The sequence below is a fragment of the Strigops habroptila genome, chromosome 6, assembly GCF_004027225.2.
Source record: "Strigops habroptila isolate Jane chromosome 6, bStrHab1.2.pri, whole genome shotgun sequence".
NCBI classification, from domain to species: Eukaryota; Metazoa; Chordata; class Aves; order Psittaciformes; family Psittacidae; genus Strigops; species Strigops habroptila.
This window is the reverse complement of record NC_044282.2, coordinates 73,375,234-73,519,412: the sequence shown is the minus strand read 5'-3', so window position 1 is coordinate 73,519,412 and position 144,179 is coordinate 73,375,234. Positions and strand designations below refer to the sequence as shown.

The 144,179-nt window shown below is 40.5% G+C and overlaps 2 protein-coding genes across 10 annotated transcripts; one reads left to right on the top strand and one right to left on the bottom strand.

Annotated features, from left to right (window-relative positions):
• Positions 1-48,243: 48,243 nt before the first annotated feature.
• Positions 48,244-118,835, top strand: VRK2 (VRK serine/threonine kinase 2). 8 transcript variants are annotated; one of them, XR_003991856.1, is made up of 15 exons: positions 48,244-48,400; positions 48,652-48,792; positions 59,499-59,554; positions 60,057-60,126; positions 60,946-61,033; positions 61,174-61,282; positions 62,711-62,803; positions 72,239-72,371; positions 82,618-82,738; positions 85,272-85,330; positions 87,060-87,241; positions 91,173-91,358; positions 91,677-91,841; positions 94,639-95,483; positions 118,254-118,835. XR_003991856.1 is itself a non-coding variant. In XM_030489593.1 (15 exons), coding segments are annotated over exons 2-15 (1,488 nt in total). In that variant the 5' UTR covers positions 48,244-48,400; positions 48,652-48,656; the 3' UTR covers positions 94,640-95,148. The 8 variants fall into 8 exon arrangements, 7 of the variants coding, with proteins under 7 accessions (XP_030345453.1, XP_030345452.1, XP_030345450.1 ...); XM_030489593.1 differs by lacking the exon at positions 118,254-118,835 and adding an exon at positions 92,530-92,621 and having other exon boundaries at positions 91,176-91,358; positions 94,639-95,148; XM_030489592.1 differs by lacking the exon at positions 118,254-118,835 and adding an exon at positions 92,527-92,621 and having other exon boundaries at positions 91,176-91,358; positions 94,639-95,148.
• On the bottom strand, positions 94,349-125,051 carry FANCL (FA complementation group L). 2 transcript variants are annotated; one of them, XM_030489596.1, is made up of 14 exons: positions 124,928-125,051; positions 121,774-121,832; positions 120,830-120,890; positions 119,806-119,862; positions 118,017-118,114; positions 112,474-112,570; positions 107,731-107,799; positions 99,806-99,956; positions 97,786-97,869; positions 97,156-97,201; positions 96,985-97,066; positions 96,101-96,217; positions 95,401-95,472; positions 94,349-94,975 (listed from the first exon to the last, which is right to left on the bottom strand). In XM_030489596.1, the coding sequence occupies exons 1-14, from the start codon at positions 125,018-125,020 to the stop codon at positions 94,940-94,942; spliced, it is 1,122 nt and encodes a 373-aa protein (XP_030345456.1). In that variant the 5' UTR covers positions 125,021-125,051; the 3' UTR covers positions 94,349-94,939. The 2 variants fall into 2 exon arrangements, with proteins under 2 accessions (XP_030345456.1, XP_030345457.1); XM_030489597.1 differs by lacking the exon at positions 124,928-125,051 and adding an exon at positions 122,555-122,600.
• Positions 125,052-144,179: the final 19,128 nt, after the last annotated feature.

The following is a 144,179-nucleotide window of genomic DNA, read 5'->3' as shown; positions in this document are numbered from 1 at the left end:
TTAATTCTATTTTTTACTGGTCTATTTACCAAATTGAGCCAATATATCAAAAAGTGTCTTCCCTCTCTAATTATTATTAATAAAGACTGCTTATTTCCCCTTCACAAGAATTCATTTTCTCTCTTCAAATTAGTAACAGTCTGAAGTAACTCAGGCACTACAGGGCCTGATTCCAGACTCATTTTCAGTGAAGTTAATCTGGAGTAGCTCCAGAGCTTTCATTGAGTGAGATTTACAACTGTGTGTATGGGAGCAGGTTCCATTCCTCCACCTGTAGGCTCTCTCTTCAAAGCTTTTCTGGTTGAAACTCTAAATCAAACTCCTCTCCCACAGTACTGAGCAAATCAAAACTATCAGCATACCATAAGCACTACCTTAGCTTATGCTTCTGAAGCCACTGGAGCTGATTTTTGCCATGTGAGCATCTGGTTTGGCTGTAATAAGTAGAAAAATCATGGCACAGTCTTAAACAGATAAAGAAATACACAAAGGGCAGGAGAAATGTTGCTGAAACAAAAGACATTGTGTTTCCAAAACACCTTGGGAACCCTGGCTGCATGTCTGTGGCTCTCAGGATGCTCGTGCAGGAGGCTTGTGTCCATGTCCTGGACCACTCTTCCCTCGCCATAGGGCTGGCCAGGACGTGCCACAGCCCAGCCAGGGTTTCACAGGACACCCTCTCATGCAGGAGTCACCTATGAGAGCACAGCAAACACTTCACAGACTTCAGGGAAGAGGAAGCTGACATCTGCACCTCTGCCTGAAACCACAGGTTTTACAGGCAGAGGAAGGCACATACTGGAGGCTCTGCCTTTACTCCTGGCACCAGCAGCTGGGGCAGAGGAGTCCTGCCTCTCACCAGTCTTTTCACGACTTTCTGCCCCAGTTTCATGCAGTTGTTTGGCTTCTCCGTGCCTTTCAGTGGAAGAGAGCCCCAGATGAGCTGCAAAGGAGCAAGTCCTTGCCATTTTGTTTGGGTCTATTTTCCCTTCCAAAGCCCTGCTTGGTGTTTTATAAACGCCCTTCTGACACATCTGTGTGCTTGAGGAGGTTAAGGAACTTTTGCCTCTCAGAAATGATGTCCTCAGTTTATCCACAACCTCTGTACAGTGAAAGCAACTGCAATCAAATACCCTCATGTTACCCAGCATTTAGCACAGCCCTGACCTGACAGTGCCATCCTCTCTAGGGAGGAGAGGTAATTTCAACTCCCTGATAGCTGTCTTCTGCCCAACTCTGTGGTACTGGATGTTGCTTAATTATATGTGGGCTGTGCTTTGCTTCAGTTTCCAAATTAAACCTCCCTTCATCACTTTAGCACAGCTTTTGTACTCCTGCTTTAGCTTCCTAAAGCTGCATCTGTAGAGCATCTTCACCCAAGCATCATAAAAAATGCTAAATGACTTATGTAGGGCTTCTCACTTAAGGTCATTTCAATTATGGCAACATCAACAGATGTATATGTTCATTAATAAAAGTGTGATATGTGTTTGTGTCCCTCTGAAAGTTCAGACAGAAAATTATAGATTATACCGAGACACTGCAGGAATTGCTACTCTGTAAGTCAAATGCTCTATTATTAAAAATGTCATCCCATATGAATTTCATAAATAGCAAAGCCAAGAACAGAGTAACCATTTTAAAAAGTCTAGAGGGGATTCCATAACAACATTTAAATGCATTACTACTCAAACAATTTGATTGGATTATAAAATATTTAAAACTGCAGCTGTACTTGTGGTGTTTAATGTTGACTGGTTTGATTTCTGGAACATCTTACCTAAGAAGAACAAGTTTACAAAACTAGTTATACAATTAGTATAGAAATACATAAGACGATCTATAACCCATGGAAATACATCGTTTGTAAGGCACTATATAGAGCTGTCTTATTCTACACGCATAAAAGTAAACTGAAAAGAACTTTAGGCACTGGAATTAGTTTCAGTCTTGCCCCCGGGATAAAACAGGACCTTATTTTGCTAAAGGAATCCTAATGATTGAAAATAACTATCACAAGAGACACAGGACAGCATGTGCTAAATAGATATTACTGGCCACATTCTCAGTGGTGTAAACTGGCACTGAGCCACTGCAGTTAATGGTTACACTGACAAGTTTTGGCTTTGTTTTCATTCTGTCCCCTCTAAATTCTGTTCCCCAGGATCTCTTACATATGTATTAGGTATGTTTGGGTTCATAATTAAATCTTTATTGACTTTGTAAGCGGAAAGGACACTTTTCAAACCTATTTTTTTCAGAAGAATAGCTATGTATTCACCCACAAATATATCCTGATGCCCATATGTTACAGATATCCTTTCGTGTGCTAACTGTATCTCTTCTGCCAAACTGTCATCTCCGCTCCTTTACCTGGAAGAGTGTCAAGACATAATTCATCCAATAAAGTCATGTTACTGGTCACTGCATTTCCATAAAAGCAACCTCATTTCAGAAGCACGGGACCATCAGAAGTACCATTTGTAACGGCTGACATTCCGGCTGCGACTTCATGGGTTAGACTGGGGCTGCAAGCATGAAGCTTTGCAGCTCTAGCTATGGGATCCGTTCTGTAACCAGTGTTATAACACATCACCTCCTTTGTGCATGTGCACAAAAGAGGGGGGGTTACCTTATTTTTGCCACAGCTGCCCCAGGAATACCCTAAACACAAAGTTCCACTGGAATCCTGTTGCTGGTGCCTGACCAGCTAATGGAGGCAGGAGGGCAAGGCCTGTCCTTGCAGCAGGGGACAAGGTGTTCTCTGCTTGGCCTTGCTGCTGCAAAGGCAGACAGAATAGCTGGAGGTGTGAGCATGCCTATGATGCATTGAAGCATGTGCTACAGGGGATTTCAAAGCTGTGGGTGCATCTGAAGTATTATCCAGCAGGGTCATCCCAAAACACGCTTATACCAGCACATGGTTTAAAGAGCAGCCTATTTTTGGCCCTGAGAGCACTAAGAGTTATTTCACTTCTACTTGAAGACACTCAAAGACATCCTTCCACACTTCCATACCTTTATATGACACTCCTTTCTCAAGACATTTTTTTTAGGCACAGATGCCAATTCAAAATGCCCTTCTGAAACTTCTCTAATCCTTCCCACCGTTTAGGCTTGCCATAAAAGCATCATCCACATGCCTCAGCAAGCCAAATGACCTTACAAACCCTGTTTTCCTGAGGGAGAGTCACCTGTATTTATTTCTATTAAACAGAAATTAACATGGACCTCCATATGCAACCTCATTTGGCACAGTTAATTCCAGATTCCAGAGTTCCCATTAAAACAAAAAGCGCATCTCACACATTGAAATCAGTGGGAATTAGACTTCCGTAACACACACAAGGCTATAACAAAGATAATCAAACAGCATAAGGATAATCCACTAATTGCTGAAATGAGGCGGAACATCTCCATGGCTTGTCTCAACAGAGCCCTGGGCTGAGTCGTGTTTGGAGCTCAGGAAGTTTCGATCATTTTAAAGTATGTCAGGGCTGTGCACTTCAGGGCACAGCAGGAAGCAGAGGGAGGGTTTTGCCTGCCCTGAGGGAGGCAGTTCTACTGTAGGAAATGAAGATCACCCAGTTCCAGTTGAGCAAGTGAATGCTGCTGGTTCCAGTTGAGGGCACGCATGTCCACCAGGCCTCCAAAACCAGGCCAGTGCCTAACTGGTGCATGTCCCGCTTCCTCACATGGGCTTTGGAAAATCATCCAGTCTTTAAAAGGAAGACAAACCCAAAGTTTCTGTAATTTCCTGGGTTTCTATATGATAAAGAGGCCAAAGGCTGCTGAAGCAAATTAGGATCATGCTCTCAGTATATCTTTAGAATTATTTTGTTCTCAGCCTGAAAGCAGAATTTGACGTTCAGTAACCTTTGTAAGTCCAAAGAAATGCTATTGACTTCACTGCAACTACAATAAATTTATGCTCAATATAAGTGAGAGCGGAGCTGTGCCACAGTTTGGTCATTATGAATTCATATGACACAGAACAAGCCCAGCAATTCTTTGTGGTGGTTTTATTTTCGATGACTTTTTGGCACATGGTAATTCCAACGAGTGGTCCCTGCCCTTGAGCATTTCAAACGGTGTTTGAGGCATTTGGCTTTTAAAAATCTCACTGCCTTCTAAGAATAGCACATTTCCTATGGCTGATTCTGCAGTTAGAGCTGTGCCATTTAGGAGAGAGGTTCAGAAAAGGTGCACCAGGAATCTGTGCATGAACCTATGGACATGGTGGAGAGGTGAAAACATCACACACTTAAAGAAAACTTCATGCTAACAGAGCTCTTAACTTTGGGTTGCCTTTACTCCTCTCATTCTACCTATACGTGGTCTCCTTGAAAAAATAACTAGCTATGTGGAAAAAATACAATCAAATCCTTATCTTCAGGTGTGGCATGAAGGAGCCTGCAGTACCTTTCCCCTTACTACAACTTCTTGCAATTGTGATGGCAAGAAGGGAGCCAGTTTGTGGTCATGGGGTGAGCATCTCATATCTTGAACAAGGTCAGTGCCCTACTGCATTCATAGGATTTCTTGGATACAGCGGACATACATCTCATATCATGATGTACTTAAAAGCATACTGTATTTTTGCAGATGATCCTATAGGTCCAAATAGTCCAAAGACTATTTGAGAGGCAAAGTGCCTCTGAAAGGGACCAGATGTGAATAGATGTGTGGAGTGGCTTGAAACTGAAAGAGGGGAGATTCAGGTTAGATCTCAGGCAGAAGCTCTTCCCTGTGAGGGTGCTGAGGCGCTGGCACAGACTTTTCCCAGAGAAGCTGTGGCTGCCCCATCCCTGGCAGTGTTCAAGGCCAGGTTGGACACAGGGGCTTGGAGCAACCTGCTCTGGTGGAAGGTGTCCCTGCCCGTGGCAGGGGGTTGGAGCTGGATGAGCTTTAGGGTCCCTTCCAACACAAACCAGGCTGGGATTCTTCATGATTCTGAGACACCCAGCTTCCCTCTTCACCATTAAAACAGTGTTTAAGATACAAGTTTTATAGTGGAGGGGCTCTATTTTATCTCAGTGGAGTTATTCTTGATTTACATCAGGTTAGAATTACTCCTCACAACTGGAGAAATCTATTCTACCAGGATGGTGATGGAGGCATTGATCCTAAACAAATAAAGTGACCTTCTCCTTCAATTACATTGGGCTTCACTAATTAAAATAATTTTGCTAATGAAAGCTGCAAAAATATTCACACAATTCTCCCGCAGTCAGTCTGACCTTCTGCTGATGTTTCTGATGATGGCAAATTCTTTAGTCACCAGAAAATGTACAAGCTGTACAGCCCCTTCTACAATGTAAGATGCCTGAAAATAATAGTTCATTAGATACTTCAGCACTAGTGGCAGGCACTGGGTTCTGTGCATACAGACATGGTGACTTAAAGGTGCCAACATATCTTCTGATATCCCAGTTTCATTATTTCTTACCGACCCTCTAACCAAACCCACTGGTATGATTTGTAAACCAGACCTGTAGACCCTTTTCAAATAGAATCATAGAATGGTTTGGGTTGGAAAGGACCTTAAGATCATCTAGTTCTAGCCCCCTACCATGGCAGGGACACCTCACACTAGACCATGTCGCTCAAGGCTGTGTCCAACCTGGCCTTGAACACTGCCAGGGATGGAGCATTCACCACTTCTCTGGGCACCCTGTGCCAGCACCTCAGCACCCTCACAGGGAAGAACTTCTTCCTTATATCTAACCTGAACTTCCCCTGTTTCAGTTTGAACCCATCACCCCTTGTCCTATCACTACAGTCCCTGATGAAGAGACCCTCTCCAGCACCCTTGCAGATGAATCCTTGTATTAAAGAATACATCATTTTTCCTTTCCATTTCATCAAAGTGAGGAAAAGCAATTAAGAAACATTTATATGACTTTAGTATCTAGTAACCTGTTATTGACACAGGGTATTACCAATTGCTGCAGGAAGAGGAGCAGTCACACGTCTGCCATAAGGAGCATGCGTGGCTGCTCCCCAGCTTGCATTAGGTAACATCTGGCACATGCTTTGAAGCAGGATGGTTTATTTCCCTACAAAAAAATTTCTCCTCCTGTCTTTAAATATTTGCCATTAGAAATCTGGGTAGTCTGGTTATATTTATATAAATGTCACTCCTTGGGCTTCACTGATATCTTCTGGCAATTAATTATTTATTCTAAGAGTGCACTGTATATTCATTTTACAACCTTTCCGTTTCATTGTACCTTCCTTTTGCTTGTATTAGAAACACTGCATGGTTGAAAAGCAGGAGGGAGGAATCCCAGGTCCTAATAGATGCAGTGTTAACTCGGCAGCCCTGAACAAGCATGTGGTTCCATACAGTGCTGTGTGTATTTTATCCTTATTTACTATTTGCATGGCTGCAGCATACAATGAAACACAGAACTGAATTCTAGGGACTCTGCAAAGAGACTGTCACCTCTGTAAAGGCTGTATGTAAAGGACAACATAAAATAGAGAAGGTTTGCAGAGTGCCCAGACCTACTGCCATTTCTACTTCCCAACTTCCAATGGCCAATTCCCGTTGCTGCATGAATTTATATTTGGAGCCTCACACCTCTTCCTGCAGATGTCGAACTCCTTTGAGCCGGTGAGGCAACAGGGCAGCAGTAATTCAGCTCATTTCCCTGTAAACTGGTGTACAAGGAAGCCTGAAGGCAGAGCAATGAAGGATGAGCTTCCAACAAGGCTCCTTTGGTCCTCCCTGCTTTCACAGGAGCACTGAAAGCACAAAGGCTGCTGAAATTGCCATGGCAAAATAGCTCTATGACTATGTGCAGCATGGAGGGCTGCATCCCACCTTTTCCACAGGCAGGGCTCTCTCCCACTCAGGTGTGGGTGCTGAGAAGAAAGGGGGTTGTGTTTGTGATACCTTGTCCTGTTTCATCCAGCAAAGCACATGAATTGCTACCTCCCTCCAACCAGCTCTGCATAACTTGGCACTTCTCTGCCTTTCTGGCATTTACAAAGGCTTGTGTGAGGCTACATCCTCTCTAAGCAAAGCCTTAATCTCATTTCAGTCAGTTGCTTTTTTTTTCCTGGCAGCAGATATAAGGCCACACAGTCAAATAATGAACTTGTCTTTCATTGGGATATAGTTTATTAATGACAAAAACACTAATCCATTAATCAATTTAAAACAAGTTGGGAAATGAAAAAAAAAAGCCTCAGTCTCCTTTAGTAAGAGGATCACATGCATCTTAAAAGGGGGCCATTATCTCCATGGGTTTCTCAGCTGAAGTTAAAAATCTAAAAATGATTTTCATTCATTCCTCATTAATATGCAAAATTATTCAAATTAGATAGTAATTAACCATCTACTCAGTAGAAAACCTTTCATGATAATTTATGATAAACTCAGTAGCAGCTTTGATTGAGATTGATTTTTGGTGTTGAGAAGCTAGCATGAATACAAAAAAGCACCTGAAAAAATGTTTTTAAACACCTAAGTTACTGCTCAGCTAATGACATGGTAACCAGGTTTCAAAGGGAGGCCTATAGGCAAGATCCTAATGCTGCCTGAAACAGGCAAAACATCCTTTGGAGTTTGTCCTACATTTCATCTTAAAGCTCAGCTTTCTTCACATCTCCCAGCCTAATTCATTTAGAATGTTACATGTTTAGCACTGTTTAATTCAGCAAACGGGTATATTGGAACCGGGGCTTTGCTCGAGAGGCTTTCAAGATAAAGCTGTTTTGTAAAATCAAAATACATTCAAGACAAACTGTTGTTTTACAACACAGCGTTGCTGGGAATATCACCAGGATTTGTAAACAGACTCCAGATCTATTTTTGCAGATGGTGACAGGAGCTCAGCGGGTTACAGAGTTAATATCGTGGCACGTTGCGCTATGGAGGATACAGTTTTGTTCTTGGCAAAGCTGAGCTTTAGGATTGGGGGACACTCTAAACACTGGGGATTGCTGTTTAACAGTGCTACTCTCCTGAGGTGGGAAAACCAGAGGGAAAGAAGCATTGACCTTGCGCTGCTGAAGTAGCATCAAGGGGAGAAAAACCCCTGTTCCTATTCCCAAAATACCTATTGCTCCTAGTGGGAATTGCTGTGAGCACCCATGGCAAAGAGGCAGGACCATGGAGGAAAGGAAAAACTAATATTCTTAAAGGCTTTTCCTCTGGGTCACAGAACTAATGCAACCAGCAACTGATGGTCTCATAGTAAATAAGGTATATACTGCACGTTCTAGGGATTTTGTGTTATTTATATAAATACCAACAACGACAGGAAAAACAGGAACCTTGAAGCCAAACCTCTTGACTATGTCACTGGTGGGAGGGAGAAAAGAGAAGGAGGGGAAGACATCAGGTTTTGGTTATAAGCTCTGTGACTGCCCCAAGGTTTAGCTCCAGCTAGGATCCAGGGCTCAAAGGCCTGTTCTCCAGGGTAAAATCAAGGCTATGCATAAGCTGCACCTCACCACAGGTAAATCTTTTCCAGTCCTTAAACCAGGACTCAGATTTAACATGTATATGTCTAATAAACATGTAACCAGCAGCAAAAGGCTAGAGCATTATGGCTTTGAACAAGTCTCCATTCCGGTACAATGGCATCAACGTTCACATGCATTACATCTTGGCTGAGTTTTATTTACTGCCCTGTTGCAACCCACAAAATCCTTTTCCTCATCAGCGTGCTATATAAATGTCCTGGTTATTAAATAATCCCCAACTGTACTTCTTGGCCCTGTGTTATTTCTTACATTGAAATGTATTTGCCATCTCTTGACCTAGTACCTACACAAGGCAGAGCCTTTTGAATCTGCCTGCATTGTTCCTCACTATTTACCCTGCCTCCGATTGCTTCCAGATGGTACCTTTACAATGACTCTATTCATTCCTCCCTAGAAGGCCCAGAGGGTGGCAATGGACAACCTTTCCCAAGAGCCCTCCTTCCTGCAGGCAGAGAAGGGGCCACATTCATCCTGACTGCATTCATCCACAGTCATGACATGAGAATGTTTTCAGAGAGTAATAAAAAACTCCATCAAGAAGTTCCTGATGATACCCAAGTTCACATTTCTTCTTCCAGGGACATGGTGGGAATCATCTCGGGATTGGTATAGTATTCACAGGAGATCAAAACTGAAATTCCTGCTCAAGCGACATGTCACAGATGGGCCTCAAATAAAGGCCATTTGAGGGAAGAAAGCATCAGCTCTCAGCTGGCACGTTTAACTACTGCATCGAAGAGCCGGGAATCACATAGGAGAATTTCAGAGGGACTGAAGCAGTTAACAGTGCTTTCTGGGACAGCAGAGACTAAAGGGGACAAGAAATCTGTTCCAAACTTCCACATCCATTGCTTTTCAATGATCGGGTTTTCCTACTTTTTGAAATTCAAATAAATTGAAGGTAGCCCTGTCTTTGACAAAGCAGAAATAACAACTATCCTCTAAGTGCTTATAAACCTTTTCTTTTGTTCCTTCCACTGGAATATCTCAGGAGAATTTATAAGTATGAACTTCAAGTGGTGAAGCGCTATTCTACTTATTTTACTGATGGGGAAACTGCAGCAAAGGACAGGTTTGGTTATGTGTCAAAAGGTCACTCAGGAAGTTTTTGTCACAAGTAGAAATAGTTACTTCACATTAACCTGGAGCCCTAAATCACTAGCTTTTCTCTGTGAGAACAGATGCCAGTGAGAAGTTTGGCTGAGTAAACCCAGGGTTGGAACCAGATGATCTTTAAGGTCCCTTCCAGCCCAAACCAGTTTGTTTCTATGATGATACAAGCTCTGATAAGCACGTGCTGTTCGGGCAGCTGACCGGTTTGCAAGAGCAGATAACATCAGGCTTTAACATAGCTCACTTTTTAACGTGACAGACACAAGCTTGACAATACCCAATGGCTGGCAGTGACTCCTGAAGAAGTCCAACTGGAAATCAAGTGGCATCTCTCTGACCACTTCACACCCCTTGAAGGAGAACAAAGCAGCTGAGAAGCCACCTTTTCAAGCCAGTAAGTTAAAGCCTTTTGTTGCAATAAGAATTCAGCTTAGAAAGGTTTTGCCTCCTCAGGAGTGCTGGAGCAACCCTTTTCAACCACATGCTACACAAATTCTGATGCTAAGTTTGCAGTTTCAAAGAGGATTCAAAATGCGGTGGGACAATGTATGGCCCAGCTTTAAAATGGGACAGCAGGGAGACCACAGGAGCTACACTGGGCAAAATTCAGCCTATTTACTCATCTTCAGTGGGGTGAAACCCAGCTTTGCCCTTGTGGGGTTTTTAAGTTTCATTTCTTTTTGCTGCTTGTGGATATGTGAAACGGTTAACATCCTTGTTTCAATAACACAGAATGGTGAAGGAGGAAAAATTTAGGACCTAAGGAACCTGGCTTTTTTTACCCCTCCCTTATTATAAAGTCATTTTTAAAATCACCTTTCTGACACATTTGTCCATATTGATTAGCTGCTTTCAGAATGACATTGCCTGACCTGTCTAAATCCATCAATTGCTCTCCTGCTGATGCTTAATTCCCAGGCTACTTTAGCTTCTAATGGTATGGTATGAATATTATTCATAAAGTCTTTTTGCTGAAAAGATCAATACTCACGTACATCTTAAGTTTGCATTCTGGGTGTTGTTCAAGTAGCCCTTTAGCTGCCCACAGACTCCTCTCTTTTCCTTTTATCACTGTAGACTGTAAATGTTTCATTAGTAGCATTTAGAGCGTACATACTTGATACTATATCCCCAGGAGTTTCAAGTGAGTTATTAGGAACTTGTTCAGCATTAGGATTAATGCATATTCCCAGTAGTTTTCATTGCATTTCCATTCTGTGTGCCACAAACTCTACTGTTAAATATGTTTTGTCCACTTAGAAACTGTTTGGTAGGGAAGGCATGCCTTAATTGTTCCCTAGACATTGGGTAATGCTCTTCTGATGGGCCTAAGGTTGAACTAATAGGCAAGTAAGATGCAGTTTAGCTTCAGCAGGTTTTAAAGTACTAATGAGGCACAATATAATGAAGTTATGAACTTGTCAAGATGGGCAATTCATAGAAAAAGTTGAAACAATCTTTACATCTTTTTTTCTTTAAGAATAATACATGCAATGGATCACCCCAATGCTAAGAGGATATATTCAAGTTCAATATTTTCTAGATTAAATGAAAGGTATTTGCCTTACAAAACCTGGTTTTTTTGCCTTACAAAATCACCTGTGTTTTGCTAGAAATATGTTATTAAAAGAATTTTTAGGAAAGACTTTTCAAAACTAGATCCCTGAGTTGAGCAAAGGACAAAATGTATCAGCCTGAGCACGAGTAGGTCAATATGCTTGTAAAATACAGAGTCTCCAGTTTGCAAAATGGGTGTTGGACATCCTCGATTCCAAGCTGCTGTTTAAGCAACTGCTTCTCTATATTGAGCAGCCTTTGCAAGCTGGGAAGTTTTAGAAGCTTGGAAGCACAAATAGTGACTAGTCACCGTTTTAACTTTATGGCATTTTCCTGGAAGCCCTCTCTGAACAAAAATGCAAATTTCTAGGTATTTTAGTAACTCCAGGATGGATCAGAACTTCATTGGATTTTAACTACTGCATGCCAGGCTGTTGTGTTTAGTGACATAAAATAGTTCAGTTCCATTTTATGACATAAAAGTCTTAAGTGTCCTGCTGCTGAGATGTATCAATCAAATCAGAGGTTCCAATGGTAGATTATCTTGGTGCTGGGATGAGAGGGAAAATGATGCTTTAGTTCACTGTCAATCGGTACCGAATGTCTCTGCAGTCAATAACAGACTTCTGCATATACTTTTGCAGAGCCATTACTTCAGGGTTCATAAAGTGGAACACAGCACTTCTGGCAATGCTGGAGGAGGTTTTTTTAAGGACATAAAAATGTTGCTTACACTGAAAAGGAAAAGTCAAACTTGTTTTTAGAAGGATCAATTTAAGACAAGCATTTCAAACAATTAAAGCCCAAGTGTTTTGGGGATAGTGATATTTCACAGATGTTTGAAGAATGGTTATAATGTGCCAAAATCCTTTCCTTTCTGAAGGCCGCAGGAGAGCTGCAGCAGTGGGTTGGGACACTGTAGGCTAAGCAATAGGAATTTGTTGTTGTTTATGTGACCACCTCTCTGGCCATGGAGCACAAGATTATTGTGGATAAGTGGAATGAAATCTCTGCACTTGAAAAGCTCAAACTGTTTTAAAGCCAAGAGATGGAAAAAAAGAAGTTAAATTCATTAATAAGCATCTTGGCTTACATTAGGCTTACACTTTAAGCAGTCTTTTTCTTACACAGCTAACTTAGCTCACCACACATATGGACTTTTAGCTGCTTGCTTTACAAATCTAATGCAAGCCTGTACCAAATGGACAGAACATGGCCCAGTTACTACTTCTGGTGGCTCAGCAGAGCTGTGGAGCACAGGTACCATGAGAGCTCTCCAGCACCATGTTAAATCTCCTCAGCTGGGGACCCTGTTAAATATTCAAATGAAAATTTGCTGCTATAATTATAGAAAAACAGAAGTTTGGGCTTGGTTGGGGTTTTTTCTGTGTCTTTCTTGTAGTAAAAGAATAAAAAGATGACTGAACTCCTTAAATGTTAGATAAAGAAAGTATAAGCTGCAGGTAGAAACCAAATTGGGGATAGGGGGGAGGAATTCCAAGAGATGAAGTGCTAAGGCTCCAGGCTAGACTGCATGCTGATTTCCCATGATTTGGCCCAGGAATGAGCCCATACCAACAGGCCACAACCAGTCAACCAACCAAAATTTGACTTCTTGCACCTCTTGGTACCAGAATCCTTCAATTCCATGCTGTAGCCCAACTAAATGCTCAATTTCATAGGAATGCAGGATCTCCTTGAGCCTGTGACTCTCCCATTACAGGAGAAAATGACAGGCTCAGCAGTCTGCATTCCTGAACAAAACCAGTGTGCTTTACCCTGTGCTGGAGCACACTGGGGGCCAGGCAGCCGTTTGCACCTGGAAGCCACAGAAAGCATTTCTGCACATGCTATTGATGCTTCTCCTGGCACACTGCCACTCTCCTCCCTCCCTGCCTACAGCTAGGCCATGTAAAAGCGGCTCAACTTCCATGAATCAGGCACCTGAGACTGCTCTGCACAAAGGGATAAAGCCCAATAAGTGAAAATTTGCAAACCTTTGGTGGTATGAACTGCCTCTCAGTTTTCCTTAACAAGGTGCCCTCCTTTAAGGGAGACCCGAATCGGAAACCTGGAGAGGCACAAATGAACTTCCAGGACTGGACCCTGAATGTTGCTCTTCAGAAGATTTCACTTGGTCTCTTACACGTACCACCAGCACATCAAACATTTCCCTCCCGTGCACAGACATACCTTGTTACTTTGCTTTTGCTGACCCTTCACAAGATGACCTCCTTTGCAGCTTCTCATTCTCGGGAGGCAGTTTGAAAGTGCTGCTGTACTGTGCTTAACCCTGACCCACAGGACAAAGAATCACTGCGCTGCGAGGAACACCACAGCATTTGTGGTGGTTAACACTTACTTAGTCCTTACAGCTAACCTTGTGTTTTCTGCCCACCACATCATGGAGCTTTTCCTGGCTCACGTAGGAAGTAGCAGGGGAAAAAAAGGAAGAAATCCAAATAAAAGAATTGTTCTGGAGGCTTGCTGCAATAATTTATGATGCTTCCTTAGCAAATGCCTAAGTAAGGTTTTGTTTAATATTATTTCACGGTAATATCCTTTTTCTTCTAAACAAGGTAGATAATATTGACAGTGTTGTCAAACAATTACAGCAGAAAACCAAATGTATGGCATTGTGCCTCTATGATTCCTCTTCTGGCTGCCCAGCAAGCAAGGATACAGGCCACTGACAGTAGAAGAAATGGTTTTACTTATTAATTGTGAAGCTCTAGGTTACAGAAATGCCACTCAGACTTGCTATGCTCCCATATAAATAATTGATGATTTTATAGCTCAGCACAGTTACTATGAGAGCATGTAATGCTCAGTGGATCAGGCATTTGTCAATACTTAGCCCTTTGTGGAGGTAATCCAGTGGAAGCCAGGCAAGATTTGTTCAGGTAGTTCCTTCCTTCACCCACTATTTGATAAGACCATAGGCTGAGTGTAATTGTGGGAACTACTAGTTGAAACAAAAAGCACCTATAGAGCGTAACACCTCACACTTTGCTGGACCATCTTGCTCTAGCATTGCCAGGAGCTTTCCTGGAAAACTCTCAAAGTCTGTGTGCCCCCCTTCTAACAGTGAGCACCTCGTCTCACCATCCTAAAGGTTAATCAGGCACATTTATAAATCTTAGTCCTCCAGATTCTAAGCAGTGTCACTTGGTCAATCCAACCCACTGATTTCCAACACAGTCCAGGCTTTTCATCTGCACTGAGGCATCTAGGAACCAGAGAACCTGGCAGAAGCACAACTAGAGGGGACAATGCATTAATCCTTCCTGCTCTGAATATCTTTGTTTTAGCCTGATTAACATAAGAATAATGTTCCTCAGCATGAGACACTTCTGAGTCCCTTTTTCAAGCTGTTCCATCTCAACCAGGAGGATGGCTCTCAAATGCACCAACAGCCCTCCTTGTGAAGTACGGATGGGTGCACACAGATGCAATGAAAAACAACCACCACATGCTGACCTCCACATGCTAAAGAGAACTTCAGAGTCCACAAGCATCATCAGTGAAATAGCTGTCTTCCCTCAACACAGCAAATGTCACTGTAGCAGCTCCTGCAGTGGATTTCTCTCCTAATGTCTCTTTCATGTCCTATTGTCTCATAACACATCCCGTCCAACAGGTAAGACAAGTTCCCAAAGCTGATGAATAGGAGCTGACAAAAGCACTTAAGCCAAACTGAAATTTTCTCCCAAATCGATGCCTGTGATTTAGTGACACTTTGGGTAACAATAAAAGCAAACTCTGGAGGTGAGTAAACAAAAGCCAGTTCCTGCAGATGCTGGTGCTTTAGGGAAAGGTTTGGAAACTCCAACTTCCACAAAGTCCTCACCGGTGCCTGAGCATGAAAGCCTTTTTTCTGGTGCATAAGGACTGACTCAGGGTTGGTTTTGAGCTGTGAATTTAAGTGCTCCCAATCTTCTAGCAGAAATTACATGGTTAAAAATGGTAAGAACTTTTTACCATATTCTCTGGTAAAAAAAGTTAGTTCTATGCCCAGTGGATCAACTTTTGTTTTCTCCTACATGCGAGAATCACTAACTTGATAGCAAAGAAGCCTGCATCCCCCCCAAGACACACCTAGCTAGTAAATGAAACAGCAAGTTATGTCTCCCCACTGCTGTACTGCAGTGTTTCAAGCCTCCTTTAGAAGGACAACCACAAAGAATTACAATATAAATCCTTTCTAATGCCCATTCCATCCTTAGTCTATCTGCTATCACTGCTAAGCAGAGTGCCAATTAGTGTCAGTTGTAATGGTGGTTTCTGTACTAGGAACATTCTTCAACTGGGAATTGGACTAAAAGACCATCGTCTCATTTCACACTGGCAACCCAAACAGTCAGCATGCAGTAATAACTTTTGGTCACTGCTAACCCAGACCTCATCAAACCAGTGACCTTGAAATGAAAAGGTCTGTGTCCCACTCCCCTTCCTCCCATTTCTCAAGCGGAATGGCAATGCCAAGAGTTCTTAGGATTGGAGGAAATCCAAGTGTAATGGATATGTCATTGAACCCCAAGCCCTAAACTGGAAGCCAATGAGAGCTATTCTCTACTTCTAAGGGAAGATTAAAGAAAACCTCAAACCCCCCCAAACCCCAAGGACCCCCTTTCCAGCACCAGGCTATGGGCTGTGCAATACCTACAACACTCGTAATCGCTGACCCCTGGACACCTCTGATAACCTCCAGCATTCTCCTATGCCTTTGCCATAGTCTGATTTAGATGTAGAATGCTGCATAGTTTTGGACTCAGTCCACTGTAACTGACCACTTAAATTACTGGGTCCTTACTTGAGTTATTAGTTGAGATTAATCGAAGAGGTTTGTTCCTGAGCCAATGCTGCTCTGTTACCCCTGTGCGGCTTGAGCCAAGCAGTAAAGGTTGTTTGAATAACAGAGATTAAATTTTGGTTCACTAGCTTTTCCTTCTACTTTAAAAACTTATAAAGACTGGGTTATAATACACACGGTGATCTGTATTTTACACTCTTTTTAGCTATTTTTCCTGTTGTACAACAGCTGCTGTCTTTTCACTTTCTGAAAACCAAGACCCAGAATTTCAAGTGAGATCTGTGTCTAACTATATATACATATATACATACATGTGCTAGAGAAATTACAGCACAAATATCTACATATCCTGTCAGTTTTAACCACATTACTCTAAGGCTCTGAAAATACTCAATATGTGAACATTCTACTTTTAGGTCCATGATATTTAAAATTACTAAGGTTGATTTTTGCATCACACATGAGGCTTTTTTCTCTTCCCCCCCCCCCCCACATAACTGTAAATCTGTTTTCTCCTGCCCAAGTCGTCCTTTACAAGACATGTGAGGAAACGCAGTGTGGATTGTCATGAACGGAGCAATCATCATAACATTAGAAACAAAATAATCAGACAGAACAAAGCTTTTTTTAAAAGATTCTAAATCACACACAAAACATTTGTTCTGCTCCAGCTCTTTGTGAACTAATTGGCTCTCCTGGAGGGACAGGTAATTGTACTTGACTACACAAGCTGTCCTGAAGCTCCCTTGGAAAGCTCCAGTAAGCTTCCAGTGTTAGCAGCCATCAAGGATTTCACAGGTCAGGCATTGGATCAATACAGCTAAAAGCAGCAGGGACTGTAATGTCGACAGCAGGTTTCAGAAAGCGCTGCAAGTGCCAGTTTGTTCCCCTTCATGCAGAAGCTCAAGACAGCTTAATTAACCCTTGGAAAATACAATTTATCCAGAGGCTCTGCAGGTCTGTACGAGGCCTTATTGGTGAACTCATAGCAGAGATACTGTAGCTGGCAGCTCTGAATTCCCATTTCCCCCTTTAATGCAGTTTGGGTTAGGATGCAAACCACACAATTTGAGGTGGATGTGTTCGCCTTGGCCTGAAGATCATGCTACAGGAGGCCACGGAGGTGGCTGGTTTGTTAGAGCTCACTTGTGATTTCAGCAGGAGCCTGGCCCAGCAGGGGCATTGATCACTCCTTGGGTTGTGTGTGTATGTGCATGTGTGCGTGAGAGAGAAAAAGAGAGAGGGGGAAAGAGCCATCTCCCACAGGTCTAAATGCTTCTTTGCCCTCTTGTAAAGATGTTCGCTTGTTAGTTGTCTATTTTTACTGTCTTTTAATACCACATGGCCACGAAAAGTACAGACAAGGTAATTTTCCACATCCCAAAACACTTAGATTTTAGGAGACAAAGAACTTGCCAGGGGTGACAGACCAGTAAGCAGTTAGCTTGCCTGATGTGATATTCAAATTTGTGTCTCCAATGTCAGGCCAACAAGCCAAAGGGTTTTGCCTTCCACAGCTCTTTTCAAGCTAAGGAAATCTTCTAAGATGACATGCAGAGAACGACTAAGAAAGAAAAAATGACCCAAGTTACTGAGGCTTAGCAGTTTAACACAGAAATCGAAATTCAGTTCAATTATTTAAAACATGAACTACTTGCACTGCCACCAGTTACATTGCTAATTTGTATATTTTCAATTAAATCATGTAAATGTCTCTTGTGCAGTTTATATTTACTTCCTTTAGTGAATGAAAACATGCTGCTTTCCTTCCAGAACAGTGAACTCTCACTGCAGTAAGCAAGGTAGATACCACTTTCTTTGCACTGATTTGTTACTGTTTCTGATGGTAAAAGGCTGTGAATGAGTACAATGAAGTAGATAAAATCAAATTAGAAGGGTTTTTTTACATATGTACATGCTTATCATCATAGACACACATAGATGTGAAGACTTGTGGCATTCACTATGCAACTTTGAATCCACATTTTCATCTTCAATAACCATTAAAGGCATAAGAATTTGCGATGAAATATAAAAATGCTGACAAATAAGAAACCAAGATTCTAAAAGAAGGCAAAAGCAGCCGGACTATACCTGTGATTCTTGTGTTAACACACTCAGAAAACCAGCAGACAAAGAGCACTTGATAGAATTATTTAATACATCTATGTCACGGTCCCCCTTAGCCAAGCAAGTAGATCTGAATTTTTCAGGATAGCCTGTAGGAAACAGTCTGCCAGGGGTAGTGAAAGATGCTGCTTGAAGGTCTGCAAGCAAAGAGTAATGATAGATACCTGACATATTTCAACCTGGTATATTGCTACCTGCTGGGGAGCCAGAAGGTTCTGAGGTAGACCCACACTCTTTGGACAGTTATATTAATGACAGGCAAGGAAATAAACAGGTCTTGAATGACAAATGTGGAAGTGAGAAAGGGCTGGACTGTGCCCAGCATCGGTGTGCAAATACAGAAGATACATTGTGGATGAAGGACTTGGACTTACTCATGTAAAATCTAGTTTCACATGAGCAAAACCATCTTAAACACAAGTACACAACACTCTCCATGAGGAGAGGCTTTTGCAGATGAATTGGCAACAAAGAAAAGACATAAGTAGCTGACAGAAAAGAAGTTTTATGGCCGCTTACACCAACTGTAAGTCTGTCTGGATTTGAGAAAACATCCTACTGTTTTAAAGTCTTTACTTACAGTTTGGACTACAACCAGAACATGCTTCAAAAGACCACAGAATCCAGCTGGTTATCTAAGATTTGTGAGATCAAGAGGGATAAAAGCAGCATTGCTAAACATGTTGTCCCAGTTCTTAGGAAAGCTTGAAGCTGGACTGAAGAAAACACAAGCTATTAGACAGTATTAAGGGAAAGATTTATAATTATTGCTGGAATAGCAATTAAATAAGTCAACTTTGACTCCAGAGTACAAATGCATGTCCATGGAAAGATGAGGTACACCAGGTATGAAATAAACAGCTGAATTCTCGTTCTATTTCTGCTACTGATCCCCTTGCTGCCTGTTTTTCCTGTCACAACGTCTTTAGCCACATCTTTAGTTTTGTTTTCACTGCTTTGGTTTGGCTTTTGTCCTTTTTTGTGGGGTTTTTTTCATATTTACCCTGTAAGGACCTGACCTCTACTGGAACCACTTGGTGCTACCAGAGCACACAGCGACATCTGACCAGCTTGGGGGTATGTGCGTGTGTGTGTGTGAGAACCACCACAGAATCTGCAGTTAATGCCAAAATATGCTCTTGTGCTTAACAAATCATGTATTTGTAACATGTCACCTTCTTGAGAGGCATGCTTATTGTAGCGATAGGACAAGGGGAAATGGGTTCAAGCTTAAATGGGGGAAATTCAGGTTAGACACAAGGAAGAAGTTCTTCCCTGTGAGGGTGCTGAGGCGCTGGCACAGGTTGCCCAAAGAAGTGGTGAATGCTCCATCCCCAACAGTGGTCAAGGCCACAGATTAGTGTGAGCTGTCCCTGTCCATGGCAGGGGGATAGAACTGCATGATCTTAAGGTCCCTTCCAACCCAACCATTCTATGATTCTGTGCTAGTGTCCATGCTGGTTAGACTGCTCGCATTCACATGCCACTGCTTGCAATCAACTTTGAAAAACCAAACCAAACCAAACCCATCACTTGGTGCAAGCATTTCCTTCAGGAAATACAAACAGTTTCTGAGGACACACAGCAAAGTGCATTTCAGCATTTTATTCCAGAATACAGCAGGTAAAGATCCTTAAGGAGAGCTCTGCTCTGACATATTCTAAGCAGTGTTATTCATTAGAATCAAAGAGCAAAATCTAAATCCGTTGTAGCTCAAAAATTCCACTTTAATATCATCGACAAAGAGCTTTTACATTCCCACAATACAGTTTAGAAACGAAACCCTCCTGTTTAATTATGAGGGAGGGCAGGCTCTCCAAGGCTGAGTACCTATTTCTGTTTAAAGGTCAACACTAAGTGTTCTAAAATCCACATATGCACTCAAATTGCCTTGAAATTTGGTGTGCCTCATGGGGATCCAAGGCAAGGTTACGGTCGTCAGCTTAGGGCCACATTTGCCTGTGCTTCTCAAGATACGGCCTGAAAAAACAGCTTTTCCCAAGTGATGAAATTCTGGTTAACTGTTTTTTTATGTTCTTGCATATCCTTAGTGGATCAAACCACAGCTTTACACAATGCTCCAAATGTTACCATTCAACATTTGGCACCCTGAACAGGTAAGTGTCTAAATGCCTGATCCTAAGAGGATTCTGTAATCAGGAATGGCTTCCACCTTACTGACCGACCTTAAAATGAGGCACAAGCGGATGTATAATATTAACTCACTCTACTTTATACCTAGAGGCAGTTTGCATTTGATCCTCAACAGGAATTGTGAGAGCCCACTGAGCAGATATTAGTAATGCAAGAACCATTGGAAAAGGCATATTTTGTTATTGGGGTCAATACAGTTCAAACAGTCCTGAAAAAGAAAGCAAGTTACATTTATGGATTCTTGCTTTGGAGGACAGGGGAACTAATGAACAGTGAGGAGACCAAGAAAGAGCATTTGAAGGGCGGTGGGAAGCCAGGCAGGAAGGTCACCGGACTCTGCAAAGAACTTTAGGAGACCAAGGAGAAAGGGAGTGAGCAACTCTCATGGTCTTTTTTCTCCCCTCTTATGTGTGTTTCAGGAGGTTCAGAGGCTTCTTCACAATTACATCGGGTCCTCGGGAAACCCTGTTCCTCTGGGAAGAAAGGATGGGTGTCCACAAGCATGTCCTGTCCACATGCAAGGAGCAGAAAACCAGGACATTCAAAATAAGCTACCTGCCACCTCTCTGTAGGGCTGGGATGATGGAATGGACCAGCCCTCACTGGTCACTTGGACGAAGGCCCAGGTAACAAGGCTGCAGAGGTGTGTGAATAAGAATCATAAAATCATAGAATGGTTTGGGTTGGAAAGGCGCTTAAGATCACCCAGTTCCAACCCCCTGCCGTGGGCAGGGACACCCCACACTAGACCATGTCGCCCAAGGCTCTGTCCAACCTGGCCTTGAACACTGCCAGGGATGGAGCATTCACAACCTCCCTGGGCAACCCATTCCAGCACCTCAGCACCCTCACTCTAAAGAACTTCTTCCTTATATCTAACCTGAACTTCCCTTGTTTAAGTTTGAACCCATCACCCCTTGTCCTACCACTACACTCCCTAAGGAAGAGTCCTTCCCCAGCATCCTTATAGGCCCCCTTCAGACACTGGAAGCTGCTCTGAGGTCTCCACGCAGCTTCTCTTGTCCAGGCTGAACAGCCCCAACTCTCTCAGCCTGTCTCCATACAGGAGGTGCTGCAGCGCCTGATTATCCTCGTGGCCTCCTCTGGACGCGCTCCAACAGCTCCATGTCCTTTTTATGTTGAGGACACCAGCACGGCACACAGTGCTGCAAGTGGGGTCTCATGAGAGCAGAGCAGAGGTGCAGGATCACCTCCTTCGACCCGCTGGTCACGCTTCTTTTGATGCAGCCCAGGATACGGCTCGTTTCTGGTCTCAAGCACACACTGAAGCCAGCTCATGTTAAGCTTCTCATCAACCAACACCCCCAAGTCCTTCTCCGCAGGGCTGCTCTGAATCTCTTCTCCGCCCAACCTGTAGCTGTGCCAAGGCATCAGCATTCAAAGACAAGGAATCTTCTGACCTTATTTCTGGCTTAGTGAGGCAGAAGAAAGGGCCTGGAAATGGTGACTAGTGAGGCTCGATGTTTTTTGGGAAATTAAAGAAGACAGACTCAGTCATTAGTTTTATTGCTACATATTTAAAATTCCTGTAGCCATCCCATAATTAAAAAAAAAAAAAAAGCCCAAATGTTGGGCAATGTGTCATATTTGTGATTTCTCTGTTAGTAAGCAGGAATTTCTGATTACATAAAGCATCTGCTTGCTGATGGTGTTGTGAGGAAAATATGGCAGGAGCTGATGACCATACGCTTAGTGATTTCCCTGCAGTGATTTGTTGAGGGGCTGCCTCAGCTCAGGGCATGTGGTGTCAGCCTTATCAGGAGAAAATGAAGTTGAGCTTTAGTGCTGTTTAAGCTCAAGAAGTCAAACTCATGCATGTCCCTACATATATAACACTACAGGCTTCATTCACACTCCAAACTGATCCATTTGTTTTGACTGAGAGCTTTGATAGTGACAGTTTGAAAGAGTCCTGTATAGTCCAGTACCACTGGCTCCTCCTTCTCCACTTTAGCATGCCTATACATTTTTGGGGGTTAATGTTACCACAAAAAAACAAATGCAGACTTTGTATAATCTCATATCTGTGGAACAGGACATCTGTGTACGTGCTACTGTTGTGTATTAATCAGTAAGGTGTTCTGAATAGCAATTCTCTCAATAAAATGTGGTTTAAAACATGCCCAAACTGTTACTGGAGTCAGGCTGAATTGACTTAGAAGTTCCAGGTGAAAAGAGTACTTGAAGAGAAAATACCCCAATATGAAATTTCCAAGAGGAAATTTGGGTAGCACCAGAAATGGGTCATTTGAGGTTGTGCTTGTACAAAATTTAGTCTGAGAAACTCTTGACAGTGGTATCACTTATTGCAAGTATGACTTCTGCTGACATTGCTTTAGAGAACAGACAAATTTTGAAAACCAGTATGTAACCTTTTGGATTTAATCTAATTAGAATCCCAGACTGGTTTGGGTTGGAAGGGACCTTGAAATCATCCAGTTCCAACCCCTGCCACGGGCAGGGACACCTTCCACTAGAGTAGGTTGCTCCAAGCCCCTGTGTCCAACCTGGCCTTGAACACTGCCAGGGATGGGGCAGCCACAGCTTCTCTGGGCACCCTGTGCCAGCACCTCAGCACCCTCACAGGGAAGAGCTTCTGCCTCAGAGCTCATCTCTTAAGGGGGGTTGGAACTAGATGATCGTAAGGTCCTTTCCAACCCTTACTATTCTATGATTCTATGATTCTATGATTCAATCTCCCCTCTGGCAGCTTGAAGCCATTCCCCCTTATCCTTGATTTTTAATATTTCATCATATATTTCCCCAATGCATCACACAAGAATAATGCAAAATACAAGCTTATAAAGCCATAAATTACTTCTTTTTAAGTTTTGCCTTTTTTAAGTTCACTTCTACACTTTCATCACCATCATTCACATAAGGCCAAACGATTCTGGAAAGCCAAAAGGCATCAGGTAAATCTTGCAAAAACTGCTCCATGAAGGGAGGATAAAACAGCATCAACAAGAGGTAGGAGGAGCCTTTTGTAAGGCGGCAGTACAAGAAACTTTTTGTTAGATCTCCTGTAAGAATGCCACAGCAGAGCTGCTGGCCCATCTGCTGCTGAAACACATACGCCTCCAGGCACCATATCTAACAGTGTCAGACTCACAAAGTTGCTGGATTAGGGTTTCCTGGAGGTGCTCAGCCAGGACATGAAACCTTTTCACCAGCCAAGTTCTGAGCCTTGAGAAGTAAAAGAGGAAATGCAGTTAAAGCATATCAAAGTTGCCTAAAAAAAACCCCAAGCTATTGCCTCTCTTTAGAATGTGCCCATTGTACTCTGAAACATGTATTGTCCCCTTCTGATCACATTACAAGGAAGCTGGTTGCTGGTTTTGTCCTTCTTGTAGTTTGACATACACATGCCTGCTCCAGCATTCAGGCATTTGAGGCTGCAGGTATATGCCATTCATTATACACAAGAAGAATGCTTATAGAAGCCAGGCAAACAGCACTGCACAAGCCTGTCTTGCAAACACGAGCACAAATCATGCCCCTGTAGCAGCAGCCAGCTCAAACCACAGATGTCCAGAGCATATTGCTGGAAGCATGCTGGAGGTCAGAGCTCCTGCTCCGGGTTGGTGTAAAGGGAGTGAAAAGGGGAAGCAGGTGGCAGAAAGACACTCAATACAAACCCAAGTGGCAGACGGAAGTGTACCTGACGCTCCTGGGTGAGCAGCGTGCTGCCCATCGCGAGGAAAGTCAGCTTCTCATCATTATACACACCTAATACAGAGATCAATTTACTATGTGAACCAATAGCTGTGTTTTCTCCACTCCCAAACAGATCATGATAGAATCAGATTGAGCAAGATGGCCCAACAAGGGGGCAAAACCAGTAGGTGTCAGCAGAAAAGATTACCAAAGCCATGAAAACTGACAGCCATTGCTCTGCCCCAGAATGGGGAGACACCAGTGGCTGGTACAGAATTAGGACAGAACCAGGTCAGGAGAATCATCCAACTGCTCCTGTTGCTGCCAGAAAGATAGAGAAGAGAAGCTCGCTGCTTTTGCCTCTAGCAGCAGTTTCAGACACCAGGCCTAAACACTCCAGGAGAACTAAAACACTTTTCAAATGTAGCCAAAATCTGGCCAGCCACATTCCTGAGCAGTGTAAGGGTGAGTGGTTTTACTGACAGCAAAATATTTTCCTGTAAGTAGTAATGTAATAGAAGAGGGATGGATTCAGGGACTTGAGAGATACACACCATTCAAATGCACAGGGTCAAGATGGTGAAACAGAAGATCTTTGCCACTATCCTAGCATGCTGCTCACAAAAGCAAGATCTAAATGGTGGGAACACAGAAAAGGCACACTACTGTGTAGCCACACAGGGGATAATCCATGCATTTCTATCAGCATTGATGCGATACATAAATATTAGTTAAATATTAAAAATACTGAAGACTATCGTGTCTCTTATTGTACATAAAGAAGTTCTCACTTCAGTGCAACCGGGTGGCTCATGGCAGTCTCTGTCAGAAGGGTGAAGGAAGGAAGGATAATAATGAGATAATCGCTAGTCAACCCCTAACATGATGGTTAAAGTCACAGATACTGATACATTACTGTATAGACACAACAGTTCACAAAGCAAGAAGTCTTCACTAACCATAGAAATCTGTTGCTCTAGGTAACTACCTACAGGTGCGGTTACTCCCAGTTTTCTCTTTAGAGTTGTTGTGGCTCCATTCTCTGAGGTTTTTAAGGGCCACTCCTCTGAAAGCAATCCTGGGAAACAAGCATATAGAAGAGGTTTTTTGCCTCACTAGAAAGAACATAAGGACCATATGGTTAGAAAGGGACAGGCTTCAGTCTCTTTGTCAGCATGAGGACTGTGCACACTACAGCACAGAATAAAGCTTCTGAAAACTGTAGGAGAAAATGGTTAGTGTAAGCTATTAACTCTGTAATTTTCTACATGTGCTGGGCAAGTATCCTGTGAAATAGCAGGACTCTCTCTGCGGTTACAGGGACTATAAAGCAACCCTCAACAACTGTTTAGATAGGAACCTGTTTTAAATCCTGAAAGCCTGGAACCACTTTAGTTAGTCAGCAGTGGGGCAAAAGATGATTTAGAAATAGCTTCCTGGTGTGTCTGGAAATACATCTGTATTTCATCATATAATGGAACAAACATGGCATAGTTCAAATACAGGAATCGGTTATATAGATGATGTGTTCATTATAGGTACAAATTAGGAAGCTCCTTTGGGAAGATCAGCCTATTCTGAAGGTCACTGTCAGGTCAGATTTATTCCAAAGCAGCTTCTTTTTACAGAGCCTGGAACTAACACACTTCTCTTACATGCCCCGCTTTTGTTCAGCTGAGTTTTTATTTGTGTTTTCTTTTTAACTTCTGAGAAGGCCCAAACTTAGGCATACTCATTGCTGTCTTTACAGCATTTCAAACCTTCATGCTGCATTGTCATACCACTTGCCACTGCTGTCACTCTCTTTCTGCTGCTGATGCAAGGCTGCTAAGCCTGGCTGCATGCACTGAGCCCTGTTTCCCCTGCAGCTCTACTCCAGCAACAGGAGATGATGCTTTGCACTTCTGAGCACAAAAGGAGCAGCATAACTGTCTCCTATCCTTCTGACCCCAGTTGGATCTCACATCGCAATAAAGCAGCATTACAGCTGGACGGAAGAAGCGCTCAGCATGAGGAGGATCTGAAAAGATTTCCTGCCAAGAAGTGAAAGAGAAAGGAGTGTACGGTGGTCTAGAAAGGAAGAACTGAGGGGTAAGGTGGGTCTTTTCCAAGAAGAGGGGAGTGCAATGGGAAGGGAAAAGCAAGCGAAAAAGGAAAGGTATCAATAGGAGGAACGGGGTGAAAACACCAGCAGAAAGACAGACAAGGAAGGAAAGGTCTCACAACTATAAGTGTCCAAAAAACATGTAGATGAGGTCCCTAGTTCTGGGATAATGGTTGGACTCTATCTTAAAAAAGTCTTTTCCAACCCAGCTGATTCTATGATTCTATACATTTATGTATATACATACACATCTATTTTGGTCTTTGATACTGATTTCCTGTGGGACCTTAGAAAAGGTGTGACTTTTTCATGGGCACATGTAAAGTGAAGATAGAGACACTTCCACCCCACAAGAAAGCAGCAGTAGTTCCAGCTACTTGGAAGGAAATACTGCTGCTTATATAGGCTATAGCTATACCAGAACAACTACTAATGGGTTGGTGTTAAAAGCAGGTAGTGAAAATAAACAGTGCAAAAGCTTAAGTAGTTTATTGTGGCAAACCAGGCTGAGGAACAATACATAAAATCCTATCTTTTCTTCCCCAAGCCAAAAATTCAAGTGTCTTATGAGTTTATTCCAGTTAGAAGGCAGAACTGGCAATGGAGCTGTGTATCCCCTTCCAAGCAATTCTGTTCATCTGTAAAGAGCATACGAAGCTCTATTTCCCTGAAGGTGCCAGGACTTAACAAGAAGCACTTTTTCTGCTCAAATTCCAAGACCCCTTCTCAGCCAGTTCCTAAGCCTGTACTCATCCTCCCTGGGATCTTTCTGTGACCCAAACACTTGGCCTTGTTTTACTTCTCTCTCCTATACTCAGGAATGCAGATGCACACACTCAGTTAATTCTGCTTGTTAATATGGCAGATGTATCAGTCCCTGGAAATACATCTTAGTGCTGTTTGTCCTCACTTTTGTTTTCTTTTGACAGACTGAAATATGGAGTGTCAGATTTGGATCAAAACTAAAACCAGTTTTGCCCCTTCTGAAGCCTAGATCTTAGAATCATAGAATTGTTTGGGTTGGAAAGGACCTTAAGATCATCCAGTTCCAACCCCCTGCCATGGGTAGGGACACCTCACACTAAACCATGTGGTCCAAGGCTCTGTCCAACCTGGCCTTGAACACTGCCAGGGATGGAACATTTACCACTTCTTTGGGCACCCTGTGCCAGCACCTCAGCACCCTCACAGGGAAGAACTTCTTCCTTATATCTAACCTGAACTTCCCCTGTTTCAGTTTTAAGCCCATCACCCCTTGTCCTATCACTCCAGTCCCTGATGAAGAGTCCCTCCCCAGCATCCTTGTAGCCCCCTTCAGACACTGGAAGCTGCTCTGAGGTCTCCACGCAGCTTCTCTTCTCCAGGCTGAACAGCCCCAACTTTCTCAGCCTGTCTCCATACGGGAGGTGCTCCAGCCCCTGATCATCCTCATGGCCTCCTCTGGACTTGCTCCAACAACAGACTGCTTTGTACTTACCAGATGGTAGGGCAATGCACCACCTGCAGCTGTTTGTGCATGGTGTTAGCCTCAAAAATGAGCAAATTATGTCATATCAGTTGTATCACATCAAGGATCTTTTTTATTCTTGCACTGTTGTCCTCTGATACTTGAAGTATCTCAAAGGCCTGAGTTTCTTGGGGTATCGTGAGTCAATAAAAATTCCAGCTCTTTCTAAAAGACTGTGAACTTTGCCATTAAAAAGAAAAGTTGGAAAACACCAAATCATAGAAACCCAGAAGATAAACTCAAAAAACTTGACAAATTTGTACTCAATCAATTTGAGTCAATGCTCAAATTTTGCAGAGGTGGGTGTACAATTTTGAACACTTGAGACTGACAGTCCTGCAGCTTTGAAAACTGAATTTCCAAGTTACATAGAATTCACATGACAGATGAGAGACAGCTACTTCCCAGCAAAAGCAGATCCATGCATGCAGGAGCTGTGTCCATGACTGTCAGAAAGCTTCAATGTTTTTTAACTTTACCTACTTGAAATGGAAAATTCACCACTTCACCAGGAGTCCATAGGATAGGTAAAAACTCTTACAACAGGGTCCTTACAGACAATCTTATTTAGACTAGAAAATATATATAATACATAAATATACCTTCAGCCTACACTTCTGTCAGGATTCAAATGACTGCCTGTCATGTGAAATTGTGAGAAGTGCTAAAGGGTAAGTTGCTTGCAGAAATTAACTCTTCTTTAAAGCAAAAACCCCAACTAAAACAACACCGCCAAAACCCCTAAAAAATCATAGAATCCTAGAATTATTTGGGTTGGAAAGGAGCTTAAGATCATCCAGTTCCAACCCCCTGCCACGGGCAGGGACACCTTCCACTAGAGCAGGTTGCTCCAAGCCCCTGTGTCCAACCTGGCCTTGAACACTGCCAGGGATGGGGCAGCCACAGCTTCTCTGGGAAAAGTCTGTGCCAGCGCCTCAGCACCCTCACAGGGAAGAGCTTCTGCCTTAGATCTAACCTGAACTTCCCCTGTGATGTTTGAACCCATCACCCCTCGTCCTATCACTCCAGTCCCTGATGAGGAGTCCCTCCCCAAGCATCCTTGTAGGCCCCCTTCAGATATTGGAAGGCTCCAAGTGGGGGAATCCCCACAAACATAACCTTTAGAATAAAAGTAAAGGGGATGCTCTAAGTACTTGCAGGAATTTGGAAATGCTGTAGATTTCCGAATAGGAAGATGTTTATATTTTTATTAGATCACAAATATGTTGTGAACTTTTTAGGTCAACATTTAAATAGTTAAAAAAGGCTCGTATCTTATCACTAAGTGAAGGTTTCTGCCAAGTACTTTCAGTGAAATCAGTGAAAACACTGGCTCGCTTCACAAGATGCACAACTCTCTGCCTGTTCAGGGTTTACAACACTGTGTAGGGACAGATAGCAGAAAACTGGCTGCACTCACCTGCTAAAGCCAGCTGTAAAATACAGAAATTTGGATGCAATCTTTAGCTGCCATTTGACACAAGAGATTTACCATCGCCACAGCAGTTTCCAAGAATGAAAACTCTGCAATCTTGTAGAGCCTCAAAGAACATCAGACTGAGAATATCCCCATCCCAGGGAAGATAATCCTGTTGAAAGAATTGTGTCTGGGACTCAGATGAGGTTCCTTCTGAATTCATCTGAAGAGCCAAATACTGCAAGGAGAAGGGATATATAGACCATATTTTGTGATGTTTATGTATAATGACAAAGGTCTTGTTGACAGAATTGCTTGGAAGGATCTCCTGAAAGACTGGGATAAATATCAAATCAGCAAAAAGGAATCTTTGGGGCCACATTTATAGGAGATGACTGTAGAAGAGAACAGATACTGGTAAGAACAAAGCAGTCCGTTGAGTCTGGCAATGCAATCTATTAGGAAAACATGACTGAGCATACGGAGCAAATGTTCCCCATAATGTGCTATAACATTACATCCTGCCAAACATACTTTACGCAATAGGGCTTCCAAGAAGACTTCTGAAGTTCTAGTTACTATGGGTTTCGCATAAAAGCTCACAAAAACTTTTCAAACATAATGGGTTTAAACTCAAACAGGGGAAGTTCAGGTTAGATATAAGGAAGAAGTTCTTTACTATGAGGGTGGTGAGGCGCTGGAACAGGGTGCCCAGAGAAGTGGTGAATGCTCCATCCCTGGCAGTGTTCAAGGCCAGGTTGGACACAGCCTTGGGCGACATGGTCTAGTGTGAGGTGTCCCTGCCCATGGCAGAGGGTTGGAACTAGATGATCTTCAGGTCCTTTCCAACCCAAACCATTCTATGATTCACCTTTGTAACTGAAGAACTCATTGAAACACACTGACTGGCTTCTTATCACCCTGACTCAAACAGGTTCACAGATTTCTGTCCAAATATCAGTATGCTAGCAATGGTATTTTTGGGAAAGGCACCCTACCCACTCTATTGATGACTCGCCACATAACTAAGTTAATCTTTTCTTCCTGTGCTGACCTCCAAACAGTACCATAGTGAAGTGCAGCTGACCCAATTAAAAATATCATCCTCGAATCCAATTTCCATTTTCACACGCGAGAATCACAACAAACAAAGAGGAAAAAAGTGAGAAAGCAGAAATGTAAGAGGGAAGAACCAAGTATTTTGTCCTAAGCCTTGTTTCCACAGAACACAACGAGGAGTCTGCCATTGCCTTCACTGAGCTGGGACTTTGCTTCACGTAAGTGGGGAGAAGGAAAAGAAACTGAAGCAGTACTTAGGCTTGTAATATAACTTGTGGATACACAATGTAAAAAGGTTAAAGGAACTGAGGTAATTTAGCCACTAGATACAGTTATCAGACTTTTCAGATCTCTGAAAGCCTTCTGTAAGTAGAAATTGTGCAGAAGGCAGTTACCTTCCCTTATTAAATAAGTTAAGTCCAAACAGGACTTTTTGATGTTATACAGCCCTTGACTAAATTCAAATTATTGTAGATAGTCTCTTCTATATGTTTCTATTTACTCTGTGGATTTGTTCAGAATGATAGAAGAACAAACCATTAATAATGATATTCCTTAAACCACAATTTTAACAACGGATTAAAAAAAATAGAGGAGAAAGCAAAATATTTGAAAGAATTTTCACTTGATTGAAAAAATCGTTTAAATTCATTTGTATCCAGCTGTGAAAGCTGGTTTTGTGCTGGGGTGGAATATTATATATCTGTCATGCAAGATATATTTTAATTCTATGAATTAAAATATAAAAATATAGTATATGAATATGTTTTAAATACATTCTCTGTATTCTGGAAATCCACTGGTATGTCACTACCTTCATGGGCTACCAACAGCTCTGTAGCAACACTAAGCAAATGCACTTTCGTACAGGCTTGCTAGTGTGCTGCTTTCCTTGGAAGTTAATGGCTTAATTACACAACAACAAAAGAACCACCACAAACAAATTAACGAAACCCCACATAGATACAGATGTTCTGTGAAAAAACCCCTCTAAATTCTTATAAATGTTTGTTACACACCTTGCACAAAGCTGCAAAATCCCCAAATGACCTCCTATGTAAGTATCATACATCACTTGGGTCAATCCATCATGTACAAGCTTACAGCACATCATAAGATTGAAAACAAAACCAAAACCAAACTTGAAAGCATGTTGCATGCCTTAACAGTAACTAGTGAAATGGAAGAATAATGCACTGAACTCAGACTTTTCCACACTTTGTGTACATTTCTGTTTCTTCTGCTTGTGTTTCTTGACTCATTGAAATGTCAGCCTGAAAGTCCCACTTATGAACACAGCCCTCTAAGCATTTACTGTGCATTTGGAGCAAGCTTTCTGATGTTTTCGTTTTATAAGCAATTAATGAAAAACCACTCTGAGCTATAAAGAGGAAATAATGTCAGGTTCTGACAGATGTGCTGCATGCAGATGTGCTGCATTTATTACAGTGCTTTCACTGTAAAGCTGGAAAGAGGAGCTGCAAAAAATATTATGTTAACTCATTGCACCATAAAAATGCATTTTGGGGAACCCTCAGGAAAATCAATGAAAAAACTCATTCCAGACACTAAGAACAAAGTTCCTTGAAGTCACAGCAGTTCCCAACATTCCTGCCCTATAGAATGAAAATCTAAGTTCTTTCTTTATTCTCTTTTACTTCTTTTCTTACAATCTCTTTAACCCTGAAATGTAAAACATCTATTACCCTTTTCCACTCACTACACTTGGATGTCCTTTGCCTTCTGTTCTCTGGATTTCACTGCAGAATCAGAAGCTGGAGGAGTATCACCAGAACCATTCTGCAGAGGCTGAGCCTGAGCCTTTGTATCAGAGTGATTATTGTTTGCAATAGTCTCATTAAACTGCTTTGTCCCCAACTACAGAGTTCAACAGGGAGATGGTTTTTATGCCTTCTCTCTTTAGAAATTACCTCTGCCAAATCCACAAACGTCCTTCTTCCCTTAAATACTGTTTTAAAATAAGCTACATTATGCCAGCAATTTTTATTTTGCCATTAGGAAACACAGAAAGTAATCTCTCCTTTCTACAACAACAAAAATTATCATGTTACCCTTGAACTTTACCAAATAGCCTCATACAAAACATCCCAGACTATCTGATAAAAACAACCTAAATCCTGTAACAGTTAGGCTTGGTTAAGTTCTACCTTTTCTAAGTGCAAACTCTAATGGCTTTTTCACCAGCCTGCCTCACACAGCTGCATTACAGCAACATTCAGCATCGGCAGCACAGTGTCACCCAGGGCAGCGCGGGGCTGCGGAGGATAAACCTGAACTGAAGCAGCACGTTCCTCTGAGGGCTGCAGTGTGGTCCCTCGTGAAGCTCATCAGGAATCACAAGCAGAGCTGCATTAAGGCTCCCTGCACTAAGCAGCAGGTTGCTCACGACAGCAACTGCTCACTAAAGGAGATGAGGTAAAACACAGGAGCAGGAGGGCTTCCACAGGGCAAGGTAACTTTTCTGCCATGGCCTGACACCAAGATTCTGCTCAGTGTTAGGAAGACCCTCTGGAGAGGCCATTCTCCAAGCAGATCAAAGGTGATCTGGGCAGTTACCAAGCATACACTTATTTAATCAGGAAGCCTGTAGAAGAACACTGATGAGATTAAAGCCTCGCATTAGACAAATACAAAAGCATCACAGTACTGAGGAGTCAAGAAATACAGAGTAGTGCCCAGAGTGTTTGGAATTACCTTACCATTCCTTTGCCAAAAAATAAGCCCCTAACAGCACAGAAGAACGGGGGACAGGAAATATCCTCCATGAACTAGAAATGAACCTCACCCCCTTGTGCATTTAGCTATTAAAAAAAAAAAAGAGTTTTAAAAGTCACAGTGAAACTCCACTATAGAGTCAAGGAACAAAGCACATGAGAGCTAGAGAATTACAAGATCTCGGATAGCTTGAGGGAAACTTTGAGAACTTGGAAACAAACTATTGTGAAAACGAAGCGATTCCAATTCATCTAATTGTAGGGAACAAGTGCCTTCTGCAGGGCAGTAAACCAGACTGAACTGATTTCTACTGGGATTATGAAATTATGTTAAACTACTGCACGCAATTGCTCCGAAACCAGAAAAAAATGCTTATATCTGATGAACAATATGCTAAAACATCAGTGGATGATGGCATCTACTTTCAAGTTAGGAGTGACTATACAGAGGTGGGGATCAGAGCTTCCTTTTAATAACAGGAGTGGCAACCAGGGTTACAAAAATGCAGTGGGCACACCTTTGCCTGACAGTGCATACAGCTGAAAGGCCTAGAGATTTCAGATGTGAAGGCTGTGACAGCCACTGTGATCTGTTCAAATGATCACAAGCTATAAATCTTCCCCCCCATAATTTCCCCACCCAACCTGGTTAATGAAGCTAAACCTATGGTCTGTCGTAACTTGGTAGGATGGAAGAGCTGATAGAGATTTACTCTGAAAGATTACTGTTACAGCCTGTAAGCAAGAAATTCATCTCACAAGACACCTGCAAATCTTTCCTCTCTTCCATACTTCATATTTTGCAGTCAGTACGCAAGGCAAACCAAAATGGTTTCTAGACATTTTAGGGTAAATCCAGTTTTGGGAAGCTGAGGTATGGATTTACTTCCTCTGCCAATCCTGTGACTTGATCATGAACTTAATCTTATAACAATTGGCTGGGAGCTTTTGGCTTAGTGTCATCAAGCCTCTTTTAAAATAATCTGGCCATTTTCCATGGAGAAAAACAATCTATTTGTCAATATGCATTGTGTGTAGCCATACATCTGAAAACATCTCTACTTGGTAACTGCCTACCTTTCCCTTCTGGAAGAGGAAGGTGGGCCTGTGGCCAAACATGCATCATACAGATGATGCAATGGGAAGCCATTCCCCATACACTATGCTTTAAAATCTGTGATTCCAGAATTTGTGAAGGCGGCTCAGCAGCACAGCAGAGGTTTTAAAGCCTGGATTGGTGTTGGAATAAAGCTGATGGCAAGGATCCCCTGGAGGCCATCACCCTTTGGTTGAGGTGCTCCACATACATGTGTTCTGACCATCCTGTGCAGCACACATAGCCCTCCTATAATGGTAGTACACAATGGGCTCATCTTCTGTATGGGTGACATTTACTTTGGCTGCATTATTGCTTTTTTTACATGCCTTGTGAACATATTTACAAAGACCTTCTTAATAGATATTCTGCCACCTATTAGAATAGGGAATATAACTCTCTCTTCTTTATGCGTGTTGTCTCTCATTAGGATTCAGGTGCCCTTCACTCCTTAAGAGTAGGGTCAGGTCTTTAATACAGAAAAAGTGCAAGACTTTCTCAATCCAAACAGCATGCTCTCTATGTGGTGATACTGCTGCTGGTTTCCATGTGGCTCTTGTAGTGTTTATAAGGGTTTTATAAGAATGCAGACACAATTCAAAGTAACTTTATAAAGCTGTGCTGCATACAACTGTTGCATAGCTAAAACTACATTTCTTCCTTATAATGTTTGATTCCAACCTCTTCCAGAAATTTAGCTGCATGCCTACCAACACCTCTCACTGAAATTCCTGGGATATCAGTTTCTAGTGCTGTTTCCACGAGCATTAACTCCATTAACTGCTGAACCGAGCCACACTGACAGAAAGGATACAACAGATAGTTACTGACTTACTGTGTGCGTACACAGGCAGAGGTGTAGCAGGGGAGACCAGAAGGTGTGGGCTTTTTCCCCCAGCTCCAGCCCCAGAATCAGGAAGAGAGGGTCTCTTTCCCCCCGTAAAGTGATAGGATAAGAGGAAACAGCCTCAAGTTGTGCTAGGGAGGTTTAGACAGAATATTAGGAAAAATCACTGAAAGGGCTGTCAAGCACTGGAAGAGGCTGCCCAGGGAAGTGGTTGAGTCACCAGCCCTGGAGTTATTTAAAAGACATGTAGAAGTGGCACTTAGAGAGATGGTTTAGTGGTGGACTTGGCAGTGTTAGGTTTATGGTTGGACTTGATCATCTTAAGGGTCTTTTCCAACCTAAATGATTCTATTCTACATGAACAAGGAGATGGACTGGGATAAATTATTAGATCTTTATGACCCCTTAATTTGTTGTTGACATTTACTCAGAGGAGGCAGCAGAACAGAGAAGAGAGCTATTAGCAAAGGGAAGGAGGTTGTCTAGGGTTTGGTGTGTATATAAGCAAAGTTAGCGCACACTTTCAATGGTTATGCTAAACAGCTCTTTTATTATTTATGTGAAAAGTAGTAGCATACGAAGAGTTGGATTCTTGGAAGGAAATGTTTTTTTCTTTTCCTAAAAACATGCCTCTGGATTCCAACAAGTGATGTTTATATCCTTAAGGGATGTCATCAAAGGCCTTCCCATAGCAATCTACTTTCCAGAAAGCCTCAATCTGATGAACCACTCAACTACAGTAGGTCACTGCAGTAATGTAATGACAGTGTCAGGGACAGACACTTATACAAGGCAGTAAGGCAGATTTATCTTACAGAAGTAGAAAAATTGTAGCTGTAGTAGAAAAGTAGAAAAATCTCAGCTGAGTTTCTGGTTGTTTCAGTTGCAGTGCTTTATTGTGGAGTTGCTTTTATCCTCTTGGTGCAATCTTCCAAGTGAGGCTTGACACAGTTTGCAAACAGTACACTCAGCATGACAAAGACTGTGGTAGTGCTGCTGGAAAGTTCCCTGCATAACTAAAGCATTCAGAGATGGTCAAAACAACAACTGCTTCCCTGACCTGCCTGCCCCAGATTGTAGGAGCAATCATCTTCCAACTCAAGCCACTCCAGCCACAGGCCACTCCAGAACACTGGCTGCAAGGGGGATGGCACAAAGCCTTGACCCTCTGCTCTCTCTCTTATGCTGCTAAAGGCAGAGTCTTGTAATCCACATAACAGTGATGTGCCTGTTGTGATTTATGCATAATGCTGTAAAAACTACATTGACCTCTCCTTGGCTCCCTTCCTGCCAGCTTTTTTTCCATTCTCATCTAATCTGCTAGTCTTTGGGAATGTTCCTGCCACTTGGACTTTAACTGAGCAAAATCCTCTCTCAGTACTCAGTTGCACAAGTCCCCTTGGACCTCTGTAGCTTCACCACCTCTTTATTTCTACCATGTTTGCTATGAGAAAGATCCTCACAAAGGCCTTTGGATGCCACTGTTATATACGTCTGTTATTAGTGCAGATGAAAGCAATCAGAAAAAAATGCAAATTGTAATAAAATTGCCAGGCATGCAGTAACAAACTATTACAGCTTTCAAATGACAGGGAAGCTCTGGCCCCGAGCAATTTAACTTCAAAGATTGATATAACTTCAGAATTGGTCCTGCTTTGTGTACTGGCATGAGATCAGGTGACCTCAAGAGGTCCTTTTTGGCCTAAATTATGATTTCTGTGAAATTCTAGTTACCAAAGTGAAATATAGTCTCAAACTTTTACACAATATTAATTTACACCTTCAAACTCTAACTTGTATGTATGGTACAATTAATTCCATGAGCAACCTAAAAGCCTTCATTAGATGTGATGTATCACGAGAATTTATGTATCACCCAAGGGATCAAATCCCCAATAAAGAAATTAATATGGTACATAACACCATAATGCACAAAGAGAAATCAGATATTTTGTACAGAAGCTTTCTATTACCACAGTCCTTTTATCATCAAGTGCAACTTGCAGACTCTCCTGTCTAAATGAGGTGGTTTAACAGTAATGCGTGAGACCTGGACCCGTACTTGCTTCACCTTTTCTTCTAAACTATGGATACATCTCCATCTGTTTCCGCAGAATCAACTAGATTGGAAAAGACTTGAGATCATCAAGTCCAACCATTACCCCAGGACTGCCAAGACCACCACTAAAGCACGAAGCTTTAGTTCAGATCCTGATTGTCTCCCCTTGCCATGCATCGGTTTGTGTTACAGAACAGCTGTGCAGAATGAGACCTGACCCTTTTTGGAGTGAATGAAGCTATGTGAATTTTGGAGTGAATGTGACTATAGCTAGAAAGGTATTTCCTAGTGAGTTCTAGGATACTGATGCTGTTGAGCTGAGTTGCCTTTTTCCACTGTGCACATCAAGTATTACTAAAAACTAATCCTGTGATACACCTAAAAGGTAAGTAAATGTGATCCATATATTACCAGTGATGGTAATGGCCTACCCAGCTAACACCACAGCACTGGCAGAGCGACTATTAGAAAGCCAGCAGCACCCTGAATTCCTGCTCTCCTCCATTCTCAGGCATTGAGATGGAATTGGAATGTCAGTAAATGAGAACTATTGCAAGCTACTGCTCAGTGGGCCAAAAGTCCTTTTAATGCCCAAGCACAGAAGGAACAGTTTATGGCTTTCATACAACCTTTGACACCCTATTTGCAACTTTGAGGGATGACTGCTGTAATTTGTCCTAATGCCCATCCTCTGGCTTGCTCACGAATTCATAGTTTCACTGCTGTGCCTATATAATACCTTAAATATTGGTGATATGGTCTCCATTCAGCAGTTAAAGCAAGTATGGTGTGTGCTGTAGTAAAACAAACAGCTGTACCCTACACAGAACAGTTCAAACCTCCAAATGAAATACTGAAATGAATCTCTACAGTACATCTAGCTTTATTGCACAGAGAGATGAGTCCATGAAGACTATATACACAGAAGCATTATTTTTTGATGGAAGTACAGTACTTAGCTTTTAGAAAAGCAGTGCTGACTGGTTTTCCTGAGCTCCACTTGTAAGTACCATGTACCCAGCTGTCCCTTTTACACAGCTTTATGTATCATTCTATGTATTATTTATACTTGGAAAAGGCAGAGCCTCACAGGAGTCAGAACTCTTGTTACGTATCAGTTATGTAGCAAGCTACTGATGCTGTTGTGTCAAAGACTTTTTTTGTTTATTAAGTAGTCTTATGATCCACAGACAACAAAAAATAAATTAAAAACCCCACAAAAATGAAGTTTCAATTAAGAGACAGTTGCAACAGTTCCCCCAAAATATATTAGAGCTCTATATTGATTTAATGGCCTGTTACTTTTAAAGCGACTGCTTTTCAAAGAGTTGCAGATAGTTGCTTTTATTATTACAAAAGCACTGTCAAGTGGAGAAGTACAGAATTAGTGTACTTACATTAAAGAAAATTAAGGCAGAATGCCCATCTTCTTAACTTTATGTTCCTTTAATAGACACTCATTCTTCATCTTTTTCCTTTCAAATGTAAGAAAGCTTGAAAGACTTAAACCAGGGTTAGTTAATAAGAGAAAATAAGGAGCCTGCCACACAGAAAATGACTAGATTATGCTCAGTTTAGGGGTTCCACTTTCCTCTTGCCTCAGGCTTTTGGGACATTAAGGCCATGTTATAAATCCTGGTCAGTGCTTTTTTCTAAAGAGCAGAAATGAGAGTTTATTAGCATCACAGTGGTTGCCTCAATAATGACAAAACAGTTGCTCATTACTGCTCATTAGATTCATATTAGATTCATTTGCAATAGCAATACATCTTCTATTCATACTCGATTGCAAAACAACAGATATGATTTGACACCTGCTGTAGTACAGAATTCATTAGAAAGTAATAATACAAATAGGAATTCAATGGATGGACTTAGTCTTCAGTCTCAGATGGGTCTAAAATTTGTCATTTAATGTTGAATTTATATAGGATAAATACCACAGCAGGCAATCAGAGTCTTCAAATCATATGTGCTCCAATAAAATATCACACACCGAAGCAGATATGCAAAGAGCAGACATACAAGCAAGGAAATCAGCAGTACCAGATGCAGTATTTTATGTATGCAGTAACATACCCGGACTGTTTCTGTTGATATCCATCATATATAAATATAGTTACTAGTTTTCAAAAATCACAGAAAAATGCAAAAAGTTACATTTCATCAAAATATTAAGCCAACAAGTAAACAGGTCTGATTTTCCCTTGAAAACTTCGGGGACGAACCGAGCCCAGGATGTTACTAAGATGCTACTTAAATGCCTTTGTCTTAATTTACTCAAATAGTAAATCAGTATTGTATTGCTATACTTTGGAAGCACCAAACTAGTAATGGTGCTGAAATGACCTAAAATCTCTTCTTTTTCTCAAAAATTCCATGGGGATAAAGCTCCAAAATCACCTTAAAACAGTTCTTGCCTTTTATCCTGTACCAGGGATGAAAGTATACCCAACTAATCGCCCTTAACATCATGCAGTAGAGAAAGAGAAAAATGGATTGATTCCAAAATACAGCCTTGCATATCCTAAAATAATTCACTTTCTAGCACCCTCAGCCTCACTATTATCTTCCATGGTATTTCTATTTCTCAAGGTACAAAACAAACATCCCCTTGCTGTCTTCTGCCCAGCTCCTAATTCATCTACCCAGTTAAATCATTCCCTACTACTTACTGTTCATTTAAAAGGGTTTCTGTGTGTTCCTACTACCTCAACACACCTAATATGAAAAACTGTATCGCTTTGCTTAATCTATCCCTGGAAAGAAATTTCTTCCCAACTTCTTTTCAAATGCATTTCTTACAAGAGCCACTTTCCAGCAGAAGAGGTCCTCTTCCAATTCAATCCACAGTCATAATTTAGCTCTGCTTTCCACTGCAGAACTGAATAGAATCATTGCCCTCTGCATGCACTGTTTGAGATAACGTTCATGATTTCACACTCAAGGAATATACAGGACAGTAGAGACGAATTCTCAATGAAACACTACCAAATATGTCTTCTGAATCTCATAATAAAAGTACTTGATCTGATACAACCTAGAATCAGGCCTGACTTGGACTTTTTAAGTCACATTATCAGCTCATGGTCATTCTGTGATTCTCTTTTTCCTCCAAACCAGCACTCTAAAAGCAGCACAGCCTCAAATGTTGCATTATGAAATCCTGTTGTTTCTCCTGCACCAGTATGCCAATGCCTCACAACTTCATATTCAGCAACAAATTGTGTAAGGACATTTGTATTTTGGTTTTGTTGTTCATGGAATCAGTAATACTCAATTAAAGAGATGCTGAGGTAGATCCTTAGCAAACCAGTAACCTCTTTGTCATGCACTGTTTCCCCTTTCCATTTATTACTGTTTGCCCATTTCACCACTGTTTCACACTTTTTGCACTTACACATTCTCCAGCTTAATTAATCATTTCCCATACGATTCTGCATTAAATGCCTGGAAGCCCAAATGAACTGGTTCTATCACACTTCTCTTGTGTGACAGTTATCTTAGATACAAGTTAGTTTGGCATTACACAAAGCAATACTGCATTTTATTCCAGTTTCTATTTATCATCATGGACTATTGTTGTTCTTCTTCCCTAAAGTGCAAACTGTTGAAGCCAGGCCACCAGATATTTAGTTGCTCAAATCACTTTCCTTACTTAATTGTGATTATTTTCTATATGGCAATATGTCATACTACACACATTTCTTTTCCTTGCTGTCTGTAAACTATGGAATGGAAGTTGTCATCTTCCCTCTTGACTTATGTCACCCAGCACAAAGCACTCAAAACATTTAGTGAACAGGAAGACCACTCATAAAAGTGTTTATAAAAGGCATACAAGTATTCCTCCTCTGTCTAACTGGGCACAGCTTTCTCAGGACCACTATACAATATTATTTAAAGGTTATTTCAATGTGAACTCTCTTCTCCCTGTGCTTTACAGAGCAGACTTTATAGAAAAGTCACACACAATTACTCTACGAGGAATATTTAAACCCACCAGATCTGCCTTGGTTCAGCCACCATTAGAACAGCAGTTCTAAGCCTGGATTTTCAAGAGTCACCATAAATGTAAGAAAAGGGGAAAAAAAACCCCATCAAATTATCCCATCAGTCTCCTTTCACAACTGTGATTCTGCTCATGGAATTGACTGCATGACTATCAGGTAAAGACAAGACCTTGCTTTCTTGGGCATGCTGGAAAAGCAACACATCACTATCTTATTAGATGCATTATACAACCCATTTGCCACTTCACTACTGTTTTTTATTTTAAAACTGAACAAAACCAAATCCTAAAACAAAACAAAGCACACCACCACTTTTAAAGGCTTCTGAACAGTCATTAAAATCAACAGCTTCCTGATTTCTCCTGGGAAAGAAGGCATTGGCACCCTGCCTCTTTCCTGCTGGATGTGATCTGAGAAATAACAATGCAAATATATTCATATTGCATGGTCAGGGCTACTTTCTATTAATACGCCATTAATAAAACGACCTTTGCACTACATTTAAAGATCATGAAAATCAATATTTATTCTGAGGTCAGGGAAAAAAAAAAATCAATCTTGCAGTGAAATGAGTCATATTTTACATATCCTATCATCGTAATTAACTTTACACATAAAAAGTAGCATTGATAGGTGAATAATGAACGTTATAACAGATGAGTTTCCTTTCTCAAGCAACCTTATGCGGATAATCTCAGAAAGACTTAAGTCATTATACGCACCTTCTCCTCGAGTGCTTTGCCAAATTCATTCTTCTCCATTTCTCTAAACCTTTTCACATTGCTGCTCTATAGGGGGAAAAATAGTCACTGCTTCCTGTAACCCAAGAACACTAGTGGGATAGTGCTAATATTCCTGCAATTTCTTCATTTCCATTTCTAGATATCTTTTGAAAAGACTTGGTGTCTAAGCATTAACCACCATGGAAGCTTAGCAACCTTCCCCCTGCTTTTATGCCTAGGGCAAAATGTACAATACCACCAGTGGAGGCGAACTACTTATTTTCTTTGCAAGGCTGTAACAACCAACTTCATACAAATCTTGTGTTCCATATGTGTTTGGTTTTGGAGGGGAAAAGCCTAAATTAGAAAAGAAAGCTTGAAATGACGACAGAAACTATGACAAACAAGAACATACATTTGAGCTGGCTATATGGGAAACCAGTTCTAATGCATCACCCGTCCCATAAGAAGGTAGGGCTAATGGTCACCATGGGGTAATAGCCATGGCAATAGCACATACACCGTAACTCTCACCTGAGAATACCAGCGCCTTGAAACAAGCCACCCAGACTGCTTCAGATGGATTAAATGAAACAAATATGAAATTATTTGTATATGGTCAGTCTGTAGTAAAGCCAGGATTATGATTCCAGGAATTACTCCCATAAAGAAAATCATTCCTGATCCCCTTCTCGGCTCTAACCACTAGACATTCTGCTCTCCCTGTAAATTCGATCCATTCCCACAGCAACAATAAACTTACATTATGTCTTTGTGCTTTTCTGAAAGTAAATAAACATGGGTAAGAAAACACTTTCTCTTCAGTGCTCATAAATAATTGCTTTCTAAAGGTATGAGCAATAAAACCTCTGACATATAAGAGATAAGAAACACACCCTTCAGCTGTAGTGGTAGGAACTGGGAGTAACATCTCATCCCGATAGCCATTAAAATGATGCAAGAGCAGGAACACATTAGGAGAGAGGAATCCTAACTGGACAGACGGATTCTGCACCTCATTCAAAAACCAGACATCACTTCTGCCCTGTTTCAGGGCTTTTGGTGCTTTTCTTGCCAGAAGGTTTGACCTCATGGTATTAATCCCCTGTTCTGGTTAGTTCAGTATGTAGAACTGATTACAAATTTCCACAGTATCAGTAGCAAGGTGAGTGTTAAAGAGAGACTGGGCAGAAAAGTTACAGGGTCTAAAACAGCCCCTCTAAGTGTGGGAGTCATTCATTCAGGTTACTTGGCATTAAAGCAAATGTCACCTATTGCCATTGTCAGTTCCTGTACTTTAATAGAGCTCTTCAAATAATTTGTTTGCAGTATTATATTTAAGATGAAAGCTCTAAGATCTCCAATTTTTTTGTATTTTCTTTGAAGAGAGAACTAATTTCTTGCCTGCCTTTTAAAAGTCTCAGCTGTTTTCTTCTGCTCTGTTTAACACATAAAAGCCTTTATTACTTTAAACTTACCGTGAGATGCAAAATATGAGAACTATCTACGTGGAAAACCTTAATCCATCAGGAAGTAGGTAAATTATGTCTTCATGCCATCCATATTGAGTGTCCATTACTCCTGGACATAGCACATTAACTGACTCATTAGCTATTTCAAACCATATGGACTTAGGTTTGGGTGGGTTGCTCTGGTAATATCCTGAGGTGAGCTTCCTAATTATTGTAATTATGTGATCTCAATCATGGGGCCAGTCACACAAAATAGAGTCAAGGGTCTTTAAAATGGGTGTCAATGCACCCAGACAATGACTGAGTTGAGCAACATGCCCCCCGGATGTTGGAGATCCCTTGATACTGCAAGAAATAATTACTTCAAAAGTTCTATGAAAGTGGCATGAGCACAGCGAACAAGCACAGCGAGTGCATGGGGCTCCACACAGATGCACCAACACCAACAGATTTCTCAGCAGAAGCTGGGAAGCAGCTCTGAAGCTTGACGCCTTGGTGTCAATGGTCTTAATACAGAGATGTTACATCTCTTGGGTAAATTTAGCCATGACATTTCAAGCAACAAGGAGTTCTGGAGTGGTGGGGGGAATTGAATGTGGAAGTGCTAAAATGTCAGTGTTAAATACCACAAAAGCACCACAACGCAATAGTGAGCAAAGCGACAAGTTACCTACTGTAGCAAATTTAAGGGGCTTTGTTACATGATATTGCAAGATTTCATATAATTGACTAAAACCCTTTATACTCAAGTCTAGGTTTGAGTAAGGAGAAGAAAAAAGGATTGAAATAAATGGAAAATGGACCCAGTATTTGATGTGCAGTGCTTTAAAGCAAAGTCAGAAACAAATACAGCCTTAGAATTGAGGTAAAAATAGTTTGCTATGTTTTTAACCACTTAAAGAAAGCACTCGCTCCCCAAGAATCCTACCACACTTTTTAAATGCAAACCATGGTAATACAGCATAGCTTTTTGTCACCCTCTAGAACTTATTCTGGAAAAAAAGATTACAAGTAGGGTGCTGCTTCTGAACCACAGGTCTGGATAAAACTTCCAGTGTTTGTACCTTACAGGCTTACTTTCAACTTTCAAAGCGCCTTTGGGGCACCTACAAATCCAGAAGGCCAGATGTTGAACAGCACCAGACATCTAAATACACAACTAGATAGCAGAACCTTGTATTCAAATGTTATTTGGGTACATAACTTTGATCCACTATATGAACTACAGTTATCTATGCTCATATCTTCACTCCAAAGCTAGACTCCTGTATTGACTTTGCAGAAAGCACAGCTCAGGGTATTAACAGATCACAGAATAGCCTAAAAAGCATAGCACCACCATTTTCTTTCTCAGTAATACAACAGCAACCATACCCATACCAGCTCTGCAAAGAAGCTCAGATTTCTTCACCTGTTGTATATCAGTAAATGTGTACCAAGCAAAACAAATGAATAAACCCCTGAAGATATCAGAAGCCCTAAAACAAACATCCAAATAGTCTTTTCCACCACTTCTAATATATAAATCTGAATAATGAGAAAATGCCCACCTGAGCTGCATGAGGGATAGATGCTTCATGAGAAAGGCCTGTGGCCCTCAGCTGTTTGAAGCAATGTGCTCTGAGGAAGTGCAATAGCAGTAATTTGGTAGCATTTTCAGTTAGATACAGGTAGGATTTGTATATTTTTACTCTTATTATATATACACCTCTCTCCTGTGAGGATTCTTGAATTTGGCAGCAATGGTGGCTATACCACCTTAAAGGGAAATTGCTGCTATCATAATTAGGCTTTCCTGAAAACAAACCAAAACCAAACCAACCCAAACACTAGATAAAACCTCACACCTGTACCTGTCATTATTTTGGTCATTCACAACAGCTAACTGCTAATTTGAAGCAACAGTGAAGAGGCAATGGAGGCTTTAACCTGACTACAGTAAGTTCATGTTTCCTGGGAGAGTTGTTAATTGATGATAAGCAGGGAAAAAAAACCCCAACCCTGTCTCCAGTTCAGCTCAACAGGACAAGAGGTTTCCGCCCACAAAACACAGGGATGTGCTATATATAGGGCCAAAGGGCCTAGTAAAAAGGTTTAATTAGATTAGAGCTTTTTTCAGTTAGAGTCTTTCAGGTAAGAGTCTTTCTGGTTAAAGTCTTTTATTGATTTTTAAACAGGTCCATGTGTTCATTTCTTGGTTTGCATTGTCTAGAACAGAATTGTCTGAAACATGTTCTAGATGTTTGCATGTACTTCTGTCAGCCTAATATCTATGGCTGTTTATTAACAAATATCTGATTTTAAGTGACAAATGAACTTATCCTTCAGAAGGAGTCTGATATACACAGGAAGCTTTTCTTTTTAATACATAATTTTGGTCTTTTAGTCTGAGTAGTATTATTAGTACTTATCATGTTGCTGTACATTTGTCTTTGAGGGATTTTTAACTCTTGCAACAAGCAATAGAAGTTTTTAAACCTTTAATTTTATGTTAATGCTCTTTCAAATAAAAATAAACCCAAATCCCAAACAAACTTCACCAAACCTATAACTATTTTCTGTGACTTGCAGGAGCTATATTTTAAACCTTTTTATGTTACATGACAATGTTAAGTTGCACAAGCTGTGAAAAAACTGCATGATATTAAAGAGGGCTAAGACTTCAGACACCCTTGCTTTTGAGTGGAGTTCAAGCTGCAGAGTTGCTGTTTCTTTTCTTTTAGCAGTACAAGGAAAATTTTAGTTGAAAATTGAAGACCTTAAACCTCAGCTACCTATGGAAGTATCAGTGTTGCCAGAGTAAAAAGGATGTTATGTAGCCTGACTTCAAACAGTAACAGATTGCATTATGCTACTGTATTCATTAACAGCTAAATAGAGCTTAGTGTGTTGGTTTCTACTTTTAGTTCTGCTATTAGCTTATAATGAGTATTTTTGAAATAGCCTTTTCTGATGACTTCATTATGCATCAGAACTGCATGAACTTGTTTTGTTTTTGTGATCTTATCCTTGCTCAGGAATAAAAAGCACTAAGTAAGTGCAAAACAACTTACATTTCTGAATTGTGAAGTTTTGTATTGAACACCAACCTTTCATTAAATCAATGTATACCACTAACTTCTTGATGTTAAATGGTTTGGTGGGAACAAAATGTAAATGAACTCCAGGCCTTGTGTACTTAGAAATAAAGATAGGAATATCTAATCAATTTTTTTTCTTTAGGATAATGTACCTTTTTATTCATTCATACTTAATGTGTGGTCAAAAAAGCCCCACAATTTCTACACATTTTGAGTCTATTAATTTATGGGGTTTTTCTCTTGGTTCCACAAAAAAAGAAGCCTTAAACTATGTAACAATGTAGGTCTCTGCTAGCAATCTAATGCTATCACTGGTATCTGCTAAATGTCTAGAAGACAGACGCAAACCTCACCTGGTTCGTTTCACTTTCTTATCCTGATGTACTTCCGTGGACAGGGAAAGGCAGCTCAGAAGCACTAAGCCCTCTAATGCATCCTTTTGTTTCAGTTTAATTATGTGAATACCTTTTTGCAACAGTTGAGCAAAAAACCTTTCTCCTTAAACAGAGGCAGGTTCTCTGATTCCCAGATAACTATTTGAAGACAATTTTGTATGAAAAGATTCTTTGCCTATGGCAGAAGAGTGGCTCTAATCCCAAGTGAGACACCCTGACAGCATTGCCCAAATGCCCCCTGTGAATAAAGGTGCTAGCTCTCCAGAGTGGTAATGGTTTCTTTGATGCAGCACTAGCTATCTCGGGTTGTTTGGGTGGGTTTTGTGGGGGAAACACAACAAAAAAACTCCAACACAAACAAAACCATCCCAACACTACCCTCCTACAGCCTGTTTTGACAGCTCTTCCAAAGGCGGGAAACCCTATGAAATGTTTTATGTTATAAAGCAAATGAATCTTTAATTTTTTATGGATGAGTTTTCTACTGGCCATTCTTTAGCTGGTCCTTTCAGTAATGTTAAGAACACAAAGCCTGCAAGACTGATGAAGCAGAAAAGGTTGTGATGTTAAGGCCTACTCTTGATGGCATTATGTAGGTTCAGTCACAATCTGTGTTAATATTAACTGTAGCGATAAGACATAGAGTAATGGCTTTAAGCTTAGGGGGAGTTCAGGTTAGATGTAAGCAAGAAGCTCTTCCCTGTGAGGGTGCTGAGGCGCTGGCACAGGGTGCCCAGAGAAGCTGTGGCTGCCCCATCCCTGGCAGTGTTCAAGGCCAGGCTGGACACAGGGGCTTGGAGCAACCTGCTCTAGTGGAAGGTGTCCCTGCCCATGGCAGGGGGTTGGAGCTGGATGAGCTTTAAGCTCCTTTCCAACCAAAACCATTCTGTGATACTACGATTTTAAGTTCACCTGCAAATTGTGGTTGCCAAATATGCTCTGGGCTTTCATTGTTCTTGAACATTTTTATTGTAAAAGGTCTTGCAGTCACTGCTTGGAAGATGTGGTGGTCTCCAGTGAGCTCTAACTAGGTATAGTGTGCTGGCTGGGTGGGTTAAAAATCAGAGATCACACAAGATGGTGGCTTGTGATCAGAGGTATGCCCTGTGAGCTTGGGGAGTTAAAGTGCACTGAGGGTTTGTTGTTCTTTTTAATTAGCAGCTCACAAGCTGATGGCAGTGATACAGCTGATCCACCACCAGCTCCTGAAGTCCTCGCTGCACTGTGAAACCACTGGGTTCAAACTTAGGGAGATTGAGATGAGCTCTTAGGCAGAAGTTCTTCCCTGTGAGGGTGCTGAGGTGCTGGCACAGACTTTTCCCAGAGAAGCTGTGGCTGCCCCATCCCTGGCAGTGTTCAAGGCCAGGTTGGACACAGGGGCTTGGAGCAACCTGCTCTAGTGGAAGGTGTCCCTGCCCGTGGCAGGGGCTTGGAACTGGATGAGCTTCAAGCTCCCTCAGAACCCAAACCATTCCATGACTTTCATACTTTGTTTTTACCTCAGGCATGGAACAGCCTGATCAACCACATCTATATGCACCAAAACAGTTTAAGACAGAAAAAAACCCCCAAAATAAGTAAGTTCCTCACTCGCCAAGCGCACCTTTGAAAGCGGGATGGCCGAAGCGATGGGGGTGTCCGTGGTTCCATCGGGCTCCTCCGTGTCCCGTCGCCGTCGCCTCAGCAGGCACCGCCGCGCCGGCGGGAGGCGGGAAACGCCGCGCACCGCCCACAGGGCGGGCTCCGGCCGGCTGAGGGGAGCCGGGCGGCGGAGGGAGACCCGACCCGCCCCGCCAGCGGCCAGGCCCGGCCCCGTTCCCCGCCCCGGGGGTTCCCGCGGGACGGCGGCGGCCCAGCGCCTCCTTCGTCTCCTGCGCAGGGCCCGCGGGGAGTTCCCGGCCGGGAAGTTTGCGGCCGGCGGCGGGGGGAGCCCGCGGGGCTCCTGTGGAGGTGCGTGTGGGGGAATGGGCGGCAGGGCCCAGCGCGGGCCGCTCTCTGCCCCGTCCCGGTGGAGGGGAGGCCGCGGCGGGTTGGCAGCCCCGGTGCCGCTCCGCTAAAAGGCCCTTTGGCTGTGGGATGGGGAAGAGCGGCCCTGAGGGGGTGCGCCCGGGGATAGCTGGGCCTGTTGGGCGAAGGACATGGGGGGGATGTTGTTTCTTCGACCAAAGTCAACTTCTGATTTCGTTTTTCCTCCTCTCAAGGGGCGATGCCGCCTAAGGATCGCGGCAAAGGCAAGCTGCCGGTTCCTCTCCCAAGAGACATGATCCTGAAAGACACCGAAGGGAAAGTGTGGCGACTGGGCAGTCAGATCGGCCAGGGAGGATTTGGCTTGATCTACTTAGGTAAAACAGTGGTGGTAATTAAGAGGGTAACTTGTAAAAAGTCTTTGCAACTTCCTAACATAAACCAGAATAGTTTTTAAAAGTTACTGTTGTTTACATGCTTGTGGTCAGCTGTGTTGAAGTGTGGTTTTCTGACGTTTGCAACACCCCGTTGGGTGTCTGTGTTGTTCAAATGGTGCTGGTGGTGCAGCGTGTTCTCTATGGGCTGTCCAGCCCAGTTTACTGGCTCCTAGTGTGCTTTTCTATGGAGTTCAGATGGGTAGGCAAGGTGCTGCTGCTGTCAAAGACTACTAGAGAGCATTGCCAAGTGAGGCTGAAGCTAATGGTGATGCTTTCCTTAGCTGCTGCTTTGGGCTTATGCCAGTCCTGTGCTCTGGAGCGCTCTTTGGGTTTCCGGTTACTGGAAATGTTCGCTTCTGGCCAAGAATACATCAGTTTCCATCCAGGATGCGTAACAGTAACAACACTTAGCTGGGTGTTGCCTCTGAGTTAAAACCTTTCACCAGAGGTGGAAATGCTGTTCTTTATTTGCTCTATCCTAGTGAGCTTTCTGTATTTCCTTCAGAAGAAGCTCTTGAGTTTCACTCACTTGGTGTTTTATGAAGAATGAATGGTTCTGAAAGGCAGTTTGTAAAGCATTCTGGGTCACTGGAGAGTATATAGTGTATGTTATTATTGCTGGTCTCTATGAAATGGCAAATCCTGTTTGCAAGGCAATACTGAGTTTGGGGGTTTTTTGGGAGAGGGTGTGTTTTGTTTCTCCCCATGGCAAATACATACAGGCAAACTAGTCCACAGTGACTGTTAGGAACTAAACTGAGCTTGTATAAGACAGCAGTAAAGAATTATCTAGAAGCAGTTTAGTACATTGCCTCTGGAGCCAAACACGTTTAAGTTAGAGACATGTTATATTGCTATATTGTAGAGTATTAATGTTTAAAACTTCATAAGCAAGTCACTCCTATACATAAATCGACTTCCCTTTATGCATAAAACAGTTATACTTTCTTTTTTTAAGCTTTTCCTTTTTATGTGTTTCTGCCATGGAAAACACAGTTTTGATTGTTTCCTATTCCTGGGGGTTTTTTTCAGTTGATTTTCTAATTGATGTTTCCTTCATATGAAGTGATTTGTTGGAAAATAATCTGTTCCTACACTGTTATGCAGCGTGAGCTTTCCAGTTAGTGTGATTTCCAGATCTTTATAATGAGACAAGTTTTCATTAGAACAGGCATCATGTGCCATGTGCCTTATCAATTGTCTTTAGTAACTCCTTTCAAATATGCTGAGCTGTGCTGGATTCAGTGTGGTTTCATGGAGGTGAAGGAGTTGTCCATCAGTGTGAAACTGTAACATCAGGCACCTACAGTAGAGAGAAAAAGCATGCTTTTTCTGTAGAAGGGTTAGCGTGTTTGCTCTTTTGGTATTTGCAGACATAAATGTAGCACTTGTGTGCCACTGGTCTCTTGGTGACAGATTTACTGTGATCTTTGTTACATCTGTCTGGCTATTTCATGGTGCTTGTCTGCTTTCAGCTATTCAGGAACATTTTATATTGCCCTGAAATGTTCTTCCTTTCCCTCTTTTTTTCCTCCTCATGTCCATTATGGTTAATCACAAAGAACTGAATGGCAACTGAGGACTTATTTTTATTTCATGGTGTGATAGTCCCATATGTGTTCAGATGTTGCTTCTCTAAAGTGGTTGCCCAGTTGTGCTCTTCTTCCAGCTATTTACGTGTGACTGTAAGCTACACGAGGGTGGACAATTTTACTTGTGCATCTGGACTGAGTTCATCTAGACTTCAGGTTTGAGTGGAGAAACTTTCTGGGAGAGGGAAAAAGGCATTAACTGGTACTTCATTCTGCTGAATGCACATGTAGATGAAGCAAAAAGATTTCAGTAACAACCTAAATGCCACTGCTTCTGCTTTTCTGCAAAGTAAGCACAGTCACTGAAAAACCTGGAGAAAACTAAGGCTGTGTATAAGTTTGCAAGTAGTTTGGTGTAACAGAAGTGAAGAAGTAAATGGCAAGAGTTGGTAGGTATGGCCCTACACCTACGCTTATATAAAGTGGAGGGTTTGTTTTACTTTGGACTGGATTTGGTGTGGTCTGCTCTGGACTAGATTTGGTGTGGTTTTCTCACCAAGTGTATGTTTGAGGCTGTTTGAGGAAACGGTTTTGAATCTTTACGTTGCTATTAGTAGTTGGAAACTCTTGTTTCTGGTTTGGTTTCTTCTGGATTTCATATCATTCACACATACCTAACTGCTCAACAGACTGAACCAGGGATTTCAACTAATAGTTACAGAGGAGCCAAAGGCTAGTGCAGTTTTAGAATATTTAGATTATTTTTTTGCTTTTGGTATACCTGATAGCTTATTATGACCTTTCCTGAAACATCAGTTGGTTATATTTGAGGGATGTTGTGCATAGAGCATGAATGAGATGTTACCATAAGAAAATAGAGCTTACCATGAGCTAAGAAATGATGTTGAGGTGTCTCTGGATATTGCCATTCACGGATAAAGGACAGGAAGACAGAAACGTGCAGAAGGCTCCCATGGAGAGAAAGAACAGAGAGAATGCAGTGCAGAAAGCAAGGTTGTAGTGGGTGTAGCTCTCTATGGGTAAGACAGAAAATGTTGTGTTCCTGAATCACTCAGAATATAGCTCTGTCATTTGCAGTCAAACCACACTGGACCTTTGGGTGTACAGCACATGGGATTTGGATGGTCTCACGCAGATTTGATTAGTTTTCTGCCTGATCACACAGCCTGCTGAGGTGATTTCACATATTGTGGTGTTTGTTGCACTTTGGCTCCCGCTGAACTGAGGTGGAAAGCAGTCAGTGGGTTAGTTAGGAATGAGAATACAATCTGGGAGCCTTGGTGTTACTGTTCTGTGGGGTTTTTTGTAAGTGGCAGCATGGCTGAAGGAATGTAGCTGCCACTTTTACAATGGTATTTGCATTCATTTAATCTCTTCTTTCAGAAGGGGAAGTGAATGATACATGTAGGACTGAACTGAAGGCTTAGTTCCTTGTGTAGCTCATCCTACAATTAAAAGGGGACATGGGCAAGATTTATCCGCAGATATTGACACTGAAGCTTTCTTGTTTTGTCCACCTCTTTATCTCTGATACATGATGTATTATGTAAATACCATTCAGTAGCTTTTTTTCACACTTGATGGTATGAAAGAGTTCAGCTGTCTTTGAGAGTCAAGAGGAGTGAAGTAGATGACAAACCTTTGAGAGTAAGGTATGGATGCTTGGTGCTGAGAGGCACCTTCTTCCTCTGTGCTGTTCAGACTAGTTTTTAGTGCATCTACAGCAAGATGTGAGAGGACCACTAAACTTTTCAGTGAGATGCTAATCCAGAAAGAGCAGTAGGGAGGTGGGGAAGACAAGGGAGTGGAGACAGGTTCGACTGCCTGCCAGATATGAACAGCATAGCCCTTTTATAAAAGTAAAGGTTAACTTTGCTGGCTATATCTTTTAATAAGTCTTTACAGTAGTGGTGTAAAGATTTTGATGTGCGTTGTTACAGCTTAATTTCCCATTAAGGCTACTCCATACTCCATTAATCTATATTATAGTAATATAATAATGTTCTTGAGAAATTTTGCAGTATCTCTGCAAAATCTATTTACAAGACATGCGTTCCATGGAAGGTCCTATTCACTAAATCAAAGCTGCTGAAAGGCATTTACTGGCCCTGAGTCCTAGGATGCAAATAGTCTCTTCAGGAGCAGGGCCTCTAAATTTCTAATTATGTTCATGAAAGTTACCTCATGCAAGTTCAGTCCTGCCTAACTTAACATTTTCCTTCGTTTTCTGATTTATTCCCTCTCTCCCATCTGTGCCATCTTGTCTATTTCTTTATTGACTTATTCCTTCCCTTTGATTCCCTTTTTGCGTTTTTATCTTGACCAGAGCAAATCCAGCAGCAGAATGCTTACAAATACCAAGTCCTCCCAATGCTCCTGAAGAGGAGAGCTTCCTCTGCTGCCAGAAGCAATAGAAGCCACCTAATGATGTTCTCTCAAGTACTGCTTTTGCCATAAAAAGGGCAATATGGATCATAAGCACAAATTAACTATGCTGTTATATGTTAGAAGGTTTATTTTATCTTTGTTACTGATGCTGATTTACTGTTGATTTGTCAGGCACCTCAGACACAACTGTTATCCCTTTGACAGAGCAAAATAGAGAGCAACTGAGGAAGAACATGACATATTGGTAGTCTCATGGCTGGTTTGTAGCCCTGTGGAGAACAGTGGCAGTACATTGTAAAATTAAGCAAGAGTTGAGGAGGGTGCTACTGAGATCCTTACATTCTCTCATTTATCTTCCTGATCCCAGTCAGTAATTAACACCAGTCTTTATATAAATCATTCTCTAGTCCTGCTGCAAGCACTCTATTAATGCATAATTTGGACTGAAAATTTAAACGCAGAAAGGTCACACAATGTTTTGTTAGGATTCCAGTGTCACAGTGAAATGTGCTGCACACAGCACTACCTGCCTACAGGCTTCTCTCTCATGGAAACTGATGGTTCTGCAAAATACTAATTTTTTACATTTATATACACGTTTTATTAGGTAGGGTCTTTTACAATAGAAGTTATTCCATGAAAAATGAGTTTTAATTGTATAATGTGGGTATTCGCACTAAGTGGTAGGTGAACACTAACAGTTTTGAAACCATTGTTCAAGCTGTTGTTCAGATGTTGCTGTTTGTCTGCTATTTTTGCATCTGTTGTTACAATATGGGAAGCTCAGGAAAGTATGTATTGATAAAGTCATAATCAAATTCAGCCCTGCTTGGAGATCAGTCACCAGGATAACCAGCACACTGGCATTTTCTTTCCCCCTCCACTCCCATTTTCCTTGATGGGAGCACATTCTGCCATTGTCACACTGATCATTCATAGAATCATAGAACAGTTAGGGTTGGAAAGGACCTTAAGATCATTTAGTTCCAACCCCCTGGTTTATGTTAGGAATTGCTTTAGCAATTGGTTCCAGAGAAACTTCAGCAGTTGCTTAAATTACCTTCACTGAAAATATTTACAACAGTGCAGCAAATGAATTAAAAATGCAGTAAAAATGACACCAAAAGATATATGTTCAGCAGGATTTTTATAAACTCAGTGGAGAGAAGAATATTAATAGCAAGCCCCTGTAATTAATAGCACTAGCAGGTACCTGTCTGGTTAGGGATGGATTTTTCTTAACCTTCAGATGTTAGAATGCATTTCAGCAAAGGTCTCATTGTACCTGCAGGTGTGAAGCTTAGTGTGAAAATAAATTCACTGGTAGACAAACACCACTTCAGGAAAGAGACTTTATATCTTGTTACTAATATTAAACTGTGTAAATATAGAGATAGCAAGCAGATGATCTAATTGTTCACCATGTCTGTAGGCAACCGAATCATAAATTAAGCCTGATTTCGCCAGTCAGTGGTTACTTAGAGCTGACCACGTGGTACAGGATCAGCCTGCACCATCTGTTAAAGAGGAAATACTCCTTACCTCAACTAGTTCTCTCTGATGGCTGCTTCCTCTTATATGTTCCCTCTTTCTTCTTTTTGTGGTCCTCTGTAGGCTAGAAGTCTTAGCTTGGAAAGCATAACTCATTTTGACACAGTAGTGTAAACCTGTTACAAAGTCTGCAGGGATCATTACTATTATGCTTGAATGTTCTGCCACATAATGTGTTGATTTGTTTTGTTTGTTCCATATGTATGAACATACGTGATTTGAGAGTCATTGTCATAGAATCATAGAATGGTTTGGGTTGGAAAGGACCTCAAGATCATCCAGTTCCAACCCTCTGCCATGGGCAGGGACACCTCACACTAGACCATATTGCCCAAGGCTCTGTCCAGCCTGGCCTTGAACACTGCCAGGGATGGATGCTCTTCATTAGTCCACCTTGAGACCCTGGCATGTGAAGTAAAACTAGAAAGCGAAGAGAGCAGATGTGGTGTTTGGGTTTGGTTTATCTTTTTTCAGTGGGGGATGTATTTCTGAGCAGTGTTACATGGTAACAGGAAGAGCTTTGGATGCCTAATGGGGGACACTCCTTTCAGATTTCTTTGGCACCTCTACCTTACTTATGCTGGCATAGTATCTTCTGAGTAGACACCATGTCAGACTAGTGGATGGGCTGGAGCAGAATCTTGCCAGAAAATGGTGTGTGCAGCAAGTTTTAAATATGAGAGGCCTGGACTCCCATCTGAGAATGTTGTGAGAGCAGACCATGGATAGCTTTTCTGCCTGGGGTTAAGGGATGTGTCATACCTATTCCAGCTTAAAATAATTAACTGAAAGTTGAAAACTGGCTTCCACTGCTGTGGAATACAAAACTTTGGCTCTAGTGAATCAAGATTAAGTCTTCATTGGAAGATGAGTAAGAAACGTAGTGAAATTTTTTACCAGTACTGAATGTTCTTAACTTGGGAGGCATTTGCAGTTATCTGCAAAACAGTTTAGCAGCTGAGCACCATTTTCTAACAAAACCAGTTTAGCTGGGACTTGTGGAAGGTGATTTCATAAGCATGGTACAGAGATATATGTAATTTGTGTAATAAACCCATATATTCATAAAGCTACCTAGAAGAAGAATCTATACAAAAACCATGTCATATAAACATTGCTCAGAAAAGAGTCTGTCCAGGAAATGATGATGCACCTTAAGTAACAGTATGAGCAGAGAAGCGGGTGTTCCTTGGGTTACATTAAAAATGGACTGCAAACACCCTTCAAGCACTGAATATTTCAGTTCTTGGGAAATATTGAATATTGTGAAGGCAGCAGGGAGAAAGTGATATCTTTTGTTCTACTTGGTACCAGTATTTCCCTCCATAGGCAGGAAATATTCAAAGGTGTGTGTTAAATAGTAGATACCACTGTTGATTTGTGTACATTTTGGTTTTAGTAACTATATTGCAACCCTGCATCTTGGGTTGGTTTTTATTGTTAGATGCTTTGAGGAACACTCCCGCACTCCCCTACTGCCCAATTTGTTAGCCATTGAATTTAACAGCTCTTGGCTTGACTTAAACAGGGTCAGAATTTTTCCAACGTTTTTTATGGGTGCCCTGTAACTTCAAAGTGTGGTATTTTTGAGGTTAGTTTTTATTCCTGCAAAAAAGTAAACTGCCCATGTTACTCTTTGGGATTAGTTAACCAATGAAACAAAGCAAAAACCCAACTAGCAACCCAAGAACTTCTGAAACCAATTTTATTCATGTTTCCCCAACAAATCTATCTTCCAAATAGCCAGCAGTGGCAAAGACACCAGCTGTGGACAGGAGCAGGGATATTTATCCAAACTGCCAAATCAATGCTGTTTTCTTTTCCACTGTGTAAACTTTGTCAACAAAACTGGTTCTGTGAGAGCCATTGAAAGTATTTCACCATATTCCAAATGCGACTGCCACAAATGAGCTGCTAAAACTGCAACAAGCACGTTTGAACTGGCAAATAGAATTGGCACGGTTCTTTGTCAGACTGCATGCAATTGTGCTGTGTGGTTGTAGGATATCAGCTCATCCAGAAACACCCTTTTGTTACCAAGTCTTATTAACATTTAGAAAGCTCCATTAATTAAAGTTGTGGCGCTCAGCAACAAAACGGATGGAATTCACCATTAAAGTGGATGATAAGACTGTAACTGCTGTGCCTGGGTGAAACTAGGGAATTCTGGACATTGGTTAATTTGAGGTGAGTTATTTGCTGTGTTGTGTAGGCACAACAGTTGGAAATGATGGCAAAGAATGGGAATCTTACTGCACAGCTTCATTTTGGAGTGCACGTTAAATTTGTGTGCTTTTCACTGGCGTTGTAGCTGTGACTGTGGGGTGGAGGGGAGGAAGGGAAAATAGAGCTGTGCCCTTTGCAAGTGTTTTGTGAGACTCATGTTGGGGTGAGACAGAAACAGCCACAGCCCCCTACACAGCTTCATCTTGCACCGGTGTTCACAGTTAACAATTATGCAGACAGTGGTTCTGATTGTGTACATACATCAACAGCACCACCCGCAACCTCCCAGCCCCAGGTATAAGGAGATTGTGCATCTCTAGCTGATAAAAGCAATGTGAACTGTAAACTGGGAGCTCTCACACTTGTTATGCTATTTCAAGATAACCTTTGCAAACATAATCTTACCATATAGTGCTCCTGGTACTCTATGTATGTACTTATATGCCATCAGAGACCTCTTGCCTATCAGCATTGCTCTCCTGCAGGGTCTCTGCTTACTGTCCTGCAGTCTAGCATTTAACTGCTTGTAATATTATAAATAGCCATGTGCTACCACACAGAACGAGGCTAGCACATGGCTAATTACGAGTATACAGTAATTAACTATGAGCTAAACTCGCAGGAGAGTATGTGGTGGTGGTCTATGAGGTATGTAATCAGACTGTTTGTTAAACCTTGGGAGCCTTTCCAGTCTGTTAAGTAACTATACATAGTAATGAGACAATTTTTTAAAAACCATTTATGTTTATTTATGGGCACAAAAAAATGGGTCTGTCTTATTTCTGAGCTGCACTAAAGTGTTGCTGCCTGATACCTGAATGGTTAATTAAAATGATGTAACACAAGGTACACATGCAGCTCCTGCTCAGCTGTACGTATGAGATTAATTGTCAAAGCCTTATCTGTGTGAAGTTTAGAGTGTTATTCATTGTGAATGTTACACCTTGTTTCATGGATGTGCAGTAAACCCAATAATACCATTTCTCCTTTTGTAGCTTTGAATGTCATTTTACTCATTTTGGGGAGCATCTGTTCCTGAATCTTGTTGGGCTTTGCCTGACTTTTCTCCCTTTTCACATTGTAACGATTGCCAGTTAGTTTCGGTTGTATTTTTCTTCAGGATGTTCTTTCAGTGTGACTCCAAAACCCATCCACACTGGCACAGTGGAAGAACCATGGGGGTCAGGCCCTTTTGCTGGGCTACCTCCTGTTAATTGCTCTTCTTCATTACCCTGACAGCTGTTTCTGTCTGTTCCAGATTACCATGAAGGAGGCCTCTCTTTAGAAAATGTCAAGATGTCTACAGGGAAGTTAGATCAGACTCTTTCAAATACATTTAAATTTGATTCTTCTCTATACCTATCAAACCTCTGTTAAGTAACTTGGTATTAAAATACATTTTCTTATACACAAGTTCTTTTGTGATCTGTGTCAGGGAGCACATCTAATTCTGTTTGGGTAATGTGATGTTGTTGAATACCTTGAAAACACATGGGATGTGTTCCTTTAATGTCTTCAGCTATTAACACACAGACTGCATGTGTCAGAGAAAGACTCAAGCACTTGTGTCTTAATTCCTGGTTCAGTACAATAACACGGTAAGAATACAGTTTACCAAAACTTCCTTCCTGCTTGTATGATAGTTTTTAATTGTCTTCTGAATGTGATCACTGCTTGTTCCAGTTCATGGATAGTTCTCACCTTCCAGAGCTACTGTTTTAGGATATGTTCATTTTATCTTAATGTGTTATTAACACAGAAGCGTTCACACAGGGAAGTGTCAAGCAGAAGGTGGTGGAGACCCTCTAGGTGTTTGGGGTGTATGTGCTGCCAGATTCAACCCAGTTGCTGAATAGAATTGAAGGCAGATGGCAGCTGAAGAAGTCTGTTCATTGTAAAAATATCTTTATGCCCTGACCACCAAAAAATATAAGCTTGGATGGTTTGGTGAGATCCAAGTTTACTTGATTTTTATTATGTGGATAAAAGTAGTCTATTTTTGTGTGTGCTGATAGTTGAAGTGTTTCACACCTGGGCTGTTGTTGGTATTTGATCATTACAAGAAGTTTGAAAGGGACATTTATTTCCTAGGAACTGTATTCTTTTTTAGTTTTTTTCAGTGATGATTCTAAAAGATGATTTAGTCTCATTAAATTTTAATCCCAGTGTAGCTCCATGTAGCTTCAGTAGTATCAGAGAGAACTGATAGTTCTCTCAGGGTCAGAAGAAAATAGGATTGCATTGTCTGTGCAGAGAGGTTCTGTCTCCTGGGCTGTAATTGGCACATGTGGTCAATTATTGTTTTGAAATCTGTACTTGCAGCCAGAGGCACAATCCCTCGTCTCCCCTTTAGGCAGGTGGTGGCTGTGCTATCCCTAACTTAGGCCAGTGTCTAAATAATGTCAGAATAGAAATCACGGTCCTAGGGCCAAATTAATTTGTAATAGAGGGAAGCAGACAATCCTCTCTAGAGGCATAATGTAGGTCACAACTTTTAAGTGGTGTCTTTGTCACGACAGTGAATTGGCAGCAACCAAATACAGAGGTTATCCAATTGACTGGAATGACTTCAACATAGTGTTATAATGGAATACCTCTTTGTGGTGCAAACGTGCAATGGGGACATCCTGCTTACTCCTTAATTAGCATCGAGGGGGAGAGTTCTGAAAATGTGGGTTCACACAAATTCACAATTCACAAATTGCTTCAGTACTTGTTGATTAAAACTTCTATGTGTGTGGGGGGGTTCGTTTTGGTTTTCTTTGAACTTTGCAAACCTCTGACCTATAAAAGCAGGAATTCAGACAAAATGTTGGGTATCTTTGTCATGTATTTTGTTGGTCACCTTACTTAACATTAGCTTGGTTTTTATTTGCAATCATATTTTGTTGCATACAACTTGATCCCCATCTCTTTCTCATTTTGCAGCTTCCCCTCAAACTCATGTTCCTGTAGAAGATGATGCAGTGCATGTAATTAAAGTGGTAATGTGTAGATCTCATTTCTAAATTATTAACTTGTGCACAGTTCTTTCTCTTTATTATCTATCCTTATTGTCAGCATTGGGTCTCTATTGCATGCTCGTGCCTTTTGTTTTTTCTCCTCTTTTTTATATCTTGATATACTTTCCCTGCTTGGGGATATTTTTGGCATTTCTATGACACACAGTATTTCCTTGACTTGATTCTTTCCTTTCCTTGATTACTGCCCTCAACAGTTTAGTAAGGAAAATCAGGATATGAACTTAAACACACCTCATCTACAGTATTTCTGAAAATATTGCCTTCAATAATTCCTGAATCTGAGTTGTTTATGAAAATGTGTGGCCAAACAACTTGTTAAAATGACATCTCAGATGGCATGATATATAGTAGGTGGGGGGAAAAAAGGGGGTTTCATCCTCTTGATTTTGTCATACACTTTTCTTGAGAAACCATTGTCTTTCTGATGCATTTTATGATACTGAGTTTGTTTATTTCTCAATAGGAATATCTTGAAAATGGCCCCTTATTTTCTGAACTGAAATTTTACCAGAGGGCTGCAAAACAAGAGCAGAGTAAGTAATATATCAGTTCTGATTCAGATAGATTTAAGAGCAAGTTTGGGTTTAACTACTTCTAGTAAGAACTGTTGTTGATAGCGAACTCATTTCATATCCACTGGCCTAATCCTAGTTGGTGCTGTAATAAATTTTTAGGTTGCTATAGGTTTCATTACTTGGATGTCATCCTCCTCCTTTCTGATCAGAGGGGAGAGCAGAAGCGTGCCAAATGTATTCTGTGCTCACTTCAGAGTGCACAATGAATGGGCTCCACAGAGGGGCCAGCCTTAGGACAGAGGTACTACATGGACTAATTGCTGAGTGTGTTTCTAGTAGTAACTATTTCCATGTGCAGAGCTAAGAGTGCGTGTAATCATCACAGGATTTAGTAGTAATCAAGGCACTTGATTCTGCAGACACTTAAGCATGGATGTGATTGATTCACAGGAAGTGTCCTAAAGACTTTAGATGACTTAGATTGCTGGTAGACATAAGCACTTTTGATAGCTTGAATCATTCTGTATTGAATAAAGTAGAGTTTCTGAAGGAGTTGTTTCTCCACCTACTGATAATTGTTCATCTGCCTTCTACGGGAACAAAGTAGCACACTGATAGAACAAAAACTGCTTCTTGTTTTGCAGAATGCAGAGAACTTCAGAGTAAAGTTATGGACTGACTTGTTTGCTACACAAACTGCCAAATCATTACTCATTTCCTTGTTTCATTCAAAGTCTTGGCTTGATAACTAAAACTAAACCAGCAAAAAACCCACACTCCAAACCTGGAATTCTCTAGCTTTCTTTAACCAATGTTATCTCTTTATTATTATTACAGTAAGAAAATGGATGAATCTCAAAAAAATAAGATGTTTAGGAATTCCAGTGTTTTGGGGATCAGGCTTGGCTGAGCACAAGGGAAAAAGGTAATAAAAGATGTATTGTAATTAAGCCTCAAATTGACTGAAGATCCATTTTCAAGAAAATGGAGAGAAGTCCTTTCAATTTGACACAAACTTGCAGTCTTGTCTTAACGGATTCCTCCCTCTTATATATTTCCTGGTAGCTATAGATTCATGGTCATGGAGAGACTGGGGGAAGACCTTCAGAGAATCTTTGAAGATTGTGGAAGCAGATTTAAGAAGGAGACTGTTCTGCAACTTGGGGCACGAATGGTATGTACACAGAGAGGGGAAATTGCTATGACTCGCTTGCTGAGTTCCACTGGAAAATTACCTTTCTGATATTGTTCTTGTAGGTAGCTCTTGAGTTTAGAATGAAACGTGTAAATGCAATGTATGTTTTTATTTTTAATCTTTTTTTAATAAAATGAGTATTAAGTAGAAAACCAAGCCCTCCTGCAGACTGGAAGTTGGTGGGCTCCAACCAAATTTCTTTCTAATAGTTTAAAACACAGACCACACTTCAAAATGTGTGTCTACAGTGAGATGTGTAAGCCTATTCTTATGCTTTAACATGGATGATTTTTTTCCCAGTGTCTGAAGGTATCATATTAGACATCCATATTTGTTGAAGTTCACAATCTCATGCCTGAATGCAAAATCCTCTGTGTGTTTGCTGAACACACTAATTGTACAGGCCAGGATTAGGCTGGTCTGCAAATACTGGTTTTGTTTTCATATGTGTGTAGAGTGGCACATATCAATGGAAGATTGTATATGTGCTCCTTTGCAATACCATTTGTGTTGTGAAAGACTGCTGTTACTGAGAAGAGGTGCACAGCAGATGGAGCAGAGGCAATGGTCTTAAGTTGCAGGAAGAGAAACTCTGAGTAAAAAGGAAAAGTTTTTGAAGAAAGTGTCTTTGCACTGGAACATCCTTCCCAGAGGCTGTGAAATTTCCCTCCTTGGGGACTTTTAAAACCTGACTATTCATTCTCTTGTACAGCCTGTCTATCTTATGTTAGTCCTGCTTGAAGCAGGGGGTTTAGGCTGGACACCTCCAAAGTTTCCTTTTAACCTAAATAATAATAATTATTAAGAAAAAGTGAAGGGCTTTTGTAGTCATGTAGTTAACAAACTTGTAACACTCTTCGTACTCTCCAAACACCAGGATTAGATTGTCCTTTGTGTAAGTTTCCAAGTGCAAACATGTTTTTTAATAACAATTAGAGCTATTTTGTACCTCAGTAAGGAGCTGAAGGAGGAGGATGATGATGCAGGGGGATGGTGACATGAAATGCAGGTCATAGAATAACTGGCAGGATCAAATATATTATAAATCTTCAGGACTGATTATGTTCTTTTTGAGAGCTCCGTGTTCTCAACATTTCCTCCAATGTTTATAAAGTACTAGTTTCATTCTTGCTTTGTGACCTTAGAAGCTGGTACTCGTAGTAGTTACACAGGGATACCTCATGGCAAAGTATGGCTTGTTTTTGTTTTGCCATCACCTGTGTGTCTGGTGGGAACAGACCCTGTGGACAGAGTGGGTAGTCCTTGTGCTCTAACTCAAAACCAATTTGTCAGCTCAGTCTGTGTAGCCCTTGATTTCACTATGTAAGTGAGAAATGTTTGGTGGTGGGGTTAGGGACAGAGTGGAGAAGATGATGATGATCTTTTCTGTTCTAAATCCTTTCCTAGCTGGATACTTTGGAATACATACATGAAAATGAGTATGTTCATGGTGATATTAAAGCAGCAAATCTACTTTTGGGCTACACCAATCCACACGAGGTAAATATGTTTACTTATCTACACTGTTCCTTTAATGTGTTATAATAGTTTGATAGTTTTAAGTCATGTAAACTCAGCATTAACAATTCAGATATTAAAATAAATTTATGCATGAACACTCACAACCTCTCACAACAAATCTGAGAGGGGCTCTGTGGAGCTTAAGGTCTGAGAAAGAAGCACGACAAAACTCTGCTTTGTTCCTTTTGTGCTCTGCTGACTGGGGTGCTGGTATGGATGGGGTATATGAGGTATACCCTCAACTAAACAAGAGGGTAAGTCAAAGGATCTAATTGCTGTTCTAGGTTATGCCAGTTTGAGTCTATTAGTAGAGTTTAAGGATGTGGCCCTTTGTATTGTCATTTTTGGGAAGGTCTACCTGTCTAATATTGTCATATGTTTCCATGCTTGCTAACTCTTATGTCCTGCTCATTGTAGTGGAAATAACAGGTAGGTAGGATTAAGATTGCTGCTCTCTAACACTCTAAAGTCTAAAGCCAGCCTTGAAGTTGAAGTGTTTTGGCGGAACATTTTGAAACAAATCTTTTGATCCTCTTACACTCCACATACTCTTACCATGTCTTTGTTGTACTAATAAAATCTAAGTATGCTTTTTTCTTGGAAAAAATATCATTTAGGAAGAAAGGACATCTCTAACTTCACTTAAATATAATGAGCTGTAAGCAATACTTCTCCTGTTCTTTCAATTTTTGTGTTTTCTGCTGCAGTGATGAAGAAACAGATCTTGCAAAACAGCTCCCTGTCATTGGGGGTTGGATGAGTGAACTATAGCTGCTTTTTTACAAGTTTCAAGTTAAATGTTGTAGCCAAAATTAACTTTCCAGCTTTCTAAACCCCATAGTTGGAAAACCATGATGGCTGTTTAAAACAAGCATGGTTTTAGAAAGTAGTAGCAGCCAGTACATAATCTCAGTTTATGGTGTTTACCAGCCTGCTGAATCCAAAGGAGGCGGCTGTTTAGAGGCAAAATGATCTGCTACCCAAACCCATTAACATACTCAAATGACTTTTTTTTGTCTTAGCTATTGTATATTTTTATGACAGCAAGATATGCTGCTGTTTTTCATGTTGAAGTCATTTTGGAAGTGTCCATTTACAGTAATCATAAAATTTTAAGACATGTAGCTGACTTTGATCAGCTGCTTTTGTATTAGCCACATTGTGGGATGATATTCTGATTTGTTTCTCATCTTTTCTGCATGAAGATCCTGCTATACTAGTACTTTGTTTTCATAAATTCATTGACAGATTAAAAATAAGGTACTACTTGTGAGTTACTGGACAGAGGTTTTAGGCAGAAATATAACTTATGTTAAATAAATCAATACATATTCCAGTTTAAGTACTGCCTAGCTCAACACGTACAAAGCGTATGTTACTGCTGAGAGGTTTTGTGGAGAATTTTGTTTCAGTAAAATTTCCATTGAAAATATCCTAAAAAACATTTCAGGAAGTTCACATTCTAATTCAGAAGAGCTCACAGGAGAGAATTCCTAATATTTGCTTGCGTTTGTAAGGTATGAATTCAAGTTTCATTTCTGTGAGCTTAAGAAAACTCAGAGCTGTTCAGGGGTTATTTAGATAAAGCTCCCAGTCATGGGCCCCAGAAATTCTGCAAGTGGCCTCAGGTCTGCTGATTTCACTGAAGCCGTGATAACTGTGCCGTGCCAGTCTATAGTTAGTACATAGTGATGATCCTAAATGTATTTTAAGGTAACGTGCACTATATTTAGCTTACACAGCAGGGCTGGGGGGCTTAATGGGACTGTTTCTAGTCAAATAAAAAATTCTTTTCCAGACACAGCTTTGACAATACCTTGAAACACGTTTGCTTTGTGGCTTGTGGGGCATGAAAAGAAGGACTAACCTCACCAACAGCAGAGCTAAAACTTTTAAACTGGCAGATCTACATATGCCACTAATTGAATATCCTTCCTCTGGAATTGTTGACTCTGTGCTGTCTGCCCCATACTTCAGTGAATGTTCTTTACTTGGGTTAGGAGCAGCACTAGACAATATTCTCACATGGATTCAGGTACTCAGAACAGTACAAGTCTACTTGCACAAATGATTTTGCACTTGTCATGTCATGGCTATTTGCATGTGCCATTAATTTGCATGTAATTTTGCATGGAAGTTGCTTCTTCCTATTCCAAACGTGTCCAGTTCCTATGTAAGTCTTCATGATGTTGTGACAGCCTTTTCTACAAATCAAGCTGTCTTTATAACATGCTGGTGAGCTGAATGTATTATCTGTTTACCAGAATAGTATCATTGGAGCATTACCACTGATTAAATATGACAACAATATGGAATACAATGTCCTGTATCCTTCAAACTGTTGTCAGAGATGCTGTATTTTAAGTTGGCGATCTTGTACTACCCTTAGACACTTCAAATAAAACCTCAGACACTGTTAGTGCTGCCAAATGTCTGTAAAGTGTTTTGTCCAACCTTCTCTCTCTGCTAAAATGGTGCATAGCTACATTGCCTTGGTCTTGTTTTATTACAACAATGGAACTGGGAGGTAGAATGATCAACCTCATCTCATAAATGTGGCAAACTCAAACTCAGGAATACAAGCTGAGACCTGTAGCTCCAGTGGGAGTTGCCATAATAAAGCTGTTTGACCTAAGAATATCTGTGGTGAGGTCTTTTAAAGAATTTTGTGCTAGTGGGTTCTTTTAGGGTCTAGGGTTTTAAGAAAAAAATAGATTGGAAGTGTTCTTTAATTCCAGAAATTTGTTTTTAAAAGAAACCCATAACTAATCTCTTTCAGATATATATATTCAAAATGTATTTCCGTATTCTGTTTTGGTGAAGCGAGATAAATCTGTTCAAAAAAACATGTACCTTTACACTCAACTTTGCACTTTTTTTGTCATTTAGTGGCTGTTCATGTGTACTGTGATGTGTGAATTTGGCTTCCTGCAGTTCCCAAAAAGATCATTTTTCTATGTTAGACTTTCTGCTGCTACTTTCTTTCTTTCTTTAAATTAAGCTGGTAAATTTACACCACAGCCAATAACCATCCTAGTTCCCTTTTTGAAAGAATGTGTGAAATCCATACTGCTTTCCCCTGCCTTCTGTGGCAAAGCAAAGAAACAAATAAAGTAAAGGTCCTGTCACTGGCTGACCTCCAAATGATGTTTAGAAATGGTTTCAAGATCAGAATCAACTGACCTCAAAGAGCAGCTTGCTGCAGATCTATTCAGCAGAAGGGAGTGAGGCCATTCAGTGAGTTACAGGTCAAAAGATCAATTCTCTAGTCAATATGTTTCTGAACATGGACCCAGCACAATGACTGACAGAGCAGGAGTGATGTACTGAGGGAAGTGCACAGCCCATGAATCTCGGAGAGGCCTGAAAGAAAACCTGAAGCCATCAGACCTCTAAATTACAGAAGCAGCAAAGCACTGTCTCAGTATTACACTGAGTTAAAGATAATTTGGTGTGTAGCAGTAACTGTTTGTATGAACAAGCAGAATAAGCAACATTGGTACAAGCTCTAAAACAGAAATTCAAATCCATTAAACTCATTTAAATTGTGGTACTATGACAAGGGACAAACTGTCATCAGAATTTTTAACACATGAAATTAGGCTTGGAAGAATGTCCCTTCAAACCAATTACCTTGTTGTATTTGGAAGAATGTCCCTTCAAACCAATTACCTTGTTGTATTTTCCTTTTCTTCCCGTATGGAATATATGGGCAGACATGCTGCAGACTCCAGTCTGCACCAGACATTGCCTATTTGGATTTTTAAGCTGTAAATTTAAATTGCATTTGCACCTCAGTTCTAGTTTTGATTTTAAACATTTCTTAGACAAGATAGTTACAGAACAAAACTCCCAGACTTGGTTAACATAGATAGCCCTAACTGAAAAGCAAAAAAGAATACAAAAATGGTAACTTTTAAGAGCAGCTTTCAGTGGACTGGCAGAAGATACAGAGCTCACACATTGATCATAGGGGAAAAACATGCATGAAAGCAATTCCAACTTTAAGCTGTTTTTCATTGTGAGATGAATCATTGTGATTCCTGCTCTTTAGTCCAGTATGACAGATATGACAGATTTGCTAAAGGGAAGATGAATTGAGAAAAATTAAAATCTTCTGTTCTCCTTCGCATGTTTTTAGGAAGGATACAGTGCGCAGAGACACCATACAGAAACAGTTGAGGTTTAACTCATGGCTGCACCTCGATTTGAGATGTAGCTTCACAATCAGATGGCCTTAATTTTCTTTCATCAATCCCACTGCTACCTTTGGATAGAACTGTTTACACTCTTTTGATTTCTTTTGATAGTAATGCCCCAAATAACTTGGAGTTCAATTGATTCCAGCATCAGGACATGCCACTGACATGCCACAGAAGATTTCTTCCCCACTTCCCTTTGTGTAACCTGTTCTCCTCCTTGACTTCTGTTTTGTGGAAGATGCTATTTCTCCCAAACACTATACTTCAGACTTCCTGTCCCAACATAGACTTCAGTCTGCTTTTACCCTTTCTGTACTGTAGTGTCCAACTGAAGCTGACAGCAGTATGGCCATTAGCAACCAATCTGCCTCTTGTTAGTAGGTATCTACTTAATTATTTACAGCACATTACATAAGCTGAGTAATGGAACAACTGGAAAGCAAATGTACAAAGAAAATCACTGTATTGTTATCCTTTCAGCAATAAATCTCCTGCTATGTGTACTTTCAGAATGCCATGAGAATCCAAAGTGCCAGGCTTATAGCTTCGCAGATCAGTGCAGTTATTTTTATACATATATATAAACATATGCAATTTGTAAGAGTTTTATAAGTTTGACAGCTATTTAGCACTTCAGATATAAAGCATCATGAAGGAGTCCTGCACAGGAAGGACAAGAGGACTGCTGAATCTATGGCTGGGTGCTTGTGCACATCAGTAATTACTTGTGCCTGTGTGGCTGTTTGCATGGAATTAAGTGTGAAGATTTTAGAAATCTGGCTCCTGATCTGTAATAAAATCTATTAATAACAGACTGTGCTAAGCACAGCTGAGTCTAGTGCAGGCTGGGATGTGTAAAACAGAGGAACAAAAACAGGAGTTAAAATAAGTCAGTGTGTGGGAAGGAGTGTACAGGGTAACACAGCTAAACCCAGCTGTTCCAGGCTTATGTCACTGTTGCACCTTCATCATCCACGTTACCACTTCTTGTTTCAAGTGTCTTGTTTATCTGATTCTGCATATGTTTTGTCCCAAGTTTTTTGTTCTTACTTGTTTTGGTGTTCCTAAAAAAAGGCATGCAGATGAAAAATATTTGTTATTGAAACACATACTAACACTGACTTAATTTTTCTCTATATTCTTCATTATTAATCTTCTTTTCCCCCTCCCCATACCCTTAAAAAAATCTACAACAACCTACAACTTCATTAACTACTCCTACCCACCGTGGTGTGAGCAAATTTGGAAGGGCATGCTATGTTACATTATCAAAAAGTGACAACTAGCTATAAAGAACTATATATCTCTTTAATGATGAAAGGGTTATAATGAGAATTGATGTTATGAAATTAATGGTAATTTAAAAGAATGTAGTTTGATAATGGTTGTGGCAAGGCTGTAATGGTGCATTGCTGGTTTTGTAGAGGCTGAAGGGGATTGATTTTCATTGGTGGCCAAGAGGCTTTGCCTTGAGAGGTTTGTGGCACAGATCTGATGTGAAAGTTGTGGAAGTGATACATGGCTCAGCTAGAAGGAAGCTGAGCAATGACACTCATGACCAACTTCTGGAGCAAACTGTGGTGCTATCATAGATGATATTGCAATCGCACAGGAGTGGCTTTAAGAGGAGATTACTTCTTGGTTTCCAGGTCTTGCCACCACCAGTCAAGGCAGGATAACGTAAAGCTACTTCACCCTTTTAGAAGGGTTTTTCAGTATAAACTTAAAACTGCTCTGCTGATGCTACCACTGAAAGTATTTTAAGCAAATCTATTGCTTAAAAATGGATTGTGAGTACACAGTAAGTGTAATTTATCTCTAGGATAACTGGTAGCTCTTTTACATAGTTCAAGTCTGACTCACAAATATTTGTGGCTACTTTCTAGATGCCCTGTTATTAAGATGGTTTGAAAGACCCCAAGGCTGGGCTGCCCTATGGGAGTGTCTATCACATAAGCTAGCATTCCCAGCCAGACACAACCAGAGAGCTGGCAGAGATGCTTTAGTTGTATTGGGTTTTGTTAGTAGTTAAAAGCTCATTTTATATATGGCACAGCCTGAATTTGTAAAGGTTGAAATCCTTCCTGTATTTCATCTTATTGCATCTGGTCAACTGTACATGTCGGAAATCTAGAGTCAAGCAAAACCCAAAATGTACCACTTAGCCTGGGAAAAATACACCTTCTAGCCTACTCTTTCTTTCCCAGCCCACAAAGGATGCTGAAGTCTTGCAAAACTTGGTATTAGAGTAGTTTAAATCAGTTCTCTCACGCTGACTGTGGGCTCAGTTACAACAGGTACCAGAGCATCGAGAATACGCAGGAGAACGGATGCAGGAGAAAATCAAATCAGTCAACCCGACAAAGTTTATGCCTTGTCCCAGATTTTTCTAAACATGCCTACGGTCTTTAATCTTGTATCACAGTTTGTATAGTCTGTCAGGTGAAAAACATCATCCGTAATCTTAAAAGCCATCACCCTGCAGGAAGCAAGTGCTGCATCCCAACTTACACGCTCCAAATAAGCACAGATCCTGCAGCAGAAACAGTAAAACCAAGAGACCAGCCATCCCAGGATTTGGAGCTGCCTGGAGCACAAACAGGAATCAGTAGTTCAACAGAGTGTGCTCCAAAATAATGTGTTACGTTTTCTTGAGGGTTTTTTGTTTGCTTGTTTGTTTTCTACCAGGAGTAACATAATTCAATTACAAGTGAGTGCCATAAGAGTTTATTTGAGACTTGTAGGATAAACTGTTCTTTAGCTAAAGAGAGAACAAAACTAAGGTTCAAATAGGAAAAAGTTTTTCTTTCTAATATAATATGATTTAGTAGAAATGATCTCTATGTGCCTTCAGATGATGCAGCTTTTGCCCCAGAGATCACTTCCACTGGCAATATAATAGCAGTCTGTAGCATTTACTTTTTTCCCAAGTGAAAGTACCATACTTGGATATTTATAAAAAAAGCAATTACCTAATGTGAGAACTGGTCAATGTAAGGGGCAAAGGCTGGAGGGAGTGTGAGAATGACAGAGGGGGAAAATATCCTATGGGATGTTGGGGGGTGGACAGACTGTGATTAAATTCCAGCTGCTTTCAACAAGTTACTGCTTGTCAGCGGCGCTGCAGTAATTGCCCATGTGCATGTATTAAGCCCACCCCTGCTGGAGGGTAGAACATGTGAATCTCAGCTTCATAGAGTGGAATGATCCAAATTATGTGAGTGGCAGAACGGACATAGATGCAGAACTGTCTGCACTAAGCCTGCAGAGAAATAGAGGTGTAGGGGCCAGGTGGGGTGTTCAGGTCTGTATTGACAGGCAGCAGCAGAACTGTCCTGGTTTTGGCTGGGATAAAGTGAACTTTCCTGGCACTGTGCTGTGTTTTGGATTTAGGATGAGAGTAATGATAACACACTGATGTTTTAGCTGTTGCTGAGCAGTGCTTACCCTGAGTCAAGGACTTGACAGTTTCCCATGCTCTGCCAGTGAGGAGAGGCACAGGAAGCCAGGAGGAAGCAGAGCCAGGACACCTGACCCAAACTAGCCAAAGGGGTATGCCAGACCTGGGAATGTCAGGCTCAGTATAGAAACTGCAGGGAGCTGGCTGGGAGCCCCTGATCACTGCTTGGGTCAGGCTGGTCATCAGTCAGTGGGTGGTGGGGAATTGCATTGTACATCACTTGATTGTCTTGGGTTTTATTCCTCCTTTTTTTCCCATTATTAATATTATTATTTATTATTATTATTACTGATGATAATGTTTTACTTTATTTCCATTATTAAGCTGTTCTTCTCTCAGCTGGGTTTTGCTTTTCTTCAGTTCTCCATCCCATCCCACTGCAGGGCAGGGAGGGGAGCGAGCAAGCATCTGCATGGACTTAGTCGCTGGCTGGGGTTAAACCATGTGAAGAACAGCAAGTAAAATGCAGCTCTCGTGAGCTGTTCTGTTTTCAGCTCTGAACACCATAAAACTGAGCAAGATGAAGTTTAAAGTCAGTTAACACTTTCACAATTCCCGAGAACATGCAAGTGCATCTCCAAGATAAGTTGTTCAGAACTGAGGGGCTTCCTCCCCCTGGTTATTTAGGTAGCTATAGTGGAGCATCTTGAGGAACAAAAATTACCTGTGCCAGGATGGAAAGGTAAATCCTAGAATCACAGTCTGGTTTGGGTTGGAAGGGACCTTAAATTTCCTCCAGTTCCAACCCCCTGCCACACGCAGGGACACCTTCCACTAGAGCAGGTTGCTCCAAGCCCCTGTGTCCAATCTGGTCTTGAACACTGCCAGGGATGGGGCAGCCACAGCTTCTCTGGGAAAAGTCTGTGCCAGCGCCTCAGCACCCTCACAGGGATGATTTTTTCCCCAATATCTAATCTAAATCTCCCCTCTTTCAGTTTAAAGCCGTGTGGCAGAATGCATGAACATGCTGCAATATACACAGTGGGAGCCCAAGTTTTTTCCTCTTATGCTGATTTAGCTCCATAGATTTCCTTCAGAGTAACTTAGAATGAAGTCTGGCTCTGTGGCTTTTTTAAAACTTATTATGAATTAGTTACTAAGATTGCTTTCTGGGGTGGGGGGGGTGTAGTTTCTTTTGCTTTATCTTCTGCTTTATATTTAAATAGTTGTTGCCAGTACGAAGTTACTGACAGTGACATGCAAAAAGAGGAGGCTGCAGCCAGGCTAATGCCCAGTAGCCTTGTGGTCACAGTCCCTGTCAGTGCTGGAGCCCTTGTGCAGCCTTGCTGGGGGACGCTGCTGCCTCTCCCTTCCTCTGGCTTTTGAGTGTCACTGCTGTTCTGAAATTGCACAGTCTCAGCTGATGAGAAATGTGAACAGGGGTGTGTATCTGCCTGTTTAAGTAAGGAGGGGAAGGGGTCCCATAAGCAATGTGAGGGTACATAAAAGGCATATTGCACTTTATGATGTCTAGATCCCACCTGGAGAGGAGAGAGCTTATGAACAAAATAAAAAGACTGAAATTCAGCTCGACTCTGAAATAAGATAAGAGTATAGTAGTGGAAGGATTTAAATGGGGAGGGCAGCTGTTATAGCCCCCAGTTGTACATATTTTATTCTGAGGCACCATTTGGTTTAATAAAATTTAGATCTAAGGCTGTCCTTAACCTATCAGTTTCTTAAGACTTAATTATAAAGGTTACACTTTCAAAGGACAAAAGCATTATTCATTTGTCTGTTCATGTCTTCCAGGTTTATCTTGCAGATTATGGACTTTCCTACAGATATTGTCCCAATGGGAACCACAAACAGTATCAGGAAAATCCTAGGAAGGGCCATAATGGGACAATAGAGTTTACCAGCGTAGATGCCCACAAGGGAGTAGGTAGGTTTCTCTTTTTTTATTTGAGAGGAGTGATTACAGAATGAGTAATCAGGCTGTGTGAGCTGATGTATAGAGTCCAAGTAGTCCTGGGGATTGCTCAGGGTTGATCAGACCCTTGTGTGGTGACCTCTTCCTGTACCTGGGAATGCTTCTCCAGGGCTGCTGGGGGAAGGGAAGCAGCACGAGTACAATTGAAAGGCTGCAGCATGTGTGTATGACACTGGCAGGTGGACAAAGATGCCCTAAGAAGAGCTTGCCAGTAAACCTAATTGGTTCATGTTGGGAGTACTGGTTTGGGTTTGCTACATGCTGTAAAGGCAGAGCCATTCGCTAATTGTCAAGGAAAAATGTTCCGAGCCTGCACTGTCCTTTAGGGAGAGCTGTGTCTGAGTGTCACCATCTGTGTTGTGAGAGGATATTTCAGGATGACATTCCTTCTGCAAGGAGAAAAACCTGTTTTGAAGCCATAAAGTGTTAACTTTTTGAAATCTTTTTCCAGTAGCCTTTCATATATCTTACTTATTTAAACTCACTTTGATGGTATTGGAAACACATTTGCAGGTAAATTACATACATAGTCCTTTTATTGGATATTGATTGGACTGCCTTGCATTCCAAGGCAGACTTAATTCAACAATTCCCTAATTAGTTAAAGTCATAACCTATGTCTTGTATTCATTTACCATTAATTAAACCTTAGCTGTTTATTACACTGCAGTCCAAATCCAATAGCAGACCCATAGAGCCATGGAAAAGGGAATGGGAGGTCAATATCGAAAATATATATGGTGCAAAGTCCCACTGATGGCTGCATTGTTCACAATCAATATGGTCAATGCAACACAACTTTCTTAGTTGCTATGTCAGCAAGACAAAAAGTCAATTCTAATGTTATGCTAGTGAAAAAAATGGTGATTATTGAAAAACTTTGACTCTTGCTATGAAACGGTGTTTTTGTTAACTTTTCTTCTCCCTATTCCCCCCTTCTTACCCCGAAGACCTCCTGAAACAAAAGGAATAGGTTTGTGCTGCCAGCCTGGCCAGGATCATAATGTCACAAGTGATAACTGTAGAAATTTGTGCTTGTTAATAGCTGCTGAACTGTTACCTTAAACTAATACTTTCTAACGAGTTTTAGTTGGCACAAACAACTGTGTATTATTGCTTTTTCTATTAAAAGGACCATTGACCATGTAATGTAGAGGGTCTTGATAATTTGCCGGCGCTGTTAAAACCTGCAATCGTTTAACTCTGGTCATTAGGAAAAATGAAATAAGACTGTCAAGTATTTGTTGTGAAGACAATTGCACCATTTCACCTGCTACAAAATATTTTGTGGTGGAGAGGGACTGTTTACAAGGGTATGTAGTGACAGAACAAGGGGGAATGGCTTTAACCTGCCAGAGGGGAGACCGAGATGAGCTCTGAGGCAGAAGCTCTTCCCTGTGAGGGTGCTGAGGTGCTGGCACAGACTTTTCCCAGAGAAGCTGTGGCTGCCCCATCCCTGGCAGTGTTCAAGGCCAGGTTGGACACAGGGGCTTGGAGCAACCTGCTCTAGTGGAAGGTGTCCCTGCCCATGGCAGGGGGTTGGAACTGGATGAGCTTTAAGGTCCCTTCCAGCCCAAACCATTCCATGAAGAGGACATCTGCTTTGGACTCTTCTAGTCCTCCCAAGCATACAGTGCATTTCCTGGAGATCTGACTCTGGCTGATTTTCATGGTATTGTGGGCGCCGTGGCTGTGTTACCAGTATTTGATGTGGATGCTGTTTGACATACAGGTGGAAGCTGGAATATTTGAGATTTGGCAGCTGGATACTTATAGCTGCTAGAGGACAGGTTGATGGGTCTGTTGATGGGTATGTGATTACAGGGCAGATAATTCCTTTTATTTCAAAGACTAGGGAAATTTTACAGACTTGGGTGGCAAAAGGTGTGCACGTGCAAGTGTGAGTTAAGTTGTTGTCTTTTGCAATCTGTGGGTAAGATTGCAACCTTGAGTAGCTAAAGCCAAGGGATTAGCCAAGGAATTAGTGAAAAGTGGAGGATTCCAGGAAACAAAACATTCAGAAAGATGGCTTGAAGGAGCTTGCCCCTATCTTGCACATGAAATTTTTTTGCTTGTTAATAGCTGCAAATAGATCAGCGGATTTTTCTGATGCTTCTGCTGGAAGAGCCTGCAGAACACGATGTGGTATCTGGCATATTGCAGAGAATCCAAACTATTCACATTGTATGCCTCAGCTCTGCCCTTGTAACAGCCTGAATCCATTAAGGTCAAATTACCAGTTTCCCATTTGCAGCAGGTCTCTCAGCATCCCAGGGAGGATTGCACAGGTCCAGATGGCAGAACTCAGCGACTGGTTTCCCTCATCTCATCTCTTGTCACGAGGTTTAGAGTTTCAGAGGTGTTTCAGGATTCTAAACCACATCCAACAACTGGGATAAGGGGTTCCTGGCTCGACAACCTCCTGTACTCCCAGCTCGTGATTGAGTCTCAGCGCAGTCTCGGGTATCAAATGAGATGGGGTGCTCTTCTCAAAGGCGTTTAAAGCCTGGCAAATTAGAGTGCATAGACAGCCTTCATCCTGGTGTTACCCAGTTTTTCAGAGTGGAGTATTCTTTTCTTTCAATGTAGTTCTAATTTTTAAATGTAATTTTATATAAATGAGATCCTTTCTAGAGGGCATTTCCTGAGTGTACGGAGTGACATAAATATCTCAAACCTCAAAAACCCTGAAGAGTGCCAGTTGCTGTATTGAGCTAGACAAATGAGAACATTTTGACTTGCTCATGAAGTAGCTACCTGAATGCAGCAATTTGAGGTACATGCTGAAACCTAAAAGAAAATTATGAATTTGTTGCTCTCAAAAGTGCCTCTTGGCAATGCTTGAAGCTGATAACCTCCCTGCATAAAACCAATCAAATGCAACCACTTCCCACTAATTTAAATCAGCACTGGTGTTTCCCAAGCTGAATTGAGAGTTTAACTCAGCTGCATGCCTATTTATTCCCCAAGCTCTCCAGGGAGTTCATCCAGACAGTTTCCTGCCAGCACCCACAGCATGGTAACACTTCTGGGTGGCAGAAGTAGTCCATGTTCTTCTAACAACCTCTGGTAAGGGCTGCATTGGATGTGCCATTCCTGTGGTGACTGATGGTGAATCGCTGCCTTCAAACAAGTTACTTTAGTGTGTGCTGGTACTCACTGATGGTGTTGGTGACCTTGGCTTTGTGCTGCCACTGAAGAGGAATTCCCCTGTGCTGGGAAAGGCTGGGAGCAGCTGCTCTGCCTCATGTCTCAGCTCTTCATGCTGGTTTTGGCTTTAGGTTTGCAGGGCTCACCTCTGCTCTGCCCAGTGTGTGGGCTCCACAGGCTGGCTCCTCTGTGCCACAGTCTGGGGGCTTCCAGACTTGCAAAGATTCATTGCAACCTCAGTTACATCCCCATGTTCTACAGCTCGCTTTGAACCAAGTCAGGCCCAAGCTGGGCTCTGCCACAGGATCTGCCCCACACCACCAGCATTCCTGTATTTGGTGGCTGGATTTCACTGCAACCAACATGTGGGGTTTTCAAGTTTAAAACCTTTTTATTTTGCTGCAAATTCCATATGGCACAGCTACACTGTTAGTTGTAGTGCAGTATTTGAGTGTATTCATCATATTAATTTTAAAAGACCATACTGTATAAACGATATTACGTTTTTGTTTGTTGATTGATACTTAAAGAGAATTAAATGTACACTGGGTACAGATATAAAAAATTGTTACATAGTTAGTGTTAAAAAGTAATATTTGGATCAATGCCTTCTATGGATTTTTGTAGATTTTCTACTCACTGAGGCATGCAGTCAATACCTAATTTCTCTGGAGATATACTGCGCTTAACATATTGAGGTTTTTTAAATACTCCAGTCCTGTGCATTGAGTGTGTAAGACCAGTTTTAATTTGCTATCATTGATGAACATAAGAGTATGAACTGTCTATGTTGAATTCCCTCCAGCATATATTTGTGTTTGCCATCGATTGCAAGATGACTCTCCTCTTCCTTTTCACAACGTCTCACAGTAACTATTAGCACTTGTGTCACCTCTCACATTGGGTAGATGGGTCTGCCCAAATCCTTGCAGAACTTATATCTACCTCTGGAGTAGTAAAAGCTGCTTAAGACAGTAGTGACCTGATAAGCTTAAGGGTAATTAGAATGTCTGGTGATGTTTGCCTCTATTAGGACCACTGGTTGTCACTTCTTTAGAGCTGGTGGATACATTTTGTGTGAGCTTGTTTCATTAAGCAAAAGTGTATTTTCATCTCCCGTGTTGGGGAAGGCTGTCGCAGCTATATTTAATGCTATGGTTTAGCCAGGTCTTCATGCTCCTCACACTGGGTTATTGCAGCACACGCTCCTTGAGGTTCATCCAAATGCTTGTGCACTGTGTTTGAACAGGGCAACGCAGGCATCAGGCTGATGCAGGGAAAACTCTGCAGTGCTTGTTCTTGTTTTCCCCACTGGTCTGACAGAACTGTTGCTGTTTGATATGAGAAACATAGCTTGATGCTTGTCCATTTTTCCTTTTCTTTTACATGCAGGGGTTGACTAGAATCTATTCAGAGTTCATTTTGTGAGGAAGGATGTGCAAGAATATAAACACCTATGCCTGGAAATACATTCTTTCTCAGCCTGCATGGCTTCCAGAGAACAGAGCTCTAAATGGCTCTGGATCAAGAGGTTTATTTGGCATCTGTCCATGTATAGTTTGGATTCAGAGGGAGCCTGCTGGATTTTTCTCTCGGTCAAATGAATTATTGATTTGCGCAGTTTGGTATGTGCTTCCCAAAGACTGTGTGCAGGACAAACTGTAAATCCTAAAAATAAAAGGAAAATATAATTGGTCTGGCAAAAAAAATGGGTAGAACTTTGCAGTGTGAAGTAAATACAAAGATACTTCAGTTTCTGAGTGTGGGATTAGAAATGTGTGCCCAGCAGAAGAGGGAGCAGGAGGTCACTGTAAGTGAAAGAAGAGCTGGGTTTTAGCAGGGAGACGATTGAATAGGTTCCTATAACCACCTCTGTAAGCTTATTCTGTCCTGCCCAGGATGTCCAGAAGCAGCAAAAATAAGATGCTGACCATCACAGCTTCTAGCACAGCTGAGGAGTGTGGCTGGGAATTGGCTGTTTAATTTTGCCTCTCATTCTCTACACCAGGAATTCAGAAAGTTAGGGAATCTCACCGCTGCTTGCCAGCCCCAGCCTGTCAGCCCCTTACCTTTGTGATTTGTTTTCTGCCACACAGATGTGAAAGAAGAGTAAAACTTCCTGTCCCCACTCTCCTGCCACATGTTCTCCTTGCTGAAAGCTTGGAACCTTTTACTTCCGACCAGGTACCTGCATCTCTTGCCACCACCATTTTATCTTCCACCCAGGTGTCGTGGTGAAGTTCCCTTGCATCTCCCAGCCTTTCCTCTACATAAACTTCTTCCCACTACATAAACTTCTCCCCACCAAATCACGACTCCAGTCCTCTTCCATTCACCACATCCCATTCCACCAGTGAATAACCATGCTCCTGATGGTTATTCACACTCTGTCCATGTTTAGAGGAGAATCCTGCTGCTGGCTGCACTCTTCTGTTAAGGATGCAGCAAAGCAAATGTAAAACCAAGGAGGCTCTGCAGTTAGATCTGCTGGTCAGTGGATGTGTATAAGTGCATGGTTGGAGGTTGCTGGGCCATGTCTGCACATTAGACTGTTGTGACTGTCCAGGAAAGCTCTGCTATTTTGAGGAGGTTTGGGAACTTCTGGCCTGCAAGACCTGCTGAGGTCTCAGTGTGCTCATGAGCTTGGTCATGGAAGGAGAGCAACAATAGTGCTGCAGCTTTTATAGCTCTTGAAGCGAGTTATCCAACTCCTGTGCTGAGACCGCATCCTGTGTCTGACAGGCCGGTGCTGATGCGCAGGCTGGTTGCCAGCTTTGATGCTGCCTGAGCGGATGTGACCCCTGAGGGCCGTGAGGCTGATATTGTCAGCAGGGCACCTCTGTGACCACCGAGGTGAGGTCAGTGCTGGCAGTCATGGTTGCATCCTCCATGTGAACCCCTGCAGGAACTCCTGCCCGTCAGTCGTGTGACCCGTTGAGTGTGGATCTGTGGGATCTGAGTTTAGGAAGGAGACCACAGCTGGCGCAGGAAAAGTTGCTCATTCCCACATCCCAGTTTGGGTTCCCTGGGAGGCCTGTTGTCCACTTGTGGTGACACCATGTTTGCACTGGATTTTCCCTTCCAGCATTCCGTGGTGGTGGTGGTTGTCAGTGAGTGCTCCAGCAGCGTGCCAAGCTAATGGTGCAGAACTGTCCATGAGGGGAGGAGAGCTTGTTCCCAGCCCCTGCTGGCAGCTGCCCTGCCTGTGAGTGGATAACTCTGCACAGGATGGCCCCCAAGCACTAAAATTCGTCATAAATTTAACTGTATTTATCTAACCTTTTCCCTGTTGCCACTCACTCTATTCAATTAGCCACTATCCTGCTGCAGTGAACTCCTCAGGCTGACCAGTTCCTTGAGGAAACAATACTTTATTAGCTTTTTTTGGTCTTTTCCTTTCTCCTGCCCCTAATATAGACACTGATCTTTGACAGTCTTGTATTTGTCTGTTTTTTTTAACAACCTCAACCTTGAGTTAAGAAATGATATCACTTGCAGTTCATTTATTAAAACATTGTGGTGATACATTTTTAACATAATGATATTTCTCCATGGTCATGTTAACACTCCTTTCCTTTATGGGCTTTTGGATTAATGGCTATGGGTATGAGTTATATTTGTTTGTGAATTAACATGAATTTGTATGCTGTAATGCCAGTGTGAATTGGAGGCTCCACTGCATGTAGATGCAATATGAGCAACTGAAATGATCCTTTTTATTAAAAGCTTCCAATCTAAAGAAACACTAATGGTGAAATTATAATGTAACAGTGCTAATTAAAAATAATAGAAGAACATTTCATCTGTCACTCGTTAGATCCTTACAAAAGGCTTGAGAAAGTTAGTTTAATAAGGGCTGGAGAGGAAAACTCCCATTTTCACATGGGTTTCAGATGGGTTTTTGAGAGCAGGGTAGTTTTGAGAGTGTATTGTGGCCAGTGTGATATCATTCATCATCTCTAGTAATCTGAATCTAAATTAGGGCTCTGAGAGCTGCCAAATCCACTATATGGAATACATAATATATTTTCTTCTCAGGGTGAATTGCTTCAGTTATGTGGTTCTGAGTTATCGTTGATCCCCATTCCTGCACGTTGAGTGTATGGTTGTGGTATATATAAAACTAGTTATGGCCCAACTCTGATTTCATTGACATGGTTGTTAATGAATTAATTTCAGTGGAGCTGTTCCTGATTTATCTTGGCAGGAGTGAGGGCAGAATCAGGCCTTAAATCTTCAAATTAAAAAATTAAACTATAAAAATATTGTGGAATAAAATATCACCAACATGCTGCCATTAAATAGGATTTCGTATGAGACCGAAATAATAAAATCTGGTGAACAGAAAAGCAGGAATCAAAAATCTATTAAAAAAGAAAGAAAAAACCAAGGTTTTAACCTACAGAAAAGTAAGAGAATTTGATTTAAATAAGTTCTATTTTGAGTGTTTATTCTTGTGATGGTGATAAGTTATAAAGGAGAATAGTTTCATTTTTGCATGGCTGTCACATGTAAAGTGAAACCAGACTGACTTCTCTCACTTAATGTTTATCAGGAATTCTGTACTCTCCAACTGTATTACAGATTTATTTTTGCAAGTAAACATGTAGTTGAAATGTGTGTATTAGTGCTTTATTTGGTGCAAAAATTGAGTGATTCTGTTGTTCATAGATAATATTAATTCCTTAAAGATTAGTTAGTTGAATACTTCTGTAATAAAGATCTAAACAATTTCAAAAGTCAAGGAAGTAGCATCTCTAATAGCAAGCTGACGAAGCAGCAGAGAGAAAGACTAAGCTACTACAGTCAAACAATCAAACACTGACATTTTCATGTGGTTCTATCTATGAAAACCACATGTGAACATCTGTGTGTAGTAACACTTGCAGTGACCTGGGAGATAAAGTGACACGGGATTTCTCCATCTCTCGGTAAAACATTTCCCCTTTTGTTTTTTAGTGATGTATGGCTTAGTTACATGTACCTTCTATTTCTTTTCCCCCAGCTGATTACTGTGGCTTTAGGAAGATATTAGTAAAGCCTTAGTTGTGCACATCTCCCTCTTTCCAGTGGATTTGCCCTGGCGTTAGTCAGGAAATGGCTGGAAGGTCTGCACGGGAGTGAGGAGGTAAATTAGTCACATCCAAACTATTGACTGTGAAGGAAACTTTACTCTCTGGGGACCGTTGTGTCAGAAAATGAGGTATCTTGGGTGAGCTTCTGAAAACTAATGGACTTAGCATCAGTTTCAGATTCCTATTAGTTAGTCCCTCAGTGGGGAAAAAGGTGGTCCACTGTCTTGGACCTCAAAAGGCCACTTTCTGTAGCCTGTCCTGCACAAACAGGTGCCAGGAAAGCATTGTGTGAAAATTAGTGGATCTGCCATCAAAACCGCTGGCTGATACGGTTATAATCTGGAATTGCCATAATGGAAAAGGGAGTTGCGAACACATGTGTATGAATGGAATTGTTCCACAGTTAACAGGAGATTTATGGCTGAAGAAATCACTACAGAACAGCAAGTGGTAGAGATTGTGTTTTTATTTTAATACGTGAGCCAAGTCTTGCATTAGGATGTTGCTGAATCTAGTGCAGCAAACAGATGACACCCGAGGGACAGTGCAGCGTTCTGTTAGATTGAAGGGCCTTTAATAATCCCATCGTCTAATAGCAGTTAAGATAGAGAATGTAGAAGAACTAATCTTCTGCTTTTACAATAATGTGTGTACGGTAACAAGAAGCAGTTATGATGTGTCAGCCCCGTAGCTTTTAGCAGATGACTTCTTAAATTAAAAGATAAGTTTGCTGAGTGACTTTCTGGAATGTATTTAATGAAGGCCCATAAAATACGATATCTGTTTACAGCTGGATTAACAGCACCGTGCTCAACTACTAGTCTTTACGCTAGACAAAAAGTACTGAACGAATCTGAAATCTTCTTTCCTTCCTGGAAAGTGCACATTCAGTTTGGAAAAGCATAAATTGAACTTCTGCCTCTGTCTGTCTTTAATCACGATGAACGGCCTCTGGTTTGGCAGATTCCATGTGGTCTTGACTTGCACACTACAGGCTGCGAGTCAGATGTGTACAAAGAAATAGAGCAGCAATCCTGCTTGTTCAGGTCTTTCAAGTTGGTTTCCTCTGAAGAGCAGAAAGAAATAACAATTCTTTTAGTATCACGCTTTTTTCTTCTCTCTCTTGGAAAAGTCAATCTATGGATTAACTTCAGTTACCTGGTTTTCTGCACAGATGATGTTTGGGAATGGGGTTAATTTTGGATTGCATGATATCTACTGTATATCTGTTCTGTAGTTAGTGTATCTGGGGTGTGCAAAGTGAGAGAAAGTTGTTCCTGAAATAACTTCCTTTTTGGAAGCAGTAGTAATAAGTTTACACAGGACTTGCTAAACAGCAAGTGTACTTTAGCTTGTGCTCTGACTCTCTAAACAAACAGTTCGTGGTGCTTGTAAGCAGACTACTTTGGTGTGTAAATGTACACTAGATGGCAGTTTTGTCATATCTTCCAAGTTCAAATAGCTCTGTAGGAGAACAGGAAAGGCCATCAGTGTTTAGTCTGCACTCACAGGGTCCCTGCATGACCAATGTGGACCCCATGGACTTCCTGGAACATGTGTTAGCAATTTAGCAGCAGACATTTATTTCTTTGTTTTACTGCTTGGCTCTTTGAGAAAGTGTTGGTACTCAGTTATGGGCTGTCTGGATCATGTCAGAGGCCATGGGGATCAAGTCCATGTGACAGGCCAGACCGAGGAAGGATGAAGTTGGAGGAGGTGAGGAAACTGACCCTTACTTCAACAGCAACAAGTCACTGCCTGTCTATGGCCTGTGGCCAAATGCCGGGGCGGTTTAGGTCTAATACAGCTGAATAAACAAAACACTTTGCCCATTTGGCTTTTCATATTTCATCAACACAAGTTCAATCAAAGTCTTTTCTATTTCCTAAGAAGAGGTTCTTATTCTTCATCTTTTTTTTTTTTTCCCTTTTTTTCCCCCCTTTCCCCCCTTTTTCTCCCTTCCCACATTTTAGCCCCATCCAGACGAGGTGACCTTGAAATCCTTGGCTACTGCATGCTGCAATGGTTGTGTGGGAAGCTGCCCTGGGAACAGAACCTGAAGGACCCTGTAGCTGTCCAGGCTGCGAAAACAAGGTAAAACTAAGCACACGCATGTACCCGTGTGCAGATACACACACACCACCCCAGAACCCTGCAGCATCCTCATCACTTGGCAGGACAGGTCAGAAGAGACACCTTTACATGCTGAACAGTATAAAAAAGCTAAAATGATTTTCCTTAGTTCAGAGACATGTTAGAAGCAGTTAAAAATGTGACCTCTGTGTGCATTATCCCCTCTTCCACATGTTCCTGTGTGCACTGCCGTGGAGAGATGATAAATTCAGATGCACAGCACACACTCATTTTGTCTGCTGTGTATTTTTTTAATGCTCTTTTTTTAAAGCAAATACTTGTGCATCAGTGCAGGCCTTTACTGCACATACAGAGAGTGGTTGTGTGTCCCCCCTGCACTTCACGGGTGCTTTGTAGAGACTATAGCACAGGCATCTCTTGGAAGTTTTTCTACATGTGCATCCAATTTATTTAACTTTCTATAGGATACTATTTTTCAGATGTTTTTATGTAGGTTTTTCATGTTACATAAGCCTACTGCCATTACAAACAATTAAATACCAAAATAAGAAGGAATTTGATTAAAATCTTTCCCTTGTCCCAGCATGACTCACTTAGAGCTTACTAAAGCAACGGAGTGTAGCAGTCTTTCCTTTCTCTGCTTTCAAAGTTGGGACTTGAGAGAGTTAATTGCGTGTGGTACAGTGCAGCCTGTAGAAGGCAACACAGAAGAGTAGTTACCCATAAATGTAACATCACAACTGGAGAAGGCAGCAAACTTTTAAGTAGGGCAAGTCACAACAGAGGTACACAATAGGGATAGCTGATGCACAGAAATCAATCTGCAAATTCAGTGTGGCACTGGCTCTCAGCAGAGAGAAAGGTTAGCCTGCAGACTGTGGATAATACAGATTGCATCTGTAAATGTTGACATCGCATGTTCTGTTTAATATTTCTCCTTTAGAAGTTCTGATCATTACACAACCCCCTGCAAGGTAACACTTACACAATTCAATGTTAAATCAATTTAATCAATCAAGCTGCTTCACTAATTCTTCCCTTGTGGTTAACCCTTAAGTTCCTATTGTTTTCAGGATGCTGGGCAGATTCCAGGAGATGTACAGAAAATGATAGAGATTCTGTTTATCAGAAATATCCTGTTAATCTATTATGGGTTTAGTACTAGGTCGTTTACCCAGGTCATCCCCTTTTATTTATCATAATTTTTAATGCTTAACACTGTTTTTAAAGGCCAGAAGTAGGTATCTGGATATATATATGTGTGTATCCAGTTGCTCCTAAGTTAGTAAGTACATTAAGCAGCACAGCTGAGTTGCTTCTGAGCATGCCAGTCCTTACTGATGATAAGGAAGAGGAGCTGGGCCTGGAAGGTGGTATGCAGGGAGAGGCAGGAACCAGGGCAGAACCTCCAACTGGTGTTCACCACTTGTCTCATCCCCTCATCCCTTCACTGCAAGTTCTTAGTCTCCTCCATGTACTGCTGGGGCAATGAAGCAACAGTGCCAGAGCTCTGGGCATTGCTCGGGGTATATTTAAGGTCTGCTGATATATTTGAATGTAGAAATGTGCTGTGCAATAATTGGAGAGTCTCTATTTGAATTGAAATTTAGGCTAGATTACAGGAAAATGTTTAAATACTTCATTTCCCCAAAACAGAACCCCCTATTGCTGATGCTAAACAACAGATCACTGAACTGAAGGTTATGAACCAGTGTACCCCTACTTCATGCATTAGAGAACACATCCTGTAACTTATTGGTGGAGCTTTATGGCTCCTTTAAACAGACAAAAGAATCCTTTAACGGGATTAGCAGCTAGACTGAAGTGGCAGATTTCACTTCCTCAGGGCAAGGGGACTTGTGCAGGTGCCCAGAGGCCTGGGAGATGCTCCTGGTTCATGTCTGCACAAAGGTGGGAGCTGCTGTCACTTCATCTGCCTTTAGGTTGTGATTGATTCCGAGCTCCAGCCTCCTTTGCTATTTCAGTTCCTGGCTAGACAGAAAGTACATCAGTGGCCCTGCCCTTCGGTTTATGAAGTGCATGGGTCTTGAGGTCACTTTTAACCTCCCACTCCCCTTTCAGCCCTGCCATGTCTGCTTGTAGTTTTCACAGCCGTCACCCAGGAGCTGCGTGGCAGAAAGGACCTGATGCCAAATGACTTGTAGGCAGACCAGAGCTGCCCTTAAATTCCAAAACACAAACACTAATCACTGAGCTGAAGTCAGAACAAGCCATTTCAGCTCAAAGGATGCTGCTTTTTCTGTCTAAAAAACTTAAAACATCTGCAAAGAAAAACTTCATGTTAAAGTGCAGGCTTAGCTGTAAGCCCATCTTGGTGAAATCAGCAGTCTCCAAAGAGTTAAAAACATAGCTGGTAAGAGGAGATTTTGTTTTAAAAGCAGCACTGTGAATCATTAGCTATCCCGGAGGTCCAGTCCCTTTGGAATTGAGACTTGCTGTCTTCCTAAATCCCAAATGAAGAATCACCTGCTCCAAAACCACATTAAATTGTTGCACTCTCCTGTTGTTTCAGACTTATGGATGAGCTCCCAGATTCAGTGATGGAATGGGATTCTTCTGGAGGCAGCTGTCGTAAGTGTACCTGCACTATGTACCACATAGCTCTTTAGCCTGGTACAGAAAATACTTCAGTGTCTTACTCTGTTTGGGGGAAGCAGAAGATGAGTAAAAGTAACACAAAGTTAACAAAGTCTTCACTTTAGAATCTTAAATCTACTGCGAAGTTTTGCACCTTAAAGCCTGAGTCGGTGCAGTGTGGCCGGGCAAACCAGTCCTGGGGCAAACTGTTGTGTTCAAGCAGAAGTCATCCTTGAACCAACCCCTTGCAATCCAGCCTGTGTGCACCACTCTTACCCATACCTAGCCAAGAGAAGGATTCAGCCTGCGCTGTATTTAACTGATAACACAGAAGTTAAGTAATACTCATGGTTAGATTAATTCAGGGTGCAGTTAATTGAACTGATATTTCCGAATTCAGTGGAACCAGATCAGGCCCTTGTTATATTTTAAGCATTTTTAGCTCAAAAGTTTGTTTACTGCAAGGGGAGAAGGTAAATTTCTGGATGCTGCTGAATGCTGGTCCCTCTGCAATGCATGATTCTTGATGCTTACCGATAGGAGATGCTTGAGATGCTTCATGCTTTTATCACAAGAACTCTTTTTCTGCTGCTTTCCTGCATTATCCCATAAACAAGCACTAAGGAGATGAAATAGGCTTTGAGGGCTGTGTTTTCAATCCTAGTGTGAGGTAGTATAAAAAGCTTCATCGGTCTCATCTGTTGTGTGTGCCACAGAGTGACATAAGGGATCTCAGCCATGTGTAAACCAAGGTGTGAGGAAGCAGTGCCTATCTTAGAAACAGAAGTGGCTGTTAGTATGGAAATAGTAAGCAACTGTCTACAAAGGGTTTATTGCTCAGTATTCAGAGTCTGAAAAAGCAAGTGAATGGGTGGTTTGTCTTGTTCTTCCTTCACTGAAATACAAAAGTAGCCCAGGAAAAAACCCAAACTTCCTCCAAAGGTCAATGTCTCTTTGTGATTTATTCACTTATTTTCTCAGCGTATCTGTATTGGAATTATTGGAACACATCATGTATTACAGAAAATATATCCATGCTGCACATACATATTTAATAAATCTTTACTTCTGGGATTTACCAGATGCTAATACCTGCTGTAGTTCTCCAGTCTTAGGGTACAACTGAAAGAAAAGTTAGATTCCCCCCTGTATGTTTTTCCTAACACCATTATTTCCCTTTCTAGAACCACTCAGTAATGACAGCAAAATAATGCTTCTGCTTTAGGATGCAATCTCAAAAGCACTGTTTGTCCAAGTATTAGAAGTAAAAAACCAAAACCTGCTTTTTTTCCAAAGCATTTGAAGTACAATATCTATGCAGATTAAAAGTGCTGTTGACAGTAGTTAATATTTAAAGGGGTATTACGATCTGTTAAATATAAAATGCTTCTATTTTACACACAACTATCAATATTGATAAAGCATTTTGATTAATTTTTATACTTGGATAGCTTTTGGTGCTACACGAATTAGTACATGCCGAGACATGGCCCTTAAGGGTTTCTCTGTTTATCCATAAGGGTTACGTTGTTTATCCAGGTCTATCTTATTCTTTCTCATCCAAAGAAGAGCAGATATTGTCAGGTCTTTGTTCTGAGCGTGGCTGCAGCTCAAACTGTGTCATCTCGTTTCAGTGCAGGATTTACATCCATTTTGGCCTGAAATTCTTGCTGAAGTTCTAAGTCCTCACCAAGTGAACTGTACATTAAAATATGCTCCACAGGTGAACTCTCCAAGTTTCTGGCATGTGTTTATGGCTTAGCTTATGATGAGAAGCCAAAGTATCAAGTGCTCAAGAAAATCCTGCTGGATGGGCTGGAGTCAAGTGGAATTCGCTACGATGGCCCTCTGGAATTTTCCACTGCAGCTTGCACACGGAATCACACTGCTCCTAAAGTGCCCAAAGTAAGTCAGGCAGTTCTGGGATTATTTCTGACATCTCCTGTTTGATGGTTGCCTTTTCTTTTGTAGGAGAGGAAGTAGTTTAAGATCTCAAAATGAGACTGACACAGCAGTTCTTTTGCCTTAAATACACCATGTTTGTTAATTCCTGTTTCCCCTGGCTTTGCTAAAATGTGGGATGTCAACCCTTAAGGAGGAAGAACTGTCATGAGTCCTTTTGACCTACAGCCTCTCGCTTCAAAGCGGTAGGTCTGTGGAGAATGATTTACTTTCAGGATAATGGGGAAGTCAAGGACTTTGTTCACTAACATCTTGAAGACAAGCCCGAATGCCAGGTTTTTCCCTCGCTCCAGATTAGAAGCAAAGTTACCTTTATTAGTGAAAGCATTTAATTCATTTTCTCCCTTTCAAACCGTTCTTTGTCATTTGCCTTCACCCTCCTGCAGCCACTGATGGGGAGGAGGCATTATTTGGGGTTTAACTGTGTTATCTGTATGTGGTGCTATGTGATGCGCTGACACCGAATCGCAAAGCGACAGCTATCGTGTTCTACTCTCCTCTTGTGCTTTTAAGCCTGAAACTATGTGGTTAATAAAGCTGTGCTTTAATAAAGGGAGATGGAGGTAATTAACAGTCTTACTGGACTGGCTGTGAAATGTCAGTCCCGTCATACCTCTGCCTGGAAACCCCCTGTATGCAAGAGCCCCGCTCGTGTCTCAGCTACGTGGGCAATAAGGCAAGGTCAGGGTCCTGTTCATTCCTAATACTTCTGGTGAACTTTGGACCATCACAAGTGCACGTGAGCCAAGAATGCAGGATGCAAACTAATGTGACTGATCGGCTGCGAGATGAATGGTGATTCAAGTATCAGTGCACAGATGGTTCTGATTTGCTGAGTTTTGTAGCTGCTGCAACTGAAGACATAAAATATCCTTCTAGTCATAAATTAGCTCTTTGGAAGCAAAACCTTGGCACCAGAGCTTTACAACCTTCAATTAGTAGGGAAAGAAGTATTTGAATGACTGTGGTATTGACATCTGTAGGCCTGCATAGTAATCATTCCTAATAGAAGAGAATATCTGTTTGAGGGGGTTTTGCATGGCTAATTAACCACCAGTGAGAATATGTAATTTTTTCATGATCTCCTGATTGTCACCTTTCTCTCATGATACAATTACATTTTATTGTAGCAAGTGCCTCACAAACCAATTGTCAGCACTATTTACGTATTATGGGAGGCAGAACAAAAGTTCATGTTTAATAAAAAGCCACTGGGTTTTGATCTTGGTAATTACACATACTTATTTTAGCAATTTTATTGACTTTTCTGGGTTTATCACTTTTAGGTTTACTTTTAACAAGCCCAGAAGCTGTTTCAGGGACAGTATTTCTCTTGCTACGATGGTGACCACTTTGTCCTCACTGATTTGAGAAGCTTTCATTAAAGTTTGCACTGTTTTCTGAACAGAACTGAAGTATCAGCCAGGAGTGAACCCATCTCCAGCTGATCCTGCCAGATCTCTGCTTCACAGGAGGCTTTGATTTCTTAGTCAGATACTGAATAGTCAATCTATTTTCTTCTTATTGCCTGCCCTAAGATGTGACGGTGCCAGCATAAAAGATGATCCCGACCTTCCAGGCTGCAAAAGCTGCTGTAGCTCTTGCTATTTGCAAGAGCACAACCCCACTGCAAAACCCATGAATGAGGAGCATCAGTGATCAGCGCTCGTGCACTGTAGGACTAAGCGGAATTGGTTTTGGTGGCCAAGAACAAGATCAGAGACAGAGTGTGTCTGTGTATTACTGAATCCTGGCACCTGCCATCACTGCTTCAGAGGAACGTTTAATGCTGAGTGTCTTGCTCCTCACAGTAGCACTGCTCCAGCCATCACCTATTTTTCACTTGAGTGTGTTTCTGCAGCCAGTTCTGCCGCTTATGTGCGCACGTTTCCTGTACCATCCGCTGCAAAACAGCTGCAGAGGAGATTTCTAGGGTTATTCCAAGGACTTCAGGAGTACTTGAATACAAGTAGGGAGAGCAGAGAACTGAGCTTTGTCTAAATTTACTGCTATTTGCAGAAAATCCTGTTTTTCAGGCTGTGAAGGATATCCAAGGCCTGGTGCGCTCTGGTGCTACAGTCCTGACAAAGTGTTCGATGACAGGCAGGCACTTCCCACTGCATCTCTTCTCAGCATTGTGTGTAGTTATCCAGGTCTGCCTCTTTTCATCTCTGCATTCCCTTTCCACCTCTCCTTTTATTCACCAAACACTTCTCCCATTAAAGAGGCAACCTAAGAATAGTGGGAGCCACTACAAACAATCCCCTGTCTCCTCACTTCTTGCTTACGAGCAGAATCTGCCTCCAGATGACCCTTCGGATCCACCTGTACCAGTGTGGTACACAGGGAAGAGGTGATTTTGGGTTAATTCCCTTCTGAACACCAGTAAACACCCATAAGTACCAGTAAGGGGATCTTGTAGCACAAGCTCCTTGAAGACGATGTGAATAGGAATTGCTACAGAACATGAGTTTTAAGATGCAGCTCCCTGTATACGGCACATGAATCTAATCTTGAGGTGACATAAAAAGGGTAACAGCGCCTACATCCTGGCTCTTTGTTCCAATCACACACCAAACATAGGTGATAAAATATTAATTGCATTAATTATCAAACTTGTTTTCCCCAGTTTTTGGCACTGGATAAATATTTTCAGCGTTTTCACCTCCAGTGGAAGTGTTGGCTTTAGGGCCAGCTGAAGCGTGGTAAGGCCAGCTGAGTGCTTGCTGCAGCTTGTAGATTTGATAGTAAGAAATATTTATTAGTATGGAATATGGCAATTTTGAGGGCTACGATGTGTATTTTCACTAGTGCTGAGAGTCCTGCTTTGAAAGTGATGCTGTCACTTGGGGTATGTGTGTACATTGTGAAGACAACCAGAGCTGTCAGCAAGATGAGCTGTTCTGGCTCGGTGCAGTGACATGAACAGCTTGGGCTGTTGTGTTCACCTCCATCTCTGAGGGCCAGCTGCAGTGTCATGTCTTGAGGTAGACAGCCCAAAACTAGCTTGAGTTGTTGTTCTGGTCACATACACCTTCATGGTACTGAACACGAGAGATTTTCACAAAGCAGAACTATGGTTTATGCTCCTAGAAGGTGTTTTGGATTAAACAATACAAGAAGTGCCCAGTGGCACTTCTGATGGTGTTCAGTTTGTGCAGGTTCTGTCATCTCCTGCATGTATTTAATTTGCAGGACAGAAAAGCAGCTCATTATTTCAAGTGCTGTATTTGGATCCAGCTGCTGCAGAGGCCCATGTGCAGACGTTACAGTTAGAGGGGTGTTGGTGTGCCAGAAGTACCAAAGGCGTGTGGCATACAGCCTGTGTTTTGGCTGTGTTTGTCTTCCAAGGCACAAAAGCCAAAACCAGGCATCATTTGATACTTACTGCTTAAAGCAGCACTGGAAAAAACTTGTGTTAACTCGAGCAACTATTCACTGTGTGTTCCCCACTTACTTACATCTTTAGGAATATAACCTTTAACTCTGAAATTAGATTACCCGAGTCAGAACACTCAGTGGTTGGTTATTTTGCTTTTGGGGCTTTGGCCACTCAGTCCAGTGACATGAAATGCCCCCAGTTCTACTGACTAATGAACCAGTGACATCCTGCCATCATCCCCAATGAAGGTTGTTAGTGAATGGTTTGAAATCCATACCTGAAGTTTACTTCACAGCGTCCTTCCTAAATACAGCACAGCTCCAACTTTGTGCTGTTCAAAGAAGGGATTTATTGATAATGAAAATGCTGGAAACAATTATTTTGAGAAAGATGAGACTTTCTCTCTGTCTATGTTCTCAGTGCTAAAGCTGGAACACTTTTCCTTTTGAAACACTGACTTTTTAACATACAAACCTGTTCACTGTCCATCAGCAGGTTCGCTTGCCAAAGCCTAAACCAAAACCAGTTCAGCAGAAGCAAAAGAAGATGGAAGGTGACGCAGATGAAGAATACATCTGCCAAAACAAGGCCTGTGCTGGGGCAACAGACAGACACCCCCACAAGGAAGAAAAGCCAAGTAAATTAAACAGGATGCTTCACCAACCAGAGCCTCAGCAGGTGAGGATTTGGGCACTGCAGTGGTGTGTGGCATCTCCTGGAGCTTGTCTGCTCCGTTAGCTCCATGTCCACCTTTTGGGGTGGGCAAGGAAGAGGAGTGCTTGAAAAGAGCCAAGTGCTTTGTCCCAGGCTCCAGAAGGTGGCAAGTGCTTCCTGGCTCCTTTTATTCCAAACATAAAACTCAGTTTCTTGTAAGCCAGGGAGTAAGTGCAGTCAGGGCACTGCTCACATCTGACAGGTCTGAGTAGCAGGATGGTACCTGTGGTGGTTGAATGTTAGTGAATCCAGCATACAGAATTACTGTGTGTGCCTCAACAGGGTCCCTTACTGAAGCCCTCCCTGGAACCAGTGCCACAGAAGCAAAACAAGGTGAAAGAGGAAGAACCCAACGGGCTGAGCAGGCCCCGTGCTCGGGTGACCCGCCGGCACTTCCAGCCTGAGGAGAGGCCACGCACGATTCGGGAGCCCAACCAGGCACAGGAGGTGAGGGTTTGGTGTTCCCTGACAACAGGCACCCTGAAAATGAGGAGTTTCAAACAAAACTAACCTCACACCACCACAAAGTAAGCCTATACTCAATGTGTGCAAACTAGATGTTTGGCTACAGTTGCTTGGTCCTGCTATTAGGAAACTAACACTGCAGTTTCTCTATAGTTTGGTAGTAAAGTGCTGCGCTGGGAGTAGTGTGCAGATAGATAGAAGTGTTGGGAAATGAGAGTCTCCCTTTGTTTTCTTGGTAGAAACTTAACTGCAGTATTTCCTTTTCTCCAGAGTGGAAAGCTGCTTAGCACTCTTTGATTAAGTTCTGAAGTTCTCACTTCTTAATCTGAGGATTTTAGCAGTTAACTAACTCACCGCAACTATCATTGGTAATTTACCACATAAAAGGGTTGAATGGCTGTGTTCAGTCTTACTCTGCAGCTGTACATGGAAAAGTTGATGAAAAAAAGTTAATCAAGGTTTAGTAAAACTAATGCAGAATGAAGCACATGTTGGTAATCACCCTGTGCTGGTTCTGTGGAGTTTCTGGATGTTGTAACAAAGGGATGCTACTCTGGGGTTCTTTCAGATAGAAAAACAGCTTGTTAAATGCAACCAGTTTCTGATAAGCACAAAAATGCAACTTTAAAGATAGCTTTATGATTAATGCACACTTCTTTGCTTCAAGCAGTCTGCTGGTCACTGCCTGGAGACTCCGGTACAAGCTGGGAGAGGGAAGCAGGAAAAGCACAGCTGTACCCGAGAGCGTCAGGCAGTCAAGTGGTGAGCAGAGCGGGGTCTGCAGATGTGGCTGGCAGCAACATAGCCAGAGACCTGACACAGCAGTGGCTCAAATACAGCTTTGCAATAGATATTCCAGTGCTACTTCCCAGTCAAGTATAAAATTTAACAGATATTAGCAAAAAAAAGGAGCAAATCTCCTGTCTATTTTGTATAAAAGCTACTACTATAGTCCTAAGACAGAAGCAGATATGGAAAGAGAGTGACATTTAGGTTTCCAACATGATAAAGGTTAAAAAAAAGAGCTGGTGTAACTTTCCCTGTTCAGTGCAACAGCAAGGACACAGTATGGGTTGTAGATCCTGACACCAGAGAGTAACGTGGGGCTTTGGGTTTCCCCCAGAGGGTTTGGTATTTAGCTTATATTTGTGGTTTGATTTAGTCTTTATAAAGGAAAAGCTGCTATTCCAATCTATTAAAGCTGCATCTGTGTAGAGCCGTTCTGTGGTACTCACTGAATATTATGCATAAGAGGGGAGAGTTAAAATGGATGTCAGATAACATTTAAGATATTCAAATGAGAAACTGGGGAAGGAAAAAAGGCAGGATTGCATTAGTTTCGTTTTGCAGACTCCTCTCACTTCCTTTCATAATTGAGGAAATTGGTAAAGCAGAGCTAAATAGGACACTGTAGCGTTAGGAAAATTCAGGATTCTTCAGGCACAAAGCAGGGGAAAACCCAGTGGTTCATGCAGGAGCTGGAGGGGTCGGAGGCTGACACGTGTTCTGCAGAGAGCAATGGCACACACTGCAGCCAGGCAGCTGTGGAGCAGGTAACTGCAGGCACCATGCTCTGACTTGGGCACCAAGGGATGGTGGCCCTGGGGCAGCTGAAGGTGTGAATGAGAACGTGGAGGGGAAGTTCTCTTCCTCCCTGGTTTATCTTTGGGGAAAGAACAGTCAGACAAACACCACAGCTGGGACAAGGAAAGAACGAGGAGCTGCTGGAAAGCAGTCACAGTCTAGGTATAAATTAAACCAAGAAACATTTCTATGCTGAAAAGGGAACACATCTGATAGAGAGGAGGAGGACAAGAAGGGTACACTTGTGAGAGATGAATGGGAACGACAGAATGAGGAAGACAAGTAACATCTATTATAATGATATATAACATCATTATAATAAACATCTATTATATAATTAAAACAATATGGAGACAACAAAAAGCAGAGGAAAAAACCCTATGAGCTGCCTTTATGGTGGATGTAATAGTGCCAATCAATCAGATGGGGCCCATATTTAATTAAAAGAAAAGAAACAGACATGTCTGTCAGTAATTTGAAAGAGGAATAAAACAGGAAGACAGGAAATTTTATATTAGAAAAATACAATTTAGGTTATGAATTTAAGAAAATCCTATTGCTGAGGTTGAAATTGCTAAAAATATATTGCTAAAAAATTAACCTATTGTGAACGGGAAAGGAAACCAAAGCTGAAAGTTTTGCTGAGGGACAGCGGAAAAGATAGTTAAGTCTTGGATGTGTGAGAGACAGATTCCTTTCTGCTGGATTCCTTTCTGGGCTGGAGATCTCAAAGGTAAGCTAAGGATGACATTGCTTCTGGAGACCTGAAATCCCCCAACCAACTAGAACCAAGCCCACATAAATACTACAGTCATGCTGTCTGTGTCCATCAGAAGTTTGGCTTCACTGTGAAATGCAAAACTTATACAAACTATAAACCAGCAAATCAAATGTCAGAGTAATGCTGAGGGTTTCCAGGCTAAAACTTTATTAGTTGTAAAGACTTAAAGATAGAGAAGCATTTCAGCTGTTGACTTCAGTAACAAATATAGAGTATGGCTCTGTAGAAGGTGTTTAATCACACCTAATGTTATACACTTACTATACAATATACTTCTACTTGGAAATGCCAGAGCTGAGGCTTTGTAAGAAGGGTATTGCTTTCTCTGGGATAACTGGATGTCCTCTTTGGCATCCTTGTTTTTCTGATTCACATCTCAATATTGAATTTATTATTACTATTTTTTCCCTGCAGAAAGACACTGCAAGAGAATTGCCCCCCTTCAGCCCCCAAGCACTATTGTCAGAATCCAGAAAGGAACACGATCAACTCTTAACTGTGGATCACCCTGTGTCATGGCAAGAAACTGGTTCTGACTTCACTCGTCCTTCTCTTTCTGCTATATTTAGGCTTGCATTTACTGACAGAACATACCATTACACTACAGCAATACTTGTACTCCTGCTACTGATAGTACTTTCCTTGTACTTGCTTTGATGGCACCATCTCAGGGGTTTCAGTGCACGTGTGGTGATGCTCCCATCACAGTTTCTTCTCAGAGTTTCTTCATTGAAGATTTCAGTGTCAGTGGCTTGAAAAAGATTTTTAAATAACCCTGTCAGTACAGATCTGCACTCAATAGTTACACATGCACTATTTGTACAAGGCTCTTCTGTGTAACAAATATTGGGATTCCTTTTTACTTTCTTTTGGTTTTGAAACTGGACCTTTGCTACAGCAACATTAAAAATGTATCATGAAATACAAGGGGGTGTGATATTGAATTACTCTGACACCAGCATGTTGGTAACTTGTACCGTGTCAGCAAACCTTTAGTTAAATCCTGATGCAGTAAATGCATGGGAATTTAAAGTTTTCCTCTCTTTATTCCTCAGTGTAAAGGGAAGATAGTAGCCACAAATTCCATTTTGGAAAAGACTCTGTTACTGGTTTTGCCTTTATCTAAGCTGCCACACATGGTTTAGTTTGATCACTCATTTCATTGACTTTCCTTACCTTATTACAATATGGACATTCACCAAAGATGACATTAAAGCTCTGTCTGCTGGAAGGAAGACCTTGTAGCCACTGCAACACAAGTAAGTGGATTAAAATCCATATTTGTTTCATATCAAATTTAAGAACTATCTATTACCAGGAGTTTTTCCTAAACAGAGTTCATCTGATCAACATCTGACATAGTGTGTGTCAAGCCAGAGTCTGTGCAAGCACAAAGTGAGGCAAGTTCCCCTTCATGTGCCTGAAGTGTGGGTTAAAAGATGAGAGAGAGGACTTTTAACAAGGGCCTGTAGGGACAGGACAAGGGGGAATGGCTTTAACCTGCCAGAGGGGAGATTGAGATGAGCTGTGAGGCAGAAGCTCTTCCCTGTGAGGGTGCTGAGGCGCTGGCACAGACTTTTCCCAGAGAAGCTGTGGCTGCCCCATCCCTGGCAGTGTTCAAGGCCAGGCTGGACACAGGGGCTTGGAGCAACCTGCTCTAGTGGAAGGTGTCCCTGCCCGTGGCAGGGGGTTGGAACTGGATGAGCTTTAAGGTCCCTTCCAACACAAACCAGGCTGGGATTCTGTGATTCTAAGAAGCTGTGGTAGTTGTAACACTCCTTCAAGGATTTTGCTGCTTCTGAAATCTAAGTAGGCATTGCCTATTTTCCAGTTAGTATCTGCCAGTTAATGAACAAAGTCTGTCCTGTTACTGTACCTCATACAGACAAGCCTGGTGGAAAGGCTGTCCGCAGCGGGGGTCATCACACACTTGATCTGGAGCAGCGCCGTTGAGGCGATAGGCATAGCAGATTCCACAGTCCTTGGCAAAATCCTTACAATACAACAGAGTTTAGCTTACAGGCCCACCCAAAGGAGGAAACAGAGCTGGTAACACAGCCAACACATTGGTCTCTGCTTTATTACTTAGGATTACTATTTTTGCTTTCAATAGGTGTGTTTATACCCTTATGGCATAAACTGAGATGAGTGAAATCCATGCATCTGAAGGTAGGTTGTATTTTATCTCCTCACTGAATTACATCCAGTTTGACAGGCATTTTCATACTCTCTTTTTCCTCAAACGCAATGATTTGGCATTACATGTGGGCATTAGGCACAAGCCCTCAGTCCGATATTAATGTCAGAATTCCACAAGTGGAAGTGAAGCTGGAAATCCAGTGTTGCAGCACTGTCAGAAATTAATTCCAAGTTTGTTTGAAATGCACCACTATTTGGATGGCCTCTCGTCCCCCCCAAGCAGCTCCACCTCATTAGAACTTAAGTCATCAGCATCCATAACAGAATGTTTGGATTTTCCACATCTCATTAGCTGCTCTGGAACTTCCTCTTTCCCTTTTAATAGCGAAGCCTGTTATTAATGGCCTCACTGCGAGGAAGGCCACAGGGAAGTGAGCACCTCTAATCACAGGTTAACAAGCTCTGACAATTGTTGCTTGAAGTTCAGAACTCCTTATGACAATATATTAATGCAATTTACCTCACCTCTAAGTCTCTTCTTTTTGCTGGCAGTTGTAAAGTGACCATTTAAATGTTACTTATTCAGGAATAACAACTGATCGTTACTAAAAAGCAACTTACACTTTTTTCTAACACAGCACGAGAGGGGAAATCGATTTCTAAGAGGTCTTTCAAGTTTTGTAATAAACTGATTTCTGGATCCCTGCAGGTAGGATTGAGAGAGAGTAAAGTCAACACTAGGAATGCCAAATCCCATTTTGGTTTCAAAGCCATGCTATTTAAGGTACTTACCACAAGTGCATGTTGTTGTTCAGCTTGGTTGTCAAGGGGTTAACCGCTGCAATACAATACATAAATCATTACATATCCTTAGCATCCCTTTTGCTTCCCCCCTTCAGATTCCAGCACTGGAGGGGAAGGCATGGGCTGGGCGGGTTTAATCACTTAAGGTGCATAAGTCAGTAACTGCTTTTAGTTTGGGGAGTTCATTACACTGACGTGAAGTATCACACTGCTGAAGGTAGGGTTGTGTTACCTTTAAAAGTGGCAAAAAGCTGTGGGACAGAGAGTAGAAGACTTAAGTATTTTCAAACGCTATTAGGACATAGTAGTTCTATTAGAATATAAACCCGAGAGGTAATGTGCAGGACACAGGGTTCCCCCTCAACTGTGCTAAGGAAGTACTGGAAAACCAGTGTCACTCACAGAGCAAACCAGTGTGCTCTGGATTTAGGCTGTTAAACCCCCAGCATCCACTGTGTAAAACCCTCCTCCATACCCAATCAGCTTAAATCCCAGCTCTGCTTAAATACAGTTTACCCCAGGAGTCTGCCACAGCTTACACCAGTGTGTGCTCAGCAGAGCTGAGAAGAGAAGAGAAGTGCTGGAAGAGAAACAAGTGCTGCAGGTTTGTGCTCTTACCGTGATCTGCTCCGAGAAAGTAGCACTCGGGGAGCATGGCTGGGTGCCGAGGATCCACCTCCACACTCACAGAGACATTGTTCCCTACAGAGAACACAAGAGTCACAGGAGGGCTTCACTTTGCAGTAACTGTTTGAAAATGGGAACATTAACCTTTCTTTAGAAGCAGTTTTAAATGGGCTCATTTAATGGATTCAAACTTAAAACAGGGGAAGTTCAGGTCAGGTATAAGGCAGAAGTTGTTCCCTGTGAGGGTGCTGAGGTGCTGGCACAGACTTTTCCCAGAGAAGCTGTGGCTGCCCCATCCCTGGCAGTGTTCAAGGCCAGGTTGGACACAGGGGCTTGGAGCAACCTGCTCTAGTGGAAGGTGTCCCTGCCCGTGGCAGGGGGCTGGGGCTGGATGAGCTTTAAGGTCTCTTCCAACACAAACCAGTCTGGGATTCTGATTGGTTTAATTCAGACTCATTTTCATCACACTAAATAATAAAAAAGTTAGTAGGTGTCCCAATTAATTGTACAAGATATCAATGTATATATGAAATATTAACATTTCAATGGGCTGTAATTAACAATAGCAATAGAAACCCCCAAACCTGCCAGTCTTGAATTTCTTTTAAACTGGCCTTAACCTTAACACTTCAACTTATTTCTGACTAATGAAACTCAAGTTGATGACATAATCCTGTTGAAATCTTAGTAAAGATGTAATTGTTATTAATTCCTCATTGTCTTTCACAGTCAGAAGTCTAAAGACACCATTAAGCAGTAAAAGTCAGTCCCCTCTGCAGCATGCTCCTGGGTGAAGCAAACAACAGCCTATTTCTGAAATAGCAAATGTTCTTCTTGTACAAGGTGCCCCCTCACCCTCGGAAGGTCTGTTACTCCTAAGGGGCAAACAGCTCAAAAATGGTCTGGATCCAGGTTAAAAACCTCACGGCAAATTCTCCTCTAGATAAAACCAGGTGAAAGCTAATGGGTTTTTATAATTAAGAGGTACATGAGGCTTTCTCTCCCTGAAGACACTGGAATGAGTGAAATCCAAGCTCAGTCCTAACCAAGGGCTGCGTGTGACTGATGACAAAGGGCTCCCAGTCCATAGTGCCCTCTCCTGATCTCCTGAGGCTTTTCATCCCTTTTCCTTGCTCTGTGCCAAAGTACAACCAAACCAAGACAAAGCCATGCACAGAAGAGCAGTGTCTGACCTGAGGCTGCTGAACCTTCCCTGTCCCTCCCTGTACCCCGGGGACGGAGCAGCCTCAGCACCCCACTGGCTCCCTTCCTCCCTCACAACTTGGGTCTGCTTTGGCCCATTGTATGTTCCCAGATTTCTCCATAATGCTACTGATATTTTGGATTTAAGCTAAAAATCATAACTCTTCTTTCAAAAGTAACATTCCCACCCCCCATCTCTACCCTCTGACAGTAGCAAGCTTCTCCTTTGCCATTACAAGACTTCATATCCCATATATACAAGACCTTAAAATGCCAGTCATCAGCATATGAATCGGACAAATATCAGTGTAAGCCTCCAATCTCCTCTCTTCTCTTACTTTGTCCTTTCCACCTGCCTCTTTTAACCCCCTTTTCTCCCTTTTGACTGCACCCTGACACTCCTTTCACTCTTCCAGGACAGGATCGATCTAAAGCAATGGTCTGTGAATGAGACAAGGGCTTCATCTAAGCTGATTTTTCTTACAAATACTGTTTTTTCTAGAGTTATCCTGCACGGCATCAGTTTTCGACAGTTCCATGTTCATCATTTACACACACACACTATCTTCCTGTAGAAACTTAGGTTTTCTGTAGCACCATAAAGCTGTAATTAATTTCCTAACCAGGTTGGCCATTCTGTGGCAGGGTCTTGTAACACACAGAAGAAGACAGTGGTGTCTTGCCGGGTTTAAGCGCTACCTTTCCTTTTCCTAACTTCCATAAACACCATCCGATTAGATGAGCAAAGCAAACAGCACCCCGAGTTTCACCTCTCAAATCCATCATATTCCATCAAATCTTTCCATACCTATTGCGATTCTTCTTGTTGTAGCACTCCGTGTGGGATTTTCTGGCTCAAGCACCCACGTCTTCCCATCTATTTCATCCATGGCATCCCAGAATTCTTTTAGTGATTCCAGTGCCGCCAGGAACTGATTATAAATGTCCAGTAAGGAGCTCTAAGAGAAGGAGAAAATGAAACTGATTTCATATGGTTCTCATCCACGTGTCTATAATATATCTATGTATGGAACTAGATGGTCTTTAAGGTCCCTTCCCACCCAAACCATTCTGTGATTCTGATTCTACGTCCATGAAAACCAAACTGCAGGTGATTTAGGAAGTGTTAAGATCTCGTGTGTATCCGGCTGTATCGTGGTAGCAGAAAACCTTGAACCTCACAGGTTTTCTAATTGAAAGAACACTGAGCCCTGAGTACAAATACGTAATCCTGGTAGTTGTAACGTGTTATGATACACATACACCATACCTAGATTTGATAGTGGTTTGTACTCCTCAGAAAACTGGTAACTACTAATTTGCACTGTAACTTGTAAAATTAGAGTAAAAATCCTCATTGCCTACTATTAAACGTCTCACATTCAGGTCTTCTGTCTCTGCTTCAGCTGAGCAATACGGTGGTGGTACCAGATAGAAATACACAGAAATACCCACATAACTAAAGTAACTTACTTATTTTTTAGGCTCTCTGAAATGCAGCTTAGCAATGTTGTAACTAGCTCAAAATTAAGCAGTACAGAAACAAGTACTTAACATTGGGTTTCAAACCATGTAAACAGGGTAAGAGAAGGAGAAACCGTCTCATGATCAGAGGATTACACTCGAGGGATTTCAGTATTTGAGAGTGGATTAGATGGAATCAGCTCTCTCATTGTACAGGACAACACAGAGAACAGCAGTACAAAAGAGGTGTTTGGAAGATCACCAGTGAGCACAGAAGTAGTAACTGTTCATACAGGGAAGGGCTTCTTCAAGTAGAGCAAACACTGGGCAGCCAAGTTAACACCTTTCTAAAGGCAGGTGCCCACAGGGTACAAACCTGAATTGAGGGAACCAAAGGGAGATGAAGACCACAGCAGGAGGAGGAGGAGGAAGGGGAGTTCTGCTCGAGTAACACCCCATATAGGTTTGAGCCTAGTTTGGAATCAGTGGAGTAGCTGGCAAGTGCCACAAGCAGAGCAGCAGCAGAATGAGGAGCCACAGGATGTGGCTCTGTGGGGAGAGGTGAAGCTACAGCAGGAAACTAGACAAAGGGAGCAGGGAAGGGAGATCAAGGAGGGGGGAAGCGTTTGGGGGACAAACTCTTCCCCAATAACTTGTTTTCTCAAATTGTTTGATATTGGGAAACTTGAGAGTAGAGAAATTGTTTGGGAGCACCAAAGGATATTTTGAAATGGTTTACACAGAACACAAGTGTGCAAATAAATACATGAGCAAAAAAGCAGGAAGGACAGGAGAGAACTGAGAGGACCCGTGCAATCTGTAGAGAGAAACAGCAAAGTAAGCTTTGAAAACAAAAAAGATGCAGCAAGGGCCAGATTTCAGGAGTCTTTTTAGCCTGGAAACAAGTTGTTGGAGTCGAAAAGGAAAAGCAAATTAAATAGGTCTTAAAGAGGTATTTGTCTATAAATAACAAAACACACGGAGAATGGTTTCCTTTACTCTTTAGTCATGATGTTCTTCCTTTCTCACCTGGACAAAAAGCAGCGAATTACAGGAACATTCTCCGATGAGGAAATGAAATATGATTTTTACCCAGAACAAGGTTTTAGATTCTCTGCACACGTATTTTAGAAGGAAACTGTGTGGCTTGGAAATAAAATGCAACATTTTTTTCCCCTGCTGTTATTAAATTATATTAAAGTAGGGAAGCACCTAAGCAGGAGAGTGTGAACACTGCCAATCTCCAACTGTAACGCTTATTATCTTTAAAAGCATTTTGTTACTTTTATAATACCTGAAGTGATATCATAGTGTCAGTCACTTAACCACATCTTAGGGTATAATATCTTCATCTTAAGTACTATTATTTCCAGTATTTTAATAATTTTCACACAGTCCTGAAATGTGATCTTTTGTGCTCTGATGACACTTAAATTAATAGCATAATTTTCTGGTCCTTGCAACAGTTGCTTTCCATTTTGATTTTGTACATTTTTCTCTATCACATCCAGATAAATCCTCTAATAATCATTTTTATCTTTATCTTCTGGGAATTCAAAGGGTTTCACTAGAAAAAAGAAACATCAAGGGATTATAACCCACAGATAAGTTTTAAAATCCAATTAATTTTAATACTAATTGTAATTTTTCAATGATGTTCCTTAAAAAGGTAGTTAAATCTCTTTTTTTTCTTAATGCACTGTTCATTTGATCTTATTTGCATGCTTCATTGATGTTGCCAGCTGTCTCCTGCTATATACATCAATGCATCTATAGCTATTTAAATACATCACATGCTTGTCATGCAAACCATGAAAACTGTAACTTCCTTTTTATTTGATTAACCGACTAATTTTTGGTCATTGCCCAATGCTCCTAGAAGAGACTATCAGGCTTTTTTCTTTGTCTATACAACACCAAGACAGTTGTGAGTAATGTCAAACAGCTCAAACTCTTTGTTCCTCAGTCACCTTTGTACAAATGCATTCAAATCTGTAGGAAATATGTCAAATAGTGTTTGGAAAATAAGACATCCATCATTCAGGATATTGTCAGTGGCTGCTCTGGCTCTACAGAGCATGAGCAAACCCAAACCTCTGTGTCTGCTGGGTTTCCGTGCTCATCAGGCTAAGCATCCCTTAGAGAAAAAAAGGACATTGTGGAGTTTCATCTTCCCCAACAACTTAAAACTAAATGAAGATACTATCCAGAGGAGGCCCCGGAGCTGCTGTGAGGGCTGGAGCAGCTCTGCTCTGGAGCCAGGCTGAGAGAGCTGGGCTGGGGCAGCCTGGAGAAGAGAAGGCTCCTGAAGGGGACACCTTAGAGCAGCTCCAGTGCCTAAAGGGGCTCCAGGAAACCTGGAGAGGGGCTTTGGACAAGGGCCTGTAGGGACAGGCCAAGGGGAATGGCTTTAACCTGCCAGAGGGGAGACTGAGATGAGCTCTGAGGCAGAAGCTCTTCCCTGTGAGGGTGCTGAGGCGCTGGCACAGACTTTTCCCAGAGAAGCTGTGGCTGCCCCATCCCTGGCAGTGTTCAAGGCCAGGTTGGACACAGGGGCTTGGAGCAACCTGCTCTAGTGGAAGGTGTCCCTGCCCGTGGCAGGGGTTGGAACTGGATGAGCTTTAAGGTCCCTTCCAACACAAATCATCCTATGATTGTATGATTTTTAATGTACAATCTAAACCCTGTATCAGCACCCAGAGCTGGCTTCCCCTCCATTACAGCACCGAGGTCCTCAGAAAGCCTTACAGACTCAGGACACACTGCACTGTTTTCAAGTGGTAGTTTGGTAAGTTTTCAACAGTCCCCTTCAGCTCTCTACAGTGCCCACCACAGCAACTGAGCAGCCCAAAACCATTACTGAGTTTATCATCAAAACACATTTTCAGATTAGATGGCTCCCTTCCATGTTTTCATATGGAGAAATAAGAGACAAAGAAAATGGTCATTTGGAACACTGGGCTCAAGATCCCTTCACCTGGCTTGAAGAGACTGGTTTTATTAGAGCATCACCTCCTGTGACCATAGTCACAGCTTCAACCACTCAACACTTCTCCACATTTCTCAACTTTCAAGTTGTGAGTGCAGAAAACAAAGAACACACTCAGTGATGGTGTGTGAAAAGGCACTGTGAGGGACTCTCACACAGACAGCTTTCTCTCTCCACAAGTGTATATTCAGTCCTCGTTACTCAAGACTCTATGAGACAAAAATCTGATAGATACTAGTACAAGCTATACCCACACAGTCCTTTGAACAGAACAGCAATTCAGTGGGAATTTGGAGGGCTGTGATTCTGTCATCTTCACTTCTGAAAATGGGTGTTTGCAGAGATGGAGATAAAATGGTTATTTGACAGGAAGACAGGATGTAAACACATCAGCTCTGATGATTCTCCAGCAGTTTTAGAGAACTTTGAGCCAAATGTCACCTCCGTGCTATCACTGTATGTGTCCTCCATTCATTTCAACAACTGGTAGGAGATGAAGCACTCCTTTGGTCAGTGACAATCAAGATATTCTGGACCCATCTGTTTGAGGGGAACATACCTTCTACCCTGTAGTTTTGCAACATTTTTGTTTCCATTTCTTTCCTCTGCACTCTCATTTCTCTCTCACCACTGGTAGCTTCTCATGCCAATTCTTTCCTGCTTGAAGTTCATTCCAATTCAAACACTTACCCAAGCTTCAACCCTATTGTCCAGGCACAGTTTCCTTCAATTAAAGGAATACGAAGAAATGGATAAAAAAAGTCACTCTACTCTTAGTTCTTATCTCTGGAGCCATAGAGGATGGGAAGAATAAAGAGAAAGACTTGAATCTGCACCTGCCATACATAAAGCCCATGAAGCCTCTCAGTAGCTTTTAAGAAGTGCTATATGCCTGTATGGCCATTCTGCCCAGTTCCAAACACCTGCTCCAACTCCTGGATCCACTAAACATTAATCCACTGGCAGTAAGAAAGTTCTAATTCAGGTAAATACAGCACCATTGATTAAAGTTTATATTTTTATGAAAAGATAGAAATGTGGTCTTTATTCTGAGGGGGCTTTTGCTAAAAATTCTTCCTAACACAAAATTTGCTTATCCAAAAGTAAAGCAATTAAAGCATAATGGAAAAGGAAAAATAGCCTCAGCTGCAGGTACTGTTACCTGCTTGCCCTTTATGAATTCATAGATAAAATGCAATTTAATAAAGTGAACAGTTCCTGGATGGAAAAGGGATCACCTTGATCACCTAAATAATGGATGATTCTTTAGATTTGTTTGGGAACTGTTTCCTTCTCACCAACAGTAGTTCAACAATCCCTGCCCCCCCCCCCCCCCCAGCACAAATCCAACTGAGACACAACACTCTGAAATCTTTATAAAGCCTCTTGTCAACCACCTCCATTCTTTGTATTTATAGATGCCAATAAAGCTGGTGCCTGTGAAGCTCCTTTGCTGAGAAAGAGCACAGTTATGGTGCATTTTATTGTGTTTTCATCCAGATAACCAAAGAATAACCCCATTCATACCACTACACCTTGGAATCTTGTATCCTGGTTTCATTGCTGGCTGGCTGCATGACCTCATTAGTCATTAATTCCCACTCTCATGACCTTCATGTAGCCAACCAGGTGGGCAGTGGTCAGTATAGAAACACCACCCTGATGCGAGGGCAGCAGAATAGAGATGCACTGAAGCTGCAGAACCCCACTTAGCGAGGCTGAAATGTGGAGACAGCACATTTGTCTGGTTATTTAGAAAAAGAATATAACTGAAATAAGTAGATGTTCTTGCACTTGTCATTGAGAAGCACTCTGCATTTATCTGGCACTTATAACAGTAGCAGCAGCAGCAGCAGCATTGCCCTTGGTGCTGATTTCTTACTACTCTAAAATGTCTCCTCTGAGCCAGAATACACTGGCTGTTGCTGATCATGCTGTGAGACACCTGCACTGGCTACTAGGCTTGTCATGACGCACAAAACCCTACCATCTTCAGCTTGACATTGTGCAAGTTATAATTATTCATCCAAATGAATATGTCAGAGCAGCAGCAGCAGACCTCTCATCAGAGCAAAAGAAAAATACATCAAAACATTATCAACCCAGCAGGAAGACAGGGACCATAAGGAAAATTACCCATTTTTAATATGGATGCCATAATGCCATGTCTATTATTACACAGAGGGGAAAGGGGAAAAAAAAAAAGAAAGGGAGAAAAAAACAACCACCCAACAGCCCCTCAAGTTTAAAGTCCACGAGCACTGAAAAGACCCTGAAGTAGGCAACAGCACACACAGAAGGGTGGGGAAAAAAAAGATCAAATCAATTACCTGAAATCTATTTCTATTTTCTTTCAAAGGAGTTTATATTCTAATAGTGCAATTGCATCATTTTAGTTAGTTTTTACATTACATTTACATTACATACCAATAAATATTAAAAACTAAGACTTAGCAGTATCAAAACTTCATGTTATTTTACTAGATAATAGATATAGTGTGTTCTTTTTCTCTTTTAGGAACCTCAATTTTAAGCACTTCAGCTATGAGGGGTGTTTCGGCATTCTCTAAGCTTAACCCTCACTTTACCACGGTGTGAGGACTGCTCACTGCAATGACTTCCACGCATTTTTAAAGCAACCCAATTTACACAATGGTTACACCTATTATTGTCCAGAAGCTTTAGGCTCGTGTCACCCACGCTGATAAGGTCAATTTCCCAAAAAGACCAGACAACTAAAGCATTTCTATCAGCACAAAGCACAGGCTGCTGGTTCAGTATTGTAATAGGCTGTCCACAGCCAGAATTAGTACCTCATGATTTCAAAACAGGGTCTTCAGTGACATACAAACATCTATTGTTTTCAAATAGTCCATAGGTAATTCAACTGTATAAAGATTTTAAGCACTAGAAAGCCATATTTTTAACATGAGGTTTTTACTTGTAGTGTCAATATTAATACACTCACTCCCATCTTTAACTTGTCAAAAAAGGCTGCTTTGTATCATGTTTTTCAAGAACGCTTTACTAAAACATAAGGGCAGTTAGTAGCTTTCAAAGCACCAACAGTAAACACAGAAGAAAGGACTGTCAAGGATATTTGAAATGTTGTTAATTTGAGGCAGCATAAGTTGCACGGCTGTAAAATTAATAAAATACTATTAAAAGTATGTATGAAGTTTGAGGTTAGAAGCAGTATTTGAAATCCTGCCTGTGGCATATGGATTCCAGTGCAATTTAAGGGACAAACAGTATCTGTTTAAATAGTTCCAAACTGTACCAGTGAATCAAACCCTACTATTACATGCGAAACTTATTTTTCATATATACATATATATATTTAGTTATATATACATTTCATTTGCAATGGCCACTCTTGCAATTATTTCCTGAAGCTCTTGTATTAGAAGATCTGAGGTAAGGTGCAGAACCTTGAGCTTTGCAGTCAAAATTCTATGCCTGTCCTAAAATCCTTCTGCTGCAACCCTTTCCCATGTTCCCTACTAAATCTATGCAGATTTAGTGCCATCAAGACAGGCTTTATGGATGGGTAGGAATCCTCGCGAGAGTTAGAGTTATGAAATGCAATCATTTAGGTAAAATCTATTTTCCTGAATGAAATGAAATTAAACATCAACTATTTTCTAGAGATAATTCAAATTAACTTACATCTAAGTGGTCACATTTAAATCCATTTAATCAAGTACACATGCTCTATTAAGGGAAAAAGATACATGAAATAACGCAAGAGAGACTAAAAAAAGACAGCGGCACTTGGTTCTTTGTATTAACAATGTAAGTTAAACCATGAAATCAGGATTCTATTAAGTACTTTCCTGTTGTTCTTTTGATTGTAACTGGAAAAGTTTTATTTTGTTACCAAAACCATATAGGATAAACTGGGGGGCTGCCTTTTTTAATGTCGGTCAACTTTAGAGGGTGCTTCTTTCCTATCAGACAATTGTTTCTTGTGCCTGTATTTTCCCAATTTCAATCCTAAAGATATTTCAGCCATATGAACAGCTTCAGAAAAATCCAGCCAGTATGAGTGTAAAGCATACAGCATGCAAGGTATATCTATATGGCAAGGAAAATGTTTAAAACACTCTCATAAGGAATATGGAGTTCACTATTGTTACATTTTCATGAGCATGTATAAAAGTAAAATGCACACTCGGAAAAAGCTGAGTTAAAAAATAAAGTCCAAGCCTTCATCATGGCCAACATATTGTGTATGTATCTCAGTTATTAAAAAGAGATTGGACAGTACAGCAGTTTACCTGGGGCATCCAAGAAACAGCAAACGGAACCGGAAAATCCACAAGGCAATCCGGTGGTTCTGTTGGATACTGAGGGAGGGAAAAGAACATTTAAAATCAGCTCAATACACTGATGCCAAATTTGGTAACAAAATAAGAGCCAAAGTCTTGGCTTAGAGGAAACAGTACGTTAAGCATTTTCAGGAATAGTCATGAACGTTAATTATCATTTAAGGAAGAAATCTACAGGTAAACAGTTTTTATACATCAGTTTGCAGTAAGGGCAGGAGAATCACAGTTTGCTGTGTTCAGTGTTCACAAAGACACATTAAAACAGAACTTGAGACAAAAACATCAAATATTTAAAAACCAAAATTCTCCTCATTTACCTGTACTGGAAAGTTACCAAATAAAAACCAAACCACCTTTTCATGAGTCAAGAACTAATTTTCATTTCAACTAGAATATCTGCTCTGGTTGGTAACATTTCTTGGTTTGAAACTGTAAGTTATCAGAGTAAGTATGCAACTATTTGGAAAGAGATGAACGAACATATACTCCAAATTAAAACAGCTCCCTACCCCCTCATCCCAAATTAAAAGGCATCAGTGAGGAAGATTAAAAATAGCTGTATTAAAAAACCCAAAGCTATAAAAGGTTTGCTAACTCCAAAAATAACAACTGACTATTCATTACACCAGTGAACCTATTGCTGCTCAGCAACCAGTGTGAAATCTGTGGGGGAAAGAATTGTATTTTCTGAAAAATAGCAAAGGCAAGAAACCTCAAATACAAATACACAGTGTCCTTCCTAAGAGCACCTATTCCAAATTTTATTCACCTGAGAAGTTGCATCCTTTAGTCCTGTGCAACCTTTCAAATTCTGCCAATGATTTGCACAGCAGGCTTATAGAAATTGTATTGGGGTTTATATTGTGTTAGTAAAGGAAAATGTTACAGATAATCGTATTTGGGGAGACATGAAAAGAAGTCACAGCTTCCTCTCAGAACTAAAGAGAGTGTTAAGGCAAAGAGGTGAAGTTTAGCTGTGCTGCTTCCCATAATCATTCTCCATCCAAAGTAAACGTACAGACATAGATATTGTCCTTATTTATCAGGCACCTGGCAATCAATTGATCAAAAGTTTTTAAATGTCTTTATGTAAAATGTAATTCTACAGTAATGTAAAAAAATGTAGTAATGTAATTGTACAGGAATTAGTTTCAAATTGTTCTCTATGGCAAAGAGCAAAAAAGAGACAACCCTCTCAAGAGCATCCATCCTTCATTGCTTTGATTTTAATAACAACCCAATGGATGTATGGATTTCACAGATATTTGTCTAAAGTTGCTTTTTAATTTGCCTTCCTTTATGGTTTGCATTAGGTATCCCCTCTGTGAAGACAAGTCCTAAAACCTGAATATCCTGTGCCTTTCCCTTTTCTCAAATCCACAGCAGACAAGCTAAACAATAGTGACAGAGCAAGAGAAGTGAAACACCTGATTTGGAGGGGAGGCAGTTACAGCTTGCAGATGTACACCCACAAAAGCTCTAACTGTTTCTTTTATTGCAGTGTTACTGTAAGCACTGTAGTGTTACTGGTTTTGTATTATAGGCATTATTTTACATGAAATACTTCGATGCTTGCATAGAAATAGACTTGTTTTCAATGTATAAAAGTATGCCTAGAACAAACAATAATTTTTCCATAGGATTAGGTTTAGAGCTACCTCATTTAAATCCCGGCAGCACGAGACAATTATGTGATTACTCTCTTGGTAAATTCATTTTATGCAGTCTTTTGTAGGGTGCCTTTGAACAAGTGCTTGCAAACAGCTTCTACTAACTTTATATTACGTTTAAAAAAAACCAAACCAAAAACCCTACAGTACTTTTTCCCTGCATTTTACTCAAATATTCTTTAAGAGCACAATATTGTGCTGTGCACCAGATAAGTGCCAAGAACTATGCAATGATTCTGTACATATGTACATGACGGTTTTAGACCTTGCAGAGTGAAATCCTATATAAATAAGGTGAGTGATTGCCCCAGGAAATTATAGTATTTTAAAATACTCTAGCAGAACATATCAGTGACGTTGTATTTTCTACAGTTACATTCAAATGTATATGTTAGAAATCATCCTATTCCTCAGAACAACTTAAGCAATTATTAAACAAAACATTTATATTGTATTTTTGAGCATGCATTTAACTTTATCTAGAAAAAGTGTTTCCATAACCCAAATCATTGAGATAAGTATCAGAGGCATGCAAATTCTTGCAGTGGCCTTTTTGAATCCTTGGGATTTGAAATGAAATCTGAGAAATAAAGCCCAATGCATTTGGGTTTACGCTTTTAAAGATGCACACTTTGTTTTCAGAAATCTTCTCTAGTCATTTATGTAAATTGTGAATAGATAAAGATTTCTGGACCACATAAATTGGAAAACTAGTTCACAAAATGTAATCTTAGCATTAAACAATATATCCTTTTACGAGACTTAATCGTTTATACAAGTCAAAATTGGGTAGGAGATGATCTGGCTAACATACCTAGCTATGATATGACCATCCTCAGTTCTTCCAGGTTTAAATTATGACCCCAAGTTTCCTAGACACTTCACAAACACAAGCTTATAGTGAGCAAGTGTGTTGAAAGGATAGTTCCTGACACAAAGCACCTTCAGACATGGATAACAGGTGGATACATTCAACAATGCACCCAGGAAAAGCCCTCAAAACACATCCAAACTGCTAAGAATGATGGCAAAGGAATATTATGGGTATTATCTCAATACACATGATAACCTTACGAAAAAGAATTTCCTAAATCACTTATTGAAGAGTTTCTTCCCGAAAACATTGTTGACAGGCTTAGAAACTTGTTTACCTGCATGGCATCCATGAGGACAAGGCTGAACAAACCCATCTGCCAGAATACAGGCAGGAGCCAGACACATATGCTGGGGATGAGAGGTTTAGTTCACATCCTAGCCTTAACCAAAGAAACAGCATAACGAAAATAAACGCATTTTGGGGTGTAGTTTATTAAAGAAGGTTCTCAAAAGAAATCCTTTTAAAAAACACTTCAGCAAAGTCTTTTCAAATGTTTTAGATACGTGTATGAAAGAAAAATCAAATCCCCACGTCACCAAAACCACATTTCACATAGAAATTTTCTCTTGTGACAAGTTTAAATGCCAGACATGGTTGAAAAAGGACAAGCAATTGATCCTTCATCATAACAACTGCTTGGAAAAAAAAACAAAAGAAAAGAAAGAAGATTGATGATTACTTGTTACAACAGACACATTGGATAATCTGGTCTCTTTATTACACTATGTCCTTAGTTGTTAGGCAGTGTTTTTCTTCTGCTGTTAGGAGTCTCAAATTCAGATATTTCTTTACTATAAGGAAAATACGCAAGTTTTCACAAGCCCAGAAAATTATAACCTCTGCTCTCTATTCTCAGTGGTAAATTATGGCTAAACTGAACCAGCCAATGCTTAAGTGTAACAGTGTTTGACCACAGCTGCTGCTTGGTACAAACAGCTATTGCACTTTATCTTCCCTACAGTTTTATACTTCCAAATACTTGAAATACTTTACTTGAGTCACCATAAAAATCAAAACAAAACTTAGGGGCAACAGGCTGCACTTAATTGCTTGTGTCATATTAAGTCTGACATGGCAGCTCCATTATAAACCATGACAACACAGTCTGGTCACTCTCCTCGAGTGCTAAATAGGCCATAATTGTACTTCCCGATATATCTTTTCCATCAATGTATTTAATAGCAAATTAACTGTGCATCCATTAGTCTGTGCATGTAGGACAGTTTTACTGTTCTTTTTTTTACATCCACTTTAGCAACCTCAATTCCTAACCAGTGCTTTTTCTCTTCTAAGGTAAAATTAGCTTGTTTTATGCAAAACTCAAAAACTCCAGGTATTTAAAGGAATATGGGATGTCTATGGAGGTGAAATTTAACCTTAAGCACACTCCTCATCCCTTCAATATTATTAGTCCAGACGATAGTTCAAGGACAGTCCAAAACAACATTTAGACATTTCTGGATACATTTTTGCCCCCTAAACTGATTTTCTGAAGACAACAGCTATTACCATCCAATTGTCACCACACCTGGATATTCATAGTTCCTGATAAGAGATTTATGCCTTGAAATGAGAACTTCTAACAAGAAACACTGCCATTTGAGTTCAGTTCTAAGTAGGAGGAAGAATTAAACACCATGGATTTGCTTTGCAAGCACTATCAAAATCAGACAATTGTTTAGACTAAAAAGTAATAACTTTTTTTTAACATAAGGAGTTCACTTCTGTAGTCAGTTTTTCATAAATCTTTACATCTATAGCTTTAACAGTAAGACTTCCTAAACAAGCAACCCACCATCCTCTCTTTCTTGTTATATGTGTGGTCTCTGGATGGAGTGATAATGAATCAAAGTCTCCCAGGAAGCTTTGTCCGTAACCCAGTAAAATAACTGCAATATCATAAAGTGCTTTGATGCATAAAGTGTGATGCACAGTTTCATATGAAAAGATTCTTACATATAACCATAACGAAATATTAATTTTAAATATAAAGTCTGAAAGCTCTACTTTCTATTAAACCCCACCACCATCATTATCTTGCAGAACAGATATACTCACAAACCAACTCTCTAAACCCCGTATGAATTAAGAAAAATCCATTTATTAGAAGGAAGCCTTAAGATATTTTCTCCCCCATAAACTCACCTTTGCATTGAACTTTAGAGTGATGAGATGCTGTCGACCACAAGAGTCTTCGGCTTTCAGCTTGGCTGTGGTCAGACCAGTATCCATGTATGCAACTCTGAAAGAGAAAAGAAAACTCTAACAGCATTGCGAAGAAGTCCAGTTTGAACTGTCTGCATTACTCTTATTAGTCTGTTGCAAATATTAATCAGAGGAAGCCCTGTATGCCAACCATTTCTGCTGTTCTAGATTTACTGCTGTTAATACACCAGTCAACTGCTTAATGCAGTCATATATCTTTGGGTTATTTACAATGTGTGTCAAGACTCATGCTGTGGTCAGTGAGCACTGTGTTTCAGTTTTCCATCACCGGAACCTTTGACACACACAGCATGTTCCTGTCAGCCTCTACTTATGTACACATTAAACTTCCTGTCAAATCTTTGATCCATTTCTGCAGTTTCTTTGCTGTATGAGACTTTTATGCCCTTGATTTGCTTTTCTCTTCAATGAAGTTCTCTTTTATTATCAATACTATTATTGTGGAAAATTCGGTGGATATTAGCTCATATTCTAAAATCGATTTCCTGCAGAAAATCATACCCAAACAGGTACAAAATTAGTTATTTATGATGATTTGCCTCTGTTTTGTGACGGTTTTACACAGTATACATGCACCGAAGCAAGTAGCAAGTACATACTAAACATAAATAAGTTTTAAAACTTCTGACATAATCACTGACTCTTTGCTTATGTCACTGATTTGTGATTCCCACTGCACCGAAGATGAATACAATTGTAAAACACATTGCTCTCTAGAAATAGGTTCCTCTGAATAGCTTCAACAACTGCCAAAAAGGTTCAAACTTCTCCATATATTTACCAGTGAACTGGGCACGTGGATATTTTGGCATTTTTACTATGTCATTCTTGCGTAAAGATGAAAAGCAGCCCAAGATTATTGTACAACTTATAACCTATGACTGATGGAAAGGCCTTATCAGAGTTCAAAGAAAGCATCTGCTTGCTGGACTAAGTAACATTTATTTTTTCAAACCAATACATACTATTCCAGTCACTCAAGCCAGCATGTTGGGAAAAACAGTTCTCTTTCAAGTGAAACTGGCAGTGCAGTTGTAGAAGCCTGTACAAGGAGACATACAGCAAAGCGTGTGCACATTCCTAGGAAGGAAGGGAAAAGAGAATGATCTACAAAAATGGCATAGCCTCAATATGAGGGGACTGCAAAATACAGACTGAAAAAGCAGTGATGGTAGTAAGTAGGGAGACATATCTATCATTTGATATTTAATGCTCATTAATGCAATATTAAATAGTCCTACAGATTCCTGGCAGCACTTTGACACTATTTTTCTCCACCACAGTTGAAAGAAATACAAGTCTTTATAAAAGTGTAATTTGACTGTAATCAATTAAACTCCATTTATTTAGAAAGAATTAGAGCGTTCTGCCTCTAACTGGAAGAAAATGATTGTTCCTGCTTTGTTCCGACTTCACCTTAAAACTATATCACAAAGTTTTACAGAGATAAGAAACCTATATCTCACCTCTCCATCTATTGTTGCCTAGAGTGGGGAAATCCTAAATCAGCAGCTAAGGCACAGAATGGTCACTCTGATAAAGTACATAGCAGTGTCCGAACCAAAGTACAACTGGCACCTGCATCAAGGCACTGTAAGGTTAAACTGCAAAGGAGAATGGAAAAAATAAAGGGATGCTGTCAAGGTGTTTAGGATTTTAAATGATCTGTTCCAACAATCATCATGTTTGGACCACCTCACTCTGAAGGTGCCAGAAAGGTGTGGATTATTTTAGTTTAAAAAGAATGTTTGCATTTCCTTACTGTATGTTGGGTGAGAGGAAACAAGATTAAAAAATTATGTATGTTTCTTAGATGGCAATGGAAATACATACCTTTAAATTTATTTCTGAAAACCTTAAGGATTCAGTACTTTTACAGTTAGTTTAACCACCTGACAGCCTCTAAACCAAATATATATGCATGTGTGCATTTATACTTATATTTAAAATATAAGTACATGCACACCATTATATCAAAAATATAGTGATATATGTTCCATCATATTTGTAACAAACCTTCAGATTCAGTTTTATTGACAGTGTGAATTAGACAAAGTTTAAGAAGAAAAAAAGTGTCACCTTGGAAAAGGTGCCAAGAGCACCTATACTTGCGCCTTGTTTAGTTACTTATAGAGGGGTACATCATAAAAAGATTTAAGTTCTGTCCATTTCTTGATTTTTAACATATTTTTAGTTTTACAATTTGTATTTAAAGTATTTTTAAAACCAGTTTAAAATGTGATTTTCACCGAGCTTGTAGATAACTGGAAAATACAGATCATCAAAGCTATGAAGCACCACTACAATCCAAACCAATCTGCAAACTCTTATGGCTTTTATTTAATTGATATCAACAGCTAGCTGTTAGTAGAAGATAACTATTTAAGCTAAACAACACGACACCTTTTAAGTATTATTCATCACAAACCATCTACTTAGAGGTTTTCTACTAAGATGTCCTCTTCCCTTTCAAACTTTGTCACAAACAGGAACAGCAATGAATAAAAAAACTCCTGTGACAAGGGGCATACAGGGTTAAAGAATGGCCAGAATGAATATTTATAGCCAGCCTTCCTTCTTCCCAACAAAATGTAACTACAGTAAACTGACTCTGGGATATGAGGAGGATTCAATTTTCCATTTAGGATGGAAAAAAGGAACTCAGTAGCTTTGTGGCTACCTGTTCTATAACACCACTCTGCTATTCTTTGGATAAGAAGAGATAAAAGGGGCAGTTCCATAGGGCTGGAAGAAATTGGACAACATTGTAAAAGTCAGATGAACTACTTCATATGATTGCCTAATCAAATAAGGAATTGTTTACATAGGTGGTATTTCAGTTATAGAAACCTTCATTCCTCTGTAGGCTCCATCACTTTATCACACACCAAAAAAAATGGAATGACCATAAAGATGGAAAGCTTCAGTTAAATCTCTGAAGTACTGTAACTCAGCATAACACACAAATGATTGAGAGCAGATGACAGTGCAGGATTCCCCTGGAAATGGGGAAAGAAAGAAAAGAAGATACTTATACGAACAACCTGGGCAAGTATCAAGCAAAAACACATTGAGACTTGAGAGATCATGACTCACACCATGGCCTTAAGAGGTATTAGCAACCTTTATGAATTCACATGGGGGTGATAGGAGTCCTACACATCTTTGAAATTCCATAACTTACCTTCCCAAGACATCGTCATTGAATCAACTAGCAAGGTTATCAGATAGTATTAGAAGAGCCTTTCCTATAGCTTAGTACTACTACATGTGTATTCTCTCCCACCTCAGCTGATTAGGTTTGTGCTGGTATTTTTCATGTTCTTAAAATGAAGGAAGTATCCTCCTTTGAACTCCTCAGCTGGTAGGACAGCACTTAGTGTTGGAAATTTGGTACAATTTTATAACCTGCTGAACTGTGACTTTTGTGTACAAGTATTTGAATATGAAAGCATATGCACCCTCTCCCACACATAAATTAGGTCAAAGAATCAAGTTCACTGTGATACAAAGTGATTATATCTAGTCACAGCAGCCTGCCCATTTGCAATCCTCATTACTGTTTGTACTTTCAGTGGCTCAGGAGGGAAGAGGTGCAAGATCATTGCAGACAATGTCTTCAACTTGTTTCTGAGAAACTTCACATATTCCTTAGCTAAAAGCCATTAGAACACACTAAATTTGTGCCATACCTGAGAGCTTCTCAACTTGCTTCAGAGGTAAAGGAACCATAATTTATTGCTTTAATTCGCTTTCAAACAAAATATCCTTCAGTTTTTCAGTTAGATTTGGATGCAGTCAGCTCCCTGTATGACCCAAAACTCACTAGGAAAAGGTAAATCTAGGGTCCAAAACAAGCCAGTTCTTTTCTAATAAAAATCCTGATAAATAAAGCTGGAGGCTTCTCAAGATGTGAGCAGGGATTGATCCTTATTGCCAGTACTAAATGCAGGCTTAGTTTTGCGCTGAAAGACCATACCAGGATGTTTTTAACTAACATGCAAATACATCTGCAACTCAAAATCAGTCTAGGTTAAGAGGCCTTTTTAGCAGCATATTATAGGTATGATCCCCTATGTACAGCCTAGCCCTTTGGTTAACAATTAACTTCCCAACCAAAAAACCTCAAACAGGTACCTTATCAAGGTGTATCTCTACTGAATTACATGACTCCACTTGACAAAAACACAGCATAAGTTGTGTGTCTACACAAAGACCATCTTTGCTAGAAACCAGGTCAAATTTTGCCCTAGAAGCATGCTCTGGTAAAACTCGGATGTCCTTTTTAATAATAACCCACTGGATGTTTTGTATACACAGTAAGTCAGGACAAATACCAGTTTTGAGACAAGCTACTCAAATGTATTTACAAAGTGTATTTTTAGCTATATGCTATATTTATATAGAAAATAAGAAACATAGTACATTTCATATAAATGTATCTTTAAAGTGTATTTATTGTCTTTAAGTATATATTGTGTTTGTTTTGCTGGCATGGGCTTTTTGAAGGTTTTGGGGTTTGATTTTCAGTTGGGGTGAAAACACTCGCTTCTAGTTCTCCTTCCCCCAGCAGATGAACTGAACTGTCACCTCTTCTTCCACAGATACTCAGTTTATAGTGCAGCATATACATGAAACCATGTTCTTGGGTGCACTGAGCCTCCATCCTCAGGTGACGGTTTACATTCCCCTTGTGCAGTAACCAACATTTCCCCCATTTTCCCCCAAACATGGTCTACTTGCAGTTTTTGGAGACTAAGGAATGCTTTTCAATAGCCCTTATCTCCATTTGAATCCATCTAGGTAGCAAAATACACATATATATATATATATATATATGTGTGTGTGTTTCTCTCTGCAGGTGTCACAAATTGCAGAGAAGTTCTGGATTTACAGCTTTCCAAATTCTTCCCTCACTCCCCCCCACCCCCAGATTTACCTTTTTGTGTATTAACTGTGTTATTCCTCTGTATAAGGAGACCCTTGTGCTAGGGAGAGCAAGATAGAACTGTTTCTTTAAAAACAATTATTCTAGTTCTAAAAAATGCATGAACTGTTTTCATAAAAGCATAAAGGTACACGAAGATGAACCGTAGCATAAAGGAACAGTCAAAAAAAGAGCTGTATGAAGTAGGGAAGAGAATGAAGAAAAAGGAGAGCCATAAATGCTGTATTAAATATGGTTACTATGCCAATAGTTTATAGGTCAAAGAAGAATTGATTTCTTAGTAGTAGCATCTCACCTTTCAGCTTAGTTATTTGAGACTGAAAATATACCTTCAGTTGATACAGGTTTGTTGGTTTTTTTTTAAAGTAAAAACAAAGCAGCAGAGATTTTAAAGCAAAGCCAGTTTCTGAACAGGATAAATTAAAAGAACAAGTACATTGATATGTACAACTCACAAATACAGAATAAGAACAGATATTCTGAAGATGTCTGTTAAGAAATAAAATAAACATACTTATTCCAGCCTAGTATTTCTAGATCTCTGACGAGACAGGAGTAGTATTCTGGCGGCCGTGGCATATGCAGGTCTTGTGTATTCTTTAAAGCAATTTCCTGTTTAAAAAACATTTAAAACATCATTAAGAGAGATTTCAATATTTTTGCATCTATTTAGCCATGTGATTTTTGCAATCCATTCAAAAATATTAAGCTTATGTAAAATTAACTGTACACTGCATTTGTTTTGTTATAGCCTCCAGCTAAAGCAGACAAAGAAGCTGTTTGGTAAATTACTTCAGATACTGGTAATGAAAACATCTGCAATTTAAAAAAACAACCCCACAGATGTTGACAACTTGGTCTTCAGATGCAAATATCAAATGTGCCTCTTTTTCAGCTAATAAATTTGAAGTCAAGCATCTTGACTGAAAGAACATTTCAAAAGAAGGTTCTATTAAGCCCACAGCTGTCTCCTGGGCCCCACAGCCACAAAGATGATACATATATGAAATCCCTCATATTATTTTTAAGTAGCTATATACAACTTTATACAGCAATAAAAAAAATAAATCACAAATTCAGTTGCTCAGTTTTAACATCATAGGAACCCAGAGAGTAAGTTTTGGTACAGACACTCATCAAGAATGTCTTAATGCCTCAAGAAGGGATTTTTATCAAAGAGGTAAAGCCACGTTATAGAGAAAAACTAAACCAGATGTTCCACATTTCTATTGTGCTGCTTCATCTTTAAAGGTTTACTTCAGTTAAAATCATGCTTACAGGACAAATAAACAAATTAATGAAATTTATAATAAAATTATTAATAATTTAAAGGGAAATTTAAATAAAAGAAATAATAAATAGAATGAATCATAGAATCAGTATAACAACTATTTCTGCCCAGTTCTCCCATGGTGTCTTCTGTTGTTTTTACTCTCTGCACTGAGGATCACTATTTTATTATTTTGAATGAATTATACTTTCTTTGCACTCTCATCTTCTGAGTGCTTGTGCATCCAGGCAGAGATTGGAATAACTATAGTGAAATATTCCAAAATAGCCACATTTAGACATTCTTATTCAGTCCTATTCCAAGCATGTTTGCCTGGTTTAGTGTAATCCTGCTTGGCAGGGATTGAACCAATACTGAGGAAAGGCACTTGTAGCATGGAGCAGTAGTGTAATACCAGGAGGGTATTTTATTGTTTTGAAGAATACTTACTGTGTTTCATTTCTAAGTTAAGTAGGTTGGATGCAAATATTCTTTGCCAAGAATGCTCATAGAGTAATGTTTTACTAACAGACAAGAAATGGTCAGTTAACCATAGACTTTGCTACTGTTCAATCCCACATTAGAAAAAAATAATAATAAAAAATAATAAAGAGTCTCTGAACTATTAAAAAAAAAAATGTTTTCTGCATTTATGGGTCAAGTTGTCGCACAGGTGAAAGCACCTTCAGTAATCCAGAGACTGTATAACCCTTGGTATGTTTATAAGCCTTTTTTGCCATCTGGACAGTAACAGGAATTCCAAGAAAATCATTGCAAAGAGGATGGCTCTATATTGAAATCTCTTGCTGAGATTCTAATTTTTCCATGACACTCAAATTTCCAGAGAGTCACTTAAAATCCTAAAGGATATTTACACAAATATTACATGAACATACATACAAAATTACCTTTTCTTAAACATAAAAGCCAACACATAAATGCATCTACCAAACAGTAAGCTGTGAAAAACCTGAAAGCGAAAACCAAAGCTTTGAGAACGTCCCATCTACCACATACATATTCTGTCACTTACCAAAACAGTTTTCAGCTCCACCATAAAGCTGCTGAGATCTGGACAGCTGTGCAGCCTCTGCAGGGAACAACACAGTATCAGTTCTTCAACTCATAACTTTTAGTGGTAAACAATTTCAGTCCAACTATTGTTGTAGTGTTGTCAAACTGACTTATATAAAACGCCCCAACTATACACCACAGGTTTAAATATTTAAATTACAGAACAAATCTCCCAGAGTACAGGAAACCTTCCTGAAAATGAACCATCACCTTTGGAAGAACACATGACACATCTTAGAAAGACTTTACATATTTATGAAGACATTTATGCAGACTTATGTCTTCACCAATGAGAACAGAAGCTTTAGAATCACTCAAAGATGTTTCTCAGCTGGTTATATTTTCTTTAGGAACTCTCCAGACCCATCTCCTGTTAGATGCTGTATGTGATTAGGGATCCCTGTCTATCTTCAGATGCTGTGCTTATTTACACTTCTCTTTCCTCAGCTCTGTATCTTTGGTTACTGCCAACTCGTAACCCTTGTTCTACAAAGGGGTGCACAGAGATTCTCAACTAGCACACCTGGCAAAGATGCCTTTTTAGAAAGTTTCTTCTAGATATAGGGGTTTAACTTAGATTCCTTGACTGATTACAACACAGTAAGTACTATACCCAGCAATATTTAATGTGAATTCTCTTCTTTGCACTATGAACATTTTGTAAGAAAATAGATAAAAAATGAAAACCAAAATCTGTTTCTGAGAGATGAAAGACAAATTCCAGCAAAATGTCAGCAGCCATTTATTTTTAAAATGTTCTATCTCAATCTTCAAAAAGAAAAAAAAAAAAAAGCTTGAATAAAATTAAGCATTTACTAAATTCTATTCATCTGTCTTTAGACTGACCTGCAAATCGGTAAGTACATAAGAATAAATCTTGGCTGTAAAATGAAAGGATAGTTCTTTAGCAGTTTAAGAATAGGAGTGTGACTATAAGCTTTTCAAGTATGCACTTAACAGAAATGGGTTTAAAAGTTGTATACCTGCTTTAAAATATGCCGATATTGATGCAGTATCTTCTTTAGGTGCCAGCTACACTCTAGCCTAGACAAACAGTATGTTGTGTAAGTTTTAAATTCACAGTACATGCTTTGTAGCAGAGATCAGGTCTGCTACACAGCAACATAAAAGCTTCTCTTCAAAAAAACAAAGGAACTAAATAATACTTCAGAATTTCTTTAAGTTTCACATTCAAAGTTATTTAAAACTTTCAAATGTCACTATCCCAAAGTCCATTAAAAATTAAGCATTTACCTATGAAAGCCTGTTCTTTGCTGAAAACAACAACATAATTCTTGTAAGCTAGCATGACTTCATAAAATATACCTATATTTAAAAATTACAACCTGAAAATGTCAAAGTTACCTATAATGTGGTTTTAAGTATCTGACCTAGAATGTAATAAAGCTCTCGAATACCACATCTGTTCACATTCAGAGCAGGCTGGTCCAAGCAGAACTATGGACTGCAGCATTTAAGCATGCATAAAACACACACATCCCCATGTATTACTGTGATAAACACAGTGATAAGAACAGAGCTTTTAAAGAAAAGTTCATCAAGTCCATAATTGCTTAAATTTACAACTTTGCACTGAATTTTCTGTTTTGCAAATGGTGACATATAAATAATCTGATTTAAATGAATATTTTCCCTCCCTTTCTATATAAATACACCCAATTAATTGCAACAGGTTTCAAAGTTAATTAACCACAAAATATTTTGATGTAGGCAATGTTTATTGTCAGAGTTTATTAACGCTAACACTGAACAATTTTGTTGCAAGGTTAAGTTGAAACCAGTAAGAATTAATTATCAACACTGATATTGGAAAAAATAATAATTCACATGCATATTCATCATTGCTTTTCTCGGAATAAGGTTTTGTTACATACACTTACAAATTGCTTTCATAAAACATTCTTACCTTGCATTTTTCAGTTGAAAATCCATTGGTAAGAGTATCCTGATATGGAAGTCTCTACCCTTGAAAATAAACATTTAGTTAATAGGAAGGTCAGGAAAACAATAAAGAATTAGACACTTGTAGCAAGTATTCCTCATAAGATCAGCTACCAAGAAAGTAAATTTGTTTTATGTGACTTTCAGGAATATTATTCAGGATTTCTTTATTTAGGAAAGAAAAAGCAGCACGAGTGACAGGTAGAAATAAAACTGATTTTAATTTTGAAGTTGAAATAGTCTTGACCTCTAACTCAGAGCATCCAGTAAAAATTCTTCAGTGCATCACCGTTCATACAGCAAAAATAACATCTTTCAGAAGAAAAATAAACATTACCTAAACCTGGGCAAAACCAAGTAATATAATTTAAGCCAAGTTATGCCAAAGCACATGAGAGTCTGTCTTTAACTCAAGTAAAAGCCAAAGCAGACTCTTACCATAAAAGTACTACACTGAAAGGAATGTGGGCACTGGTCCACAACACAATTCTACAAGGTTTTAGAAACTGGAACAAAAACAGTCCCAAGTGCATGAACATAATATTTTTTTCCTGTTACTGCAATCCACCTACTTGTATTTTCAGTAATTGTCCCTATTCAGTAATTGTCCCTCCTCCTTTCTTATGGGATGATCAAAAACTGAAATAAGGAAGGTTTGCTACTAGGTTTAACTCCACCTTGATGCGAGGAGGGCAGTTAATTCCTCTCAAAACTTTTATCCCAGACTCTGTTCCAGTTCAGCGTACCTTGAATTATATCCACAAATCCTGAGATTTCAGCAGGAAGTTAAGAACAAACCCAGATTTCCTCCTGTGATTAGATGACCGACAGAGTGGATGCTTTACCTCAATTTCAGAAAGGCTTTTATTTCTGTTTCCCACAATGTCCTCACAGACAAACCGCGTCAGATAAGCTGACAGTGAGGTGGACTGACAGCTTGCCAAAATGCTGGGCTCAAAGGGTTGCGATCAGCAGGACGAAGTCCAGCATGAGATCCCTGCTTAATGCTGCACATCAGGGGTCAGTCCTGTGGCCACCACTGACCATTAGTGACCCTCACTCAGCAAGTTGACAGAGCAGTGGTTGGTAGACCATGTGATTGTGCTATCAGTCAGAGGGACTGGAACCTCAAGAACTTAAGAAAGTGGAAAGTCTTGCACCGGGAGAGGATTCACACCACACACCAGCACATGCTGGTGGCTGACCAGCTAGAGAGCAAGTCTGCGGAAAAGGACCTAGTGGTCCTTGTGGACCTGAAGTGGCCCTGAGCCAGCAGCACGCTTGCAGCAAAAAAGGCCAACAGCCTCATGTGCTGGATTAGGCAGAGCATTTCCAACAGGTTGACGTAGGTGATCTTTCTCCCCCCTGGTTAGCACTGGTGAGGCATAAATGAGGTGCTGGGTCCCTGGTACAGGAAAGACAGAGATATACTGGAGTTAGGCCTGCAAAGAGCTATGAAGGTGATTACAAACTTGAAGCATCTCTCATATGAGGAGAGACTGAGGGAGCTGGGACTGCTTAGCCTGGAGTAAAGAAGGCTCGGAAGGTAACTTGACAGTGTGTACAAACACCTGATGGGGATGCGGCTTTGAGCAACCTGGTCTAGTGCAAGGTGTTCCTGCTTGTGGCAGGGAGTCGAAACTGGATGAGCTTTAAGGTCTCTTCCAACACAAACCATTCCATGATTCTATGACTAAAGAAGGTTTAGGCTCTGATTGACACACATTGGCAGGATGAGAGGCAACGGGTACAAGTTGAAATACAGGAAATTCCACCTAAATGAAATGAAAAAAACTCAGCAACAGTGAGGGTGGTCAAATACTGGAACAGGCTGTCTGAGAAGCTGCACATTCTCCATGCTTGAGATATTCAAAACCCAACTGGACATGGTCTTGAGCAACCTGCTCCAGCTGAGCCTGCCAGAGGACCTCCAGAGGTTCCTTTCAACCTCAGTGTTCCTGTGATGCTCACAAGCAAAACCAAGATACCTGTTTCAGAGCTGAATACAGCCCATTGGCACATCAATTGCTTCCAAACTCCTCCAAAGCTGATGTTAACTACATGCTTAAATTAAGCGCATAACCTCAGACTTGTCTATGTTACTGGCCTCAGCCCTGATCAAAAAAATCACATCTGGGAACAGACCCTCACACTTGCATGTCAACCTTCCCATTAACTCCAAGATGCATTCTAGCACACAGAGCATTTCAAAAGTTGCAACTGTTGGAGTAATACAAACATAAACACACACTTGCAAATGTCTTGTGAAAGTTGGATGCAAGTCACAGAATCACTGGGCTTGGAAGGGACCTCTGGAGATCATCCAGTCCAACCTCCCTGCCAAGACAGAGCCACCCAGAGCAGGTCACACCGGAAACCTTCCTGTATTTTGACAGCAAAACTACATTTTTGGAAATAAAACTGTGACACAGCCCTTGTCTCTTGACTTTATAGGAAGAAAATCCCATGCTATTTCTAAATAAAAATACACCTGCAAAGAGCTGTTTCTGTGATCTGTCTGCACATGCATGTGTGATACGTTAACAAGCCAAGACTGTAGCATCACTGCATAGTGCCTCTGACGGCAAAGGTGGCTTTAGGGCATCCACTCTCAACCTGTCATAGGTGCTGCTCTACCCGCACTGCAACTTACTATATCCTCAGTGAGACGATGCAGTTACTTAAGCTTAAACCTCAGAAACACAGGAAGTGAAAGGAAAATACCCACAATTAGTCATTTGCTTCAAGCTTTACCCTAGGCCAAGAGTGCAGGCACATTGAATCCGCCCTAAAACTAGCACAACAAACCCGGCCCACAGGCCATCAGCCACACCGCGCTGCCACAGAGCGGTGGAAACCCGCAGGACGGCGGCATGGGCGCCTTTGCACAGCACCTTCCCTCCACAGCACCACCACCACACGGCAGGGACCCGGGTGCTTCTGAAGCGCCCCGCGGCGTTTCCTGCCTCACAACCCCGGCAGCTCCGCGCCCGGCCGGGAAGCTGAGACCCCGGGCCAAGGCGGGAAGCGCTCCTCCCCTCACACAAACCCGGTCCCGCGGGAAGGGAGAGGGGGACGGGACGGACACACAGCTAACGCGGAGCGAGTGCCGCCGGTACCTGCGCGGTGACGAAGCCCTCGTAGGCCGTCCGCTCGCGGTTCTGTGGCAGCAGCAGCGGGCACTGCCGGAGCAGCGCCGCCGAGCCCGCCATGCCGCGCCGCTCGGCTCCGCTCGGTCCTTCCCGCCCGGCACCGCCGTTCGAATCCGAGGCGCCACCGCCGCCTCAGGCCCCGCCCCCGAAGGCGCCTGAGGGGCAGCGCGCGCGGCGCGGCCGTTAGGGCGGGAGCGTGGCGGCCGTTTCCTGAGGGGAAGCAGGCGCCATGGAGTGAGGAGGATCGTCTGGCGAGGCTCTTATCGCACAGCCAAGGCAAGGGGGTACTTCTAGCTTGCTTTTGTAGGAGTTTGGATTCTAGGAATCTCAAAGTTGTTCCCTGTGGGGGTGGTGAGGCGCTGGCACTGGTTGCCCAAAGAAGTGATGAATGCTCCATCCCTGGCAGTGTTCAAGGCCAGGTTGGACACAGGGGCTTGGAGCAACCTGCTCTAGTGGAAGGTGTCCCTGCCCGTGGCAGGGGGTTGGAACTGGGTGGGCTTTAAGGTCCCTTCCAACACAAACCAGTCTATGAATCATACAGTGTTTTCTGCCGCAACATGTTTAGAGTGATAAAAGGTCTTCTGCCCTCTCAAAAGCATTGGAAGAAAAATTTTCCTCTCTTTTCTGAGTGGGCTGATTCGACAGACACTGTGTTTGGGAAAGCCTCAGGAGACTTAAACAAAGCATTGGGGTTTATTTTGTACGTTTTAGAAGGCCTTAAGTCTTCACATAACTTTGTGGCTCAGTATCACATAAAGCACAGTAAGATGCAGCTTCTGCCTAAATAAACATGTTTAAGAAAGAAAAGAGTTCTACAAAGGGATAGGTGACTTACCAAAGTCGCCTAAGTGGGGTGTTGCATCAGCTTTGGAGGAGTAGCCTCAGAGAATCCCTGAGGCTGCTTCCTTTGGGCACAAATGCAGTCTGATGAGCATGCCATGTATTGCTGAAGTTTCTAGAAGGTCATATATTTGTAGGTCATCTGATAAGTCCTCCACTGTTGGATGTGGTGTGAATGACTGAAGTGGCTAAATCTTGTCAACTTTTACAGTTATTTATCTCTTGGAATAGAGGAGGCTGTTCCTCTCAGCACCTGTTGAGTTGTTTGTATCTTTAGACCAGTGCTTCTTACTGTGGAAATGAGTAAAATCAGCAAAATACAGAAAGACAATGTTAGCAGGAGCTTACTTGTTCCAGGCCAGGAAACTGGGAAATGGCTGCAAGTGTTTTCTGCAAGTTTAAGGCAGTTGGAGAAATACTGTTTCTGCTGGCAGCAGCTCAGTACCTGTGGGACAAAAGGAGACTTGAAAGAGAAGCAAAAAAAACACCAATAAAAGTGTTTACAACCTGCAGCTACATCTTGTTCACTTAGCTTGGGAGACCTCTACATGGGTATTGCACAGAAATAGGAGTCAAAAGGGCTCAAACCCTTTACAATTTTATATTGGCTATGAGAAATACAGCTACTATACAAGGGAATGAACATGAGCTCATTTGAGCTAGGTGTTAGTCTTTTGTGTTCTCTGCTTGCTTTGTACGCTGCCAGAGTTCCTCTGTCCTGCATCTAAATTCTGCCAATGGTTTGTCCAAGCATTAGGCATACAATGCACTAACAAGAGTCAATAGAGGTGTGAAGGAGTCCCAAGATGTGCCACTTAAATTCATCATAATAAGATTTTGAGGAATATGTATTGATAAAAATATATTCTCAGTGCTGGCTAACAGGGGTTGTCTGGAGTTTTTTACACCTTGCAGGTGTCACTGGTGATTTCCAGCCTGAAATTCTCAGTGTACCTGAGAAAGACATGTTCTCGCAGTTGAGGTCTTTGCAAGAATGTTGCTCTAGTCACACTGTTTTTTTTCCTGCAGAGAACTTTGGGCAATGCAAGACTCAGTTACCAGTTCAAGAAACATCTTCTAAATAGATGCACAAAAGGGGCTTAAATACTTCTATATTTAACTCACATGCCCATAACTTACTCCCCTAAAGCTGTTTGTGTGCATTTCAATACCCCGCAGGGCTCATCTTGAGCAGTTAATCCAATGCTTCATAGTAAACTGTGTCCTTCATACCTATTAATTTCATTTAGCTCAAAACATTTATTGAGCTGTTTTCTCTCAATATGCATTACACTCAAAATTACCTTATTGAATTGTGAAATATCTCTGTACTTTACCAAGTATAGAGATTATTTCTTAATTGCATCAAATGCAAAACTCAAGACAGTTTTTCTTCTTCCTTTAGCCGTGTTTCTCTTACTCTCTGACTTTAAAAGAAATGTCAAATCGCTTTAGCCAAGTGCCCTTATGGAGTAATTTATCTAAATAAAAATACTGCAATATCAGAACCATAAAATATTTTAGTACTGGGACCCAGAGAATATTAATCACTATGTTACACTGTAGATACTTCACACTTCTAAACTTTGTATAAAAATTCGCTTAATTGAAACATGTTACTTTGATCTGGCACACAAACTTCAGCATCTTTAAAACAGGACAATAACAAAGTAAAAGCAAGGAGGTTTGACAGGTATACCTCTTAAGGCAAAGGAGTCCTGATCTGATCTTTCAGCCACAGGCCAACTTATTTAATTGCAATCATTGTTTGCCAGAAGAATCATAATGGAGTTTCTTTTTAATTATCTGTCCATTCAGATATCACATTCAGCCAGTTAAGTAATCAAAAAAATCATGATGAGTGACTAAACAAACAGTATGCAGACCTAGCACTGGAAAGCAACAGTTTTGTTAGTAAAATTATCCCACGAGCAGTCAGACAGCAAGTACAGTCACAGAAAACAATTCACATGAAACCACTCAGTTACCTAAAAAAACCCCCTAAATTATTGAAATAATATAGATTTCTTAAGAGCTCGATTTTTAAGTTTATTTAAGGATATTAGGAAAGGCGAGAAAATAAGTGTGTTGTTCCCCAACATCAGCATCTCCAACATAAAGCAATCAATTTAAAACCATGCAAAATTGCTAATACTGTTATTGCTGTCCTTCATAACTCAGTGTCATTTTATTCATCTCGTCCTCAAGAAATGACCTTTTCTGTGCAAATCCTCACCTTTTTTCCACAAATCCCGAGTGACAGAATCTCATCCTAATCCCATTTCCATTTAGATGTTAAAGAAAAGCACTGTAGACCTTTGAGGGAATAAGTAATCAAAATGGGAAGATAATAATATGTTTATGAAATCTGGATTTTATAATCGCAAATTGAAAAATTACAATAGTATTTCAAACCACTGAAGGTCAATGTTAGTAAGAGTTCAGAGCCATCGATCAAGTGTTTTTAAATGTTCATAGTTAAGATGATTTTTAGTACAGAACATCTCTATTTCACAGAGCACCTCTTCTGAGGTGATTTGTCATCTACCTAGCTACCACAAAATCTGGCGTTAAAAGCAGATGTTTCTAATGGAAAGCCACACTAGAAAAATATACTACATATTTTAGCTGTCTTTTAAGCAGAACTAAAAACACAGAACAACTTCACAGACCTCTACAAAATGTACCATACACCACAGTTTAAGAATTACAGCCCTAATGATTGCTTGAAGGTAAAAGCACGTGAAATTCAGTATTGCAAAAGAATACTTTGAGTAATATGCAGTTGTACCTTTTTTTACTAAAGGTAAAATTGCTTGCTTATGCCTAAAAGCTACACCAGAGGAGTACATTCTGAAAGACAGTGAAACTTAACTGAGGTCCTAGACGAAAAGTAACACTTAAACCTTGTCCTCAGGAGTTTCTCTCTCTTGAGCTTCAATATTCCACTATTTGAAAGGACAGCTTAGACGCACTAACAGCCATTGGGACTAGATGGAGTTTTCTGTGACTAAACCAGCAGGCCATAGTTGTCATCTGGAAGAGGTTTTACTGTACTGTTGCTCCCACTGAATGGCTCACTGTTGTGCTGCGGCAGTTGTGCTCTTCCCTTCACCCTCCTTCTCTTCCTGCAACCCTTCCTTTGTTTTACCCAAGAACTTTTGGTACAAAATACTTCTAGTGATTTGCATAGAGTTGTTTTACGCTGTACTTTAACTTCTGGCTTTTTTAAAACCATTTTGCATCATTAACAATTCACAAACTCGGATGGAGACTCTGGATCTCTCTATTACAATATCTCACTACAAAGCAGCACAGCTGTTAACAAAAGTGTCTGAAGCAGCAAATGTGTCTGGTTTGATGATTTGGAATGCCATTGTTCTTCTGTATTGAAGAACTTTAATATTAGAAAACACATGCTGGTACTGAAACCAAGAACACTGATTGATCTATTAACAGTATAAAATGATTAAGTAAGCATTGCATATTTTAAAATGTCTTGGGTATAGAGGGTCTCAAAGCTCCTGTTCATCTTTGTACATATAGGCAAAATCTTGGCACTCTTTTTGGCAGATGACCCAGTGAAATGACTGATGTATGAACATTAATACATTCACATAAATTAACTTCTGCACATAAAAACCACGGAGGCTTTGAGCCCAATTACATCTGTCTGATTTGTACAAATGCTCCCTTTGCGGTCAGTGGCAACTCAAGAAGACGAGGCCAATCCATATGTTATATTGATTCTAAATGCACAAGAATATGCAGTTAATCCCTTTCAAACCTTGCAGAGCACAAACTCTTGGAGATCTTCCAAGCAGCCAGATGAAAGTTGCCTTTCAGAACTGGAGAATGTATGTTGTTAGAGATTCCAGAAGATGCTAGGCCAAAATCTGGCCTTGCTTTTACTAGTGTAAAATGAGACTATTTCAGTGGACATGTACACCAATATAAAAGTGATTGCTATCTTGCAAGGTAGAGTATAACACTAACATCTTCCTATCTTCCTTCCTGTTAATTCTTAAGAAAATCAAGGTGAATATAACAATAAACAAGTGAAAATATTGTCTTTTTCCAGCTAGAATTTTTATAACCCCTAAACCATTTGTCAGGTACTTCATGGTAGCTTTTAGGGTCTCTCATGTGCTCCTAGTAGGTTTTATCTGGAGATAATTCAGATACCAGAGCCATGAGTGACACAGTATAAATCTTCTCAGGTAGGTTGAAAACTATTCAAAGTTGCAAACACGTCCGTTGTCTGTGTTTGCATGTGAATGGGATCTCCTGTATATACCGGGCTTTTAGTGTCTATGACAATCATTACAGATGTGAAAATGTTTCTGTAAAGTTAAAGGCTTAGCACCTTTAAATGTGTTCACACTGATTTTTTGTCCATCAGCCAGCCACTGAACCTGAGTATTTCGAACTTACGGTGTTTTACTTATGTGTTGGCACTGCCTTTTTTTGTGATATTTTTCTAAATACTGAAGGAATACAAAATCATTTCTCAAGCATAGCTCAGGGTGCACAGTCTGACTCCCAATATCCAGTTCAGAATCCTCAAATTTCACAGTATAGTTGGATCATGCAAGTAACTGAAGTAGAAATGAACTTGGTTACTAAATAAGTGCTGTATTTGTATGGTGTTGAAGTATGTGCTTATGACTGGCTAAGTTCCAACCTACATGCCTTTGTAAGTCAATATTGTCTAGCAAAACAAAATGAAATGCCTGTATTATCCAAAGTGAGGAAAATCATTAAGACAGCCATAGCACTGAGCATTATTTCCCTTACGTTTTCCTTGTTTCCTTGCCACAGTTTAGAAAACTTACCTAATAAAAATTCTGAAACAAACCCAAATAGGTTTTCATAAGTTTCATCGTGACATAAGCATGTAAAACAAGAAGAAACTACATTGGTACATATCTTTAGATGATAAAATAACTCCATATTCCCAGGTTGTTGGGAGGTACAGAGTATACTCACAGGAAACACTAACTTCTGATGTCAGAAAGGTGAGTCAGGGCTGCCCAGTACATTAAGAATGTCTGACACTTAATTCTTGAGCCATTTAAAAGAATTGCCTCAAAACTCACAGAAAACAGCCATTATTCATGGGTAGCAGTCGATAAACTGGGGCAAATCCATTCTTTGTCTTAGAAAAAAGGATGAATACTTGCTGTTCTGTCTAAACTTAAAGTTGTACGTGATCACTGGCTTAAAAACTCATTGTCTCTGCACATACACCTTATGAAGAAAGCTTGTTTGTCTAGATTAGTTTTCAAGCCAGTAGATGCAACTCTAGTGATTTTACTCTAAGTTAAAGTTTGTTGTAGCACTTTATTACATTTAACTTCATAACAGTTTTAAGTAAATGCGTCAGAGGAGCACAGACTATAAAAGTAGAGAATGCTGTGCAGAAATTAGAAAGAAAAAAGAAAAATACGTAATATATGATGTAAAAAGAAACAGATAACGAAAATTAAAAGGATTTTACTAGAGGAAAAACAATTTCATTTTATTGTAAAGCTCTAAATGAATAAAATAAAGTCTTTGAATGTGAAGATGATTAAAAAGACAAAATCATTAGCTAAAGATATTTACAAGTTTAGACTTTCATTTTGATTGTAATTTTAATTAGCTGGACACTGGGGGGGATGAAAATGAAAGCCTACATCATCTACTTACTCTTTAAATTGCATTCCACCTTAATTTTCTGCTCTTCAGTTCTTAATTTTCTCTATTTTTGTTCTAACTAATCCGGTTATCAGAATAAAGCGATTTTCTCTCAGCCAGGTTTAACATTCAGTGTTTGAACCAAAAGTTCACCCCACTGCTTCAATTTTTATTCTTTCAATAGCAGAAACTCTCCAGGAAACTTTTCCAGTCTTTTGTCTGTACAGCAGGGTGCTTTATGTACACATGACAGTTATGTAGCTAATAACAAAAGATTCTATTTTAAAAATAATTATGTTCCATTTACACAGTTTCCCACAGAATTTACTCATAAAATGCAGGATGCACCAAAAGATTAAATGCCATTTTCCTGTTCATTAAAGCCATTTTTCTAAATGTAACTGAGTTATTTGCCTTTTTGTCTTGAAGGAACCACATGCCCAAGAAGCAGTTAGAGTCAGTTTATTCTTAAACAAAAGAACTAATTACATTTAGGCTGTGTCTGCAGCATGCAGTTAACTTGCAGATTTGTACCCCAATGTCAGGCCATGGACAGATACTCCTTTTATGAATAGCTGCACTGGTTGGAGATGCTGAAGAAACTGTTGACCTGACTGAACCTTCTGTGCCAAGAAGTGCTTCTTCAGCTAACCAGTCCAAGTAAGGGAGCACAGTAGATCCTCCTGCTTCTAGCAAAGCTGTCCAGGTTGATTTCATAAATATTTGATGAAGGCAATTGAAGCAGATTATGTTGCCTTTTCCAGAAAATCTGGAAGCAGAAATCCAGAGCCAAGGTGGCTGTCTTGCATATGAGGGTAAGCTGTGGAAAGGGCATTAAAAGGACTATCAACACATAAGGGCTTTCATCTGCACTGAGAATGGAAGATGTGATTTAAAGGGAGCACGCCTGTATCTCAGCCCTTAACCAGCCAGGTTAGCTGGTTTGGGCTAAAAATATCTACACTACAATTGAAGTTATCTCTTAAAGGTCAGCAGAAGAGTTAGTGTTATCTCAGTAAGTCCTTGCTCCTTTCCACATAGCTTCTTTTAGGAACTACTCAGTCCTAAGAGATGTCTTGTATACCATTCTTATATTACATGATTAGTTTTAGCTGGCTAAAAAACAGCAATCAGAGTTTGATCTTGACAAGTTCATTTTATCTCATTGTTTTAAAATGCACTTCATTCACAGGCCTTCTTGCCCTAACTTCCCACTTCAGGAAAGAAGGCAGATAAAATTCACTCAGGGCCTTTTTGTAAGACAATTTACACTGAGCATATAAACAATCTTCAGCAAAGCCTACAAACACCTTTCTGTACCTGAGAGTTCTTCTCTTTTTAGTGTCATTTTAGTTCAGATCAGTATTGTGCTTTTGAAGTGAATCTGATTGTCCTGATGGTCTGTGCTTTGATTCACATCAAGATGTGGTATTGAAGTATGAACTGAATTCCTTTTGGATTAAACTGAAGTGGAAAATGCTGGAATGCATTTAATGCACTCCAGCTGCAGATGGGCATTCAGTCCATTGAACCCAAATACAGCTTTTTTTAAATTAAAAAAGTTTGACATGGACATCACACCCTCTTCTGCTTTATGTTAACAATCCTTCTGGTCTAGAAATGTTGCAGATGCAAGTTTAAGGATAATCTACTTCAAATTCAGCACCACCTAATTCTCGAAAAGAGAGATAACTAAAAAGAGGACATTCATCATGTGGTCACCCTCTCCCAACTAATTCTAATAGGTTCAGAACTCTGTCAAGATACAGTTGTCTGTTCCCTGGGCAGAACTGCCAATTGCAAATGTTATATTTAAAACTAAAGGTCCAATTACAGGACCAATTTATGATCTCCGTTGAGCCAGTATAAATCTGATATAGTTCATTGACTTTAACCTGACTGCAGGAGCTTCATTGCAGATTTGTTCACGTGTAATGAAACTGAGTACAGACAATGGCTCCAATTATGACTTTTTTAAGAATTAACTAGTAATGTAAGTTGCAATACAGAGTCCTTCCACCTTTGAAGCAAGGCTTCATAATTACCACTCCTGGGTCAAAAGCCTATATTCAGTCCACTGGTGCTTCAAGGACTGAAGCGCTTTAAAGATTCTGCTTAAGAAAGCGAGAGGTAGGCATTTTGAGACATGAAGACTTCAGTGGCACCCCCTGGGAAAAAGGACTGGTCACTCAGTATAAGATATAAATAAAAAGAAGGTTTTGTTTATCCGGAGTAACTGGCAAGGTTAGCTTTCTTTCTGTGTGCATGCTGTAGAAGCATTAAGAATTTTTCAGTTTGCAAGGGTTTGGTGGAATTCTCCAAAGGGGAGGTATGCTGTAAAGAATCTGCAAGGGCCACGTGTATGCAGGCTGATTTTCAACATCCAGATTGAGATTAGAGATACTGCCTTCGAATTTCAGTACTTCCATCTGATTCTTTAGTGGCTGTGCAACATATACTGACTTTATGATTGTCGAACGATATCCGCGTAGTAAGAAACCAACCTTTCCAAAAGCAATTCAAAGCACTTAAAATTGGGCTTTTGCTCTGTATTGCTCCCCAGAGGAATCTGTCTATTTGCAATGACCAATGCAGTTTAGTGAGGCAAATCTCTGTAGACAAAATTCAGGGTTTTTTTTCCAGTACATTCCCTTATGCCTATAGAAACATAGTAGTTTTCCATGTGTGGCATTAAATATGTAGTAGAAATTTATATACAGGTTATTTCTTTCTTTAAAACACATAGGAAGAAAATAGAATCTCATTTTTGCTCACTCTGCAGAACGTGGGTTAAAACCCAAATAGGCACATACAACTTCCATAGTGCACGCAGCTATTGAATAAGCAAGCACCAGTACTGCCCAAAGTCACCGTTCCAACCAGAACTTAAAGTACATTTTGAAGTTTCAGGAGAACTCCTATCAGGTATTTAGCACCTATCCCCTCTTTCCTGTGTTTCCCCCCCAAGTGAGTTATCTTTCTGGAATTTTCTTAATGGAAAACACCTTAAAGGTTTTTCCGTTGGGGGGGTGGGTTTGGTTTTTTGTTTGTTTTGGGGTTTTTAAGCTTTATTTAGTTTGGTTATGTTAGATCTTGCCAGTTCTACTTTTTTTCCTCTCCTTATTGGCATTTTTGAGAGAGTCCAGGGAGGAGTTTGAGTTTTCCTGTTTCTCAGTACTATAAAGAATAGCAGAGATCTGTCAGAGGAAAAATATGGCAGTGGAACTTGTTTTTTGGTCTTTCACAATCAGTCTAGTCCCTGTTTTCTGTGATAAGTACTTGTTAATTGGTAGAGAAAAAGGAGCAGATAGTTTCGTAGGTAGCCTCCTTACAGTAAATGGTCCAATTGAAGTAAGTATGACCATTCAACCTACACATTTGAGAAAGAAGAGTCATTCAGAAAAATATTTAGACATTTAACATAAATATGTATTTTGGAGCTGTCCTGATCAGGTATGGTTTTAAGGAGGTGCTATGCTCAGGGAAGCTTTAATCCAAAATTCCCTCTAATTCATAGATATCCCACTTTACTGTATGGAGGTTTATTTTCATCAAATTAACAAGAAGGAAATTAAGTAACTGGATAAATTCTCTACCCAGTTAGTCTGCTGCAGAACAGCCACAAACAGTTAATTTTGACTTAAATTACACTGGAACAGAGTTTTAACTGCAGATAGCAAGTGCTTGAGTCCAATACAGCAAGTACATGAAGACTGAACAGAGAATTAGAACAGAATTTGGGTGTCTAAACTCAAACCACACTGCATACCTTGCATTAGATATGTAACAAACAAACAAGTTTTGGTCAAAACTGGAAGTGATGTTCTTGACACTGACAAAATTTTCTTACCTAGGAATCAGAATCCTGCAGAACACAACCTGGCAGAGCTTTATGAACTTCTGAGTTTCTGCTAGCCCTAGTTTTAAGTCTGTATGTTTGAATGCTTGGAATTAGTTTCAGGTGCAGTAATCACTGAAAGAAAACACGTGCAAGAGAAGTTTCTTTTTAAAGAAACAACAAAACTGAAACAGGTTTAGAGAATTATCTGTCAAATTACATTTTTAAGAGTGGCTATTAAAATGTTGATGAAAGAATATAAGATGATGAGTCAGGGACACTAAAAGACCAAATGTATGGGTTCTATAAGATATTACACTAAGTACTAAGAATTTCACTTTATAACCCAATGTGATTAAATAGCATATTGCTGAAAATGCAGATGTTATACTACTATAGTAAAAAAAAAAAAAAAAGTGCCTTTGAAAGATGTTTCTAATTAAGTCATGAAAGATCACAAAGAAAATAGGGAGAGGCTTTACTAAGAGAGCAATCATATAGAAGGACCAGGATTTGAGGCTGAGCTTTGAAGTTTCCTTCTTCAAACTACATGGCCTTGAAGCTATTGAAAGCTTGAAAGATTTTTTTCTGATGAAACTGGGTAATGTTCTGGTTATGTTGTACTACTCAGAAATATGTGTGAGTTGTTTGTAAGGAAGACTCATTTTTAATGAAAATCTGTTTTTGGATTGACCTTGGACTTTTATTTGGAAGGCAGCTAAAGAGAAGGCAACATTCACAGCAGCAAAGATTCCTATTAGCTATAGAACATCCAAATCTGAGTTATGCATGTTTTAAAATGGCAGTGGTAGTTAGAAAAAGCAAAATAATTCATCTGTTTTTCAAAACAGAGGTGTTAGTACAAAATAAGGTTTCAGCAAAGGAAGCAGGATTTATGAAAACAATCACTTGTGATTGGGATGGTTTTATTTTTAAATAATTCTCATTTCTTACACATTAGACGAGACTGTTTCTGAACTAAAGAAGTGAGAGTATTCTGTTTTATAGAGTTAGAAGCACATGTCCCTAAATAATAAAATAGTCCGTATCACAGCTGAGATTGTGGACCTTGCTTCATCTCAAAATATTCCAGTACTTGTGGGATAATGTCTCCTGTATTCCAAAGGCTTTTCTTCTGCTATTCAACCTACTGTCATTATGTATTGCTTGAAGGAAGTGTTTAGCCATAAGAATTTACAGATATGTTCAAGTATGGGAACAAGCCCATGAGTGTATGCCAGACCCTCTTGTTTTGGAATGTTCCATTCATACTTTTAAAGCCATTTTTACGACTCTTCATTGCTATTTTCTTCTACATAACCAAATTCTTCCAGGCTGACAGTTTGTTTCTGTTCAGTGTAATGTTCTTTCTCCTTCATAAAAATTAAACATTCTGTTTTGGGAACTTATCTTCATCACTTCCGAGCAGGTCAGTAGTAATTACTTGATTCCATGCTGTCCACACCCTTCAAAATCTGTGACAAGATACTCCTAAAAATCAGGTGCTGATGGAATTGTGAAACATACTCATTCTTGCAAACCTCTTCTGAAAAGACTTGAAGGAACAAATTCTTTATAGAGTTAGACTTGCCAGGCTCCTTAGCTGACATCCCAAACTAAAAGTTCTCTTGCATTTTGAAGTCTGGATGTGACCTCTTTACCTGCTCTTCCAGAGAACTACTTTAGATCAATTGCCTTATTCATGGCTTTATCTCTAAAGTTCTCATAACTTTTTTTGTTGTTTCAGAACAGTAACTATACTATTAACCCAGTCAATAGTGTCTGAATTAACACCAAATGATTCAGCCATCTGGTGAAGTTCAGTTTGTATTCTGTCTGTGAGAGTTAATTGGGTTTTATGTGGCACATCTACTTCAGAAAGCACACTGGGGCCTATAGCAATGTGGTATATATTTAATGTATCCCAATTCATTAAAAACTTCATCAGATTCATTAACTGAAGTTTGTGCATTCTTTTCAGTGGACAAATTTGTTTAATCATATACATTTGCAGTTGGCTGTTATATCTAAGCATGTTTCCTCTTCCACTGCTTATAACTTTAGCCAGTGGCATCTCCTGTGTAGAAAGAACAGTTTGGCTTAGCATTTTAATTGCTCTCTAATGAATCATATTTAGCGCTTTAGCATTTGAGCATTGGGTGGCTGTTAGGTTTTCTGCATATGTTGTTACACTATTACATTTCACACAACTTGCAAACCTCCTGCATGTTGCCTTTATTTCTAGTGTCACAAACTATTACTGAAAAAGTCTGAGTGTGAACATTTGTACAGAACCAGAATAATTAACTCAGTTTCTTCATGACCATCTAAACTTTGTTCTCTGAGTGCGTATGCCCAGGCATGTAATTTGGTTTTGCAAGTATTACATTTTGTCTGGGCATAAACCAGTTTTGCAGCATGGAAGCTCTCGTGGTATGACTAATATCCAGCCAAAGCTGAGAATTTTGGAGATGTGACTAGATACCATGACTACCATTTAAAAAGCCCAGCTGCTGAGAGCGGCTTAAATCAATAGTGGCTCTCAGCAGAGCCTTGGAAGCACAAAGTCTGTGTTCTCTATACTAGGAGTAAAACAGAAGGAAAAGTTTTTTCCTTAAAGCAATGACTTTCATGGTAGAATCATAAAATGGTTTGGGTTGGAAAGGACCTTAAGATCACCTAGTTCGAACCCCCTGCCATGGGCAGGGACGCCTCACACTAGACCATGTTGCCCAAGGCTCCGTCCAACCTGGCCTTGAACACTGCCAGAGATGGGGCATTTATCACTTCTTTGGGTGACCTGTGCCAGTGCCTCACCACCCTAAATAATCTTATGATTCATCAAAGGCTGATTCCTTATTTTTGATCGTTTAAGGTTGCAAATGTCATATTCAGTCTTTCCTCATATCTCTTCATCCTGCTGTAATTAATTTTCTTTGGATTTTTTTTTAATTGTTTAGTATTGAACTTTGTCTCTGTTGAGAGAAACAGGTTTTTTTACTCAGATACATTCGGTTATTTTTCCAAAACTTGCTATTTAATTTAGAAACATTTTTGTTATCAATGCAAATATTCTCTGGATTTGTAACACCCAAGTTACATGATACAATAATCGTGTAAAATTATAACTACCTATAGCAAGATATTCAACCTCCAAACAATTATGTGGAAACTGAAATCTATTAGTATTTTAAAACATATTTTATAAGAATATTTGTTTTATTCTTAACTGGCCTGTATTTATCTCAAATCTTACTGTAATACTTGTTTTTTTCCTAGAGATACCATTTTTCACTGAGAGAAAAATATCAGCGATCATTCTTACAAACCTCTAGATTTTTTTGATAAAGAAGGAATAACATTTCTTCTAGGAAAATAAACAAAGCTGTAAAGGGTATCACGTTCAAGGCCAGGTTGGACAGATCATTGGGCGACATGGTCTAGTGTGAGGCATCCCTGCCCGTGGCAGGGGGTTGGAACTAGATGATCTTAAGGTCCTTCCTAACCATTCTGTGATTCAAGGATTCTATGTTCCTGACAATACTTACAAGCTTCAATTTAGAAAAAGACTGAATTCAATTCAGATTCAGTTAAAATCCCTGAATTCAATTGTTTTGGTCCAGTCTTTTGAATGTTGGTAGACTATTCACAGCTAAAACATTTTGCACTGTCATGTGCATGTTCAAAATATCATTTAGTGGTCTCTCCATGCTACTCATTGAAAAAGGGCATGTTTCTGTACCAATAACTTTTGAGGATAGATCAGTGTTTATTTGACTTCTTTCCTTAATTGTTCAACAATTTCCAGCTATTTCTGGTTGCATGGAAATATACAATAGATTTTGAAACCCTCTGAGCCTATGACAAGCAACAGTGTACATCATTCCTCTCCCTTCTCTTATTTTTTCATAGTTCTTCCAGGAAAATTTGGAAGTGCTTCAACTGCTTCTGGAGTTGCAAAATTCCTTCCAGCGGGAGGAAAAGTGGTAAGTTCCTTTGCTCTACTTTTGTTAAGATCCCGTTTATTTCTGACACTATATAATTAGAACAAGTGGTGGTTAAAAATTCTCCTCAAAACTCATTTTCTGCTCCCATTCAAAAGCATAAATCAAGGTCATGACAGGCTGTGCTCCTCTCACAACTCAGCATGTGCTGACTCTAATGGATCCTCCACAAAATTCAGGAGTTGATACACGTAAAGAAGGCATTTCTTCCACGACATTGTGAGTTTTCCTCTTTTTAAAGAGAAACCAAAACAGAAATCCCAACCATTTAAACAGAAATTCAGTGGAAAAATTAAATGTGTTCAACATATGGCATCCTAAACCAGATGATATTTTAAATCTATAGTAAATGTCAAGAGCATTTTAACTGTCCTGCCTACATTACCTCACTTGGATCATTCGCCTTTCAGAGGACTAGTAAACCTTAATTTGCTTTAGCAGCTTGGAGTGGATTTTTATTGTTTCTTACCACAGCCTTTCAGCTCTAGTAATTTGAAAACTAAATATGAACTGCAAAACTCAATCAATCCTGTAGTATTATTTTAATATCAATTTTTATATAATTAGCCCCCAAACTGTGTTCAATTACTGACAATTATTCTCGTGCACTTTGAGGGACAACACTAATTTCACACTTAGCAGCATTTTAAAAGGAAGGTGATTCAAATACTGCATAAAAAAGTTCCTCTCTCAAGAGCTCTACAGCTTTGTTGCAGCCTTTATGAGAAAAATAGGATTCCACTGTGGTTCAATACCAGAATTCAGATTTTACAAAACCACACGTGTGTATGTGATTCTTTTTGACAGGTAGCTGAGTTACATTCTTATAATGCCAACTAAGCCCATTATGAGCTTGGCTGTGTTCTTTTTAAAGCAATAAAATCATGGAGAAATCTACAGAAATTGATGCACCAGGTTAAGACTGATGATTAGATGATGTAATCAGGATCTCTTGCATCCAGATTCCTTTCTCTGAAGTTATCTTACAGCTATTAGCAGTGTCTTAGAACTGTTACAAGGTGCCTTCCCTCAGTTTATAAAATCATGTTTTCTTATCTTCAGCTCATTCTTTCTCCCTATCCCATAAGAATAGAGGTGAAAAGGATTGGTGATGGTGCTATGGTAATGATATACGGGTTCTGTTCCATTGAGGTCATTGGAACTATCAGTCACTTTGTAGGGACAAATTATTTTTGTTATATCTATTTTGTTGCTGCGCTCTGATGGATGTCACTTGCTCTGATGGATCTTGTGGCAACGGCAAATTCTATTTATTTACGTGCATATTTTTAAAAGGTTGTCAGTGGAGCCCAGGGCATTGACTGGGTGCTCTTATTATAGAGTAGTAAATATCCAAATAAAGGAATGAATCAAATGACACCTTCCTCAAAGGTGAGTTGCAAGATGGAGCTAACTGAGATGTTGATAAGTAGTGGTCTTCAGAAGATCTTCTAAATTATCTAGTGTGTGCTATGAAGTTTAAGCAGAGGAGACAAGGAAACAGAAGAGTTATTGTCAAAACAGCATGCAGACACTTAACACCAAAAATAACAGCCTTTTGTTGGCAAATGACAGCCAATCTTAGCTCTAGTGTATATCTCCATGATATGAAGGGAAATTATATGATAAATAAAATTGGATGCATTTCAACTTCCCAAACCCACTGGACGGCTGAAGAATAAAGACCAGTAACTAATATCCTGCAAAGAGTAGATACAAGGTTATCTTGGTTTAAATGTAAATTTGGGGTAAAGTCCTACAAGCACCATGAAGTTTAGTGGGTTTGTTGTTACAGTATCATTCTTTATAGCAGGCTCTAATTTCAAGTGAAATGCTGGTTTTAACCTCTATAATCATGATTTTAAGGTGGATCAGAGCCAGCCTACAGTACTCACTGGGATAACCAGTTGTAAGTTTTTGCAGTATCTCGTGTTGTCTTGGTTCATATATTTTCCAGAAGGCTGAGCTCTGTTCTCTTTCCCCTTTATAGCTTAACAGTGCTATTACAAGTCACGAGGAAAAAAGCCAAAACTTCATAAAATTGTAAAAGTCAACTACAGATCATGGCAGTGACTTCCTGGGTAACATGAGTGACAGGATGAGAATGGAATAATAAAAGGAAGCCCTAAATCATGCTCAGTCAGCAGCACTGGGAAAGAGAAAACCTAACTTAGGGGAAAGAGGGGTCCAAAATGCAGTGGAGTAACAACAAGTAAACTGTGACTCATAGACAAAGTAGGATCTGTCTTTGGGGAAAAAGAGGAGCTGTGCATGTATAAACCCCATCTTTAGATGTATATTAAAATATAGACTAATCCAAACCCACTGAAGGTGATAATTTTTTTTACTGCTGACTTGGGAGGCTTTGGATAATGATTCTGTGGGTGACAGAAACAGCCTCAAAAGCTTTTGCAGGCTAAGGAAGGTTTGATTTCTACAGTATTCTGCCATTTGTATAGGTACAATGTAGAAAACAGTCTCAATGCTTAACAATCCACAGCTTCAGAGCAGTAGTTATCCTCCCTGACGTGAATGTCTATGAGAGTTAGGGGCAAAAGTATTGATAAGAAATGCTGTAAGGACTCTGACAAGAGCTTTCACAGTTTATCACGTAAGAATACACCTTGTAAAATTAGGTTGCTCTGATCTAGCTAATTGCAGTGGATTTTAGCATTGTAGATCCAAACTTTTATGTGAATAATGTCTGTCAAAATAAATGTTTAGATAAAAATATGTTTAGATAAACATATTACATATTTACACACGAGATCTCTAAGGATATTTTTTACTGGATCACACAGCCTCAACAAACATTATAAACTTGAAAAACTGAAATAGCAAAAGATAAAATTCAGGGACTAGAAGAGGTCTGGTTAAAACATCAGGGCACAGAATCTCATAGTGAAGACTGAAGTTATATTGTGAGCTCACCTGCTTTTGTTTACCTATTGCAGTGTTCTTGGTATATATCAAAACAATATGTACAGCAATACCCAGGCACAACAGAGCGAGTTAATAATGGAGCTTCAGTCTTAACTGTGAATTCCCTTGCATTACTTGGTATATTGCTGATATAGATAGGGTTTTGTGGCTTAATACATAGCAGCACATAGAGTGTCAGCTGGAAATCCATTTCGTAGTGGTGGAACAATATACAGAATACAATAAACCCATTCCCACCTTCCCATTCCTTTCTTACAGTAGGAAGCCAACATTTAGAAATCCATAGCAAACAAACACCTGCTAAGCATAAATCACAAGCAGGAACATAGCACTGGACAAGTTCAGAGAGATACGATGGGAGAAAAATCCATGAAAAACCTTAATAGTCATTAGGAAAACCTAACATTTATTTCACAAACTGACAGGTGGCCAGTGAATCGACTTCAGAACAACCATAAAGAGAGAACTGGTTATTATGCTACTAAAACTTAAACAGCAGAGGTTTTTAATAAGCTGCACTGTGTTAGGATTACACTGAGGGAGCCCAAGCAGGAAAAAGCAATAATCACATCTAGCAATAACAAGAGGATCAACTAATATCCATCATAATTTCTCCCTGTTTTGCTTCTCCCTATTAGTATGACATATAGGAGAAGCAGAAGCAGCCTAACAAGATACTGAGCAGAACAGGTGCAGAAACAAAAGCATCTTCCATTTAGAGAGTCAGCATTTTTCTTTGGGAAAACCACTTTGCACCGTGCAGGTTGGAGCTTAGGTTGCCCATTGTTTATACCCATTGGGTGATGTGTGCACTATTTTATCTCTTCCTGCAGAGTTTGGTTGTGACATACGTAACACATGTGCCCATAAAGTTACCCAGAAATGCACTGAGAAAGTTCAATATATGTCATGGCAAGCATATTTCTTTGTTAATTCCATAAAGACAGTGTGGAGGAGCCAAGTCTCCTACAATTTTTGTGTCCGCAGTGGGGAGAAAACGGCACATCACATGCTATCGTTACCACAGAATTATAGTGCACTGTGTGATACTTTTACTCTTGCCAGAGAATGATAGTGGAAATGGCATTGCCCCATTACTAATGGTTAATGTATGACCAATCAGAAGCTGAAAATCATATGACCAGTGGCAGCTTATGCCATCCCATCAGTTCGTAAATTGGATGCAGTTTGTCAGATGGACACAATATCCCTCCACTGTAGGTGGTCTCTGTTTCATTAGGTTTCAGATTGATGGTGGTGAACAATAATCCAAAAGTGTGCAATAGGTACATCAACCTCATTTTTCATTAACAGTGCTTCCCAAACGTATTGGAAGCAGGTACAAAACATAGATTTTGTTTGGCTTACTTTGATCCATGCAGAGCCTATTGGGTATCTGACTTCGCTGCTGGAGGCTTATGGTTTCGGTTAGCAGAACCTGGTACAGCAACTGGATGAGGTGTTTTTGAGATAATCTAGTCATTTAGGTATGATGCACAAATAGTGGGTGGCAAAGCTGCTAATTTTGTTTTTTTATGAAGTAGTAAGCAACCAACATTCTATTTACATACCAGGCATTGGAGTTATAGAGCATCCTTCTAAATTACCTCGTAGATACAAGAGTGGGAGTGATTATTTTTTCTGTATTTCCCAAGAGATTAACAGAAATGTTGGTGCATTTCTGCTGCTTCTAAAAGAAATGAAAAGACTGAAAGTCTTTCCCAGGGTCACTGAAATGACACACAAAACAGCTACTGGTGTATCTTACATATGTTTGGCTTAGAGGGATCTGTTTTACTTCACAGTGAAATAAATGAAAGTAGTATACGCTGTTGCTCAAATACAGGCTAATTGAAAAGGCATTTTTAAAGCAGGGGACTTTGGATCCCTGCAAATAATATATTTATAAGGGTGA

Bases quoted from the DNA above. Each gene is read 5' to 3' on its own strand.
- FANCL (XM_030489596.1), bottom strand. From the start codon at position 125,020: ATGGCGGGCTCGGCGGCGCTGCTCCGGCAGTGCCCGCTGCTGCTGCCA. The intron at 120,891-121,773 runs GTAAGAATGTTT...CTGTTTGTCTAG, and splicing joins TTTCAACTGAAAAATGCAAG to GCTAGAGTGTAGCTGGCACC. The intron at 95,473-96,100 runs GTACAGTAACAG...CTTGTGTTGCAG, and splicing joins ACCAGGCTTGTCTGTATGAG to TGGCTACAAGGTCTTCCTTC.
- VRK2 (XM_030489589.1), top strand. From the start codon at position 48,657: ATGCCGCCTAAGGATCGCGGCAAAGGCAAGCTGCCGGTTCCTCTCCCA. The intron at 82,739-85,271 runs GTAAAACTAAGC...CTGTTGTTTCAG, and splicing joins GTCCAGGCTGCGAAAACAAG to ACTTATGGATGAGCTCCCAG. The intron at 91,359-91,676 runs GTGAGGATTTGG...GTGCCTCAACAG, and splicing joins ACCAACCAGAGCCTCAGCAG to GGTCCCTTACTGAAGCCCTC.